The sequence below is a fragment of the Pelobates fuscus genome, chromosome 4 (assembly GCF_036172605.1).
Source record: "Pelobates fuscus isolate aPelFus1 chromosome 4, aPelFus1.pri, whole genome shotgun sequence".
Classification (NCBI taxonomy): Eukaryota; Metazoa; Chordata; class Amphibia; order Anura; family Pelobatidae; genus Pelobates; species Pelobates fuscus.
This window is the reverse complement of record NC_086320.1, coordinates 299,508,918-299,653,096: the sequence shown is the minus strand read 5'-3', so window position 1 is coordinate 299,653,096 and position 144,179 is coordinate 299,508,918. Positions and strand designations below refer to the sequence as shown.

General features: G+C 43.6%; 1 protein-coding gene across 2 annotated transcripts; it reads left to right on the top strand.

The window, feature by feature from the left end:
* The first annotated feature begins 69,031 nt into the window (after positions 1-69,031).
* On the top strand, positions 69,032-130,849 carry GASK1A (golgi associated kinase 1A). Of its 2 annotated transcripts, XM_063452237.1 has the most exons (6): positions 69,032-69,470; positions 92,650-92,727; positions 99,101-100,492; positions 125,584-125,706; positions 127,815-127,918; positions 129,344-130,849. In XM_063452237.1, exons 2-6 carry the CDS (start codon positions 92,704-92,706, stop codon positions 129,546-129,548), a joined length of 1,848 nt encoding a protein of 615 aa, XP_063308307.1. In that variant the 5' UTR covers positions 69,032-69,470; positions 92,650-92,703; the 3' UTR covers positions 129,549-130,849. The 2 variants fall into 2 exon arrangements, with proteins under 2 accessions (XP_063308307.1, XP_063308308.1); XM_063452238.1 differs by lacking the exon at positions 92,650-92,727.
* Positions 130,850-144,179: the final 13,330 nt, after the last annotated feature.

Sequence of the window (144,179 nt, the reverse complement as noted above, 5' to 3'; positions counted from 1 at the left end):
CTTTTCTTATTTTCGGGGGCACTTTTGATCGGATATGCAGAGGTTACTTTACCCTTCATCTAATAATGCAATTTAGGAGTTATTCAGTTGATCTAGCATAGGCTGCCTCAAAGCAGTGTTTGTCAGCTGATCAGTTGAGAGCAGCCCAGTGTGTCTTGTTCTGTATATAGCTTATACCTAGTGATTTTTAGAACAGGCTGCCGTGAAAGCTAGATTACTGGAGAGTATCGTTATCTACCTGTAGTTGCAACCTACGCTACTGAAGTAATTTTGAGGACTTGTACTAAGTTCAGCTAAAATCTCTTGACATGCGCATTGTCGTCTCTTTGGCCTATTCCAGTTATAACCAATTAACCTCCAATAAACACAGACACAAGGATTATTTGGCAAAATTATTCCACGGCTTTATTAATTACATAAATATATCAAATTAAAATATAAAATTTAAGAGGTCATTGTCACCAACATTTGAAAAGACATTCCCCCAATTAACATAACTAAATACCCAGACAATGACCTCAAACATATTTACATAATACCATATAACAATGTAACATATCATAAATAACATAAACAATTAACACAGCCACCCAGGGCAACCATTTCCAATTGTAGGGGCATACCGAGACACCCCTACACTATTATCATAGCCACCAAGGGCATCCCATTTCACAGTAGGGGCATACCAAGACACCCCTACACCATCACATAGCCACCAAGGGCATCCCTTTCAACTGTAGGGGCATACCAAGACACCCCTACACCATTGTCCCAGCCACCAAGGGCATCCATTTCCAGTGTAGGGGCATACCGAGACACCCCTACACCCCCAGGTTCGTAGCTACCGCCGAGCTCGAACCTACCACCAAATCTAAAGGTAAGTATTCCTCTTGACCTATCCCACTTACCAAAAACCGACCTACCCCCAATTAAACTAAACCATCCCCCGCCACAGCACAGAGCTTGACCCCTCAAGCCTCCTGGGCGCCCCCACCCCGAATAAACAAAGCCTGCCGCAAACCATCCTGAAAGCACAAATTAAGAAAATCCAAACCCACCTCAGACAAATGAACCCCATCACGCCGGAAGTATCCCGGTAACATATCCTCCAGCTCCCTGTGCCGCACAACTACCCCCCCAGATCTCTTAATAAAAATCGCCAACAACTTATTGAACTTCCGTCTATATCTTGCCATCGCTGCGAAATCCCTCGCATGACGCCAATGGAAACGCGGTACCGTTTCCGACCAAACAATAACCACCCCGGGAATCAAAGACCTCAACTTATCCAAGTCCCTTTTAATCCCACGAACTAATTCCCTTTGCGGGACCAACCCAAAATCATTCCCCCCTGTGTGGAACAATATGAACTCGGGGACTTCCCCTTGCCCTATCCTCCGGAATAAATCCAAACACGTATCTCTCCAACCATAACCACGAAAACCAAACCACAACACATGTAACACATCCAACGGAAAGCCGAGCTGCGTGCCTTGTCTCCGAACTGCAGCCCTCCGTTCAGCCCAGTAGACATATGAGTGGCCTACTATCCATGCGACTCCACCTGAAAAGAAAAGAAATAACTTATAACCACGGCCAACCTGGATTGTACCGCCAAAACATCTACTTGATTTATAATAACAGGTCAGGTCGTACATATGACCGGAATCTAAGCGATTCCCATCTCCCAATTTTCTTAACCAACTCGTCCCCCAAGCCTAATCTCGCCGCCTCTGTGGCAGCCCCGATCCTGAACGAGTGGGTGCCAAATTGCGAGGGATCCATGCCCAAGCGCTCCAAACCCAACTTAAAGACCCTGGTGAATTGGAACCTCGACAACGCCGAGCCGTCCGCATGGCGAAAAAAGGAACCCCGCCCTTCAGGGCGGACTTCCACATATCGCTGAGCACAGCCCACCGGGCAAGCCTCCACCTGAGGTATAGCAGACAGCTTAATCGTCCAACCTCTCCCAAAGACATCAGTCTTCGAGCGCCGTAGCCGAATAGCCACTTCTGCCACCCTCAAGTCCACGTCCTCGAACTGAAGACCCCCTTGCCTAAGCTTACTCCCACTTACAATCTCACCCACCCGAAATGCCCCGAAAAAGGCCCATACAAAAGCCACCTTAAATAGCAAGACCTCAAACAGCGAAAAACACAAACTTGGCAAGACCCCCAGAAGCTGCAGAAGCACCGTGAAAGACACCGGCCTCCTACTGTCAGGGACAGACTTCCCCTTGCGATAACCTTTTACTGCCTGCCGCACAATAAACGACTTTGTCAAATCCTCCCACCCACGGAGCTTGAAGAGAAACGCTAGGGCTGCCAAGTTCCGACCAACCACTGCCGGGGAAGCACCCCCTGCGAACAGCCGGCAAAGCAACCATAATAGAGTCTCGAGACGTACCTTTGCCGATACCTTGTCCCCTGTACAGCCTACTGCTTCGTCCCACCTTTCCCACACTTTACTATACGCTGCCCACGTGCCCGGAGCCAACGAATCCCTGATCAGTCTTCCAAGCAAGATGTCCCGAGCCGCCACATCAGATCCGGACATGGCAGACCCTCCTTTTGCGCGGTCGGAGCCTCCGCCCGAAACTTTTCCCACTGAAAGCGAGAAAGAGCATCCGCAATTACGTTTAAGAAACCTGGGACATGACGTGCACGAAAAACAATGTTTAACTGCATGCAGTACAAAACAAACCGGCGAAGCAAGCGGACCACTGGGACCGAGGACGCTGACAGATTGTTCACCGCCTCCACAACAGCCATGTTGTCAGTAAAGAAAACCACTCTCCTATTGCGTAAAACCTGGCCCCACAAAGAGAGTGCCACCACCAATGGGAACAGCTCGAGAAAAGCCAAGTTCCGAATCAGCGGGCTGACTGCCCACTGTTCAGGCCATCTTTCCGCACACCACTGACCCGCGAAGTAGGCCCCGAAACCTACACTCCCAGATGCATCGGTAAAGAATTCCAACTCGGGCGATTCAATACACTTTTCCCTGAAAAAGACCTTCCCATTAAAATCCTTCAGGAAGGTCTCCCATACCCCCAAGTCCTCCTTGATCGGAGCGGTGACTCTAATAAAATGATGAGGTGACCGCACTCCCGCCGTGGCTTTGGCTAGGAACCGGTTAAACACCCTACCCACCGGAATAATGCGACAAGCGAAATTCAACCGTCCCAACAGCGATTGTATATCCCGCAGGGTCGCCTTCCTTGCCCCCCGCAACTCTGAAATAGCGTCGCGCAGGGACTCCAACTTATCCGCTGGCAACCTACATTCCCCGGCGACCGTGTCAATCTCAAGTCCTAGGAAACTAAGGCAAGTAACAGGCCCCACGGTCTTGTCGCGAGCCAGAGGTATCCCAAAAACCTGGCTAACCCATTCAAGACACCGCAACCTGAAACGGCAAGCGTCGGAGCCGGCCGGCCCCACACACAAGAAGTCATCCAAATAATGGACCACAAACTTGGTGCCCGCCTCCTTCCTCACTACCCATTCCACGAACGTACTAAATTTCTCAAAGTACGCACATGAAATGGAGCAACCCATGGGTAGACACAGATCCACAAAATAGCTGTCATCGATAAAACAACCCAATAAGTGGTTACACATTGGGTGAATGGGCAAAAGGCGGAAAGCCGCTTCAATGTCAGCCTTAGCCAACAACGCTCCGCGTCCTGCCTCCCTTACCAGCTCGACCGCCTGGTCGAATGATGCGTAGGAAACAGAACAGAGAGCCCCGTCAATGTCATCATTGACCGATGACCCTTTCGGGTATGACAAGTGGTGGATGAGGCGAAATTTTCCCGCCTCCTTCTTTGGCACTAAGCCTAGAGGGGAAACCCTGAGATCGGGCAGCGGAGGCTCTTTATACGGTCCCGCCATCCGGCCCAGGCGAACCTCATGAAGCAATTTCTCACACACTACATCATGATGTTCGCCAACGGAGCGCAGATTACGGAAACGAGGTGCCACAACCCGCTCCCGGAAGGGAATGATAAAACCCTTCGTAAATCCCTCAAACAACAAACAGGCATCCTCTCGTTTACCGTAGCTGTTTAGCCACGGGAGCATCGCGTCTACCTTCACTGGTGACCGACCCAGCGGCAGCGGATGGTGCCGAAGCCCCTCCGGCCGAGCTAGGTGCTGCGGACTTACCCCGCTTGAAACACCTGTTGTAACCGTGCCCCCTCCACATCCGGAGCATTCATGCTTAAAGCGGCATGAGGCACCCCACTTACATTGGCCCTCGTTATAAAGCCAGCAAAACCCCTTCCTTTGCGCAGCCGACGCGGTGGAAGAGGCACCGGCGCCAGCCCCCCCTTGAAAGGGGGCCGCCTTTTGGGACATCATCAGCTTCATCCATAACGGTAGGTCCATCTGATCCCACCTCATCCCTGGATTAGCTGATAGCCTCTGGCGAAACTGCTCATCGTACCGCCACCAGGCTAGCCCCCCATACGTGCGGTAAGACTCCCACACCCCGTCTAAGTAACAAAACAGCTGGGAACATTTTTCAGGGGCCTTTTCCCCCAGCACACTCGCCAGTATGCAAAATGCTCGCAACCAATTCCCGAAAGTTTTCGGGATTTTCCTATACCGACGCCGCTTTTCCTCCTCCTCTTTTTTAGCGTCCTTTTTATCCTCCTCCTTCAAATCCAGGTACTCATCTAAAGGGAGAAGGGAGAAGATCTCCACAAATTCACCCTTCCACAACCTTTCTTTAACTTCCATCTTAAGGTGACACCCTAGCGGACCCGCAAACGACACGTGTACATTCTGCCGTGCTGCATCCGGAATCTCCCCCACTAGCGTGTCCCTCTCCACAGCCACTTCTGAGGCTACTGACCCCCCTAACGCTGCTGCCAACTCACCTGCCCCGCTCCCTGCCCGCTCGGGGACCGGAAGCACCCCCGACCCCAAACCCGACGATCCTGGCAACCAAGCCATGCTAAAAGAAGCCCCCTTATCCAGCCCTGAACTCCAAGATGTAAGGAACGATTTTAAGCCCTCTAATAAATCTCCAGAGTGTGGTGTACTGTGCAACTCACCGACCAAACCCCGAGGTGTTGCTGATCCTGGGGCTGCATCCCGAACTCCGCCATGCGATGGGCCTGGCGATGCTGCTGCGGATTCTCCGCCGTCCCTAGGCCTCCTACGGCCCGCTGACCCGACATCCAATGACCTGTGGACGAAAGAAGCACAACTGGGGAGGCCGTCTTCAGAACCCAAATCCTCCCTAACCTCAACCCTTGCGCTCCTATGCGTACTGCTACTCCTGGCCTGCCGGCCCTGTCTGCCACACCTGTCACCGGACGAACTTCTGTCTCGCCTGTCAGGAGAGCCCCTGCTCGCCGACCTGGATGCACTCCCCCGCGAGACTGGACCCCGAACGGGTGAGCCGCGGTAACGCCCAACCGACGACTCCCCGCTGCTGCTGCGCTGTCTGCTCCGCCGGTTACTCCTGGAGCGATGACGGGATCCCCTATCACCCCCCCTGTCCCTGCGCCAACTAAAGGGGCTGTCCGACCTATCCTGAGCGCGGCCTTCCCTGCCCGCCCGCTGATCTGCCGGCCTACAGCGCCCCATCTCAGTGCCAGTTCTGGAGGGGGCCATGCCACTGCCTGCTGCGACCCCGCCACCCGTCACCAGCGCCCTATGAGCAGTCCTATCGCCTGTCACCTGTGGCCGCTGCGCTGATGGAAGGGGTGCTTGCGGCCTAGCCCTCGCTTGCTGCAACCCGCTGCGTGCTCTGGGTGCCGCCCTACCCGCCCTGGAATGTGTGGCAGGTGCTGACTGTCCCCTGCTGTCCAAGCCCTTACTGGCTGCCCCACCATCCGCTGAACCTGAACGGGTTAAGAGGGCCTCATTTGACAACCCCTGTTTTTTACCCCTTTTTGCCCTAACTGACCCAGGGGGCGACTCACCGCGTTTACTCTGTCCTGCGGGCTGCTCCCTGCTCCCAACGGGACCCGCTGCTGGTAACGAGCCCGCTGCCTCTGAGTTCCTCGGCGCCATCTTGTCCTGACCGCAGACCTCAGATGGCGCTTGCCGACCTTGCTGCGCGGTCGCCTCCGGGCCGCTACCTCCGCGGATCCTAGCCCGGCCGCCACATCTCCTATTGCCGGTCCTTGTCCCGCCTGCTGACGGGCTGCGACTCCTAACCGCGCCAGCACCGGCCTCAGGGCTCAATCGCTGTGGAGGCCTGGTCCGGCGCAAAGTCCTCCGCGCCGGCGCCGCCGACGGACCCGCCATGCTCAGTGCTGCCCCCAGCTGCTGCTCCATCCAAGCTGTGCCATGCTGCCGGATCGCCGCCTTCACGCCCTCGAGGATCGCTGCCATATCACTCTCAGCCACGGAATCCATCTGAAAGACAAAAAAGAAGAAATCCCAACCAGAAGCCAGCAACAGCTAACAACAGGTAAAGATTTCAAATAAAAATGGAACCCAATTTTAAAATGGCGAATATTTATATGACTAAGCCACTCCCCTTTTATCAATTGACCAATCAAGTAACACTCCTCCATAGGCCTGCCTCCTAGCTCTGTCAAGGCCCATTCCACCTAGCTTTGCTTATTCCATGGGCTTCAATTGTTGGATATGGAACGCACTTCTTAGTATATCTGCCCCACAGCTTCTATCCTTTGCAAATATATACCTGAAACAGTGACTAAAAGCTAGACCAGTGGAAAGTACTTTTACCCACCTTTAGTCGAAATCTATGCTACTGTGTTTACTTTGAGGCACTGTATGGGGTGGACTTGAGTATTAAGTATATCCACTCTATAACATTCCTAAGGTTCAGCTAAGTTCTCCATTGTTGCATATGGAATGCACCCCTTAGTATACCTTCCCCATATTCTCCATCCTGTGTTAATATATACCTCGTCACAATTAGTTCTTTAGGCATACTCCTCCAGTACTCTAGACTACTAAATGAGATGACTAGCCTCTATATTTAGCTTGATCAACCATACACCTAGTTAAGGGATAGCATTACCTATTAGCTCACTATACGGGGCTCAGTATTTTTATGGCCCGATTCTAGTGTGCCTATCCTTCCCTTTATTTCCCCACATATTTAAACATAGATCAGCAGCAACATGATACCGATTGATAAAGCCGGGCTGTGACTGGTGAAACACGTCTCTGAGTGTGAACCATTTGGATGTTCTTTAGGTATGTTTAATTTAATACATTTTCGTTATACTATTTGCAGGGCCGTCTATAATATGATTAGGACCCTGGGCAATGCATTTTCTTGGGCCCCCTGGGCCCTGCCCCTCCTATCCCTCCCCCCCAATTACGCCCAATGCGCAATCACACTGACAGACGTACTGGCACATACAGACACAGACAGACATTAAAACATTCACAGATACACACTGACACACAAATATATACTGGCAGACATACTGACACACACACACAGACACATACACTGGCAGACATACTGACAGATATACTGACACACACAGATACATACACTGACAGACGTATTGACACACACACAGGCATACTGACACACACACAGGCATACTGACACACACACAGACAGACGTACTGGCACATACACACAGACAGACATTAAAACATTCACAGATACATACTGACACACACATACACTGACACACAATTATATACTGGCAGACATACTGACACACACACAGACATACATACATACATACACACACAGGCACATACACTGACAGACGTATTGACACACACACACACACACACACACACACACCCACACAGACACATACACTGACAGATATACTGACACACACAGACACATACACTGACAGATGTATTGACACACACACACAGACAGACATACATACACACACAGACAGACACATACACATACACTGACACACACAGACACATACACTGACAGAAGTATTGACACACACAGGCATACTGACATACACATAGACAGACATACTGACACACACAGGCCTACTGACATATACAAACACACATACATACATACACAGACAGACATACTGACACACACAAGCATACATTTAGCCACCCTCCAGGTTCTTACCTTTTCCTGGAGGGTGGTTTCCCTGGGGCCCAGTGGCAGGCTGAGGCAGATGGGAGTTCTCCTCTGGAACTCCCCTCCGTGCCATTCTCCTCCCGCGCGGCTGTGCTCTCCGTCGGGAGGAAGTGACATCACTTCCTCGAAGTGACGTCACTTCCTCCCAGCCGGTACAGGAAGGGGCCCGGTCGCGCTGTTTAAGCGTCACAGCGCCAGACCGGGCCCCTGCTCACACATGCTCTCCGGGTGGCCCTTAGTGCATGAGCCACCCGGGGAGCCTCCTCAGCCTGCGGGCCGGTGCGGCTCTGTGCAGCCGCACCGCCGGATCCAAGGGGGGCTGCGCAAATCGCGGGGCCCACGGGGCAGCTGCTCTGGGCCCCCCAGGAGCTACTGGGCCCGGGGCAGCTGCCCCGTTTGCCCCGCGTTAAAGACGGCCCTGACTATTTGGAACAGTGTCCTGTGGATCATCTGCTATTGCTGCTGCTGAGTAAAGAAGGGTTCTACCTCCCTTAATTGATACATCTATCTATATACTAGGTGCCAGGTCCAGGCACCTTGAAAGGTGAGAAGCAAACTGTGCACTACAGTTGTAATCTGTGACTGTTAGTTTAATGCACTAGGGTTGGCTTTGCCCCCTGTCTACCTTTTTTTGTCTCCCACTACATGAGAATATTGACCACATATGCTCCAAAAGAAAAGGAGGAGTGTCACCAGAGTGCACTAAAGCTGAAGTAATTTGAGCCTATCCATACTGGGCTCTTACCCATGTGAGTGGATTCTTTTTATATTAGTCCACTGACTAATTACCAACGGTGTTAAAATATATGTTTTTTTTGTTTATCTTTACAGTGTTGTCATTTTTTAACCTCATTCGGTAAGTGTAACACTAATTTTAGCACTGCGCCCTTTACTTACCATTTACTAATTAATTGTATATTCTGTTATAGTAGGGTGGGGTGTCCCTACGTTTGTCTAAAAGCTGCTATCACTTTGCACTTTTCTATTTGTCTGAGCGCCTTTAAGCACAGAGCACTTTGTTGTTTTCATTGGCACTATAGTGCATATTTGGTGGGCCTGACTCAAATTAAGAGTTTTTTGGAAAGCGATTGCAGGATTTATTACATCTAGTACTGGCATCTCCTTTGTGCCAGATAGTTTTTTTTACTACATAATTTCCCCAATAACCTCCCAAAGGACCAATATCTTATTTATCATATAATAATAACTGCTTTAACCCCTTAAGGACTGTTTTTGCGATGTTGTACATTTGCGACCAGGCATCTTTTTGACACTTTTGTGGTGGTTGTGTTTAGCTGTAATTTTCCGCTCTCTCATTTACTGTTCCCATACAAATTATATATTGTTTTTTTCAGGACAAAATGGGCTTTCTTTACATACCATTATTTATATAATCTCATGTAATTTAATTTTTAAAAACTGAAAAAATATGATGAAAAATTGAAAAAAATACATGTTTTTTGACTTTTATGTAAAAAATCTTTTACTCATCTACAAAAGCGAATGAAAAAAACTGCTAAATAGATTCAAAATGTTGTCCTGAGTTCAAAAATACCCAGTGTTTACATGCTTTTTGCATGTTATAGGGCTATAAGTACAAGTAGGATATTGCGGTTTCAAAACATACATTTGTAAAATGTATCAATAGTGACATTGTAACACTATTATCTGTCATAAATCGCTAAATAACACCCCACATGTACATATTTTTTTAAAAGTAGACAACACAGGGTATTCAATATGGGGTATGTCCAGACTTTTTTAGTAGCCACTTAGTCGCAAACACTGGCCAAAGTTAGCGTTCATATTTGTTTGTGTGTGAAAAAAGTAAAAAACTAAATTGAACGCTAATTTTGGCCAGTGTTTGTGACTAAGTGGTTACTAAAAAAGACTGGACATACCCCATTTGCAATACCTTGGGTTGTCTACTTTTGCAAATGGTATGCCATCATGGGGGTAATTCTCATTCCTGGGCTACCATACGCTCTCAAAGGCAACGTAACCAACCTGGCCATTTTCAATGTAAAAATATGACCCATATATTTGACCCTGTAACTTTCAAAAACGCTATAAAACCTGTACATGGGGGGTACTGTTATACTCAGGAGACTTTGCTGAACACAAATATTAGTGTTTCAAAACTGGAAAATGTATCACAACAATTATATCATCAGTAAAAGTGCTGTTTGTGTGTGAAAAATGCAAAAAAAAAAGTCACTTTCACTGACAATATCATCGCTGTGATATGTTTTACTGTTTTGAATCACTAATATTTGTGTTCAGCGAAGTCTCCCGAGTAAAACAGTACCCCCCATGTACAGGTTTTAGGGTGTCGTAGAACGTTACAGGGTAAAATACAGTGATAGCAAATTAAATTCTCTGGACTTTCGGCCTGGGTTGGCAGGCAGGTCCCTTAAATTGCAATCAATAAAATAATTTTAATTATGTAAAAATATTACATAAATACGCACGTAGAATTTAAATATATATGCATATTTATATATTTGAAGTCTACGTGTATATTTATATAATTATTTATGTAATTTTGTATATGGACATATGAATAGTTTGTATTCTTTTTATTTATTTATATATACATAGATATATATACAATTTCATTCTAAGTGTATTTTGATATAAATATATATATATTAATATCAAAATACAGTTAGAATAAAATTTCGTATAGATATATAATTTTTTTTAAATTTTTATTATTATTTTTAATTTTTTTAGTTTAATTTAAATTACTTATTATTTGTAGTTTATAATAATATATATACAATATATATAGTTATTATATATATTATATATATACACGTGTGTAATTTAATTATAAGTGTATTTTTATATTAATATATGTACATATTAATATAAAAATACACTTAGTATGACATTATATATATGATATACGTCTATATATCATATATATATATACACATATATAATTATTATTTTTATTTATTAACTTTAAACTTTATTTTTTTTTATGATTTTACACTAAGCAGGGAGACTGCCTGTCAGCACAGACAGTCCCCCTGCAGGCAGAGACTAGGACACCTATTGTGACCATGTGGTCACCCTGTTGGGCGATCACATGGCCACAGGGGTCCTAATCCGCCATGGGGAGACTGTCTGGGCTGCAGGCAGTCTCCCCACAACGGGAGCACCGCCGATCGCCGCCGGGGGAACGACGGCGATCGGGTAAGTACATTGGACCGTTAGGACGGTTCAGGACCGTCCTCGGTCGGCAATGCAAAAATGCCGATGACGGTCCTGAACCGTCCTCGGTCCTTAAGGGGTTAACAGATATAGGAGGGTGACATTTTAACACGGTCAGTATTATTTTATACCTTATTTTTATGGAATATTTAAAAGTGACAAGGTGGTAACTGAGCCGCTTTAAAGGACAACTGTCACCTCAAAACATATCTTTTTAATATAATAATCCTTTCATCAAGTTTTGAAAGGAAATAGATTTTTTTTTTTAAAATGAAAAAAACAAACAGGAAATTCCCTTTAGTATATGACAGGATCCTTCAGCCATATACATGTACCTTAGGTTAAAAAGTGCTTGGAAACGTATAATATCTATATTTTCCCTGGTTCATTCACAAGCAGGGAAGACCATAGAGACTAACAGTTAGTTTTCAAACACTGTCTGACCCAAGGTGCATGTTTGTGGCTGAAGGATCCTGTCATATACTAAAGAGAGGGAGCAGTTCTCATTTTTTTTTTTAAATATACTTAATTTAAAATATACAGTATCTCACAAAAGTGAGTACACCCCTCACATTTTTGTACATATTTCATTATATCTTTTCATGTGACAACACTGAAGAAATGGCACTCTGCTACAATGTAAAGTAGTAAGTGTATGTCAGGTTTTGCATCAGGTCAGACAAGAAACTTATGACAGGGTTAACTTTATGTTCTTTATTTTGAACTTTAGACATTATTTGACAAGAAAATAATAAGAGTAGCAGAACTTAAGGGAAAAGGAAACAATACAGATGAAAGGAGATAATAGAAATTTAGGTTTAGACAATACGCCCTAGGCAGGTTATCAGGATACAGGTGGTAAGAGATAAATAGAAGTAGAACCTATAAAAAAATTAAAGGTGAGTACAAAGGAGAACATATAAACAAAATTATAGGTGAGTATGAAGGAGAACCTATAAACAAAATTATAGGTGAGTATGAAGGATAAGGCAAGGAAAACCTATAATAGAAATTATAGGTTACATGACAATTATATACAACTAAACAACAGTATAAAGGAACAAGTAATAAGATAAGTAAAATAAGTTTGACGTTTAGAGAATCAGTCTCTTTAGTAGACATGTGCAATTCGTTTCGGTCCAAATTTAAATTCATACGAATTTCGGCATTCGGACATTCGGATGCTTCCGAATGTCTGAATTGCTGAAGTGCCAATTTACATAGAAACATAGAATGTGACGGCAGATAAGAACCATTCGGCCCATCTAGTCTGCCCAGTTTTCTAAATACTTTCATTAGTCCCTGGCCTTAGCTTATAGTTAGGATAGCCTTATGCCTATCCCACGCATGCTTAAACTCCTTTACTGTGTTAACCTCTACCACTTCAGCTGGAAGGCTATTCCATGCATCCACTACCCTCTCAGTAAAGTAATACTTCCTGATACTGTTTTTAAACCTTTGTCCCTCTAATTTAAGACTATGTCCTCTTGTTGTGGTAGTTTTTCTTCTTTTAAATATAGTCTCCTCCTTTACTGTGTTGATTCCCTTTATGTATTTAAATGTTTCTATCATATCCCCCCTGTCTCGTCTTTCCTCCAAGCTATACATGTTATTTTCGAAGTGCCGAACCAAACTGAATTGCCGAAGTGCCGAATTTCGGAAGTGCCGTAGTGCTTCTGATTTCTGAAAAATGGCAAAACAGGAGAGGGAGGAAAAATTAAGGGAATGATGACAGGAATCTAACCCTACCCCTACCCCCAAACCTAACCCCAACCCTACCCCTACCACCCCGGAGGAGTAGGGGTAGGGATGGGGTTGGGTTGGGGTTGGGGGTAGGGTAGGGGTGGGTTTGCAGGTAGAGTTGGAGTTGGGGGTAGGTTGGGGGTAGGGTTGGGGTTAGGGTTAGGCTTAGGGAATTCCCACAGTGCCAAAGTCCCGAATTTCAGATTGCCAAAGTCCCGAATTTCAGAAGTGCCGAATTTCGGAAGTCCCGAACCAAACCAAATTTTTTGCCCATGCACATCACTACTCTTTAGCTTGGAGGTTGTACAGCAGGGTTTTTCAATATTAAATCAAAGTCCTGTATTTGAATAAAGTTGGTAGGAATAGACAATCAGGATCTTCAGTTTGGTTAAGCAGTGTTCAGTAAGTGAGGCAAGTTGAAAAGGATGAATTGGGATGGTTCCGATGGTATCAGGATTTTGGAGTAGGAGTCAGGATAAGAAGTCTTGTCCACTTGAAGTCGGGTGTGACCTCTTAAAGCCTGTTTAGATGATCATGCTATTCAGGTGAAAGTGTTTTTGGTTGATTAGTGGCTAGTGAGGCCACTAGTGGCGGAAAACAGGAATTGCTGCTGGAACTAATTGACTGAAAGGTAAAAGTTTTCAGTGAATATGACAGTGTACAGCCTGTATAACAGTGTAAATATGCTGTCCCCTCAAAATAATTCAACACACAGCCATTAATGTCTAAATCGTTGGCAACAAAAGTGAGTACACCACTAAGTGGAAATGTTCAAATTGGGCCCAAAGCGTCAATATTTTGTGTGGCCACCATTATTTTTCAGCACTGCCTTAACCCTCATGGGCATGGAGTTCACCAGAGCTTCACAGGTTGCCACTGGAGTACTCTTTCACTCCTCTATGACGACATCACGGAGCTGGACTTTGCGCTCCCCCACCTTCTGTTTGAGGATGCCCCATAGATGCTCAATAAGGTTTAGGTCTGGAGACATGATTGGCCAGTCCATCACCTTTACCTTCAGTTTCTTTAGCAAGGCAGTGGTCGTCTTGGAGGTTTGTTTGGGGTCGTTATCATGTTGGAATACTGTCCTGCGGCCCAGTCTCCGAAAGGAGGGGATCATGATCTGCTTCATAATGTCACAGTACATGTTGGCATTCATGGTTCCTTCAATGAACTGTAGCTCCCCAGTGCCGGCAACACTCATGCAAGCCCAGACCATGACACTCCCACCACCATGCTTGACTGTAGGTAAGACACATTTATCTTTGTACTCCTCACCTGGTTGCTGCCACACACGCTTGACACCATCTGAATCAAATAAGTTTAACTTCTTCTCATCAGATCACAGGTCATGGTTCCAGTAATCCATGTCCTTAGTCTGCTTGTCTTCAGAAAACTGTTTGCGGGCTTTCTTGTGCATCATCTTTAGAAGGAGCTTCCTTCTGGGACAACAGCCATGTAGACCAATTTGATGCAGTGTGCGGCGTATGGTCTGAGCACTGACAGGCTTACCCCCACCCCTTCAACCTCTGCAGCAATGCTGGCAGCACTCATACGTCTATTTCCCAAAGACAACCTCTGGATATGACGCTGAACACGTGCACTCAGCTTCTTTGGTAGACCATGGTGAGGCCAGTTCTGAGTGGAACCTGTCCTGTGAAACCGCTGTATAGTCTTGCCCACCGTGCTGCAGCTCAGTTTCAGGGTCTTGGCAATCTTCTTATAGCCTAGGCCATCTTTATGTAGAGCAACAATTCTTTTTTTTCCAGATCCTCAGAGAGTTATTTGCCATGAGGTGCCATGCTGAACTTCCAGTAACCAGTATGAGAGAGTGTGAGAGCGATAACACCAAATTTAACACACCTGCTCCCCATTCACATATGAGACCTTGTAACACTAACGAGTCACATGACACCGGGGAGAGAAAATGGCTAATTGGGCCCAATTTGGACATTTCCAGTTAGGGGTGTACTCACTTTTGTTGTCAACAGTTTAGACATTAATGACAGCAAATTTACACTGTTATACAGGCTGTACACTTACTAGTTTACATTGCAGCAGAGTGTCATTTCTTCAATGTTGTCACATGAAATGATATAATAAAATATTTACAAAAATGTGAGGGGTGTACTCACTTTTGGGAGATACTGTGTATGTATACAGTTGCAAGAGAACCCTTTGGAATGATATGGATTTCTGCACAAACTGGTCATGAAATGTGATCTGATCATCTAAGTCACAACAATAGACAATCACAGTCTGCTTAAACTAATAACACACAAAGAATGAAATGTTGCCATGTTTTTATTGAACACACCATGTAAACATTCACAGTGCAGGTGGAAAAAGTATGTGAACCCTTGAATTTAATAACTGGTTGAACCTCCTTTGGCAGCAATAACTTCAACCAAACGTTTCCTGTAGTTGCAGATCAGACGGTCAGGAGTAATTCTTGACCATTCCTCTTTACAGAACTGTTTCAGATCAGCAATATTCTTGGGATGTCTGGTGTGAATCGCTTTCTTGAGGTCATGCCACAGCATCTCAATCGGGTTGAGGTCAGGACTCTGACTGGGCCACTTCAGAAGGCGTATTTTCTTCTGTTTAAGCCATTCTGTTGTTGATTTACTTCTATGCTTTGGGTCATTGTCCTGTTGCAACACCCATCTTCTGTTGAGCTTCAGCTGGTAGACAGACGGCCTTAAGTTATCCTGCAAAATGTCTTGATAAACTTGGGAATTAATTTTTCCTTCGATGGTAGCAATCCGTCCAGGCCCTGACACAGCAAAGCAGCCCCAAACCATGATGCCCTCACCACCATACTTCACAGTTGGGATGAGGTTTTGATGTTGGTGTTCTGTGCCTCTTTTTCGCCATACATAGTGTTGTGTGTTTCTTCCAAACAACTCAACTTTAGTTTCATCTGTCCACAGTACTGCTGTGGAACATCCAGGTGCTCTTGTGCAAACTGTAAATGTGCAGCAATGTTTTGTTTGGACAGCAGTGGCTTCCTCTGTGGTATCCTCCCATGAAATCCATTCTTGTTTAGTGTTTTACGTATTGTAGATTCGCTAACAGGGATGTTAGCATTTGCCAGTGACTTTTGTAAGTCTTTAGCTGACACTCTAGGATTCTTCTTCACCTCATTGAGCAGTCTGCGCTGTGCTCTTGCAGTCATCTTTACAGGATGGCAGTAGTGCTGAACTTTCTCCATTTATAGACAATTTGTCTTACCGTGGACTGATGAACAGCAAGGCTTTTGGAGATACTTTTATAACCCTCTCCAGCTTTATGCAAGTCAACAATTCTTAATCGTAGGTCTTCTGAGAGTTCTTTTGTGCGAGGCATCATTCACATCAGGCAATGCTTCTTGTGAAAAGCAAACCCAGAACTGGTGTGTGTTTTTATAGGGCAGGGCAGCTGTAACCAACACCTCTAATCTCATCTCATCTCATTGATTGGACTCCAGTTGGCTGACATCTCACTCCAATTAGCTCTTGGAGATGTCATTAGTCTAGGGGTTCACATACTTTTTCCACCTGCACTGTGAATATTTACATGGTGTGTTCAATAAAAACATGGCAACATTTCATTCTTTGTGTGTTATTAGTTTAAGCAGACTGTGATTGTCTATTGTTGTGACTTAGATGATGATCAGATCCCATTTTATGACCAATTTGTGCAGAAATCCATATCATTCCAAAGGGTTCACATACTTTTTCTTGCAACTGTATTATATATATAAATATATATATATATATTACATTTCAAAACTTGTTGTAAGGGTTTTCACATTAAAAAAGCAGGTTCGGGGGTGGTGGAGCCTGGACTGCAAGCTGGCAAGACGTGCATCACACGAGCTCCTGTTGTAAACGCCGCTTACCCGGTGATATCCCTGGCTGACAACTCCGAATCCTCTGCTCACGGTGACTTTTATGCTGGGGGCACCTTAATCTACTTGTGAGTACCTTAAGCGACGCTCTGAGGCATCAAGAACTGCAGCAGGTTGAGGCCTACTGGAGTCAGAACGGGGGAGAAATGGCAGCTTTCCTCCCGCTGAACTAAGCCACTATACACGTGACTTTCCAACCCCCTCCCACCCTCTGGACCGGTGGTTGATATCCCGGTCCCCCCTGGAGAGCAGCCAGCTACACCAGTATTGACTTCCTAGTCCACAGAGCAAACCACAGAGTGCGGCTCAAAATCCCAAGATTGCGGACGCAGCCTGCACAAATGCATATGGCACGACTGTTACCAAAGGGGCACCCAGCGACACTTATGCCTACACACTGAGGCGGCTGGATCAAATATTCCAGGCCTTCTTGCTCAAAGGACCACTCTAGGCACCCAGACCACTTCAGCTTAATGAAGTGGTCTGGGTGCCAGGTCCAGCTAGGGTTAACCCATTTTTTTTATAAACATAGCAGTTACAGAGAAACTGCTATGTTTATAAATGGGTTAAGCCTTCCCCCAAATCCTCTAGTGGCTGTCTCATTGACAGCCGCTAGAGGCGCTTGCGTGATTCTCACTGTGAATATCACAGTGAGAGCACGCAAGCGTCCATAGGAAAGCATTGTAAATGCTTTCCTATGCGACCGGCTGAATGCGCGCGCAGCTCTTGACACGCGTGCGCATTCAGCCGATGGGGCGGAAAGGAGGAGGATCGGAGGCAGAGAGCTCCCCGCCCAGCGCTGGAAAAAGGTAAGTTTTACCCCTTTTCCCCTTTCCAGAGCCGGGCGGGAGGGGGACCCTGAGGGTGGGGGCACCCTCAGGGCACTATAGTGCCAGGAAAATGAGTATGTTTTCCTGGCACTATAGTGGTCCTTTAAGTTACAAGCTCGTCTACAGGACACCACTACCCACAGCTCGTGCCGGGAAGGGAAACAGGAGAACAGGGCACTCAGGCAAGGTGAAGCCTCCTCAGATCATAAAACAAGAACCAAAACTCCTGCGACCTCATCTTCGTTCACCCAGGCAGAGAGTCACAAGAGGCAAGACCTCTAGGCATCGTCCACATGGGTGGAGAACAGCACACAAGCAGAGAAAAACCCGCACCACCATTGCCCCCCCTGTGATGGGGATAGACTTGGTCCCTCAACAAACCCAAGTCTGTGGTTTACAGATGCTGGCTCTCCTACAGGTCTGGGGCCAAGGAGACACCAGGCTCCAGAGTGCCATCAACCCAAGCAGCACTGCAACCCTGCCACCAAGAGGAATAGGCTCATTTAGCATCTGGGACTAATACCTGGACGTATTCTCTCCTTAACAACCAGAGAAGCAATTTTTGTGTTTTGTGTAACATGCTGTAAAGGATCCTGCTACCCGTGCAGCGCTGATCCTTGTAGCGTCTCCCGAAATCCAAGCTGAAAAGAGTGAAGTAGTGATTATAGCTCCCAATTCCCCAAACATGAGTCGAGACTTCATGAAGGGGTACAACGAATGTGTTTATTGATGGCCAAACTCAGCCCTTTTATGATGGTCTTCCAGCAAGGACACTCCCACATGGGACCTTGTGGAAGACTGAAACAGAATATACAGAACCAATCACTGTACTTTACAAATATTACACTCACCCACAAGAAGAGTGTAACCCCTCCTCTCTATCCTGGAGATAATTAACTTACCCCTCCTCTCTATCCTGGAGATAATTAACTTAAGTGGTTGCAGAGAACCTAATTTTCTCCGGGCAGAGAGAAACATGTTCTTTTTATTTTATAACGAAACAGTATTAAAATATATAACTTATATTTCACCGAACATAATCCCAACATTCCACATACCCCCAGATAGCTTGGATCTGAGCGCATATTATAGGCGAATAGCGCTCAGATCCCACGAACACAGTTCTCAAAAACGTCGAGCAAAGTCCAAGTTCACCAGTTGTTCGTGCCATTCAATCTGAACAGAGTTCCATAACTGTAGCTACCTGGGGTCGGTAGGTCTTTGGTGAAAGAAAGTCCCGAATAGCAAGGAGATTAATATGTTCGGGAGATATTACCCGTATAGACGAGGGCTTCGTACGTATCAGCGGTGTGTGGCGGAATAAGTATCCGAAAATAGTTCCAGAGGATTGTTGCCTTTCCACCACTGAGCGTTCGACGGTTTGAAAATGGCGACCGCCACGTGTTCGTCAAACGAACGAAGGCCACCATGCTTTTCGTTAATTACCTTGCGGATAACCGCAAGATCTGGGAGGTAAAAGAGGGGTGCACGACCTCAGTGGGAGGTTGGGTGCTTCGGTAGTTTTATTCAGTTCTTTAGTATTATACGAATTAAGCATAATACGCATGGTCAGACGAAATGCTGTTTCTGAGGCTGGTTAAACAGGGATTTCGTTACACATGCCATGCACCAAGCCTTGTGTATTATGCTTTTTCTTATGATTTGCTCTCCTTTCTGTCGCCTCTCCACACACTGTCTAATATTACAGCAGTACATCTTTCTACCGACACTGCACCCAGGGGCGCACTAACAGCAATCTTACTAGTATGTTTACCTAACGTACATTTTGTTCCCTCACCATGTCTGCCTGGATACATAGGTTATCAAAATATGATGAACATACCTGGCTCATTTTACTGTAATAGCCAATATTATGAATCTCCTTAGTTTACCCTTGAAGTCGGACATGATTGATTAGCTTGATGATTTCTTATTTCTAATATTCTATAAAATAGTGCAAGTCTTTTCTAAATATCTCAATTGTTACATGTCATGCTATGCTTGAGAAATTAAGTTGGGGTACCTCTGGATTGCCTGTACTCAATCTATACACTGCAAAAATTTGAGGTTTGAGATTACAGTTGTCTTTTACCTATAGTAAATCATTAATACAACCCTCCAAGTCTCTTGCTCTCTTTTTGTCTAAGAATTCATATACACTGAACAAAATTATAAACGCAACACTTTTGTTTTTGCCCCCATTTTTCATGAGCTGAACTCAAAGATCTAAGACTTTTTCTATGTACACAAAAGGCCTATTTATCTCAAAGATTGTTTATAAACCTGTCTAAATCTGTTAGTGAGCACTTCTCCTTTGCCGAGATAATTTATCCACCTCACAGGTGTGGCATATCAAAATGTTGATTAGACAGCATGATTATTGCACAGGTGTGCCTTAGGCTGGCCATAATAAAAGGCAACTGTGCAGTTTTACTGTATTGGGGAAACCGAGGGGGGGGGCGCGAAAACCAATCATTATCTAGTGTCAGCACCATTTGCCTCATGCAGTGCAACACATCATCTTTGCATAGAGTTGATCAGGTTGTTGATTGTGGCCTGTGGAATGTTGGTCCACTCTTCTTCAATGGCTGTGCGAAGTTGCTTGATATTGGCAGGACCTGGAATACGCGGTTGTATACGCCGATCCAGAGCATCCCAAACATGCTCCGTGGGTGGCATGTCTGGTGAGTATGCTTGCCATGCAAGAACTGGGATGTTTTCAGCTTCCAGGAATTGTGTACAGATCTTTGCAACATGGGGCCGTGCATTATCATGCTGCAACATGAGGTGATGGTCGTGGATGAATGGCACAACAATGGGCCTCAGGATCTCATCACGGTATCTCTGTGCATTCAAAATGCCAGCAATAAAATGCACCTGTGTTCGTTGTCCATAACCAGGGCCAGATTAAGTGGGCCTGGTGCTGACAATTATGATGTGCCTAATTACAAAATATTATTGACCAACAACACTAAAACAGTCCTACCTCCTAAGCGTCATGTATCTGATGGAGATGGTGCTAGAGGGAAACTCATAGGATGCAGCTATGAGAAAACACATACCCTATGCTAATCTCACGCTTTCATCTTTCAAGTAAACCGTCCCATACCATACCCCCTAACAGCAGTGTCCAGTAAAGCAGGAAGTCTATGGATGGGGTAAAAGGGCGGGTCACTGACACAAATCACATAACCAGAACTGCCGAAAGGGGTGAACATACACAAAAAGGGGACATGTTTGTGTCCCCATGTCTCCCAGTCCCTTAGTGTCTGTGTCCCTATGTCTCCCAGTGTCCCCATGTCACTAGGACACTAGGGGACATTGAGAGACATTGGGACACTGGGAGACATGGGGACACGGAGACATGGGGACACTGGGTGACTTTGAGACATGAGAGGACACTGGGAGACATGGGGCACTGAGACACTGTGATACATAGGGGACACTGTGATATATAGGGGACACTGGAGACTCGATAAAGACCTGGGTACAGGTCAAAACATTGCAGTGTCCAATAAACCTGCTTAAATCTATCACAGTGAGTGCCTGATATTTTTTTATTTTATACTAGGGGACACTGAGACACTTGGGGGCACTGTGAGACATGGGGACACTGAGATACTAGGGGATTCTGAGAGACTAGGGGGCACTGAGACACTATGGACACTGGGAGACACCCAGGACACTGGGAGACATGGGGCACTGAGACACTCTGATACATAGGGGACACTGGAGACTTGATGAAGACCTGGGTACCGGTCGAAACGTTGCGGTGTCCAATAAACCTGCTTAAATCTATCACAGTGAGTGCCTCTGATCTTTTCTTTTATACTAGGGGACACTGAGACACTAGGAGACATGGGGACACTGGGAGACATTGGGACACTGAGACACTGGGAGACTAGGGACAGTGGCACACTACGGACACAGACACATGGAGATACTAGGGGACACAGGGAGACATGGAGATACTGAGATACTAGGGACACTGGCTGGGAGACATGGGGACACTGGGAGTGCCCGATATCTCCCAAGTCTCAAAGTCGCCCAGTGTCTCCATGTCTCCCCGTGTCCCCCAGTGTCTCCATGTCTCTCAGTGTCCCCATGTCACCCAGTGTCCCCTAGTGTTTGTATCCCCATGTCTCCCAGTGTCCTGATGTCACTAGGACACTAGGGGACACTTAGAGATATTGGGACCCTGTGAGACTTGGGGACACTGAGATACATGGGGACACTGAGATACATGGGGACACTTAGAGACTAGGTGTCACGGGTGGTGATCCGGTGCCTGGGACCCAGACACTATCCGGGCGGCGGTGCAGGACCGGGACCCAGTATGCCTGATGTTCAGAGTAGGAGTCACAGTGTGGAGGTGGATTAGCAGGGTCTGGTGCAGAGTAACCGCACTCCCCCTGGTGTTAAGCACCAGTGTTTGTGCAGCCACATACCAGAACCCTGAATCAGCTTATGCGGATACCAGGAACTAGGAGCTTGGAAATTAAGCAGACCTCCCAGACTGGGTATGACTGGACAGGACTGTACATGGACTGGGTATACAAACTAAAACAAGACAAGATAACATAGGCAAAACAAGAGGAGAAATAGAGTCACACTATATGATCATACATTGCATAAGCCTGCCAACAACGCCAATGTACCCCATATCTGGCAGGTCCTACACTGCCTAATGTATGCTAAAACAAGCAAAGACATACTTACCTGCAAGAAAGGGCAGAAGCCTTGAGAAGCTGCCTGCAGGACACTGAAACAAAAAAGAATGATGGAAAACAAACGGGGGTGGCAACATAAAACAAACATTTTAATGAATCCAAGAGACTGGGAAATCCAGGGACGGACTATAGGAATGAACCCAGAATTCCCAGCATAAAGAAAACCAGACATAGAATAGAAAACCAAAAAAACAAGAAAAACTAAACAAGAATTGTAACAAGAGTTCTGGATACCAGAAGCCATTACCAGACATCTCCACAGAACATAGCAGGATGTGACACTAGGGCACTCTTGGAGACTAGGGACACAGACACTAGGGACACAGAGAGACACCAGGCACACTGGAGACATGGGGACACTGAGAGACACCAGGGACACTGGGAGTCACGGGGACACTGAGACACTAGGGACACTGGCTGGGAGACATGGGGACACTGAGAGACTCTGTGCAGAGCTGTTCCCCTGCGGATCAATGAGTAGAGAGAGGCAGGGAGGGAGATGCTGTAACTTCGTATCCCTGCCTCTCTCCACACAAACAGCGACCCCTACTGGCCGGCGCTGGTATTGCAGAATAATCTCTGTTTATTCTGAGACAGACATTTGTATTGCCGGTATTACTGCATTACCGGCACCGGCTAGGCAGCCTCAAATACCTGGGAAATACTTCTGAGAAATACCTGGCAACCATAAGAAATACATGAGAAATACCTGGCAACCCTAAGAGTAGAGTGTGTAAAAAAATATATATAATATATATATATATATATATATATATATATATATATATATATATATAAATACATAAAGGGAATCAACACAGTAAAGGAGGAGACTATATTTAAAAGAAGAAAAACTACCACAACAAGAGGACATAGTCTTAAATTAGAGGGACAAAGGTTTAAAAATAATACCAGGAAGTATTACTTTACTGAGAGGGTAGTGGATGCATGGAATAGCCTTCCAGCTGAAGTGGTAGAGGTTAACACAGTAAAGGAGTTTAAGCATGCGTGGGATAGGCATAAGGCTATCCTAACTATAAGATAAGGCCAGAGACTAATGAAAGTATTTAGAAAATTGGGCAGACTAGATGGGCCTAATGGTTCTTATCTGCCGTCACATTCCATGTTTCTATATATATATATATATTTTTTTTTTTTTTAAATCAATGGGCCTATTCCATGGGCCTGGGCCTGGGCCTTGAGCTGCAGCTCCATCAGCCCCTATGTTAATCCGGCCCTGTCCATAACATACGCCTGCCCATATCATAACCCCACAGCCACCATGGGCTACTTGATCCACAACGTTGACATCAGCAAACACTCACCCACATGATGCCATACATGCTGTCTGCAATCTGCCCTGTACAGTGAAAACCGGGATTCATCCGTGAAGACACCATTCCAAAGTGCCACACGCCATCGAATGGGAGCATTTGCCCACTCAAGTCGGTTACGACAACGAACTGCAGTCAGGTCGAGACCCCGATGAGGACGACTAGCATGCAGATGAGCTTCCCTGAGACGGTTTCTGACAGTTTGTGCAGAAATTCTTTGGTTATGCAAACCGATTGTTCCAGCAGTTGTCCGGGTGGCTGGTCTAGATGATCTTGGAGGTGAAAGATGCTGGATGTGGAGGTCCTAGGCTGGTGTGGTTACACGTGATGTGTGGTTGTGAGACCGGTTGGATTTACTGCCAAATTCTCTGAAACACCTTTGGAGACAGCTTATGGTGGAGAAATGGACATTCAATTCACAGGCAACAGCTCTGGTGGACATTCCTGCAGTCAGAATGCCAATTGCACGCTCCCTCAAAACTTGCGAAATCTGTGGCATTGTGCTGTGTGATAAAACTGCACATTTTAGAGTGGCCTTTTATTGTGGCCAGCCTAAGGCACACCTTTGCAATAATCATGCTGTCTAATCAGCATCTTGATATGCCACAACTGTGAGGTGGATGGCTTATCTCGGCAAATTAGAAATGCTCACTAACACAGATTTAGACAGATTTGTGAACAATATTTGAGTGAAATAGGCCTTTTGTGTACATACGAACAATCTTGGATATTTGAGTTCAGCTCATGACAAATGGGGGCAAAAACAAAAGTGTTGTGTTTATAATTTTGTTCAGTGTAGCTGTGTTCCAATAAACAGCACGATAATCGTGTCTGTTATTCTGCAGTCTCACTACCACAGCCAGAAAAAATGTGGGTTTTAAAATGTGTGAAATATTTTGATCTGGCTAGAATAAATGGATGCATACCAAAAAAAAAATTGTATTCAGTCACATTGAAAATGATTTTGCTCTTGGCATTTTCCCATTATACGAACAAAGTTCTTGTATATCTGAGCAGTTCTGGGTGGTCTTGTTTTGAACATTATAATAAAAAGACGCTATGGTGTAAGTGGCACTCCTTGTTATGCTGGAGAACATGTATTGTATTTGTTTTAAGATGTTCTTTGAGTGCTCTAGGGAAACAGTAATAAAGATCTGACACAATATGCTGTGTTGTAAGCAGTTAATTTACTAATGCGTGTTTTTGAGTCATTACTAATGTCAATGTTTAAACTGGATCACTGACAATAGAAAAACAAGGATTATCAGAGATGAAACAGCAAGTAAATGACATTATTCTACTCCCCTCTAAAAGAAAGCAGCAATGTTGAAATATAAAAGATAAAAAAAGAGTAAAAGGTAGAAGGCTTTTTATGACAGTATCTCATTCATTAGTAGCAGCTCATTCAATAGCTATGTCACATTAATTAGCTTTATCTCATTCAGTAACTGCTTCTCACCATTACCATATCTCATTCATTAGCAATTTCATGTTGATAAACTGATTTCATTCACAAGCTGCATCTCACAGTAAGTCAGTCATATCTCATTCATTAGCAGTGTTCCATTGATTAGCTGTATCTAATTCATTATCAGTATCCTGCTAATATGCTGTATGTCATTCATGAGCAGTATCTCACTTATTAGCTGTATATAATGAATTACCAGTATGATATCTTATTCATTTGCTGTATCTCGTTCATAAGCAGGATCTCATTCATGAGCAATTTCTAGTTCGTAAATTGTATCTCATTCATTAGTAGTATCTTGTTCATAGACTTTGTCATGAACCAGGCCACTCAAGGCAAGTATGTGACTTACTTAAGTGGGTGAAATGGTTACAGTTCACTAGACTTGAAATAATTATAGAAAAATCCTTCTTAACACCACCAACACCTATTCTTGCATAAAAGAGACAATCACTAGGGAAATTTAAAAGTTGGGAGTCCTAGGTTACCCCAACCAATCTATATTAATGTCCACAAATTTAGCAAAAATATCTATGAAACAACAGGACTATTATTATTCTCTTGGTAATGTGATTCGTATACCAGATTAACACAGAATTCAATGAAGGAACATTTATTATGAACAAAATATAGTCAAGGTTGCATACAAATGTATGTATTGGTGTTATGTAGTCAGCCTAACAGCAGGTGGCAGCATTATGAAAACTGTCCATGTTTTCTATTGCTGAGGTATTCTCTTTTGTATACATCTGATCTTGTTGTGTGTTCTTAAGTAAAGAAAGAAGTCCTGTTTTCCTGCTCGGAAGTGTCTGTGATTTATCACGTGTATATAACATTATAATACTTAATACAAATAAAAAGGAAAAAAATATAGACTGTGATGGTAGATAAACATTTGGCCCATCTAGTATATTATAAACAACTTACACCACAAACAAACAGACAAACAGACATAATTAAAATGAGAAAAAAAAATAGAAAAACATAATACTCACCGTACTATTGAAGTGCCAGTATTTCTGTCCCATAAAGGCTATTGGTAAGGAAATGGCAATCCACTGCAAATCCAGATTGGCTCTCAAACTATTTTAAGGTTTCATCAGAGATTATATACCCTTTTTGGTTCAGCATGAGTATGGGTTGCAGAAATTCCACTTTTCTGGGGCAATTAAAGTATTCCAATCCTGGCTGAAAATTTATAGTACTATATATTCATGTACAGATCCTCTCAATCTCTTTGTAGCTATGTCAGATCAGATTTTGCGTTCTGCAGTTCTGCAAGATTGAATCTGTAATTGCGGTGCAGCATGCGTTTCAACTGAATTTTGCCATTGATCCACCAATGCAAAAGAGTATTCGTCACTAGTACCAACAATTTGAGGAAACACGCTGTTTATGTAAGGGGAAGAGCACAGAGAGACCATGCACTTCAGAGGAAATTGTGAGAAGAATTTAATAGAGTTTTCAGCGTAGCCCACACAAGTCCACTGCTACTTGCCAGCTGAGAACTTGTGATCTCTCACAAGACTGTCTGTCATGTGTTAAGGCAACGTTTAATTATGAGGCCATACCAGTTGCATATAGTACAGGCAGGGCCGGATTAACATAGGGGCTGATGGAGCTGCAGCTCCAGGCCCAGGCCCATGGAATAGGCCCATTTAAAAAAAAAATTTTTTTACACAAACTACTCTTAGGTTTTTACTGGCACAGCCGGTATTTGAGGCTGCCTGGTCGTGCCGGTATTGCAGTAACACCGGCAATACAGATGCAGGTTTTTTCTCAGTATAAAAAGAGATTGCTTTGCAATACCCGCACCGGCCAGTAGGGGTCACTGTGTGTGGAGAGAGACAGGGATAGGAAGTTACAACATATCCCTGCCTCGCTCTACTACTCACTGATCCGTGGGGGAGCAGCTACACAGCACAGAGAGTCCAGACAGCAGCTCTACAGCTCAAATAAGTGAGGGATGGGGGTAAAGGCAGCAGGGAGACACGGGGACGCATGGGGACACAGACACTAGGGGACACTGGGAGACCTGGGGACATTTAGATACTTGGGGACACTGGAAAACGTAGGGACACTGAGACACTAGGGGATACTGTGAGACATGGGGACGCTGAGACACATGGGGACGCTGTCCCATGTCTCCCAGTGTCCCCTAGTCAGTGTCCCTAGTTGCTCAGTGTCCACATGGCTCCCAGTTTCCCCTAGTCTCATAGTGTCTGTGTCCCTATGTCTCTCAGTGTCCCTAGTGACTAAGAGTCTCCATGTCTCTCAGTGTCCCCATGTCTCCCAGCCAGTGTCCTCAGTGTCCCCATGTCTCCCAGTGTCTGTGTCCCCATGTCTCCCAGTATCCCCAAGTGTCTGTCTTCCAGCCAGTGTCCCTAGTATCTCAGTGTCCCCATGTCTCCCAGTGTCCCCTAGTCTCCGTGTTCCCATGTCTCTTAGTGTCCCTAATGTCTTACTGTCCCCAAATGTTTCAGTGTCCCTAGTGTCTCAGTGTCCCCATTTCTCCCAGTGTCCCCAAGTGTCTCAGTGTCCCCAAGTGTCTCAGTTTCCCCATGTCTCCATGTCTCCCAGTGTCCCCATGTCTGTATTCACAATTGCTCCCATGTCTCCCAGTGTCTCAGTTCCCCACCATGTCTTCCAGTGTTCCCGGGACTCTGTGTCCCCATGTCTCACTGTGTCCCCTAGTATCCTAGTGACATGGGGACACACTGAGACATGGGGACACTGGGAGACTAGAGGGCTGGGTGACATGGGGACACTGACACTGTGATACATGGGGACACTGGGAGAAATGGGGAGACTTGCGAGACTGAGACACTGGGAGACAGGGAGACACTGAGAGCAATTCATCTATACAGCAGAATCAAACCGTGAGTAGTTTGTTGGTGATTTTACAGAATTTTCTCTTATGTCACTCCTTGTGATTTACACTCATACCTAATTAATTATACAAAGGCTGGTATTTTTTTCCAAGAAAGTTGGCAACCCTCACTACTCTTGCTTAAAGGAACACAATCATGTATTTCTGACCCTATTATGTTAAAACCACCTTCTAGCCCCCTGGCCCTCTCTTGCCTCAATAAATATAGTAAAATCTTACTTGTATTCAAGTCTGCAGCTGCTGGCTCGGCCTCTGAACTGACTCTGTCTGCTGACATAATCAGAAGTGATGGTCTGAGCAAATTACAATGCTTCCCCATAGGATTGGCTGAGACTGTCAACTAGGCAGATCAGGGGCAGAGCCAACACAAGTCAAACATAGCCCTGGCCAATCAGCATCTCCTCATAAAGATAAATTGAATCAATGCATCTCTATGATGAAAGTTCAGTGTCTGCATGCAGAGGGTGGAGACACTGAATGGCAGTGCTGCACACTAGGCAGTACTGCCCCAGGAAGCACCTCTAGCAGCCATCTGAGGAGTGGCCAGTGGAGTTATTTTCTCTGAAAAGACAGTGTTTACTGCAAAAAGCCTGCAGCAGGGAATGATTCTACGTACCAGAACAAATACAATAAGCTGTAATTGTTCTGGGGACTATAGTGTCCCTTTAAGTTTGGAAGCTTGAGAGGGATGTATGGCAACAAAACCTGTGTGGACTGGCTGACAATAAAATTAGTTTAGGTAATGCAGCCTTTGGTTTCTCTAACACTGTGGCATGTCCCCTTTCTTCTACACTCACTACATACACTACACTCACTACATACACCTTTACTCTGTCCCAGACTATATACCAGGAACTTCTGCCTGCTAGTTAGACGATAAGGAGACAAGTGGACATGTGAGTGCTAGGGGACAGTCCTTAGAAAGCGTGGAGTAGGAGCATCATTTGATGCATTTATGCCAAGCTCAGGGTGCTGCCAGCATAGTATGCCCTTAGTTGGACATCCTGTATGATTGGCAGGCAGCCTGACATGCATTCATGCCAGGCTGGCCTTCCAATTCTTTTGACAAACATGCCCCCTTTTTGGGCATGTTTACCCCTTTTGGCAGTTCTGGTCATGTAATTCGCGTCAGTGGCACACCCTTTTACCCCGCCCATTGACTTCCTTCTTCACTGGACACTGCTGTTAGGGGGTATAGATTTACTTGAAAGATAAAAGCATAAATTAGAGAGAGATTAGCATAGAGTATGTGTTTTCATATAGCTGCATCCTTTCCCTCCAACATCATCTCCATCAGATACATGACGCTTGGGAGGTATGGTTGTTTCAGTGTTTTTGGTCGATAAGATTCTGTTATTAGGCCCATCATAATTGTCAGCTCCAGGCCCACTGGGCTCTTAATCTGGCCCTGAGTACAGGCTCTTCGTGCAGGTGACAAAAGAAAGCATCTAGAATTTAGTAAGGCAATGTTACAGAACATGGAGGACGACAGCTTCTTACCACGTTTGATTTTTAGTGAAGTTTGTCAATAACAGCAACCCACATATATATAATAGGTTAATGACAATAGAACTACTGAAAACTGAAAGTAGATAGTAGAGAATAAGGTAGTTGGAATAGTGCCTTCGTGGGCACCTTCTATAGCAAAGTAGTGTAGAATAAAGATATTAGATCTAATGACTGTGTATAGAATAAAGCAGTTCTAGTGTCAGAGTACTGCAGGTTTAAATTAGTTGTAAAGGGGATACCCTGATCGGTATCAAGTTTTTCCTGTTTCACTCAGACGGCTGTGAACCGTCAAGATTTTAAGGGTCCCTAAGGGCTGTTCAACATAGCCCGCGGTAAGTATATTAACTGGATGAAAAAGGGAGAAGATGGTACTGAAGAAACAGGAATGACAGTAAATATCGGGTAAGTGTCGATCCCGACGCGCGTTTTGCCTGAGTTAGAGGCTCATTGTAATGCTTACATGTATTTAAATGGAGCACAACTGCAGATCTCTTAGGACTCAGATTGATGAATAGGATACTAGAGGACAGTACAGGAGCTGTATCTTTAATTACGGATAATACAGGTACTGTATCTTTAATTACTTCGCTGTTTGTTTAAACGGAGTAAGCAGCTTCTGGCATACATGCAGTATAGTACTTTGGAGTTTGCAAGTTCATGGAAACGGAGCAAAATAGACATGAAGTTGTAGCAGGAGTGATTCGTTTTTGGAGTTCGAGGTAAGCAGGCTTGAGAGCAGGCTGTAGCAGGAAGGATTAGCAGGCTTGAGAGCCGGTAATCTCCTATTACGGATATAGCAATTGACTTAGCTTTCAATGGTGAAAGATCAGGTTTCCCGAAGTTCTCCTCCGGGGAGGGAAGTTGTAAAGCAGGATGAGGAAGGTCCAGTTACTAGCCGTGGTCGAAGAGAGGAGAAGGAGGGTTGTAGATTTCCAGTCCGGTTCGGTTCACAATTAAAGGTTGGAGAAATCTTTTAGCCGGTTTGATCTCGCGGTAATGCTGTTCAATAATCCAGCGTCTTGTATCTGGCGCGGTCGCATTATGTAGCGTGGGGAGACCGCGTCAGAGAAGGGGGTGTGGCTAAGCTCCATCAACCCGGAAGAGACAAAGAAATACCGGTAGTTAAGGCATGACAGCAGGGCCGCCACCAGAAATTTTGGGGCCCCTGACAAAGCACAAGGTCTGGCCCCCCCCCCTGCAATGAATGCAGTGTGTGTCAGTGTAATAATTGCAGTGTGTGTGTCAGTGTAATGAAAGCAGTGTGTGTTTTTGTCAGTGTAGTGGATGCAGTGTGTGTGTCAGTGTAGTGAATGCAGTGTGTGTTTTTGTCAGTGTAGTGGATGCAGTGTGTGTGTGTCAGTGTAGTGAATGCAGTGTGTGTTTTTGTCAGTGTAGTGGATGCAGTGTGTGTGTCAGTGTAGTGAATGCAGAGTGTGTGTCAGTGTAATGAATGCAGTGTGTGTGTGTCAGTGTAATGAATGCAGTGTGTGTCAGTGTAGTGAATGCAGTGTGTGTTTTGTCAGTGTAGTGGATGCAGTGTGTGTGTCAGTGTAGTGAATGCAGAGTGTGTGTTAGTGTAATGAATGCAGTGTGTGTGTTAGTGCAGTGGATGCAGTGTGTGTTAGTGTTGTGGATGCAGTGTGTGTGTGTTAGTGTTGTGGATGCAGTGTGTGTGTTAGTGTTGTGGATTCAGTGTGTGTGTGTAAGTGCAGTGGATGCACTGTGTGTGTGTGTTAGTGTTGTGGATGCAGTGTATGTTTTAGTGTTGTGGATGCAACAGTGTTAGTGTTGTGGATGCAGTGTGTGTGTTAGTGTTGTGGATGCAGTGTGTGTGTTAGTGTTGTGGATGCAGTGTGTGTTTTAGTGCAGTGGGTGCAGTGTGTGTGTTAGTGCAGTGGGTGCAGTGTGTGTGTTAGTGTTGTGGATGCAGTGTGTGTGTTAGTGCAGTGGATGCAGTGTGTGTGTTAGTGCAGTGGATGCAGTGTGTGTGTAAGTGCAGTGGATGCAGTGTGTGTTTAAGTGCAGTGGATGCAGTGTATGTGTTAGTGTTGTGACTGCAGTGTGTGTGTTAGTGTTGTGGATGCAGTGTGTGTGTTAGTGCAGTGGATGCAGTGTGTGTGTTAGTGCAGTGGATGCAGTGTATGTGTTAGTGTTGTGGATGCAGTGTATGTGTTAGTGTTGTGGATGCAGTGTATGTGTTAGTGTTGTGGATGCAGTGTGTGTGTTAGTGTTGTGGATGCAGTGTGTGTGTTAGTGCAGTGGATGCTGTGTATGTGTTAGTGCAGTGGATGCAGTGTATGTGTTAGTGTTGTGGATGCAGTGTATGTGTTAGTGCAGTGGATGCAGTGTGTGTTAGTGCAGTGGATGCAGTGTGTGTGTTAGTGCAGTGGATGCAGTGTGTGTGTTAGTGCAGTGGATGCAGTGTGTGTTAGTGCAGTGGATGCAGTGTGTGTGTTAGTGCAGTGGATGCAGTTTGTGTGTTAGTGCAGTGGATGCAGTGTGTGTAAGTGCAGTGGATGCAGTGTGTGTGTGTGTTAGTGTTGTGGATGCAGTGTGTGTGTAAGTGCAGTGGATGCAGTGTATGTTTTAGTGTTGTGGATGCATGTAAATGTAATTAAAGTTATTCCCCCCTCCCTGTTTCTTACCTGGTTCAGGGAGGGGGGAAGATTATTTGATCCCTGGTGGTCCGGTCCAGTGCCATTGTGGGCCCCCCCGCAGAGGGGGCCCAGCGAGCTGCAGCTTTACTTTCCAGCATTTCCTCGCTCTAACTCCCGCGAGACGTGGTGTGCGCGGCGCGCGGAGCGTTGCCATGGTAACCCATGGCAACGCTCTAACGGCCGCACGTCTCGCGGGAGTTAGAGCGAGGAAATGCTGGAAAGTAAAGCTGCAGCTTGCTGGGCCCCCTCTGCGGATACAGGGAGCCGGGGGGGGCCGCGGCTGCACCTATATATAGCGATCATCGCTATATATAGGTGCAGAGAGTAATTGTGGGGCCCTGGACTGCCAAAGCAGTCCGGGCCCCCCAGGACCGCCGGGCCCGTGACAACCGTTATGGTTGTCACCCCCTGATGGCGGCCCTGCATGACAGTACCCTCCCTGTAAGGAGCGCCCACAGGGTACTATCAACATGGTTTAGACTGATTGCGTTTGTGGAAGGCGGTAATTAACCTGTTTGCATGGATCACAGAGGAGTTTTCCCAAGTGTCCTCATCAATTCCGTAACCTTTCCATCTAATGAGGTACTGCAGAGAGCCACGATGGATCCGCGAATCCAGAATCTTTTGGATCTCGTATTCCTCTTCACCTTGTACCAAAATAGGATCAGGAGTAGTAAGTGCATCTCTGTGGAAAGGGTCAGGAAGATGAGGTTTGAGCAAGGAAACATGGAAGACAGGGTGAAGTTTCAAAGTAGGTGGAAGCTTCAATTTCACAACGTTACGGTTGATAATTGACAATATTCGAAAAGGACCAAGAAAGAGGGAACTCAGCTTCTTTGAAGGACGGTTGGTGGACATGTTTTTTGAGGAGAGCCAGACAAGATCACCAATTTTATAAGCTGGAGGAGGTTGCCTCTTAGTATCAAAAAACTTATTTTGATTAGAAGATGCGAGTTCAAGATTTTCATGCAATTTAAGGAACAGGGAAGACATGTAAGAAATTTGATTTGAAACGGTGGGGTTAGATGAAGGAATGGTATGAGTGGGAAACGAAGAGGGATGAAACCCATAATTGGAGAAGAAAGGAGTCATTTTACTACTGGTATGAACTGAGTTGTTGTATGCAAATTCGGCCATAGGCAACCATGTGATCCAATCATCTTGTAGGTGGGAACAATAACATCGTAGATATTGCTCTAAGCATTGGTTAACTCTTTCAGTTTGCCGATTGGTTTGGGGATGATAAGCGGAAGATAGTTTATGTTGAATATGAAGAGAAGAACACAATGCGTTCCATAATTTGGAGGTGAACTGGGTTCCTCGGTCTGATATGATTTCATCAGGAAGTCCATGAAGTTTCACTATATTATCGAGGAATACTTTTGAAAGTTCAGATGATGAGGGTAATTTCTTCAAGGGGATAAAATGGGACATTTTCGTGAAGCGGTCCACTACTACTAAAATGGTGGTATGATGTTGAGAAGGGGGAAGTTCTACCAAGAAGTCCATAGAAATGGATTGCCAAGGTCTATCCGGAATCGGTAGATTCAATAATTGACCAAATGGGTGATGATGTTCAGATTTGGCAGGTTGAACAAGTTTTGACATAGGATTCGATGGTGTTGTCCTGGCGAGGCCACCAATAATATCTCTTGGATAATTCAAGGGTCTTTTTTATTCCAGGATGACCAGCCAAAGGAGAATCATTAATTAATTTGAGTACTTTATTTCTGAATGTGGGAGGAATGTAAATCCTGTTATTGAAATAATAGAGACCATTTTTCTTTGATAGCTTGGTTGACTTAGGAAGTTCAAGAGCATCTTCACTTAGACCTTTTATGTCATCTATAAGGGACGTTAGGACTCCAATGACTGCATGAGGAGGTTCAGTTACAGGAGGATCTTTCAATTCAAGATCTTGGTGAATTCTGGAAAGGGCATCCGCCTTTTTGTTCCTGGATCCGGGTCTAAAAACAATTTGAAAATTGAACCGAGAGAAGAAAAGATTCCATCTTACTTGTCTAGCAGAGAGAGTTTTGTTGGAGTGAAGATATTCAAGGTTTTTGTGGTCAGTATAAACCATTATAGGAGTTTGTGTTCCTTCAAGAAGATGTCGCCAGGTTTCTAAGGCTGCTTTTATACTCAGTAATTCTTTTTCTCCTATAGGGTAATTTTTTTCAGCAGGAGACATTGAACGTGAGAAGAAGGCAACTGGATGAAGAGGATCTTGAGGAGTTTTGTGTTGAGAGAGAACAGCTCCGATAGCTGTCTCTGAAGCATCTGTTTCAAGGACATAGAGAAATGTGGGGTTTGGAAGTTGAAGAATAGGAGCAGTTGTAAATCTTCTTTTTAATTCATCGAAAGGCTTCTTGAGCCTTTTCATTCCAAGTGAAAGGATGCCTTTTGCTGTTAAGTAGATTAAGTGAATGAACTACGTCGGAGTAATTTTTAATACATTTTCTGTAGAAGTTGGCAAACCCCAGAAAACTTTGTAATTCTTTTACGTTAGAAGGAATGGGCCAGTTGAGGATACAGTTGATTTTGGAACTATCCATGCTTATCGAATGAGGTGTAATAACGTATCCTGAAAAGGTTATTTCATTAACGTTGAAAAGACATTTTTCTGGTTTAGCGTATAATTTATGAGTTCTGAGTCTGGATAACACCCATCTCACGTGTTTTTTGTGTTCTTCAGGAGTGTTAGAATATATAAGAATGTCATCTAAATAAATGATAACACAAACATCTAGAAGATCCCTGAAGATGTCATTTATAAAGTGTTGAAAGGTTGCGTCGGCGTTGCAGAGGCCGAAAGGCATCACAAGATACTCGTAAAGGCCATATCTGGTTCGGAAAGCAGTTTTCCATTCATCGTTAGCCTTGATTCTAATAAGGTTAATATGCCCCACGGAGATCAAGCTTGGTGTAGATGGTAGCTGTTTTTAACCGTTCAATCAATTCATTTATCAGGGGAAGAGGGTAACGATTTTTAACTGTTATTTTGTTTAAAGCTCTGTAATCTATGATGGGACGTATAGTCTGGTCTTTATTTCTCACAAAAAAACATACTGGAAGCAGCAGGTGAGCTGGAAGGTCTAATGAACCCTTTACGGAGGTTTTCATCCAAGTATTCCTTGAGGATTTTTAATTCTGATTCAGAGAGAGGATAGATGTGCCCAAAAGGGATGGGGGCACCAGGGATGAGGTCTATGGGACAGTCATAGGGACGATGAGGTGGGAGTGTTTAAGCTTCCTTTTTACTGAATACATCTGAGAACTCAGAATAACAGGAAGGTATAATTGGTTCTTCAATAACCTGAAAGATTGGAATATGTTGTAGGCATGTTTCTGTACAATAAGCAGAACTAAAGGTGAGAGAGAAGGGAGACCAAGTAATTTGTGGGTTGTGGTTCCTTAACCAGTTGATCCCTAGTATAACCGGATAAAGAGGTGATGAGATAACATTGAATATAAGATATTCAGTATGAGTCTGATTAGTGGTTACTCTTACAGGAATGGTTTCATTTAGTATAGGGCCCGAGGATATGAAGGAGCCATCAATCACTCTGACAGAAACAGAAGTGCTTTTGCGAACACAAGGAATTTTATTTTTTGTTACAATGGATGAATCGATGAACACCCCGTTTGCACCAGAATCAATAATGGCTTCAGTCGTAATTCTTTCTTTGTCCCACTGTAATATAAGAGAAATAGAGGAGAATTGAGTGGTTGATTTGGAGGGAAGTGCACTTAGTATAGAAATGGTATGAGCATGCTTACCGCCTTTTGGCCGTTTCAATAAGGGGCACTCTGGGATCAAATGATCTTGTGAGGCACAATACATGCAGAGGTTTAGTAGTCGTCTTCTGGTTTTCTCTTCTAGAGTGAGAGGACTTCTTATTACCCCTATTTCCATAGGTTCTGTTTGTAATGGTGGTTTTTCAGGAGTTTTTGAAGGACTGAATGTTTTTTTCCATAATGAACTCGAGAGAGCTTTTTCGGCCTTTCTTTCTCTAAGTCTTCTGTCAATGCTGATTGATAGTTGAATCAGCGCATTTAATGTAGTAGGGAGTTCAGTTCTAGAAAGTTCATCCTTTACTGCTTCGGATAACCCAATTCGGAACTGGTTGCGTAGGGTTATGTCATTCCATTGAGTTTCTATTGCCCATCTTTTAAATTCAGCAATGTAGTATTCGACGGGTCTTTTTTTTTATGTAAGGTTCTAATGGTTAAATCAGCTTTAGATTGTTTGTTGGGATCTTCATAAAGAAGAGACATGGCTTCAAAAAATTCATCCAATGAGTCTAAGATGGGGTCATCATTTTCCAAAAAGGAATGGGCCCAGGCCATAGGTTCACCTCTTAGGAAGGAGATAACTGAACAAACCTTAGATCGTTCAGTGGGATAAGATCTAGGTTTTAAAGCAATCAATAATTTGCAGGAATTAAGAAACTCCCTGTATTTGGATCGATCTCCAGAAAACTTTTCGGGATTACAGACAGCAGGGTCGCTAACTGAGTGCATAACAGTATGAGGAGTATGTGTTTGTAAGTCTCTTACATAAGTAAGAATCCTTTCATTTGTAACCTGCAGGTCTTGCACGCCTTGGGCAAGTGTATCAACTCTTTGATTCAGCATAGTAAATTTAGAATCGAAATCTGCTGGATCCATTACAAAGGCTGGATTATTCTGTAATGCTTACATGTATTTAAATGGAGCACAACTGCAGATCTCTTAGGACTCAGATTGATGAATAGGATACTAGAAGACAGTACAGGAGCTGTATCTTTAATTACGGATAATACAGGTACTGTATCTTTAAAGGACCACTCTAGTGCCAGGAAAGCATACTCGTTTTCCTGGCACTAGAGTGCCCTGAGGGTGCCCCCACCCTCAGGGACCCCCTCCCGCCCGGATCTGGAAAGGGGAAAGGGGTTAAATCTTACCTTTTTCCAGCGCTGGGCGGAGAGCTCTCCTCCTGCTCTCCTCCTCCGATCCGCCTCTTCTCCTCCCCGTCGGCTGAATGCGCACGCGCGGCAAGAGCTGCGCGCGCATTCAGCTGGTCACATAGGAAAGCATTCATAATGCTTTCCTATGGACGCTTGCGTGCTCTCACTGTGATTTTCACAGTGAGAATCACGCAAGCGCCTCTAGTGGCTGTCAGTGAGACAGCCACTAGAGGAAAAAGGGGAAGGCTTAACTAATTGATAAACATAGCAGTTTCTCTGAAACTGCTATGTTTATAAAACAATTAGTTAACCCTAGCTGGACCTGGCACCCAGACCACTTCATTAAGCTGAAGTGGTCTGGGTGCCTAGAGTGGTCCTTTAATCTTTTTGTTTAAACGGAGTAAGCAGCTTCTGGCATACATGCAGTATAGTATAGTACTTTGGAGTTTGCAAGTTCATGGAAACGGAGCAAAACAGACATGAAGTTGTAGCAGGAGTGATTAGTTTTTGGAGTTCGAGGTAAGCAGGCTTGAGAGCAGGCTGTAGCAGGAAGGATTAGCAGGCTTGAGAGCCGGTAATCTCCCATTACGGATATAGCAATTGACTTAGCTTTCAATGGTGAAAGATCAGGTTTCCCGAAGTTCTCCTCCGGGGAGGGAAGTTGTAAAGCAGGATGAGGAAGGTCCAGTTACTAGCCGTGGTCGAAGAGAGGAGAAGGAGGGTTTGTAGATTTCCAGTCCGGTTCGGTTCACAATTAAAGGTTGGAGAAATCTTTTAGCCGGTTTGATCTCGTGGTAACGCTGTTCAATAATCCAGCGTCTTGTATCTGGCGGGGTCGCATTATGTAGCGTGGGGAGACCGCGTCAGAGAAGGGGGTGTGGCTAAGCTCCGTCAACCCAGAAGAGACAAAGAAATACCAGTAGTTAAGGCATGACACTCATCAGGGGAATATTCTGTTTTTTTTATTTTTTTTATTTGGTTTTGTTTATCTGTTTTATGAGCTACATCATTTCTAGATGCACTAAAGTGCAGTCTCCATTTTCACAGTGTTGTTCTTTTTATATATGTATGCCAGGCTGTGTCAAGGTAAGTGTCCTCCACTGTCTTGATCTCATATCGTGTATTAGGAGGGGGGGAAGGGAGGACCTATTTTGTATGTATGTATGCTTTATGTGAAAATATAAAGAAAATGCTGGCAGCAGCCATTGCAGTAGATCATGAGCGCATGAACATGTGGTTTGAGTAAAACTTATTTTTGGCAACCATTTAGAGACAGGCAGGGAAACACAATAAATAGATTTTGTTGAAGAAGCTAAGCTAAGTTTGTAACTGTTACACTTACTGTCAATCAGTGATCTCACCTGTATGACAGGTTCTTATATGGTATTGTAAGTCAATACAGTGCTCTATGATGGAACATACTGGGGGCACCTGGCACGTGATAAAAACTCATTTTCCTTTAATCAGCTAATTCCAATTAGGAAAACCTATTCGCAACACATATAACATTTTTTGTGTATGTTTTTAAATAAATGTATATCTATATATACTGTAATATATATATATATATATATTTACATACACACAAAATATTATACCCAAAGACACAGCCACAGATAAGTAGTCATGTGCAATTAAGGCTGTGAGTTGGATACTCCATATCCCATGCCTTAAAAATTATACTCTGGAGTGTCTATTGAATGGTTTATATTAACAATGTCATTTTGCTATAACGCAAACCTTATGTTGATTCTTAACATATTCCAGAATATAGCAAAGACATCCACCGGCATCTGCAGCAAGTGTCATTATTGTTATCTGTTTATTAAGGACAAATACACTGATCAGTCACAACATTAAAACCACTGACAGGTGAAGTGAATAACATTGATTATGTTGTTACAATTGCTCCTGTCAGGGGGTGGGATATATTAGACAGCAAGTAAACAGACAGTTTTTGAATTTCATGTGTTAGAAGCAGGAAAATGGTGACTTTGATCACAACAGTGATTGCTAAATGACCAGATCAGAGCATCTCCAAAACGGCAAGTCTTGTGGGGTGTTCCGGTATGCAATGGTTTGTAAATACGAAATGTGGTGAAAGGACGGTAAACCAGCATCAGGGTCATGGGCGCCCAATGCTCAGTGATGCATGTGGGGAATGAAGACGAGCCTGTCTGGTCTGATCACACAAAAGAGCTACTGTAGGGGGGGCGGAGCCGGCGCCCAAACGAGCTAGACGCGTCTCGGAGCTGCTCCGCTATTCAGCCCGAGAAAAGGTCGGCAATCCCAGAGAATACCCTGCAACCAGACCACCACTGGAGGCTGTCTGATCCCCGACGGTATGGGGAAGAAAAGCAAGAAGCTGCGTCCGGACCCGGGCTCGGGTTCCCACGATATCGGCACTTACATGCGGACTGCAGTGAGGCCGACACATACCAAGATGGCGCCCGCAGAGACTTACTCACATCTGTCCTCGGACGAGGATAGCAATACAGCCGACGACCTCTCCCCTCCACCGAGGCGACGACCGGAACCACTGGCGACCACAGCGCTCGGTGACTCGGCCCCGGCCACAAGGGCAGATATTAAAGCTCTGGTAGCAGAGATTCAAGCCATGTTCAGGGCTGACTTGGCGCCGATCCGGGAGGAGGTTTCCACGCTCAATGCCCGCATGCACAAAATGGAGGAAGGTATGGCAGGCCGCGAGCTCGCTCAGACGGCCACAGATGCTGCCATAGAAGCACTGCAGAAACAGAGCGCTGCTCAGCAAGCCCAACTGGCTAACTTAGAGGACAAGGCCAGGGCACGGAACCTACGGATAAAAGGCATCCCAGATACTATAACAGATACAGAACTTCCCCACTACTGCAGGAGGCTCCTTGCCACCCTTCTGACGCCCAAGCACTCTAAACAGATAGTGGTGGACTCCTGCTACAGGCTTCCTAAACCGGCTACAGCGACCCGGGAGACGCCTAAAGAAGTTCTGCTTAAACTGGTACGTGACGCTGACCGTGGCATTATCATGGGGGCAGCAAGGGGTTCTCCCACGGTGCCCTTTGAGGGCGACCAACTGACATTCTATCGGGACATATCCAGATATACCCTGTCCTGGCGGCGCTCCCTCAAGCCCATAACCCAAGTACTTCAGGAGAAGTCCATCACCTACAAGTGGGGTCCCCGCAGACTACTAGCCAGTAAGGCAGGGAAAACACACGTTATCTCACATCCTACCGAAGCCCCTACTTTCCTGCATGCCCTCGGCCTACCGACAGCGCAGCCACAGGTCTCAGCCCACCCGGCCTGGAATGTAGCGGACATTATTCCATTCGTGCCAAGAGGAGGAGCACCCACGACGGCAGCACAGCCACCCTGAACTTTGGGACTGAGTTTTGCCTCTCACAGAACCCTATCCCTGTGGCCTTTTTCCTTCTCTTATTTAATAGGGAAAGGAAGTGGTCTATGTTTGTGTTAATATTTGTACACGTTTCTATATTGTATAACTGTTATTTTATGTTGCCGGCTCCGAAAGCTGTAGACCTAGCTTAGCCCCAAAGCACCCCCCAAGCGCTATCACGCGACACGCCAGAGCAAAACTAGCAGCCCTCCGGGTGCCCAGCGCTACACTCCCACCTTCAGATCCAGCACAACAAAATGGGACCCCACACCCGGTCCTAAGGGCTCCCCTACCCAATAAAATTATAACAACGTGCCTTATTCTGGCCTTAGTATCTAGGCGTACTGTAAACTAGCCTCGAGGCACACAAGGCTCAAGTTAATCGCTCCACCCAGTCGCAAGCTCAAGGAACACCGCTAGGGACGCCTGGGCGAACTTGCATTAAACACTAAATAAAACTGAGTAGACTACGCTAAGTGGCGAAAAGATTTCTGTACTGTAAAACTGTCTTACCTGTTGTCCACTAATGTTGACATTTTGTTTGCCAATACTCGCAAAAAATAAAGATTTATAAAAAAAAAAAAAAAAAAAAAAAAGAGCTACTGTAGCTAAAATTGCTGAAAAACGTAATGCTGGCAATGATACGAGGGTGTCAGAACACATTTGCTGTGTATGGGGCTGTGTAGCAGCAGACTGATCATACTCTCCATGATGACCCCTGTCCACAGCCGAACGCTCCTTCAATGGGGATGTGAGTATCAGAACTGGTGACCATGGAGCAATGGAAGTAGGTTGTCTGATCTGATGGGTCAGGTGAGTGTACATTGATTACTTTGGGAGGAGATGACAGCTGGATGCACTAGTTTTTTGTTTTTTTTTAACATTTTAGATGGTCAGTGTATGTTGCAAATGATATGATCAAAACTGACCAAAACAAGTATATTTTGGGGTTTTGTATTTTTTCTTTATTTTCAGAGATAATATAACAGAAACACACAAAATATAGTATGATACAGTGCTGAGTGTAAGAGTAAGCAGCAAACAAATCGCAAAATAAAGTTTCTTTTAACTTTGTCAAAGATCCAAAATAACAAATTCTGATATGTTGCGCCAGAAAGTTATATACTATATAACAGAAAATCTTTACAACAAGCACAGATACAAGGTTGGATGCAAATGATACAATGCATCAATATTAATAAAATGTATTTAGTTATTACACTCATGGAGTGCAGAGCTGTTACAAAGGCAGCAGTGTTTCAAGTCTCAGCTTTAAAGGGACACTACAGTAACCAAAACAACTTTAACTTAATGAAGCTGTTTTAGTGTATAGATCATGACCCTGCAGTCTCACTGCTCAATTCTCTGGCACCTGACTAATGTAAGTAGTAAAACCGTTTTAGAACAGTTCAGCTTGTCTGGGGTCAATTGGGCCCCACTTCCATTATAGCAGCAGGAGAGCCAGAAGCTCTGTGTCTGACAAAACCCAGTGGCTCAGGGCTTAGTTTATTGGCTGAGAGTGATCAGTTGATGGTCTCAGGATATGAGCTGGTCCTGCACTGTAGGGTTTAGCTCAGGAGAGCTAATGGAAGCTTGTACTTTAAAATTTCCACCTCTCCGGTATAAGTAGTGATGCTTGAACGTTTTCTTTAATTACTGTAACACTAAGAACCCTAGTTATTAATGCGTTAACTGTTCATGGTGCTGTTGCTTTAGGTACGCCAGCATAGCCATATTACTTGTCATATATTTTCCCAACTACACTCTCTATTTCTATTAACTGTATATATCCTGACATTACATCACATTTAATAGAAATTCAGGAATGCTCAGTGGGATTAAGTAAATGTTTCCATTTACCAGCTGCAGCTGGTGACAAACTCACTGTGTGATGATGTATGTGTATGTCTTGGGTTAAATGGTGTATCATAAAATGCATTAAATAAAGGCTAGATGAGACAAAGTTTAGCTGTGAAAATAGCAATATAATATTTACTTATGCTTGTTTCATTGGTTACAGTGCAAGCGGTTCCAGTGTCCATGTCTCCCAAAATTGCTGCAACTATAAGCCAGCTCCTTTTTTCAGATGTCAGAGTATGAATCTTTACTTTTATATGAAATGCGCATTGCGTTCATTCCCCTAACACCCCTGTCTCGTTCCAGTCTTATAGCCTAAACCGTGGCTACATGCAGGTGAAGTTGGTGGATTGGGTGAACACTTTGCATAGTCATATTCACAAATCTGTGAACAGGGTTGTCAGTATACTGATAGCAGCAGTTGCATGGTTAATTTGTGATTAATGTTGCTACTGAGGTATTGAACTACATATCTTAAAAGGCCCCAGTGGACAGAGGCTTAAGGGGTAAAATCAGAACTCGTACACCCAAGTTAGTGGCTTATGACTCAAATAGTTTATTCCTGGACAGGATGAGCTGTTTGCTCAAATCTTGTAGTGAGTATCCGTCTTACATAGTTACTGTGGCGAAAGTAACCTCGCCACTTGTACTTGGAGATGCCTGCTTGCCAGCCTCTTGCCCTGTGACTATGGCCCCTGTGATGTATTGCCCTTTAACAGTTCTATTTGGGCTTATTGGATTTTACAAATACTCTTTCTGCCCTTTAAATATTATTGGAGCAGTTCTGCAACTTTAAATTGGCATTTCGAATACACTCGAAGGGCCGAAGTAGTCGAAGTGGCCACCATTCAACAAACGAACACGTGGCGGCGGCCATTTTAATTCAGTTGAACGCGTTCAGCGGTGTTTGGTCGTCGAGTTCATGGAACTCAAATCTGACACGCGACGGCACGAACACCGCTGAACTTTACCTTCTCCAGACTTCAACTCATTCACAGTACAAATCAAACAAATAGAGGCTGCGCAAAATGTTGCTATGTGCACAAACAAAGTGCTACCAAAATTTATTGGAGGACAGAATAATAAACAAACGTTTCAGGTACAACCCTTTTTCAATACGCCATTCGAATGACACTTTAACTTTGACAGTTTGCACGAACGGTTGCTGTTCGCCTATTTGAACTATATTTAACATGGGAAATAGAATGGCCGCACAGCCTGATTCTCTGGAACTGTTTTGGGCATGAAAATGTGCGTGCGGTCGGTCAAATGTGACTTCCAGGAATTTCATGAACCCCTTCTCTGGGTGATTTTTGGATATGTTGTTCACCCAGATCAGGGCTATCCAGGGATGTATTATTTTGGGGATATGTTGTGTTTTCTATACTTTGGGGAGAATGTGTGGTTTTCTGCCTGTGGATAATTAGGTTATTGTATTAGCTATTTTAATTATATCACAGGCAGAGGGGAGGGCTTGTGTGCTGTATGTGGGAGTGTCGGACATTGTTGTATTGTTCTGATTGGTTTGTGTGCCTGTGTTCCATCAGGCCCAGGGGGTGTGCCTTTGGCCTGAGGAATTGTATAAATTGTGAGTGCTGGCTTACATTAAACAGACCTGCTTGAACCTTTCTTGAAGCCTTGGCTCATGCTTGGTGGAGGGGATAACTGCACTCTTGGGGATTGCTATATCACAATACTCCCCTGAGTATAAGCTCTTGTAAGAGCTTGTTCCTGCTACGCTCTCTGGAGTAGGAGAGGTCTGCCCACTGGAAGCTGGTTCCTGGTCTTGGGTCCAGGGTGGGTGAAGGACGGCGAGACCCAGATGCAGCTACATCGCTGGAACTGGGGTCTGTAGTGCTTATGGTGTCTGGAGGAGTGCTTGGAGTCCTCGGCAAGCACTAGGAGCATCGATTGGTAGAGGTACTCGGTCAGAGTGCCAGGCAGTCCGTCACCGTTGCATAGTGATCTAGGTTGAAAAAAGACTGAAGTCCATCAAGTTAAATCCTAAAGTCCATTGTGTTATGCAAAAGAAAGCAAAAAACGCAATTGTTTCCATTTCCACAAAAAGCTAAAAAATCCTTCTTAATGCAATCAGATATTTCCTTGGATCAACAACCTGTTTAAATAGATATCAATTATATCTATATATGATCATTTTGTTTATGCCAAAAAGCATCTAGGTCTTTTTTAAAAGGAATGTTCTAAAGAAAACAATTCCAGCTTTTCTAGCATTTCTTCATAACTAATGTTTTCCATCCTCCCTACTAGTTGCGTAGCTCTCTTCTGCCCTTTTTCTAGTTTGCAATATCCTTCTTTAAAACCAGTGCCCCAAGGGTCGTGGTCTGCAGCCGGAGCAAGATGGACGTGTCCAAGTGAAGCTCCGCTAGGACCACGAGGCCAAAAGCAAACTACAGCATAAAAACACTGACCTGAACGAGGTAACGCACGGGGGAGTCGACATGGACAAGCAGGCCCCGAAAAAGCAGCCCAAAAAGCCAGCGGATCAGGGTGCCACGGTGTCTGATTTGTTCGCGGTCTCCCACGCCATGCGATCAAGCACCCAAGATGGCGGACGGGAGAGCCCGATGGCACCACGCTCACCTCTTAGCCCAGGCGCGGCGGTGGCCTCGGAAGTCTCGGAGGCTAACACTGCACAGATCCTGGCAAAATTAGCGGGGGTCCGAAGTTATTTAGCTGCCGAAATTACCAGGAACACTCATGAGGTTAAAGGGACACTCCAGGCACCCAGACCACTTCAGCTCATTGGAGTGGTCTGGGTGCCAACTCCCACTACCCTTAACCCTGCAAGTGTAATTATTGCAGTTTTTTTAAAACTGCAATATTTACCTTGCAGGGTTAAGTCCTCCCCTAGTGGCTGTCTATTAGACAGCCACTAGAGGACACTTCCTGCTTCATAGCACAGGTTTTCTGTGCTAGAGCGTCGCTGGACGTCCTCACGCTGTGTGAGGACCTCCAGCGTCGCTCTATTCCCCATAGGGAAGCATTGAAATTCATTTTCAATGCTTTCCTATGGGGTGCGCTAATGCGCATGCGCGGCATTGCCGCGCATGCGCATTAGGTCTCCTCGGCCGGCGGGCGAGATCAGTCTCGCCCACCGGCCGACGTAACCAGAAGGAGGAGCGGCGGGGGAGGAGGAAGCAGCGACGTGGGACCTGTCGCTGCCCCTGGTAAGTCACTGAAGGGGTTTTCACCCCTTCAGCAACTGGGGATTGGGGGGTGGGAGGGAGAGGGACCCTCCAGTGCCAGGAAAACGGATTGTTTTCCTGGCACTGGAGTTTCCCTTTAAGGCTGAAATCCAGGCCTTGGGCGTGAGGACGGCGGTGCTCGAGCAGCGTGTGGAGTCCACGGCCGTGGCCCACAATGCCGCTACAGCCCAGATAAACCGGCTGTCCTCCAGATTAACCACTGTGGAGTCTGCCCTGGATGACCTTGGGAAGAGATCCCGGCGGAATAATATCAGGCTTCGGGGTTTACCTGAACAGGAAGGAGAAGGACCGCTGATGGAAGTGGTAACCAAGATCCTCAAGCCATTGCTACCCGATGTGCCGGATCACCAATGGCACATAGAGAGAGCGCACAGAGCTCTCAGGGCGAAACGAGCAAATGATACCCGCCCGAGGGACGTTATCATCAAATTTCTCTTTTACCGGTCGAAGGAAGCCCTCGTGAAGCGTAGCAGGGAAGGCCCGATCAGGTATGGCGGAGAGGAACTTGCCTTATTTCAAGACCTGACACCTGCTACCCTCCAAAAACTGAGGCTGTGGCGCCCGGTGATGGGACTCCTGCAGAAACATGGCGTGAAGTACACCTGGGACTTTCCGTTCTGGTTGCTGGCGTTCAAAGATGGACGCACTAAAACCCTCTACGCTGATGGAGACCCTGTGAAATTCCTGATGAGTCTGGGTATACAGGACCCGGTCGAGATGACGGAGCTTCCCCCGGCCGCGGAGGAACTTTGTCCTCTCCCTCGCGAGTGGTATGCGGCAGGAGAATGAGTCCCATTGAGGATGGCTGACCCGGATCCATCGGTGGTCGGCGGGCGGGAGATCTTGGTTGCTGTCACTCCTGGCGGGGGTACGTAGGGTGCGGATGGGATGGCTGGCTCCGGGGACTGTTTCCCACCGGGGCGCACCTCATGGAGTGTTCAGAATAGGAGCAGCCGTTGGAGCTGCACGGAATGCTCTCGGGCCCTGGCGGGTATTTGGGGGGTCTTCACCCCTTGTTGGGCGGGTTAGGGCTGTTTTGCCGATGCTTTCCATTTTTGTTTAAGTTTCGCTCCCTCTCTCTTCCACTTGTGTGCAGCGGGTTAGGGTGGTATTGTCTTTTTTTTGGGGGGGTTGCGGTGTTTCAGGAATGAGGGGGGATCGGGACCGGCGGTCACTTTTTCGCCCCAAGGGCGCTACGAGGTGGGTTATGGAGATCCCTCGCTTTGAGGCATCGACCCCCCCTTGGGAAACCCCCTTTGGACTCCGCACTTATGGGGGGGGAGGGGTGGATGTTTATGGCTACAAGTATGCAGCACACTGTATATATTTTTGTATCACTTTCATGCTTTGATTTTTGTTTGCATAGTTGTTGGGAAAATTGGGATAGGGGGGAACCTGAGTTGTAGCGTTGTAACTGTCGTTAGGAGGGGGGGGGGAATGTTTAAGCTCGCCATGACGGTTCGGCCCTGAGCTGAGCTCCTCACCTAGCCAGCTAGATACCTGGAGAGGGGGGGATGCATGGCGGAATCCCTTTTAGTCGGATCCACGAGCGGAGCGTGGCGGGGGGGGGGGGTGGATGCGGCGGAGGGCCCGGTAGTTGGGGTTCGCTCTTTCGTCCACGAGGGGGAGGGGGTACCAGGGCCGGGGCCAAACAATAGCAACTAGGACTCCTTCGGTAGGATGGCGTGGTGTGGCCTTCCCCCTCCTACCCCTTGGCTCTCATATAACCAGCCTTAGTATGCAGACTGGCCCCAGGGGACACCCCTCCACACCGGTGGCTGTCAAACCCTATTCATTCATATACGTTGCCTTACTCTTTATATGTTTGCTTATTATGTATATGTGTATTTGTGACAGATATTCTATTCCCTGTTCCTAGACTCACTTTATTTTGTTTTTAAAAAAAGAAAAAAAAAAATTTAAAAAGAGGGGGAATATAGTGAATATAGCGTATATAGTGAACTGTACATGGCAGTCTATCCCCAGCTATTAGGGGTCCTGATCCGTAAAATCTTATATGGCTGCCCTTAATAGTAGTTGTGCAGGGTACAATGTGTTTTTTCGTATTAAGCTACAGTTGGCACTCAAGTAGTGCCTTTATTGGCTGGTCCATGTCCCTAACATCCCAGGGCTCTTTGGACGTTCTGGGGGTGACAGGACATTTACCCCAATTACGCCTGGCTACAGGTAAGACCAGGCGATTCTTGTGCAAAGTGTTCTGTTTAATTCTTCTCTTCTCCTCTAAACTCTTTCTACCTTTCTTCCCTATTACCCCTATTCCTCATATTTCTCCTCTGGGGGGGGAGTCGGGGGGCGCTCTGAGCATTATGACTACAAACAGATATGACGGTATGTTTAAATATAGCGATATCTTACAGGATAAGACATGCCTGTGAAACTTATCCCTTAATGTTAAGGGCCTAAACGCCCCTAGAAACGGCTCATGTTTAAGGAACTAAAACGCATGAATCCAGACATAGCCTTCCTGCAGGAGACGCACTTGTCGAAATCAGCAAAGTTTGCCCTTAAAGACCATATATTCCGAACCTCATATGAAGCTAGAGCTCTCAATAAGAGGAATGGAGTAGCTATCCTCATACATCATAGATGCCCAATCAGGGTCAGCAAGGTTAGTGCGGATCCGGGTGGACACTACGTATTGGTGTCAGGGTCCTTGCATTCTCACACTATACATATCCTTAATCTATACGCTCCTAATGATCCATCCAGAGAATTCTGGACGGAGCTGACTCACATAGTAAACTCGCTACCACACGGCATAGTTATTGTAGGGGGGGATTTTAATGCAGCACCATCCCCGGCAATGGATAGGGGGCCATGTAGGGGAGTCCCACGATCGCACAGAAGGGGTGGGCAAGATAAATTATTGCACACATTCATGCAACAATCAGGTCTGATAGACATATGGAGGGCTCAACCCCTGGACGATAACGACTATACATTTTATTCGCCACCACACGATACGTATTCAAGAATCAACCTTTTTCTAGTAAATTCCCTAACTGTTCCCAAGGTATCTGAATCCAGGGTGGTATCCATAACCTGGTCGGATCACGCGGATGTCTCCCTTACTTTGGACAAGCTGAGCGCGGCGTCCCCTTGGACATGGCGGCTAAATAAATCCCTACTCCAAGACCCAGAAATCGCTGAGACCATTCGTACGGAACTTAAGGAATATTTTGCCAGGGAGGCAGAGTCGGGGGTCTCGAAAGCTACGGTGTGGGCAGCCCATAAGACTGTCATTAGGGGTATACTGATTAGAGAAGCGACACTGAAGAAACAACGTAAGTCTCAACTTTTATCATCATTACTAGAAGCTTTAAAAACGGTGGAACAACAGCATAAGTCGGACCCTACACCTGCTAATTTGACGTTGGTGCAGAACGTACGGATCTCTATTCGGGAAATGCTCCTAGATGACACCGTGAGAGCTATAATATGGTCAAAACGAACCTTCTACGAAAAGGCGAACAAGATGGATACCTTGTTAGCGAGATCTCTTAGACCGCGGCAACGGGGCACACACATTATGAGGATCAAGAATGCAGCAGGCGACTACCAGACGAACCCCACAGAGATAGCCAAGGTGTTTACGGAATATTATACCAAACTCTATAACCACTCGATGGACGGAACCATGGACCCAAGACGGGAATTGGATGGGATACGAGCATTCCTCTCTCGGCTACATCTCCCCAAGCTAGATGCGGCGGCCTCGGCAGCCCTGGGAACTCTTATCACGGCTGATGAAATAGATGCGGCAATATCCGCCTTGAAAAGCAATAAAGCACCTGGACCTGATGGCTTTGATGGAAGCTATTATAAAACCTTCCGAGAAGAACTTCTGCCTCACATGGAACCCTGTTTCAACGACTTGGACGGGGGGACGCCGGATAGGGATATGTCCTTGGCAAATATCGTTCTACTACCCTGGCAAAGATGACTCAGCTCCGGAGAATTTTCGCCCTATTTCTCTAATCACGATTCCAAAATTTTAGCTAAAGTACTAGCGGGCAGATTGAATCCGATCCTTACAGGTATGATTCACCCGGATCAGGTGGGCTTTGTACCGGGAAGACAACTGAAAACACGAGACGCAATATAGACCTTATAGGGAGACAGGCTACGAAGGGTACCCCGACACTGATGCTGTCACTGGATGCCGAAAAGGCATCCGACAGAGTGAAATGGACATATTTATTTGAAGTATTGCACCACTTCGGCTTGCCGGCCAAGCTCGTTAAAACTGTTCAGGCTATGTACTCAAACGTCAGGGCGCAGATTCAGATTTCAGGAGCGCGAATCGTACCATTCCATCTGAGTAATGGTACGAGACAAGGTTGCCCTCTCTCACCGTTGCTGTTTGTACTTTCGCTGGAACCCCTCATGCAAGCTATACGGGAAGCCCCAGATGTTAAGGGTATCTCTGTGGTGAAAAATAGTTTTTATGTACTTTAAATGTATTTAACGTGTTGATATAAATATTATAAGTTTTATTCAGATTGCTTCCAGAACACTGAAATTGAGAAGCCATACCTTGGCCTATAGAGTATTACAGACTTTCATTGTATAGGAATGGAGACCACATCTGGTTCACTTTAAGAGTGATGTTAAAGGGCTTGTTTATAGTAACCTTTGACCTAGCCTTGAAAGCCTGAATTCCTTTGAAGACTCACATTTCTACAGGCAATTATTCATTACATCATGTATATAGAAGTTCTTTGTCTTACATATCTTGCCGCCAAATATAACGTATGACTTTAATCATAGATTTCAAATGATGCTAAGTAACTTCCCCCTTTTCTAAGATAGCCACTTATTTTAAAGTAAGGCAATCTTATGTATACTCCCCTCTGTAACTGAATTTTAAACCCATAAAACTAATTGTAGTTTAGAATTCGTGGCCAATACCTTTAACATCAAATATGGATAACAACTGGAACATTGCTATGTATTGGACAAAGACTGTTAATGACATTTGTTATTTCCGGATGATGTGTTATGTTTTTATAAACATAAGTTAAACTGCAAGATACTTGATTCGATTGTTAAGAAAACTGATATGTGACAAACAAAGATTTCACGGAATGCCAATTTCCTACATGTGGGGGACACGCAATATGTTATCTCGGGTTTCGCCGACGACGTATTGCTGACGTTAACAGATCCGAGAGCCTCTATGGCAGCTCTGACTGGGATTCTGACGGAATACAGCGAGGTGGCTGGCTATAAAGTTAATTTACACAAATCAAGCGCAATCCCCATAGGTATGACGGAAGACGACGCAGCGTCTATAGGGAGGACCTATCACATACGAATAGATGGGCCCAGACATGCCACAGTTCCTTATGTGGACTCCTAAGGAACAAAGACCAATTGATCAAGTGGTATGCCCAGCGATACGCAACTCCCTTAAAGTTTGGGATGCCGCCGCTCTTAAATACGGACTGACCTCCGATCTGTCGCCCATGACCCCTTTCTTAAGAAACAAAGCATTTCTCCCGGGCATCTGTCCCCGAGATTTCAAAGGTATTGAGAACACGGGACTGTAAAGACTGTGCAAAATGTTTGAAAACGGCTCCTTTATCACGTTTGACGCACTTAAAAGCAGGGCTCCCTTTTTTTTTTTTTGTAAATATAATTTTTATTATTTTTGGAATAAGTATTGTCAAACGTAGAAATTTAACATGGAGACACGCAGGTCTCTAGCTCACATATGTATACATGGGCACGCAGGCCCGTTTATCGTCTGTTCTTAATTTTGGCTCGCAGGCCTCAAGTGATTTCCATAAGTAAAATGTTAATAGAGAGACAGACCGATCTCAGTAGGATGCTATTATATTCGACATATCTAGACGTTTCAGGTCTCTGGAACGGCAGCTCATAGGAAAACCTTTACTACCCCTGGTTTGGTTAACACTCTGTTTCATGATGTTTGTGGAACAGCTATTTTCGCGCGGCTTGGCCGTGCCTGTCCCAGTCCCATCTGTGCTCTCTCGGAGTGTCTGGTTAGAGGTGTCGGTTAGCGTCAGCCTGCCTATGGCAACCGTTACCTGTGCTAGCTTCTAGGTCGGTCCGCTACTCCCGTCAGGCCTGTCTGTAAAAGCAGGGCTCCCTTTGATTACTTCCGGTATCTGCAGCTTAGAGATTTTGCCCGAGACCCCCGGATCAAAACAGCCGCACTGACACAATTAACATTTTTCGAAAGGATGTGCAAGAAGGAACAATTCCCAAATGGCCTAATTTCCTGGTTGTATTCTCCCCTGAGCGCACACACACTAGATTGGGGAGATATCACATATACAAATCAGTGGGAAGCAGATCTTGAGGTTTTGGAGGGACTATAATGGCAAGATATCTGGGAGGCTGCAGCTAAATCTTCAGTGTGCGTCTCCTTGCAGGAACAATCCTATAAGACATTATTTTGGTGGTACACCACCCCAGTGACATTGTACTGAATGGGTAAAAACCCGACGGACCTGTGTTGGAGAGGCTGCGGTCACAAGGGTACATACATACACATGTGGTGGGAATGTCTGAAGGCACAGACCTATTGGAAACGGATTGCTGCTTTGCAGCGAGAAGTTCTCGGTAGAGAGGTGAAGCTAGACCCATGGGTGTTTCTGTTGTCCAGATCCATGGACGGTTGGACAAAAACTGAACAAACCCTTGTCCAAAAGATAAATCTGGCAGCTAGAAGAGCCCTAGCGCAGGTATGGCTGCAGAGGGAAACCCCTACGATAGCGATGGTTAAACAAAAAAATAAAAGACTTTCCTAAGTGATAAGCTGACGGCGCAGGTCAGGGGACAGTGAAGAAATTTGATAAAATTTGGAGCCCCTGGACAAATAGCACTGCAAGCGACTGAGACAGGCAGGATGGATTAGGGCATCCAAACTTACCTCTAGGGACCTTTGAGAAAGGTGGTGTATTGCATTACCTTGACCTGGCCTACGGGGAGGGACATTACAAACTCCTATGGGGGACAGTGGCAAACTGGTAGCACACTCCCCATGACACCTTTTTATAGGGCAACACTCCTCAGATACACCCCCCCTTCTCTCTCTACCCTCTTCTCTGTGACCTCGGACTGTCGGGTCCCTTCCTCAATTCTTTCTCTCTTTTTCCTTCTCTTAGTTCCTTATTTTTATGGCCAGACCGCACATAATGGAAATACAATTGAATGATGATAGAGTCATGGGAAAGATAGTACGCTTGCGTACTAAGCTGTCGTGTTACTCCTTTTCTTCTCTCTGCAACACGTGTGCGGCCATCTTTAATCATATGTTATCTGTTTACTGTTTTATATACTATTAAAAACCAGGCGGGATATCCAAGCTTCCATAGAGTTATGACCTACTTGGAAAGTTAGAGACATAAATGCAACGAGCGGTCTCTGGTTGTGGGATTTGTGAGACCTTGCCTGTTCACTCCTTTTGCTGCTGTAACATGTAATGATCACAGTGTACACGCTTGTTAATTCAGAATCCTATGTTACTGTACGTGTAGTGCTTGTGATGTCTTGTACTGGAATAAATAAAGAATTTAAAAAAAAAAAAACCCTGTGCCCAAATTTGCACAGCATATTCAAGGTGGGGTATTATCATTGACTTTTAAATGGCAAAATTATATTTTTATCATGTGAAGCAATACCCCTTTTTATACACACACACAAAAAAAAGAACGGCATTGCATCCTGTTGCAAATTTGTAATTGTTCCCAACTGTTTATAATTGTTCCCAAGTACTTTTCATTTAATTATATCTGTAACTCTATCCCATTTAATGTATACGTGGATTATGGATTCCTTATTCCAAAATTCATAACTTTACATTTATCTATCCAAGAACACAATATTTAGTCTAAACTAGTGGTAGTCAACCTGGTCCCTACCGCCCACCAGTGGGCAATTCAAGCTTTCATGGTAGATGGTGGTGGGTTTTATCTGCGACCCTCCGTTCTCTGGCACAACCACATGCTCTGCGCAGGCATGTGCCTCCATCCAGCCATCGAGAGAGATCTCACAAAAATGCCAAATACGCATTGCATTAATGCCTTTGTTTGCTAAATCTCTCTGTATTGGCTAAAAGGAATCACGCACAGGTGATCCGGATTGTGAGAATATTTATGTGGATTTATTATTATTAATTTTCATTAATTAAAAATAATATTTTCATAAAAATTATTAAAGTTAATAATCTTTATTAAAAACTCGGGTTGATATTTTATTGGCGCTATTTCCAATTCTTAATTTAAAAGCGAAGAGTTACTCACTATTCTAACTTAGACCTAGAGCACGTTGTTTGAATTTAATATTTCATACATTAATATCACAACTTTTTTTTTTTTTTGTCAATCTTTCTTTTATTAAGCATTTGCGATGGGGTACAGAATGAAGACAGGGAAACGTGTGAGCAAGATATACGATACAAGATTATTACAGTGCTAACATTGTTGGTCTACATTTCCGTGATATTGATGCCTCATTTTTTGTTTTGTGTCGTGTAACTATGACATTTTACAGACAAGCGTAGAGAATAGTCTGTGCAACTTATGGAACATTTGCAGTAGTACTAGTGTTTCGCTGTCTTGTTAAGTTACATTAAACTCGAGTAAGGTACTACAGAGTGCGCTATGCCTATGACATGTCTAAATTTAACATTCAAGCAGTTCTGGCTAGTACAGCGCTGGTAGAGCTGGTTAGTTGGGTTAAGCTATGAACAGGTTATAACATATTTGAAACGTGCGAGCATATGTAGCTTGTCACCCTCGTTAAATAGGCTATATGACTAACTGAGTAACACAGCTAGGAACAAAACAGTCCGTGCCTTAAGAGTCTCATCGCGAGCACATCTACCAAACTGGTGTACACACTGAGTGTCTCTGTTGCAGTGGCCCTTGAGGTTAACAGTGACAGAGTCCTTGGTACCTTGCTCTTTTAGAGATAGGGGGTTCTGTATACCGGCCTTCAGCCAATACCCATTTTCAGCCGGGAAATCGTGGGGGCCGCAGGAGTGCGTAGTGCTGCAGTGATGGGGTAAGCGCTGTGGGTTCCGACTCCCATTTTTGGCTGGAGGTGTGGTGATGGAGCTCTCTGGCCCCAGGCCCGTGCTGAGGTCCTCTTCTCTGAGCCGCTGTCCGGGGGCCTTGCATAGTCCAGGTCTCTCCTTGTATGAGGAGAAGGGAGCTGGGTCGGGGTCTTGCGTTGCCGTGTGGGTAGGATGCTCCGCTTGCTTGGTCGGTGCCGGCGGGTTGGTCGTTTGGTGACCCCAGATCTAGGTAGGCGGTTGTTTCTAGTGGCGCGTGCTGTATAGTGTGTGCCACCATGTAGTCCGCGGCCATTTCGTGCTTCCCGCCTCTGGGTTTTCGCCTCGAGGTCCCGTTTGGGGCTTGCCTCTCTTGCTGCTAACTTTGCCCAGAAAGCCTCCAGGATGGCATCAAGTCTCGACTCTAGGCTCTCCTGTGGTGCCAGACCACAGTTTGTGCTTGTTCGCTGGACTCGGCTGTTGCAGGGGAGTGTGTCCACCATTTTGTATGTGGGGTTACTCTCCGCTATTTCGAGGCGTGGGCTGCCAGGAGCTATCCGCTCTGCAGTCAGTGGGGTGTGGACCGGGATATCCCCCCCGGTCCAGGGGGGGGGGGGAATGGGACTCTCTGAAGCTTTGCTAGGGGGACAGACAGGGGACGGGAGATCGGTCGTTTCTCCCGCCCGAAGCCGCCACTAGGCCGCAGCCACTCCTTCAAGTTTTTGACAGGCGGCATCCCGGTTTTCCGGCCCGGAACACTTCAGCCGTCGTCCACGTCAGGCAAGTCGTTCTTTGGTGCAGGTTGTGAGTAGCAGGAGTCTCGGAAAGACGCTCGGGACAGTTGTTAGGTAGAGAGCTCCTGCAAGTTGCGACCATCCGCCATGCTGGTCAGGCCCCGCCCCCCCTAATATCACAACTTTTTATCAAAATTATAATATTTATTTTTGTCAGTTTTAAATAACATTGAACAAAATATGGCGCATTTTAGTACCACAATCACAGTAAAGCAATTTTAAACTCTGTTAGAGTGATGGGATTGTTAGTCCATGACAATTTTAATCAACAGTGTTAGCATATGGAATATTTTACTCATGTACAATTGAGACAATCAGTAAATAGTGTGTCACTATTTGTTACATTAGAAAGAACCATATGAGTTTTCAGCATATGGATTATTATAATTTAAAAACAGATTTTTCAGAACCTTAAGGAATACAATCTTAGTTTTATTCTTAGTTAGATTTACAATAACATGTGGATTGTTTACCTATTACCATAAATACCATTTCATTAGACCTAGCTGGCCATAGTAAGTTATTTACTCAGGTGATCTGTACCCAAAGTTCTACGGACAATGTTTTATCAATTAGCCACAGAGTTTTAACCAGCTCAGTGCTGACAAGTCAGTTTAAGCCTTTAATTCACATGGGATTTTAACTAGCTCACTGCTCTTTCACATTGTAATTAATTATGATTAATTAATCCATTCAGTAACTAAATTCTTACAGGTTTAGTTAAAACAATTCTTATCTGATACATTTTTCCTAGATTTGTTATCTGATTAATATTAATCTGTGTGACTCTTGATATTCTATCTTTATTTCATGATATAAATTTGTCTCACAGTCTGCAGTTTGAGATGCAAATTTTGATCGTGAGCTATCATGAAGCCCAAGTCTGGATTCCGATCAGCTTTTACCCAGAGAAACGCTAACTTTTAGTTATGTAATTTTTATAATGAATACACTAGGCTTATATTTATAGATCGATGTTCTGGATGTCTCTGGAGCAGATTGATTCAGAGTTAGTGAATGATAGTTAAAAGTTCTGGAGTTGGAAGTGTTTCCAAGAATAGAGTATAGATAGAAATTCAAAGAACTTTTACCTGGTAGAGATAGGTTAGGTTTACAGATGAGCAAAGAGTAAGAAAGCAGTTCTTCAGGTGTTATATTCAAGATTGTTTTAAGATGTCTTTTAGATTGTCAGATGTCAAGGGATTTCAAGAAATTGTCCTCCTCCTATCTCCTCTTCTTATTTTTGATGTAATTTTGACATATATTTCTGTATGTTTTAAACAGCAGGTGGAGCTATTGGCTTATGACAGGAATGTTACCAGCTATTATCATATGTAGGATCAACTCTTTTTCTGGGCAATCAAGAAGAAATGTTTAATTTCAAGACTTTTTAGTCCGTGTTTTATTTTCTTAATTTACTTAAGGAACCAAGTGTAGAAATAAATGAACCTCTGTTTTTAATCTTTCAAGATTCTTTTCTCTCAGGAAGTGTTCCGGAGGATTGGAGGAAGGCAGATGTGGTTCCTATATTCAAAAAGGGTTCAAAATCCTTGCCTGGGGGGGCGGGGCCTGATCTCGGAGCGAAGCAGTCGCACCTTACCGTTGCTCCTGCTCTGGGTGGCGGTTTCCTTACTAATTCTCGACTAAAACAAGCACTTACTGACCTGAAACCAGCACCGGACACCAGGGGACAACGCAAGCTACCCGTTAACGCCAAACATAATGCTTTTCGGATCAGCCTCACACACGCGACATCTGCGGCCTGCAAGCCTGGCTAGAGTGGGAGAGACGGCCGCTCTCCCGCCGCGGCAATTAACAGGGACGCCCGAGAAAGGTACCCGTTTCCCCCCCCACAGACCGGCGGGGGTTATCCCGGTCCATAATGTGACAAGCAAAACTTACCTAACGACAACAGATCCCACGAGGCTCAAGATGGCCGCTGAAAATCTCGCTCTGAGTGGTGAGGGGTCGGCTACCCGTGACTGGGAAACCAAATTCCTAAAGGCATTTGATCAGATCTGCCAGCGGTTCTGGAGGAGAGTGGAGGCAAGGAGTCGACGTCTGATTACACCCGCTCTCAAGGCGCAACCTCTGAACAGAAAGCTGGCTCGGCGACCTATTAGCTGGCATAGATCTAAGAGGCTAAGTGCACCAACTTACAGACCCAACAGGAGGAGGTCCCACCGCCGCCCGAGATCCCGAAAATCACGCCTCACAGCGACACGACGGCGGATCCCTCCAGGGGAGACAAAGGCCCCCGCTGCGACCCAGGCGGGAGACGGTGAGAGGGGCTGGAGCATTCAATGGCCTAACGGAAAAACCCCTTCCCACAGCCCCAACAACTTGCAGCACTCACCAGATTCGCGGGACTGTGCCCATCCCATGGAGGGCATCGGCTGAGCTGTGCCTGAGGGACACCCAGATCATACCCTGCACTCAGTGGGGAAAAGGGACATGACATACAGGATCCACATTTAAGGGACGCTATCCTGCCTTCTATGCTTCAGTCATAGCTACTGTTATGTTTGCTTAACTAATGCATATGGCTGCCCACGGTTTCATAAGGCCTAGACAGTCCGGACATACAGGCATCCTACTCCCCATAAATTCTGAAATGTGTAGCCTGGGTGTCATGCCAAACTACTAGTGTATTAAGTCGTTTCTTGCATTTTTGATTTATAACCTAGCTCATAATTCTTAATCTGACAAGCACTTTCCTAGAACCTTTTGGTCGCTGTTTATGTTGTTTTTTTTTTTTTAGTTAATCTGAATCTAGCATGTCACACTTCTACACACCTTAGTCATGCGAGTCATTAATTTCATATGTGTCAGTTCACTGGCCCACCCAGCACGATACCTAGCCTGATTTAAGCTAGCTAACGACACATGATATCAACTAATAGACAGCACTAGGATTACTCAGCTTGTTTTAGCTTCTCTTGTTCTAAGGCTTATACTTTTATTTTAATTGTCTAGATCTTCTCCTATGCTAACTAAGCGTTATATGATCGTTCACTCTAGACATGACTAAACAGCAAGTTATATTTAACATTTACTTAATAAGCAAGCTAATATATTGACAGTTTATATTTTTATTTTGTGATTTAAGCCTCAGTCCATAACCTGGGTGCAAAGCTTGTCATTCTTATTCATTACTATTAAGTGTAACACAAGACCTGCAAATCACATTTTAAGCATTAATGTACTTTTTCATGTTACTCAAAGTTTTACGCATATCTAACCTACCATGTCATAGTATACTAAAAACAAAAATGTACAAAGATAATGCAGTCCTTTAATCTTAATGTCAGTATGCTGAGACGATTTTTATATTTGTTCGTATGCTTTTCCTGACAATGTTTTACCCACAGTCAAGCTTGTTTATATAAAAATTTGTGCAGACTTAATCTATGCCATATATCTGTCAACCACGAATGGCCGGTATCTGCTATTGTGGCACTACCAGCATATATGTCTAATTCTTCATGCACTCAAAAATAAAGAATTTAAAAAAAAAAAAAAATCCTTGCCTGGAAATTAGACCTGTGAGCTTAACTTCTGTGGCTGGTAAAATATTTGAAAGGTTATTAAGGGATAATATTCAAGAATTCCTTGAGAAGAATATGGTTATCAGCACGGTTTTATGAAGCACAGGTCATGTCAAACTAACTTGATTGCGTTCTACGAAGAAGTAAGTAGAAGTATAGATCAGGGTGTTGCAGTGGATGTGATCTATTTGGATTTTGCCAAGGCATTTGATACAGTTCCACACAAAAGATTAGTGTTCAAACTCAAGGAAATCGGTCTAGATGAGAATGCTTGTTCTTGGGTAGAACATTGGCTTAAAAACAGAATACAAAGAGTTGTCGTTAATGGTAAATTTTCAAGCTGGACAGAGGTGGCAAGTGGTGTCCCTCAGGGGTCTGTTCTGGGACCCCTTCTATTTAACATGTTTATAAATGATCTCGAAGACAGCATTGAAAGTCATGTTTCAGTGTTTGCAGATGACACAAAACTTTGGAAAATAATAGAATGTGAGCAAGATATTACTTTGCTGCAGAGGGATTTAGATAGACTGGAGGACTGGGCACTCAAATGGCAGATTAAATTTAATGTTGAAAAATGCAAAGTTATGCACTTATGCACAGAATACACAAGCAATGTATACCCTTAATGGAAGTGAATTAGAGATAACAACACACAAAAAGGACTTGGGAATTGTTATAGACAACAAACTATGCAACAATGTGCACTGTCAATCAGCAGTGGCCAAGGCCAGTAAGGTAATGTCATGCATGAAAAAGGGCATTCATTCTCGGGACGAGAATATCATTTTGCCTCTTTATAAATCACTGGTAAGACCACATATTGAATATGCTGTGCAATTTTGGGCACCTATTCTAAAGAAGGATATTATGGCACTAAAAAAAGTGCCGAGGCGGGCTACAAAATTAATAAAAGGAATGGAACATATCAGCTATGAAGAAAGGTTAACACATTTAAACCTATTTAGTTTAGAAAAACGTCACCTGAGAGGGGATATGATAACATTATACAAATATATTTGGGGCCAATACAAACCATTGTGTGGAAATCTATTCACAAACCGGACTTTACATAGGACACGAAGCCATGCGTTTAGACTGGAAGAAAGAAGATTTCGTCTAAGGCAAAGGAAAGGTTTTTTACTGTAAGAACAATCAGGATGTGGAATTCGCTGCCTGAAGAAGTGGTTTTATCAGAGTCCATACAGATGTTCAAACAGCTACTAGATGCATACTTGCAAAAACAGAATATTCAAGGATATAATCTTTCAATGTAGGGTAATAACTTCTTGATCCAAGGATAAATCTGACTGCCATTCTGGGGTCAAGAAGGATTTTTTTTCCTAGCTTGTTGGAAAATTGTGCTTCAAACTGGGTTTTTTGCCTTCTTTTGGATCAACAGCAAAAAAACAAATGTGAGGAAGGCTGAACTTGATGGACGCAAGTCTCTTTTCAGCTATGTAACTATGTAATTTGCACTTTGGTTCTCAAACAAATTTTGTCATACTTAATCTATGTATAGGTAATTATATCTTTGTGTGTGTGTGTATGTATGTATGTATGTATGTATATATTGCTAACTAAGAATATATCACACTGTATTACTATTTTGTATATAACTAAACTTAATTATATACCTTATAGCAATATGTATGTGTGTTTGCTGAATAAATACTTTTAATTAACAAATACTTGTCTTATTTTTGCTCGTATTTTTGTTGACACCGATGTATTTACTCACTGTCTGCTTCTTTAAACTGACAAGGCAAAACTTTGAGAAAAACATCTTGTTTTTTTTCATTTTAAGCACTTCATGGCATATTAGCTAAATTGCGTTTTTGCCATTATGCATATATTGGTTTTATCCCACATGTAACGGACCCCTCTGGCAACATGATCGGTTACTTCCGTTACAGGGACCGCTTCCTAGCTGGAACAGGGGAACCGATAGGGGAACTGGCTCTCAGTCCTTACAAGTACTTTCCCCGCTGCATCTTCCACCAGCTGCGACAAGCTGGCCCAGGGATTAACCCTTCCCCCCCCCCCCCTAGTAACTAGACAAGACCTAGTTCTGGAGGTACAACTCTGACAATCTTTATTGAAACATACAGGTTTTATGCACAGACCACCGCAGGGGGTCTGCATTCAGTTCAATACACTTCCCTTACCAAGGCAGGAGGGGGCTTGGTTACAGATAGCCATCTCCCACCCTGGGAGATACCAACAGAACATACAGTTACACACATTAAAACATTTCACATACAGGGGGGAAAACTTAGGAACTCCGTGCCCCGGAGAGGTAAGGGGGTCACACATAAAAAAACATGCATCACTCGATAGCCCCGGGTCCTAGCTGGGATCCCTGCAAATAGCGGGGCTATCGGATGTACAGAGCCCAAGAAACCATTGCACAAAGTCTGGGCTCGAGGCCCTGTACATCCCTGAAAGTAGTTCCAGGGGGTTGCTTGGTTTAGTCCGGCAAATTCAAACTTCGCGCCTATACAGCTCAAAGGCACAAAACCAATTAGCGCCAATCAGCGCTCAAGGAGGAGAGGGGTTTCTCCGCCAAATCAGGAGAACGGGCGCGAAACCCCTGTGCACCAATCAGCACTCAGGGAGGAGAGGGGTTTCACCGCCCAATCAGGAGAAAGGGCACAAAACCCCATTTGAAAGGATGGTCCCTCTCTGATTGGTCGCCTGCGCCCCGCAGTGACCAATCAGCGCACCCTCATGCCGACCCATCAAGAGAATGGCACAAACCCAGTTTGAATGGGCGCTCCTTCTCCTATTGGTCGGCACGGACTTCCAGGCGGCTAGTGGGATCCTTGCAGTTGTGAAGCTGACTCACAGTCCCAGGGATTCCGCTGGGGCTCGCGCCTCTCTCCGGGGCTACCTCCACTTAGGCAGCCCGAGGAGAGCGCACTCGGGCAGCTATGAGCCTGACCTCGCAGCTCCCGGGTAGGGAAAGAAGTAAATTATAGCTCCGTTAGGAGCAGGTAGGGTGAGCCCGATACGGGGACCTAAGACAGTGCGGGCAGGCCTGTTTGGCATACGAATGCCTCCTCTGGTTGGAGTTCGGCTATACAAACCGGCGGCCACCCAGGGGAGTATTCGTTAATGATTTCTTTGTGGTTTTAGAATGTTCTAATGACCATTCTAAATGGGAACATACGGTGGTCCCCATTCGGGAGACTAAGACATTCCGTTCATATGAGCTCTTCCGAACAGGGAACAGGCAAAATACATGAAATACATATCAGATACATGGGGAAACACAGAATACAAGGTGAAAATACACAAATAAGCAGTGGGCATGGTACTTCGTGACGTTGGTCCATGACACTACAGTATTTCCTATCCTACACAATATCTCTGACAGGATGGACGGGGGCGTGATGATGTAACACGCCAGAAGAGCTGATGCACTCAATGTGAAAGCAGGGACACTTAGAAGTGTGCATTTAGAGTTGCTGATATTTAACTTTGGGAAGTTAAGTTCTGTTATTTTCCTTTAGGCAAGCTGAGTTCTGTTATTTTATGTTTACTTGGTTTACTTAACATAAATTAAAAGAGAGAAGGAAAAGCAATAAAGGAAGTAGAAGGAGAGAATAAAGAGAAAGTAAAAAGAGACCCCTGATATATAGATATTAAATGGGGAAAAAGCAATGTTGTGTCTACATGAAAGTGATGTCACTGAGAATATGAGCTTGTTGTAGTAAGTCCAAATTGTCTTATTGTAACTACCTGTATGTTTGTTTGTACAACTTTTAATGTACACCTAATAGTAATTTTGGGGTTCTGTCCAAATTTGGTTCCCTGGTGTCCAACATCTGGAGACGCCCGGGTGCTGCGTCTGGGCAGCACAGTGTGACCACATCATTAGATGTCCCCATGCTGTGAGGCTGGAACTAAGACCATGCAGGTAGTGCTTCAGCAGTGCTCTCTGCATGATCCTGAAGGGCTGCTGGTCTGCCAGGCAGATTGTCCGTGGGTGAGTGCTAATTTTTTCAGGAGTCGCTAGTGACCTGCTTGCGTCACTGGTGACACCCCTCATACACTGTCCCAAGTTCCTGATGCCACATGTTGGGCGGTATGCATGTTCACTTTAAAGAAGATCCATCCCTTTCTAGAAACATTTTACCATTTTGCTTACTGATTTCCTCTTTTTAAAAAATATGTATTTGTCATGTCTGAAAAATAAAATTGAATGTCAAAATGCACACTTCTTTATCCTGCAATTGGGTGTCTCCAGCTTGGATCCCTGTTGTCAATGATTGTTATAAGCTCTGCCCTTTGCACCTGTCAGCCTGCAGCCTGAGAGCAGAAACAGAGGAGGAGAAACAGAAAATGTTCTCATCTTTCAATGCAATGTTTACACTGACTGTGCTGCGATTGAATTTTGTGAAGATTCTTTGCTAAATCTTTAAAATACATTTACAAGAAAGCAAAGCATCACGTGGAGACAAATATAAACATGAGTTATTGGTGATCTGAAATGTTTTATTCCATCGGGTTATTTCCAGAGAAATGGAAGGTCCTTGTTTAAAGTAAAAACTGCCTTTGTATAAAATTGTTTTAAAAAGAATGAAAGCTATACTGCATGTGTTGCTATAGAAGAAAATCTGAAAAACATATTTATTGTGAATAAGAAAATATTTTTTTAATCTTGTTTGCTGAAGAACAAAAAAAGGGTTATCCGACAGCTGGAGGATGATTCATTAAAAAACTATTCAAAGTCAAAAATGCTTTTTTGACATTCTGTGTGTAGTGAGCACCACAGTTTTCCATATATAGATGAATTCAAAAGTCATGCCAATACTTACAGCACATCAGTGTTATTACATTTAACCCCGTCAGGGTGGAGGCAATTGTACAAGTTCTGTACAAAACAAAACCAGAACAAAACCTAGAATGTAAGCAATATGTCACAATTTCTCTCTTTACAGTTAAGTGCACCCACACTTATTAGAAACAGGGCTTTCATTTTACATTTCGCAAATATTTCAATATGAAACACAACATAATATGAATACAATCTAAAAAAGACATTAAGATATTGTGGTATTTTTCGTGTTATTACATTAAACCCGGACAGGGCGGAGGCAATTGTACAAGTTCTGTACAAAACAAAACCTAGAATTTAATCAGTATGTCTGTTCAACCACAATTTCTCTCTTTCATAGTTAAGTGCACCCACACTTATTAGAAACAGGGCTTTCATTTCACAGTTTGCAAATATTTCAATATGAAACACAACACAATATGAATACAATCTAAAAAAGAGACATTAAGATATTTTGTTATTTTTCATGTTCTACATGGCATTTTACCTGTGAATGTCATAAAACTGTTTACTGCAATAAAATACACATTTGTTTTCATGAGTACAATAGTACAGGTTGTATGGAGTTTTTTAAGATTACATGGTCAAATACAGGACTTCCCCCTTTTCAGTTTTTACACATTTAAATTTGCCAGATTTGTTTGCTGGTCCCATATGGTAGCCCAGGAATGAAATTGGCATCATTGCATACCATTTGCAAAAGTAGACAACCAAGGGTATTCAAAATAAGGGTATGTCCAGCCTTTTTTAGTAACCACTTCGTCTCAAACCCTGGCCAAAATTGGTGTTTTTTTTTTGTGGCATTTTTACACAAAATTACCCTGTCACTGATTATATCATTGTCATTATTATTTTTACTGCTCTAATACACTCATATTTGTGTTCAGCAATGTCTCATGAGTACAATAGTATCCCTCTCATGTACAGGTTTGATAAGGTTTGGGAAAGTTACAGGGTGAAACACAGGGCTTGCAAATTAAATGCTTTGGAATTTCTGCCTGGGCTATCAGACAGGTCCTTTAACATATAATCAACAAAATCACACCAGGGGCAGTCTGGTCCCTGACAGGTAGTCCCCTTTGCCGGATGAGACTGGAACTCAGACAAGGCTCTCCTCCTGGTTATACCATTGCAGAGCAGGAGCATCTGAAGATGTGCCTGGTATCTTTTATAGGAGCTGCTGAAGTTAGTTACCTTTGCAAAAATTAAAGATAGAAAAAAAAAGAAGAAAGGAACAGGACACAAGGGATATGTGCTTCTCTTCTGCTGCCCTCATAATAAGTGAGCACCCCATTCCCTGTCAATTGTACACAATGCAAAGTTTCTACTCCATTTAATTACCCTTTCCATGAATATAATTGCTTGGAAGCTTTGAAGCTCTGTTATACACTCACTCAAACAAGGGAAATAGGGATTTGGGCCCAAAATAGAGACTGTCACTCCAAAATCGGAACAATCGGAAGTTCTACATTGAGTTTTAACCATATTCATCACAACTCATGTGCAGAGGCAGTCACAAAATAAAAATACTGGTGGCCACCCTGGCATTTATTGTTTGTAGATTATGGCATGCTGTAATCTCCTTTTGAATACTGATACTGAACACTCTAGTATCAGCCATTTACATTCATTTCCAGACATGTGATCATCAAGGAGTATTGCTGTCATTCAGAGCATCAGCAACGTTCTGCAGTCTCAACTTCTAGCCTCCCTACTCACACTCTGTCAAATAAATAAATAAATAAATGGATTAAAGGGACACTATAGTCACCAGAACAACTACAGCTTAATGTATTTGTTCTGGTGAGTATAATCATTCCCTGCAGGCCCTGTTTACATTAATAGAAAAGGCCCTGTTTACATTAAAGCCTAGTGGCACTTTCAGTGGTCACCCCTAAGTTGGCTACTAGAGATGCTTCCTGGGTCAGTGGTGCAGTGTGTAGCACTGCCATTCAGCGTCTGCATGAACTTTCCCCATAGAGATGCATTAATTCAGGAGGAGATGCTCCACCTCCTCGACAATCTCAGCCAATCATGCTGGGAAAGCATTGGATTGGTTGAGATGATCAAATCTGATGATGTCAGCCATAGAGGTGGATAGAAGGTGGGGCCTCCTTGAAACCTGGAAAATAAGGAAGGTTTTTAACCTTTTTTAAAGGAGTTAAGGGGTCAAGCAACCTTAAAGGTGGTTTTAACACTATAGGGTCAGGAACATACATTTGTGTTTCTGACCCTATAGTTTTCCTTTAACCCTTGGTAATTGTATAAAGCAGTATCTAATGGTTTAACTTTTTTATGGGCTTTAAATATGCACTTATTCACTAAAAGGGTTACTCCAAACACCATGATCACTTTAGTGATTTTAGTAGTCACATACAGTGATTAACCCCTTCGCTCACAGAGTTGTAACTCCACCTCCGGCAGCATCACTAGCCTGCCAAGAATAGATTTCCTGGCTGGCTAATGTCAATTATGTGAATAATTCGTATCTGAAAGAACAGCATGCTGGTGCCAGACAGTCAATTCGTTCAGATCGTCTGTGACATGAAATCCCTCCCTTTCTGGCAAGGAGGAACAGGCTGGTGGAAAACTACAAAGCTGTATACCTGGCACTATCGCTTCCCCTGCCGCCCCCCATTTCCAGTAAATAAAGAGTTAAAAACCCTTTTTTTACTTACCTTATCCCAGCGCTGCTATCCCTCATTGCAGGGATGATGCTCCACCCCCTCTGACGGCCAGCGACAAGCGGGCGCTAATGCACATGCACGGCAGATGACGTGTGCGCATTAGACCTCACCATAGGAAAGCATTGAATCAATGTTTTTACTGTGGGGAAAAATCTGACTCTGGGTGTCCTCATGCAAAAAGAAAGCAGTCCGATCCTCCTTTTCCTATAGAGCACCACAATTACGGAACGACCTCCTGCACACTTTCAAATCTTCCCCAAGCCTAAAGTCCTTTAAGAGATCCCTCTCTACATACCTCAAAACAGAATGCACATGTTATGGTTGATTATATATTTCATACCTGTTCTATGTTAAATTTTGTATATATTGTGTATTAATATTGTTTTTGTATTTTATTGTACCCGAATGTATCAATGCAATGTTTTGTGGACCCAGGACATACTTGTGTACACATATCTACCATAAAAGTGTATACAATAACTTTTTGTCTTGATACAAAGACAAAATGTGCATCAAGACAAAAACTGATATGTGCACGCCTCTAAACATGAACGTAATACACATAAGGATAACAAAGATCTACGCACTTTTATACGACAAATATAAGACAAAATGTTTTATGTAAACACCTCTGTACATGAACACAAGAACTATGAACACATGAAGATAACGTTTGTATAAAAAGCATCAAGATGAATGCTTATGTGTACATGCATCTGTACACTACTGAACAACTTTGCCCAAAATACAAATTAAAATAAAATGTAGTGATAATTTAACAGGGCACTAGAATAATTATTACAACTAGCGCAGAAGGCAATTGTTATAAAACTGCTGTTTTTTTTTTTAAACTGTATTCTGCTGTTCTAAAAGAGAAGGAAAAAATACTATTTTTTGGAAGAAGTACATAGAACAAATGAAAGACTCTCTCCTATTTTTCTGTGCCAGACACCCCTCCCCATCCTTTGAAACATCCCCCTAGCCCTCTCCTTTGCCTCACCATAAAAATCCCACCCTCTCCTTCTCCTGCTAGGGACCTCCTGGACCTCCTGTGGACTTTGGACACATTCCATTATATAAAGATTCACATTTTAAGTTTAAAAAACATTAGTGTATATATCAACCATTTATTGGACAAAGAGCTCCGTTTGCAAATTCATTGGCTTCCGCTCCATACAATGTTTGCTATAATTTTGTCAGCTGAATTTGATTTATGTGTGAGAAGCATTTATGAAGTATATATCACCATTTCTTGGACTACATTCATTGTTCCTGCCAAAGTTAACATGCTTGCCCAAATACAGTCATCAACAAGCCACCAATATTATCATTTGGCTACATAAAATGTATTTTCTTTTTGTTTATGCGATTTACTGTAGTGAAGTTGGTAGTGTTAGTAACCATGAGAGAGAGGCTGTCCCAAACTTATCAAGAAACAACTTCAGATTTAAATTCGCACAAAAATGCAGTACACACAAACATTTAGCAAAAGAGAAAATTTCTGTACACACCAACTAAGAAAAATAGAGGGAACATTGCTTGAGGGTAAGTGTTGAGTTGACAATGCCCCCATGACCCCACTACCAATAGTGTTTTAAACCCCCTACTTATAATAATGAAACCCTTCATCACTGAGCAATCCAGTTGCCATGAGTAACTGCATATCTCAGGAAAAAACAAGCTGCACATACATCTATGTTTGAAAATAAAACGTTTGTGTACACATATCCACCATAAAAGTGTATACAATAACTTTTGGTCTTGATGCAAAGACAAAATGTGCATCAAGACAAAAACCGATATGTGCACGCCTCTAAACATGAATGTAGTACACATAAGGATAACAAACATCTACGCTTTATACAAGACAAAAAGTTTTATGTAAACACCTCTACACATGAACACAAGAACTATCTGAACACATGAAGATAACTTTTGTATAAACAGCATCAAGATGAATGCTTATGTGTACATGCATCTGTACACTACTGAAAAACTTTGCCCAAAATACAAATTAAAATAGAATGTAGTGATAATTTAACAGGGCACTAGAATAATTATTACGACTATCGCAAAAGGCAATTGTTATAAAACTGCTGTTTAAAAAAAACAACAACAAAAATGTATTATGCTCTTCTAAAAGAGAAGGGAAAAAAAAACTATTTTTTGAAAAAGTACATAGAACAAATGAAAGACTCTCTCCTATTTTTCTGTGCCAGACATCCCCTCCCCATCCTTTGAAACATCCCCCCAGCCCCCTCCTCTGCCTCACCTTAAAAATCCCACCCTCTCCTTCTCCTGCTAGGGGGAGGGCTTAGGCTGAGTTTAGAAGTTTGCTTTATACTACTGTGTATCGTGGAAGGACTGTGAGTGACACACTGCAAAGGCTGCATTCAATTAGACATATACTGAAAAAACACATGTAGCCCAAGGAGGGTCTATTAAAAAGAAGCCTTGGCTGACAGTGGTATGATTTTAAAGAACAGTAGCTTAAAGGTGAAGGGAAGAAGACTGCACAGAATTTTAGGTAAAATAAGCACAAAACCCTTTACAAAAAACACTACTTCCAAGCACATCCACATGACTGCAGATTGAAAGCATCTGGATGGCTTTGAGAGGAAAAGAAAACAGAGCCATGTGAATGGATACATTACTACCAGCTGATGGAACTCTTATAGGATTCTAAGGGAATGAGGACCACAGGTTCCTGGTGAGGACTGGGTCTCTGTGGCCCCTGGGTGGCTGCTCTCTCCAGCCAACTGAACTCTTGAGACATGGTAGGTTTTGTCTCCCTGTGTGAGGGATAAATGCTGGTGAATGGAGATGAAGTTGTGCTATTCATTAGCTTTGCTGCATTTGTCACCCATTTGTCACATAACACTTTAGGTGCTGGATGCAATTCTAAGCTCATTGCCACATGGAATCTTATGCTTTAACGATGTGCTTGCAGATTTCATTTTCTATTGTTTTTTGTTTTTGCTATATTCAAAATGTGTTGTTGATTAGATTTTGTTTTTTTATTACATACATTATTCACTAAAGTGTGAATTGATGGTAATGCAAACTGAATTTCAAATTTAAGTAACTGAGTTGGAGAATTTGCCTAAAATGTAAAATTCGCTATTCCTAATAATTCTCCCTTTTACAGAATAACCTCAACAAAGTGTCAGCAAGGTTATTTACTAAATAATAGACCAAAATAGCTGAATTGAAAACATATCTGATTTTTCTGAATTTTTCCAATTCAACTATGTTTGCCTTAAATTTGAAATATGTCTTGAATTCCCATAATTTTTCACTTTTTTGGAAAAGGATTAATAAAAACAGATTGATATGCCGGAATACATATTCGTTAGTACATTAAGGATTAGTATAATCTATACTTTACTCATGCCCAATGTTTTTTGCAGACATCACACTCATTTGCCTTTCTTTATTGCCCAGGAAGTTAAATAAAAAAAAAAAAGCACATAAAGTTGTTTTATTTTGTAGGTTGTGATACCTTTAAATGGAAACGCATTGATGCATAAACTTTGGAGTCTGTGAAATTACTTCACCATCTGTGATGAATATATATATATGGTAGATACCAGGCAGGCTTTTACAGTCTTGGAAGTTCTCCAGGTCAAACCAGCAAAAGAACATGGCTGTTCTAGACTGCGCATAATAACATACTCAAATGCTGTATACCAATACAATCAGACAGACTTGATTATGCCCAGAACTGTGCCCCAGACAGTGCCAGCTAACATGTCACTTGCATGGCTTAATAATATAAATTTTCAGTCTTTAAACCAGAACTTTTTGGGATGTTTTCATCCTGGCAGACATTCTATTCCATCTGCCCTTATAAACTGCAACATTTCGCAATTCAGTTTTCAATCTACTGCAATTAAACACCTTCCTGTCAGGACAACTTAATTTGTGATGCACTTCTATACCCTGTCAAGTTTTGCTATTTGTATTAGTCTCCTGGGGGAAACTTTGCCTCTTTAGAAAAAGATTGTGAGGCTAGTGCGCATGAGCAAAATGCTGCGCTGCACCTATCAGATTTAATAAATTACTCCTCTATTTTTCAAAAGTGCCCCTAATGGCGGTCAGTGTGACAGCCACTAGAGACAGTTTAAAGGGACACTATAAGCACCTAGACCGCTTCATCTTATTGAAGTGGTCTGGGTGCAGTCCCTGCCTCCTTAAGGATCTGCACCCATTGCAGTGCAAAGACTGCCTCTAGTGGCCATTTACCAGACACCCACTAGAGGCGCTTCCTGCAGTTTCACAGAGTTTGACTCCGTGAAACAACACTGGACGTCCTTATGCTTTCCATGAGGACATCCAGCATGAAGCAAAACCCTATAGAAAAGCATTGGTTTCTCCCATCGGCTGACGTCGGTGGAGGATGAGTGTGACTCAGTGCCAAGGGACCTCGGCACTGGAATCAGGTAAGTGAGTTATAAAATCCTTATTTTTGTTGTGCAATGAGTTAAACATTATGAAATGACATCTAGATAGTTCTATCCAATTATAACAGTAAGAGAGACAGGATAATTTAGAACTGTTATGACAAACATCAGGGAAATACCACTGGGCAATATGAAATAGACTTCAGCATACTTTCAAAATGAGCAGAGTAAGAAATAAAGCGTGATAATCATATATGAAACCATGCATGGATGATAGAAACACAGCCTTGCTACGGGAAAGGATTATGGACCTTTCAGCCAACTCCTGTAGTGGGAGATACACATAGTCCATTGATATTGATAGGGCCGGCAACATGGGCCCCAGCTTCCAGGCCAGCCAGCAGGGTCCAATCGCGTTAGGCAGCTGTGGCTTGTGCCTGCAATCCCTCGGTTCCGTGTACCCAGGGCTGCAATGCCGGGATCCTTTGAGTGGGCAGGCTGGGGTCTGAGAGACGGCACCTGATGCCCTGTAGTACAGATGAGCAGGAGCAGTTGCAGAGTCTGTGCCTGCGGCGCTTGTTCGCCCTTTGTGCCGGTCTCCTGTGTCTGTGTGATGCCACGCGGGAGCCGCATGGGACAAGCTTTGCCTTGTGATGGCGACTCACTGTCCGGTTCCAGGAGGCTTCGGCCCAATGCACAGGAGCAGTGGCAAGTGCACGGGCATTCAGCAAAATCGCGCACACAGGCTGTCAAAAGCCTGCAGGAGTGGGGTCATACTGATGGGAGGCTTGCGATGCATCAGGCTCTGGCGTGGCAGCCATCTTAGACTGTGGGCCTCGATCCCTTAGATCACCTTGGGATATACTACCATGTGGTTCAGGCTGCAAGAATGCACCAGTGGGGACCGGGATAACCCCCACTGGTTCAGAGAAGGGGAACAGGGCTCAGAAACAAGTTGTCTCCAGACCAGGGATGAAGAGCGTCCGCTTCCCCCGCCACAAGTATGGCTGCAGGCCGCAGAGAGGCCTTTCATTAGTTATGCCCACCGGTGTCAAACAGAAGCAGGTCAGACACCCGACAGAGTGTCCCTAATGTAAGTAATTAGTTTGTGGTCTAGAATGGGTTAATACTGTCCAGTATTAGGCTTATACTGAAGTTTTCCCTGAGGAGCTCATGCTACATGCAACTTTCCCGGTCAGCGATCAGGCCCCGCCACCTAAAAGTTTTTTTTTTAACCCTTTCATGGACGGAGGGCGGACTGGGGGGCAGTTTCAGAGGAACACTTTAGTTTTGGGAATATCTCTGTATTCCTACTACTAAAGTGTTCCTTTAACCCTGCATTGAAAACATTGCTGTTCCTGTAGAACAGCAATGTTTTTTTCAGCTGCAGGGTTAAAAGGGTTGGGGGGGTTGGTGAGGGGTTGAACCTGGCACCTAGACAACGTTTTTGAGATGAGGTGGTCTGGATGTCTGTAGAGCCTCTTGAAAGTGTCATTTGTCAGGAGCTCAAAATGAATAAAAAATTTTAAAGCAGAAATAGACAAATTGAAGACATAGCTGACTATTTGGATCCATTAACTTTCTGTCCTGAACAATCGACACCTTAGTGAATAACTGGCTGAGTGAACATATTTATGCCCTGATCGACTTTAGAAATACAGGACCCTGGCTGAGTGAAGTCTGTGTACCCTGCTAGCTGAGCTTTAGCACTCTCTGATAGGCTGACAAGCTATCCTGGTAGCATTTTCACAATAGAACACCTGGACACACTGTGCTATTGCACACTGCGAGAGACTGTGAAATATTGCACCATGTTCTTTTCAGCCGTACAGCCTGAAAGACCACAATACATTGTAACAGACTGTACACTTTTACATCTTGACGAAGGAGAGCAGCAAAACCTGATATTTTGTACAGGCTGAAACTGGGCACATAAACTCACATTTTCTTGAGTTAGTGCTCTTAGACAGGCTGTTCCACAGTATATTCTGATACGTCATTTTTGTTTACCAGGGAAGTTTATTTTGTAACACATCATGTCAGGGTGTAAACTAGCGCACCCTAAAATCTTTATTTATTGGGTCCTTTTTTGTATTGCTGTGAATTTTGTGCGTGCATGGTGCGAGGCACTCCGCAAACCAGCTTGTAAATAAAAACATTATGTTAAGGAATGGACTCTTTATTTTATTTTTATATATAATAAAAATCAACAGATTGACATGGTTATGGTGGCTGTAGTCCACAGGTGCTGGGTCCCGCATCACTGCTAAACTGTCTACTTACTGATTAGCAGTGATGCTGGGACTTAGCTGACTGCAGCCTGGCCTTCAATAACAATGTGGCGGAATTGGAACTTGGCTTCCGCAATGCACCATGGATCCACACCATGGATTGGGGCAGTGATTGGCAGAGAGTGCTCAGCTGACACTCTCATCCGTACCCTTGGCATGATGAGGTAGGGTAGCATAGCTCCTCCACATTATTGGAGGTTGGGCTGTAAGCTACCAGGGATAAGAAAATCTCAGCTAAATGTTAAATAAATCTTTTAGCAGTAATGCAGGACCTGGCACCCTCAGGCTCCACTCACCATAGCAACTTCCTTACATTGAAGTGGTTATGGTGCCTACAGTTTCCCTTTAATGTATTACATAATAAATACATTTGAGAATATATAAAAGTAAGGTTACTGCTGATGCTACTAACCCACAGTTAAAGTAGCAGAAACCACCCTCATGACAAGTAGTTCAGGCTGCGCTCCATTTTCTAGATTTCATGAGTGGAACTGCTGAATAAGCTCATAACAACTCTCCTGTAGTATCTATCAAACTGTTGATAGCCTTGTTCACAGTTTTTCTCAGTTTAAGTTGCGCACAACATTCTACTGAGTTCCAGCCGTGTTCCTCCTTAGCTTTCAGTAGCTGTTATAGTGCTGTTATTATGGGGATTTTTTTCCGCTGCAGTTCTAAGCAACTGTGTATAGTGACAATTGTAATCAGCATAGGTTGCTATGGTACTTAAGAGTGTCCCTTTAACACTAAAATATTTACATCCACACTTCTGGTGCAGACATACCACACATTATGGAGTTCTAACATTTAAAAGAAAACTGATCTCTTCTCACTGAATTTAACAAAAAGTGAGTATGCTAAACATTTGCATCTATGAAACTGTTTGCAACAAAAAAAATGGACGTTCAAGTGAATGGAAGGTGTCAACAGCTCCTTTTCACCTGTGCAAAAGAATCAACACAAGAAAATATGCAGGAGTTATGCTATGTTATGTGTGCATTGTCTTAAAGACTCAATGAGACAGCATTAAACAAAAAACAAAACCCAATAATAGAAAAGGATTGAACTTGCGCACAGAGCAAAGTTTATTTAATGGCTCTGCTTTTCTGCCTATTTCTAATAAAAACCCATTGGATGACCAGGATTGGCTGGAAGATTAGTAGATGCATAGATCATCGGAGTAGATCCTATTAAGTTGCGTATTATGGATATTCAGAATGTTGAATATTATATAATTGTAATACCTGTACACAAAAATAGGAAGTAACCCATTAAGCATGTAATCAGATTAATTAATATGTTGCAGTTCTCAGTTTAACGAATATACCTTATGCTATAGTAGACCCAGCATATATCTACTGCGGAGTTCAAAGCCAACTTCTGCTCGCTACAATCCCTATAATGAATTACAGATTTTTGGTACCCCAACTGCAACAACCCACAATTCCTATCGTAGCCAAGCATGATGGGAGTTTTTCCTCTGTTGCCATTGCTGTGTCAAACATTTGTGTTTCAAACTCTTCACCTTATTGCCTTTAGATTAATTCATAGAACTAATAGTTCCAAGAGTAATGTGAATTGTTTATACTGTCTAGAAGACTGACATTCCAGGAAAGTATTTTCCAGGTCATCGAAAAAAAATAAATAAAAAAAATCTAGAGTGATTTGGAGACGTGAACTTGCAGACTTCACAGTTTTGACTGCCCAGCTCCTGGATGCCTTTGTGGAAATTTGAAACCGTCGTTTTTTTCCTCTAGCGAATATTTAAACTATTAGTGTCCCTGATTCTTCACAGAAGAAAAAGTCTTTCTCACTTCAGAAGAATAAAGAAATTACCCAAACTGTATATTTGTTGTAGATTTGTTTTCAGTGATTCTTAAAACTTTTATTTGCTTTAAATAAAGAAGCGAAAGAAAACTTTGCAAGTGAACAGCCGGTTGTTTTTTTTGGCCTTAAATTTAAAGGATCACTATTTGGCCTTAAATGTAAAAGATCACTATAGTGTCAGGAAAACAAAACCCCTTCAGCCACTTACCTTAATCCAGGGCCGGGCTCCCTCGGCGCTGGTGACCTCTCCTCCCCCGCCGACGTCGGCTCCCTCTGCCGACGTCAGCGGAGCTGAATGCGCATGCGCGGCAAGTGTCGCGCGCGTATTCAGAGTGTCCATAGTAAATATTTTTTCAATGATTTCCTATGGACGCTCTGCGCGATGCCTCCAGCATTGCAGATGCGCCTCTAGTGGCTGTCCGGAAGACAGCCACTAGAGGCTGGCTTAACTGCTATGTTTGCATCTGAAGGGTTAAAACCTGAGGGACCTGGCACCCAGACCACTTGATTGAGCTGAAGTGGTCTGGGTGACTATAGTATTTCAAATCCGTGCCATACCGCCAAGCATTTGAAATTGGCAAAGTAGGGTACAGAGAAGGGGGGGGGGGAGTTCTTAGCTTGAAATAGAGGGAGTCAACTCAACACTGACACGTTGCAAACTAGCCAGCAAGTTAACAATGCAAGGCATACTGAAAGATGCGCAGGACTCTGAACCCCTTGCACACATTGTTTATTTTATGTGCTTGAACATTTGTTTTCCACAATAATAGTTTTAATTAACTGTGGCATCCATACAAGGGGGAAACTGGTTGAATGCAGAATGGTCCTCCTGAATCTGGAACAGTTCGCAAGGTTGCTAAGGGGTAAACGAATTTCCATTCCCTCTATTTCCTATTACACCCCATGATATTTATTCATCAACGTGCACACCTCCAAGTGTCGGGGACCTAATTCTGAGACACAGAAAAAAAAAAATAGTTTTTTTATAGTGTTCTTTTTTTCCAATTATTTTATTACGATTTTGGCAAGAAATGTTAGATAATTAACCGTAACAGTAGTAAGAAAATTAAAAGTTACCAGGTAAAATGATAGAATAGCATTAGGGTTATTCCGAGCATTGTAAGTAGTACAGCCCTGCTGTTGGCTGATAAAAGTAGCCACGGGTGCAGTTACACCTCAACAGCAATATTAAATATACCTGTATGTGCAGCGTTTCATACTTAAATGGTGCATTTACAGGGTCCGGGCACCATTACCACTTCATAACACTGAAGTGGTTGGGGCACTTGGAGGAAAAAAGCATTGCATATTTAATATACCCAGTTCCTGCAGTCTGACAATGATTAACAACGACAATGTTTACATTTGCCAGTGAGAATGAAACAGCAACTAGAGACATTTTATAAGAAAGACACAACATGATAATGCAGAATGCTGGGAATTCTATTTATAGAGAATCAATGGATTCAATCAGTGGTGTCATTAGGGTTGGTTTTGTCTGGTGCAACTTAAGGTGTCACTCCCCCTCCCCCAATGGACCTCCTCTTGTACCAGACCATAACGACGACACACTCGTTTTCTGTATGCTAATTAAATGTGACTTTTTTTTTCATCAGCTGAATCCCTCCTCTTTGTACTTCTTTCCCTCATATGCCCTTCACTATTTTTCTCTAATTTACCCTCCTCCTTCCTTTCTTCTTACCAGCTATGCTCCCTTCACTCACTCCCTGAACCGCAATAATGAAACATGCCCTCCCATTTACAGTGTAGCATGACCGAGCAGTGCAGAATTCTCATGCTTCTTGCTAGGTTCTTCCCTCTGCTCAGCCTCATAAAGAGGAAATTGCAGCACTGCCTACTGGGACACACAGAAAAGGCTTGTGACGTGCATTCCTGCCCCTCGCACTTCCACCGGCACACTTTACATCTACAGGCTGAGCAGAGAAAAGGGGCTTGGTCAATGCTACACAGAAATATGAAGGGAGGATATGGCAATGCTGGCATTTCAGTTGGAGAGTTCTTTGCTGGACTATAAATATCATGGACCCCCAAGAATCTCATTCTGTCTGCCCATGACAGAATACCTGAGTGCTCAGCCATCCCCTAAGCAGTACGAGGCCCCAGTGTACATAAGAGTGTACCTGGTAACACCTTTAGAGGTGATGACACGAACATGGTGTCAGCACCACACTTGTGATGCCACTGATTCAATACTTCTCTATGATAAGCATCTGTTTGGCTGAGTGGGGTGATTGCTGTTTATGCCCAGTAGGTCCTCAATGCTTTAATGATTCACAGAGAAGCATTGAATTGGATCAGAGATCATCACAGGTGATGATGTCATAAGAGGAGAAACTACTCGCCCGGCTCTAGATAAAAGGTGAATAATAGAGTTATTTCTATTTAATTTTACGGGGGAAGGGGAAAAGCCCTTAAACGAAATCAATGGAGAACTCCAACAATAAAACTAATTAACAAACTATATATATATATTTTTTTTTTTTAACTCCATTATCATGAGTCAGTAGGGTACATCAAACTGCATAATCATTATTGATACATCTTCAGTCTCCAGTACATAAGATAAAAACTTTCAGAACTTACATGACATTTCCTATTTTAAAAGTAGAACATGACATTTAATTATAACAAAACAGAACTAAGTATGCATGTATGAAAGACAAAGTAAATGTAATATTTGACTTTAGGAGAGAAAAAAAATAAGTAGCAAGAGAGGTGAGAACGGACAACATCTCAATTAACCTGCCCTTCGGTGGGTCCCCGCTCAGATATCAAGCTGGTTTTAGCTCAACTTGTGCCATTACAGAGAAAACATATCTGTAGCATATCAGACTGGTCCCGCCCATACGGGCAGTCCAGATCCGAAATGCCAGCAAGTTTCCTCTGCACAAGAGATATGACAACCCCAGACGATCATTTCAAACTTATAAGGTATCTGGGGTTGCTGTATCTCTCGTGCCGAGGGTACTTGCAGGCATTTTGGATCTGGACTGCCCATATGGGTGGGACCAGTCTGATATGCTTCAGATATGTTCTCTCTGTAGTGGCACAAGTTGAGCTAAAACCAGCTTGAGATCTGAGCAAGGATCCACCTATGTTCTCTCTGTAGTGGCACAAGTTGAGCTAAAATTTTACCAGCTTGAGATCTGAGCAGGGATCCACTGACGGGCAGGCTAATTGAGCTGTTGTCCGCATTCTCACCTCTCTTGCTACTTGTTTTTTCTCTCCTTAAGTTTAAAGGGCAATCCAGACGCGGACCCCTTGCCCACGGTGCCTAGAGGGATATTCGCTATACCTCACTGATGATACTTTACAAGGTTGAAACAATCGTCTGGGGTTGCTGTATCTCTTGTGCAGAGGGAACTTGCTGGCATTTCGGATCTGGACTGTCCATATGGGTGGGACCAGTCTGATATGTTTCAGATATGTTCTCTCTGTAGTGGCACAAGTTGAGCTAAAACCAGCTTGAGATCTGAGCGGGGACCCACCGAAGGGCAGTTTAATTGAGCTGTTGTCCGTTCTCACCTCTCTTGCTACTTATTTTTTTCTCTCCTTAATATTTGGCTTTATCCCATCAAAGTTAAAATATTACCCGGGGGGGATGGTTTAGGGTAGCCCCACTCTAAGATGATTGATTTGTTATACTGTGGTGGGTTGGCCCACTAAGGTACCAATCCGTGAATTCAAAAGTAGCTTTAGTTTTTGAATTGGCTTGCTTTATCTAATTAATGTAAGGTTACTATATTTATTTTTAATGTTGGAATGTTATTTTAATGTCTTTTAGATAAACAGGATAATTGTGAGTTTAAAAAATAGGGACATAAATTAAGAAAAAACGGTAGTAAGAGGGGGAATAAGTGGATATTTGGAAAAGTTACTGTATGTTTTAATCACACATTTGAAGTGGGATTTATTTAAGCCATTGGGATTTATGAAAACATTACAATAGGATTGATTTAAACTGATTTAATAAAGAGTCATCATGAAACACATAGGATCATCAGTAGGGGTACGTAGAACAAAGAATATTGTACTATCATCAAAGGAGATGTGATACCTTAGAATCAGGTGTTATCAGAGCTTCCTCAGAGAAGGAGAGGTGAAGGTGATGAGTACACAAGAGATAATTGGAGGAGGTATTGAGGTCAGATGGCTGATTGGTAGAGGTTGAACGACAGAGAATTGAAAAACAGAGGGTTGAGAAAGAAATTGACGAACAGCTGTTTTTTCAGGTGGTGGAATAAAAACTGCATTATAACGCAACTCTTCTTCCTCTTTACAGACAACATGCAATAAACACACACAATTTCATTGAGCCATTGCACTGACCAATGTGGGTATGTTAAAGTCTATTTATCATGGTAAATATTAACTATGCTCATTAAATAACATAACATTTCATCTTGAATTGGTAGCAAATGTATGGATTTGGAGAATTATTTTTTTTGAAAATATGACTTTCCCTATCAATCAATTCTTTGTCAATTAATTTTGTACGCCAAAGAATTAACTGATGGAGAAAGCAGGAGAGAACTCCTACAAGTGGTAGAAATGCTTTCCACATAAAGCATGTATACTACATGTGCGGTGGTTGCTATGGTTACTTCCTAGCCAAAGTTTCTAGTGCAGACTAGGGAGTGAATCATTGAGCTGGATTGCCCTGTTTAGGAAATTGTCCCCAAGCAGGGCAAAGCAAATCTCAATGCGGGTGGGCCAGGGGTTGCCTGGAGGCTGTTGTTACAGTAGTGTAATATATATGAAGCTGAAGACATGGTGTCACTGGACTGGAGATACGGTACCTCAGCATTTACATTCTGTGTATATAATTTATCTCTATAAATTATGACCTTATTGGCTGTGCGGAGATTTCTATTAAAGCATACCTCCAAAAAGGGGAGTGTAAATCACATCACTGTCACCGACCAAAGTGGGAAGGTCCATCGGAAGGATTGGCTCGTCACCCATGAGGAAGAAGAGACTACCAGAATCTAGCTACGCATGTTGCATGGTATACTTTGCGACTTGTGTGTCTGATTCTGTTTTCTTCCTCCTCCACCGGGTTGTCTGTCACAGTGACCTCTCTGCAAATAGTGTTGCACTGGCTCCTTGAGGGATCTGCCGCACTTTGTCAGCCGCTGCGCCTGTGAGTGAAGTGACAACAAGAAGTGTACTTGAGCAGAATAACTTCCTGCCTGGTGGTGTCACCTGGGTGTGGTCCATACCCCCTAGTTATGCCACTGAGGGGTTTTATTTACTACAATGAGTGCCTATTAATCATATTTAATGACTGAAAAGATGCAGTTGCTTCTCTACTTTATTGAATGTCTACTTTATTTAGCACAAATCCATTTAAAGGGACTCTCCAGTGCCAGGAAAACAAATCCGTTTCCCTGACACTGTAGAATCCTACAGTGTCCCCTTTCCCCCTGCCCACCATCCCTTGTTGCTGAAGGGGTTAAACCCCCTTCAGACACTTACCTGAATCCAGTGCTGATGTCCCTCTTCGCTAGGTCAGGCTTCTCCCACGCTCCTCCCTTGCTGACGTGAGCCGGCAGGGGAGACCTAATACGCATACGCGGCAATGGTCGTGCGCGCATTAGACCTCCCCATAGGAAAGCATTATTATTGTTATTGGAGAATAAAAAGTTTTGTACCTGTTATTGGAGAATAAAGCGTTTTGTTAACCTGCGTTTTGGAGGTACATCAGACACAATTTTGGGAAGTACCCAGCTGAAGTCCACATGTGATTTATTCAAGGCATGCAGTTTGAGTCAGCTTTTAAAGTGGCTCCATCTATGTGAGTGAGACCAACACATTTCTTTTACGTTTACAGTTTAAAAGTTATTACCCTATGTCTTCTCTATTTGTGTTTATTTGCAGAGATTGACTCCGATTTGGGTAACATTAATTCTATTTTTTTGAAGTGCTCTCACCATCTTTCTTTTTATTGTTCATTATTCAATGCTTTCCTATTGGGATTCCGGCGACGCTGGAGGTCCTCGTGCATAGCATGAGGACGTCCAGCTTCATTTAAAACACTTTTCGTGTTCTAAGAAGCCGGAAGTCCCTCTAGTGGCTGTCTGATAGACAGTCACTAGAGGAGGACTTAACCCTGCAAGGTAATTATTGCAGTTTAAAAAAAAACAAACTGCAATAATTACACTTGCAGGGTTAAGGATGATGGGAGTTGGCACCCAGACCACTCCAATGGGCAGAAGTGATGTGGGTGCATGGATTGTCCCTTTAACTTTAATGGGAGCACCAGGAATGGGTTAAATACGGTATGTAATCTATATCTTGGTTTCTGCGTATGTCACTGTAGAAGCAGACTATCCTGATAATATGCTGCTAACAAGAGTAACTTTGCTTATTTTTATTTTTACATTTTATTTTAAGTAACAATATAATGCGAATATTTAATTGTGATGTAATTCATCTTGGTTTTGTGCTGCACTTTCTCTAATGAGTTTTCTGTTAAATAGTTTCCTAGCATATCCTATGCTATTGTTCTTACAATATACTTAATATGTTATATTGAATGTGTCAGGCATAAAGGTATTGTGGAAACACATCTCTTTAAATTCTGTTTTAGTTTGTGAGATCCATTGAGTGGAATAAAACTTCCAAAATCTGCTGGGATTCATCCCAGGTATGACTGTACACTGGTGTTCGAATTTCCTGCTAAGCCACATCAGCACTAAAGTATACTAAATGCAACCATAGCTGTAAGCACCTGAACATCTGCATATTTTTAAAGCGACAGTAAAGACGTTTTATGATTGGCTTTTACTGGAAACAGTACCCTGTAAATAATTCCTAGATTTTACTAGTAGCATGACGTAAAGTCATGATTTTATTAATGACACGGAGACGAGTATTATGCTTCTCTTTCTTTTATTTTCCCTCAGCAGCGAAGAGAGAAATGAGTGAAAAGAGAAAAAAACATATCATTAACATATATACATATTCAACATATTCCACAGTGCTACATAAGGGAACCTCCCCCTTTCAGTATATAAGGTGTAGCACTCTCTTCCTCTTCCTCTTTCGTAGCGATCCGAAGACCCGTAAACCGAACCAGAACTTGAATTTGAACTGTAAACTCGGGAAGCTGAACCTATCTTCCTGGGAATGCGGAGTCAACCTTGAAGCTTCTGTTAGTTCCATTGGTATTTGGAATCATGCTAAAAAAGAGAGGAGAAATATGGTAAAATCTCAACTTACAACTGGGTGTAACATTTTCCAGTATATTTAGTAATCTTGACTTCTGAAAAGGAAATAAATGTCATACTAAATTGACATAACATTAAATACGTGACGATCATGGTCAATTAAAGCTAATGTAAACTAAGCCTGAAAGACAGAAACGTCAAATAATAGAGCATAACTTAATAGAATTTGGGCCAGGAAGACCCGTCCTAAAGATGTAAGTCGTGAGTCAGTCCAGAAAAACAGGTTGTAAAAGAAAAACATATCACCACCTCCAACCTAGGGAGGGAGGGAGGGAATAATACTCGCCTCCGTGTCATTAATAAAATCATGACTTTACGTCATGCTACTAGTAAAATCTAGGAATTTTATTAAAGACACGGAGGCTCCTATTATGCTTGTTCAAAGCTGAGCAATAACTTTATCTGAAAAATGTTGTATCGGTCTAAAGTAAAAGTTCCTGAATGTGGATTCCGTAGACCAATCTGCAGCCTTCAGAATGTCTTCCAAGCGGCATCCGGCCGCCGATGCTTTAGAGGCCATGGCGCCTCTAACAGAGTGTGATGAGAAAACAGAGACGTCGATCCCGGCCGTAGCTAACAGCCATTTGATCCATCGTGCCAGCGTCGGCGTGGATACCGGTAGATGAGGTTTCTTCAGGGAGATGAACAGAGGGCCGTCATTGGACGGGCGCAGTGCAGAAGTGCGAGACTCGTATTCTTTTAGGCACGTTATTGGGCATAAGTTAGGTAAACACGGTATCCGTGGATAGCAGACCTGTTTGGTGGCCGACTTCGTTCTTCGTGAGATATCGAACGACACCCCCTCCGGGGGGGAATGTACGGGCTCGCCAGTCCAAGGCTCTCACATCTGATACCCGTTTGCAGGATAGAAGGCAGAGCAGCATCAGTAGTTTTGCCGATAATTGTTTAAGTGAAAGATCCACGTTGGTGGGCCAGCTATCTAGGAGTCTGAACACACAGTTGACGTCCCAGAAGGACCCGTATCTGGACGTGGGGGGACGTGAGAAACGGACTCCCTTGAGCAAACAACAAATTAGAGGATTCTGCCCCAGTGGGAGGCCGTCCACCTGGTCGTGCCCGGCTGAGATGGCCGAGCGGAAAACATTGACCGTGCGGAAGGCCTTGCCTGACTCGAACAGGTGCGTGAGGAAATCTAGTACCGACTTCACAGGGGCTGATATCGGATCCAGTGATCGTCCCAAGCACCAATTGGCCCACTGTCTCCATGCTGCAGCATAAGCTTGTCGTGTACCAGGTGCCCATGCGTTTGCCAGGAGCTGCATAGTCGTGTTCGAAACCTCCGTGATCTCCCAGGGTCCCCGGAAAGGAGCCATGCCATGAGACGGAGAAGGCCCTGTTCCACCAGGGAGTGGTTCTCCCCGTCTGGGTTGGTCAGTAGAGATGGATGGTCCGGCAGTAGCCGTGGGTGGTCTATCGCCATCTCCAGTAGGTGTGGGAACCAAGGTTGAGATCTCCAGCACGGGGTTATCAGTACCAATGAGCTCTTGAAGCGTCGGAGGTGCGCCAGACAACGAGCTATCAGGTTGAACGGTGGGAAGGCGTAAGCCCTGCCCTCGGACCAATCTTGGAGGAAAGCATCTGTCGCTATGGCCTCCGGGTCTGGTCGCCAGCTGCAGAACTTCGGTAGTTGTGTGTTGAGTCTGGATGCGAACAGGTCCGTGCTCAAAGGTCCCCACAGGGACGAGATTCTGCGGAATACTTTCGGTAGCAGTCTCCAATCTCCCGAGTCCCTCAAGTAGCGGGAGTTCCAGTCCGCGGTGTAGTTGTCTAGGCCCGGGATGTGTTCCGCGGTAACGGACACGCTGTTCTGTAAGCAGTAATTTCAGAAGTCTCTGGCCAAAACCGCTAGGATGCGGGACCTGGTTCCCCCTAGATGGTTTATGTATCGTACCGCTGAGACATTGTCCAGCTTGAGAAGAATCGAGCATGAGATGCCTCTGGGAGATAGACTGCGAATGGCGAACGAGGCCGCCAGCAGTTCCAGAGAGTTTATGTGTAAGAAGGACTCCTCCGTGGACCACCTGCCTCCTGTGGATATATTGCCGCAGCGCGCGCCCCAACCATGTAAGCTGGCGTCCGATTCGATCACCAGATCTGGAGTGGACCCGAAGATCGCTCGGCCGTTCCAAGCCTCCATGTGGGTTAGCCACCAGTTCAGTTCCTCCCTCGACTCCGTGTCCAGGGAAATGTGAGATTCGTACGAGTGGCCACTTCTCAGGCAGGCCGCTTTCAGTCGTTGTAAGGCTCTGTAGTGTAGCGGACCTGGGAAAATCGCCTGGATAGAGGCTGCCAACAGGCCGATGACTCGTGCCAGTTGGCGCAGGGATATGTCCGGCCGTTGCATAAGTTTCCTTATTTCCCCTTTGATGTTGGACATCTTCTCCGCTGGGAGGCAGAGAACTTGTAGTACAGAGTCGATACGGAATCCGAGGAATTCCATTTGTTGAGAGGGGATCAGAACCGACTTCTTCCAGTTTACAAGGAAGCCTAGGTTCTGTATGAGGTGTAGGGCCCACCCCAAGTGTTCTAGTAAGAGGGATCGAGTCCCGGAGAGTATGAGGATGTCGTCCAGGTAAATGATAAGGCGGACCCCGTGCAATCTGAGGAAGGCCACCACTGGTTTTAGTACTTTCGTGAAACACCATGGGGCGGAGGACAGACCGAAAGGTAGGCATGTGAAATGCCACTTCTTGCCTTCCCAGCAGAACTGTAGTAGGTTCCTGTGAATTGAGGCTACTGGGATCGTTAGGTAAGCATCTTGCAAATCTAATTTGACCATCCAGTCTCCGGGTAGGAGCAGGTCTCTGAGGCAATGAATGCCCTCCATCTTGAAGTGCCGGTATTGTATGAAGGCATTCAGGGGCCGTAGGTTGATAACCGGGCGTACCCCGCCTCCTTTTTTGGGCACTAGAAAAAGGTTGCTTACGAAACCCGGTGTGTCTAGAGGGACTTCTTCTATGGCCTTCTTGGCCTGTAATTCCCTGATCTCCGTAGAGATGAGATCTAAGTGTGCAGACGGCATGTGAATCGCCCTTGGGGGAGAGGTCTGAATGGGGGAAGCGGTCAGTTCTAGGTGGTAGCCCTCTATCGTCTGTAACACCCAACTGTCTGACGTGATAAGTGACCATGCCCGGGTGAACCGGGTCAGTCTGCCCCCTACCTGTATATGGGAAGAAAGGGGAAACATGGTACTCACCATAAGGGCGTTTTCCCGTGGGTGCTCCTCGACTGCCGCGGGTATGCCAAGCCCGTCCTCGTGAGGGGAAGAATGGAGTGAAGGACCGTTCCTGGGTCGGTCTCTGTTGGTTGAAGGAGCCTCTGCCCGGTCTAGAGAAACCCCGGGGGTTGCGGCCGGGTAGACGGCTCCTACCTCTACCGGCCCCGCCAAAAACCTTTGGGCTAAATACCCGCTTAATGGAGGATTGGGCCTTGTCCAAAGCCGTGAATGTCTTAACGTAAGACCCCAGGTCCTTTACGAAGGACTCTCCAAATAGAAGGCCTTTTGCGGAGGCACCGGGCTCATTGGAGGCCATGCTTGCGAGCTTGGGCTCAATCTTAAGCAGGATGGCTTTCCTGCGCTCCGTTGACATAGCCGTGTTGGCGTTGCCTATCATACAAATTAGGCGTTGGAGCCAGCCGAACGCCACCTCAAAGTCTACTGGAGCCCCACTAGACTGAGCCGTCTCTAGCAGCTCATACAATTTGGTGACCGGGCCCAGGGTGTCAAGGAACTTGTCCTGACAGTTACGCATGGAGTAGTCCAGGCCCTTTTTGGGTTTCCAACCCGACTTGCCCAGAAATTGTACAATCTGGGGGTCTACCTCAGGGGTCTTGGCTACCGCATCGGGTATGATCGGGCGGGGGCATTCCGCCCTCAGCTTGTTCCGACCCTCCTGTGAGAGGGATTTCCGGACCCTAAGGGCCAGGTATCGGGCTATATGGGTCGCAGGCTCCCATTCCGCGGAGCGAGGGTGCCTGAGGTTGTCTGGGTCAAAAGCCAGGGCATCCTTATCGTCAGAGGTTAGCTCTGCATCATGGGCCCCTGAAAGGGTTTTGGCCTGGGTTGGCCTGGAAGGGAATTGTGACCCTGGGAGGTCATCGTCCCCTGAAACCTCGTCCCCGTAGGGATCCGAGAACTGGTTGTCTGACTCCTCGTCCCCATCCTCGTCCGAATCGGACAATAAATCATGGGCACGTGCCCGTTTCCATTCTCTGGCCGCCGTAGCCCGGCCAGTAGCTCTACTGCGCGGTTGTTGCGCGCCATCATCGACAGCCTGAGGCGTGTCATTCAAACCAGGCTTTACCTGGGTGTGGGGAGGGTCAGCAGTGTGTTTGCGTTTGGCAGGTGCCTTGCGCCCTGGGCTAGTCCCTTCAGGGGAGCTGGGAGAGGGTCCTGTGCCAGACTGGGCGGGGAGGGCCTGTCTAAGGGCCTGAGAGATGGACAGGGAGATACTAGAGGACATAGCTCCCATGGCCGAGGAAATGGCCTTGTTAATGGAGGTGGACATAGTGGTGTCCAGGAGGGTTTGGAACTCCTCAGAGCCTATAAGGTTGGAGTCAGCCTGGGAATCAGATGCTGTGGTACCCCTAGGGGGAACAGGGTGGGGACTCAAATCACCACAGGCAGACTGCATAATCACAAACAAAGTAGGTAATGTCTAAGGCTAAAGGACAGAGACAGGTGCTGGATTGCTTAACCCACGCACAAAGGACAGAGCAGGAGAGAAAATACCCGGTAGGAGCAGGAGCAGGGATCAAGCAGCCTCCTCGGAGCAAAAAACGCCGAGTAATGAGGCTTAAAATGGCCGCCGGCACTATCGGCGACAGGAAACCAAGAAAATGGCCGCCGCGAGTGTTCGCGCATGCGCAGAACGCGCCCGCGGCGGAACCGGAGAAGATGAGAAACCGCCGGGGAACAACTTTGGCGGGATTCTAAGGGTGCCGAAAACGACAAGGGGGGGTGGGGGGATTGCCAGGGGCACAGAAGAGCCCAGGGACCCGGGTGAAAACGGGTCGGGTCAAAAACAGCCCAGGGTGAAGAGGGGCAAGAGCCCACCCCCAAAGGATAGAATAAGTAGTATATATAGGAATAAATTAAACATAAAACAAGCCCTGCAGAAAAACTGCAGGCAGTGTAGGTATAAATGACAGTAGAATGATATAGTCAATAAAATGTACTTAGCTGGTCTGAGGGAGCAGCGAAGAAAGAGGAAGAGGAAGAGAGTGCTACACCTTATATACTGAAAGGGGGAGGTTCCCTTATGTAGCACTGTGGAATATGTTGAATATGTATATATGTTAATGATATGTTTTTTTCTCTTTTCACTCATTTCTCTCTTCGCTGCTGAGGGAAAATAAAAGAAAGAGAAGCATAATAGGAGCCTCCGTGTCTTTAATAAAATTCAAAGTTAACGAAACAGTCTATTCTCCCATCTGCTGTAGAATGAGATTACATTTTTAAACTTTTCATACAAAACTGTTTTTATCTGTAGGTTACATAGCAACCTTTAAATTTGATGAAATTTAAAATTCTAAATTTTATTGAGGGTAATCAAAAACTCAAGTGCGTTTTTCTAAAAAATGATATCCAAATACACAAGTTTATTGCTAAATCCTCAATATTGTGGCTAGTGGCAATGGAGGGGAATATTCAGTTGAGCCTGGGCAAACAAGCTGTCTTGCCAAATAAAATGTTTCTACAAGTGTTCCTACAAGGGAAAATTAGGTTTAAAGTTAGTCTCATGTAAACGCATTTATTTGCACTCGGGCTTCTACTACATTTTAAGAAAAAACAAAGGATGTATCCATGCATTTTCAGTCAAATAAATGCTGAATTAGAAAGGTTGGTGCACTTTGCTGGTGAGATAGCTCAGTGTGCTAATGCATCATCAGTATAATCTGTTTAACCCTTGGGAGTCACAGGTTCAAATCCCAGCAGGGTTGACTCAGCCCTTCATCCTTCTGAGGTAGATAAAACGAGTACCGTACCATTAAATTGGGTAATTGTTACAAACCCTGGATGTTGGGCAAAAGTAACCTTTCCTGGTTAAATACTTTGTTATTATTATATCTGGGATTTTTCAATGTCTTGATGTGTAGTCAGGGTAATGGAAATAAGTAATCAGCCAATCGTATGGTAAATTTTTTGTGTATGAAACCAAAACACGGACGAATATTGCCCGGTTTGATAGATCTCTATACCGGCTATAACATTGAGAGGTAAAGTCAGAATGTAGCACACACACCTTGAATCCATAGATCCATCCATCTTTATGCTGGTAGAGTTTGTAATGGTACTTTCTTGTCACTCATTGGACAACTTAATACCAACTGGCTGTTGTGTACATGGCACAACTGATCTTAATATCTTTGCTGACCCCTTGTGTATTATCTTTATTGTTAAAGTATGCTAATCTTATTATTGCTACTTCCAGCAGAATAATGCTCTGTCACAAAGCACATGGCATCTCAACCTGCTTTCAAACCCAAACCCAAAGTTTTGTTCAGTTTCTTGTTTTAGCACAAAACCCTCCAAAGAAATTGCCTCTTTTGATATTGTGGAATTTTCACCATTATAACTTGTTGTCATATGTTGGTAATCAGATTTAAGGCACTGCACCTTTGTATGGAGAAGTCAAGCTATTTTTTGGACTGAAGCAGATGTTAGAGAGATTTACATAGTAAACGTAGAGTGTTTCCATAATTTTACAGTTAGTGGTTAGTATCACCAGAAGAGTATCCCCATTGTAGTGTGTTCAGCTTGCTTACGAAAGGCATTTATAGTAAATGTTTCTTGACGGTTACTCACTTGATTTAACTCTTTTTATGAAGTTTAAAGACCTAGGGTAGGAGTAGGCAACCTTCGGCACTCCAGATATTATATGGACTTAGCTCCTCTGACGCTTTGCATGTAGTCCACAAGATCTGGAGTGCTGAAGGTTGCCTACCCCTGATTTGACCTTGGATTTTACATTCTTTCTGTTTATCTGTGATGTGAACCTTGACCAACAAAATCACCTTATTATAACTAGTTTAGGTATCCACAGACAGAAACCACATTCACATCTATAGAGCGTTTTCTTAGAAGTTAAGATATATATAAGCTGTGTTTGGATTTATGGTGTTTTGTTGTTGGCTTTTGTGGATGAGCAGTGCAGCCAAGTGTTCATAGCAGTATCAAAAATGTATTCCCAATAGAAGAAGACCTTCACAGTTTCTGTAAAGTTCTCACAAGGCACATATTAAAGGGACACTATAGTCACCTGAACAACTTTAGCTTAATGAAGCAGTTTTGGTGTATAGAACATGCCCCTGCAGCCTCACTGCTCAATCCTCTGCCATTTAGGAGTTAAATACCTTTGTTTATAAACCCTAGTCACACCTCCCTGCATGTGACTTGCACAGCCTTCCATAAACACTTCCTGTAAAGAGAGCCCTATTTAGGCTTTCTTTATTGCAAGTTCTGTTTAATTAAGATTTTCTTATCCCCTGCTATGTTAGTAGCTTGCTAGACCCTGCAAGAGCCTCCTGTATGCGATTAAAGTTCAATTTAGAGATTGAGATACAATTATTTAAGTTAAATTACATCCGTTTGAAAGTGAAACCATTTTTTTTTGTTTGTTTTTTCAATACAGGCTCTGTCAATCATAGCCAGGGGAGGTGTGGCTAGGGCTGCATAAACAGAAACAAAGTGATTTAACTCCTAAATGACAGTGAATAGAGCAGTGAAATTGCATGGGAATGATCTATACACTAAAACTGCTTTATTTAGCTAAAGTAATTTAGGTGACTATAGTGTTCCTTTAAGTATACAATACTAGCAACAGTTACAAGGGTATAAAAGATTAATACATTTAATCTGTCCATCAGTCTCTGAATTCATTTCTAACAAAGAACAGAGTATTGACAGCGAAAAGTATTTTTTGTTTGTTTTAGAATCAAATGAATTAAGTGGTCGATGTTTGTTGATACGTGGAGCAGAATCTATCTTAAAATGTGTTTCCTGGGGAATAGCAATGTTTGTTTTAGCCCTAGGGGTGTCAAGTATTAGGTTAAACCTTTCTCTGATGTGCTCAGTTTCAAAGTATTACGGCCATAAACACTAAACCTGATTAATGGAATGGTCATCTAAGTACCAAATACATGAACTGCAAGGCTGAGTGCAAGGCAAAGGAGACAGGAGAGGACCAAGAGGCACAGAAAGGAAGAAATAGTTAGCTGGACATTCAGCAGAGTGGACAGTATAAGGATGGAAAAGGTAGTGAGAAGTGAGAATGAAATCAAATGTGGCAAATCAATTTATTTAACAATTCTTTATATAGTCGTCTTATCAAGTCCACTTTGCATAGATTAGCAATTAAACAATAACCAACAGTTACAGAGAAAATAAATAGATTATAGAATAATAAGTATTTTATAGATTATAGTACATATATGTTACAAAGTTCTATATTATACAACGTAGGTTACAGTAAATTATGGAATAATTAGGTTACATAAAACAAAACAATTGTGCATATAATTAATCCGATTCAAAACAGCTGGGGTTACAGCTTGGTTTCACATAGAGAAGCATGGATTCAATGCTTCTTTATGAGAAGCATTGTAAGTGCACTGATTGTTGCACATGCACCCTGTGTCCCAATGTTTCACTACGAGAAGCATTAGATTTGCTGGTAGATCATCAATCGTTATGACATTCCAGAGGGGGAGTGGGGCTGTGGTGTGGGATCTTCTCGCCACTGGTCAGATAATTTTTAAAGAGCAACATGGGTGACTCATGTAAGTGTCAAACTGTTCAAAAGGGAGAAGGAATGAGCACACAAAGGCTTACATTTAAATATTTAACGCATCAATTACATTGACACGTGTTTTCATAACATAAAGACTATCTGTTGTATAACTATTATTTTATTGTAATTTTGTTTATCTTTGTTAATCTTTTTATCTCTATCGGATTGCTTAAGGTATTTTTAAATCATAGGCTTCAGTAAATCAGTAAATGTTTAATAGAGCAGGATTATTCTGTGAATTTAGATAAGTGCAAAAAAGATTTGCTAAAATGATATACTTTCCTTTTTTAATTCAAGCTTCTGCATGTTGAATAGCTGCAATATTATATAACGGTATTTTTATGCTTTCAGGTAACAATTTCAAGTATTTTGCTTCAATGTATAATTGCCTTGGGCTTTAAATAAACCATTTATAACTAAAGAGAGTTGCTTTGATTAAGAACATGTGTGAAATGTTGGACAAAGTTGCAGAGTTGCAAAAATTCTCCATTTCAGGGAGGTTCCAATATTTATTTTTTTCATCCTTTATTTACAAGCCATTCCTTAATGCATTGAGGCGTAAAGCCATGAAATATTACAGCGATATATGACCCAATAGCAGCCTATCCAAAATTAAGCTAGCTGGAGCAATGGAGTTTTCAGAAAGCATAGGGAGATTATACAAAATGCTTCTAATTTTGGCCATATTAGAAAAGAAAATATAGCAAAAGGGGGAGCTAATTCTAAACACCTTGTCTTAGTTATTCCATAAGGTAACAAACTCCCATTTAGGTGCTAAACGTGTTGCAAGTGGCAGTGGTACAATAAAGCAAAACTAAAATGTGTATATGCATATTACTATAAGGCCAGATTTGGTGGTTAAATCAGATCCTGAATATTGTGGTGCACTCTTGGTCGACACCCCTAATCTTCCTTGGCCGTGTTAGTAAGCTGAGCTGAAAGCCCAAGAGGCAAAAAAACTCTTTGGGGTCATCAGGAGATGAAAGGTAAAACTGACTGCCAGCATAAGTAGCAGTGAGGCCTCGGCAAGGTTCCCATTTATAGGGCACACAGGATAGTGTTTGCACCATTTTAGTGTTTGAAAAGGCAGATTCCTGTAGAAGAGGAAGATCCTGGTGATCATAAGCCTGGATTTTTTCAAATTCAATGTTGCCCTGAGTTTGGGTCTCTTTCAAGAGTGGCATATTGTTTGACACGTTGGTGAGGTGGACAACCACATCTCAAGGATAGTCCACCAGGGATATGATGACTCTGTGTATTCTATACACCTGGTATACAGAGATCCAGCAGCATTGGATATAGCCAGAAAGTCCAGCAAGCCCTGAACAGACTGCAGTAACTCACTTGGCTTTGTATGTTTTGTATACTGCAGATAACTCCAGGCCCTCCATCCTCTTCATAGCTGCCATCTGCTGCTTGGGAAAAGATGCTGAAGTCAACTCATGTGAAGGTGATCATGATGTTTAACCGGAAGTGGTATAGCATACGAGTAAAATATATTTCCTGTGTTATCTCTCCACTGCCAGTATTAATGGGAATGGGTAAGCATAAAAAAATGAGTATGTGTCACGGTTCCGGAACCAGACACACGGACAGATCATGAGAGGAACAATTGCAATACCGGTCCTTAGAGTGGCCGGGCTATGCAAAAGGAGAAAGGACAGTGTACAAGCCAAAGTCAAAGGAGTATAGGAGTACAGAGATACGGAACAACAATAAGACAAGCTGAGGTCAAGGATCAGAGAAGACCGAGTAAACAAGAAACAAAGCCAAAATTTGGTAATCAACGATCAGATAGAGTAAACGCGCTATTGAGCTATCAGAAGACCACAACAGGGCAATAAGGCACAGAGGAGGTAAGTTTAAATATGCTTAGGGTAATACTGATTGTCTAGTTTCCAGTTAGAGTTAATTATAACACGTGGAAGGTATTTGATCCTTCCATTTTGACCCCTGACATCGTCAATGTGAGCCGAGTCAGTGTACAGCATTAGACAGAATGCCGACGGGAACTGTGGTCACTGAAACAGCCGCAAGCGGCAAGCAGGCACTAGAAGCCGCCGTGAGCGGTGAGCGGGTAAGTGAAGCCGCCGTGAGCGGCGCACGTGCAGGTTGCCTGACAGTATGTTAGGCGAAGAACACAAAAACAATTAAATAATGTTGACTGTAGCCAGGATCTCAATCGTCCTGTTTCTAACTTTGATATTTTAGCTTAGATTTAGCAGGTCACTGTTGCAAGCAGTGGAAAATATTTTGCCAACAGGTTTGAAATAAGGAGTGGACAGTTTGGATTGAGGTCATCACAGTGTTACAGCACATATTACTAGTGACACATGGTAGTAGGAAATAGATGCAATGTGATTTGACAGGCAATGCCCTGCAGAGAACCTCACGTAGCACAGATACTGTGAATTGTACACCATGCTAGCACAATGAAAGATGGACTTGGGCAGTACATGTCGGAGACTGTCCTGTCTGACCTGGGAAACCTGAGAGGTATTGGGGACTTATTTGTTCCTAACCACTCATGGGGGTTCGTGACATCAATCAGGTTTTCCCAACATTCTGTCTGTTACTATTTCCTACTGTGTATTGTGCTTTGTTTAAAATGAAAAGATATTCTATAGAATGCCATATTTATTTATACTGCTGTGCGTATGTTGTAGTTTAAAAATGAGAATTTTCAGCTCTCATGCCATAGCAGGAATCATCTTAAACCCTCTTTACAGTTCTTTTTCATTTTATAAGTGTTTATTGAGGTATTTCAATACAACAATAAATATCAAATGTGTTTTCTGTTTACATGAACTCCGGTTCTGGAGAACTTTGTGAGCTAAACAACTAGAATATTAATAGTATAAAAGTAAGGCAGTAAACTGAAGAATATGAGAAGGAGAAGAAGGAAGGAGTAGAGAATCGAGGAATTGGGCAAGTAGACTTTTTGTTGGTGGTAGTCGCATTTTTTTTCTAGGTACAAATGTGGAAGGGCCACAAATCCTGGATGATGTGAAATTTTCCAATTTCTTTACACTTCTTTTAATGAAGCATTAAGTGATACTATTGAGTTAGGAATACACATCTGTATTCATAATGCTTTAGAGATCCTGGGCCTTCTGGTCCCTGTTCCTGCATGTTTAAGAACATTCTAGGAGCATCTTTTCAATTCTTCAAGATTCTTCTAATTTATTAAAATTTTTACAGAACAGAATCAAGAGATAACAATTATAAATAGCCAGATGGACTCCCAATCTCCTACATACGCACCTTCAAAGACATTCTACTACCCAAACTCCTGACGGGCATCAACTCCATACGAACCGGAGGTCAATTCCACACAGACACCCTGAGGGCGACAGTCACGATCATACCTAAGGAGGGCAAAGACCCAACGAACTGCGCCAGCTACCGGACGATCTCGCTGCTAAACGCGGACTTAAAACTCTTCGCCAAAGCCATGGCCCTTAGAGTAGCCATGGCCCTTAGAGTAGCTCGCACACTCCCAGACCTGGTACACCCAGACCAAGTCAGATTCATATATCAAGCAACGCACCTCCATCGACTAGTTGACTGGCACGCCAACCCGAGCACTAAACAATGGGTACACATGGAACTACAGCAAGCGCAGGGGAAGATCCCCGCCCTACTATGGCTAGGTGAAGCTACACATGGAGACATGCGTACAGGGAATCCAATGATAGACGCCACTCTGAGGGTCTGGTGCAGAGTGCGATACAACAAGAAACTCACGACGTCCCCCAACCCGCTCACACCCATAACTAATAACCCGACACTGGCAGGAGGACTTAGCTCCACAGACCTACGGAACTTCGGAGCAACGGACTGGGTACACATATGCCAATGGTGCAACGGACCGAATCTGAAGACCCTGGCAGAACTACTACAAGACCGCAGACCAAACAGACTAGACGAATTCCGTTACCACCAAATAAAAACGTACGTCATCGCTGTGAAAGGCAAAAACCACCTACATCGCCCGCTGCTGCAACTAGAACACATCTGCACGACCAGACAGCACCTCGCACAGGGTGTATCGCTCCTATACACCACACTACAAAATAACGGGGACAAGAGCCCACTAGGCTTCACAGAGCGATGGGAGAGGGAGACGGGGGTTGAACTGACGGACCTCGAATGGGGAAACATCTTCAGTTGTTGACACACAAATGATCTATATGCACTAAATTCCAAGAGTGCAACTATAAAATACTAACGTACTGGTACAGGACCCCGGATGTACTACAGCACGTACACGAATCGATCCCAGGAGAATGCTGGAGATGCGGCACAGAAGAGGGCACAGGGCTCCACATCTGGTGGACATGTTCCCATATTGTACCATACTGGCAAATGATACACCGAACAATCAACGAAATCATGGGAATGGAAATCCCTCTACAGCCGCTACCGATGCTACTGAATCACACACACATACCGCCGAAGAAATAAAAAAAGGGCCTCACCATACACCTGCTCACGGCGGCGAAAACGCTTATACCAACAATGTGGAAAAGCCCAACAATTCCCACCTTTCAACAATGAATAGACAGAGTGGAAACAATCTACAACCTGGAAATGATGACGGCCTCACTGCAGGGACATTCGGACAAGTGTGCCCTGACATGGTTCCCTTGGGCGGACTATGTGTCAAAAAGAGCTGCGCGAGCGGGCGCAGGAGGGAGCGGGGTTACCGCCGCGGCGGCGGCACATGCTTCACGACAAGACAACAGACAGCTACAATAAACTCCACAACTAACAGAACCGCACACCTGAACATACCCCGCCCCCCCCAGGGACTATAGACGTACAACAGAGACGCACACTCGCAGCACCCCACAAAAACTACAGCTAGACCATAACGAACAGACACCTACGAATAGAGAAGACAGACGGTCAGAGAGGAGAAGGCAACACGATCGGAGTACAAAGGCTAGCTGACCTAGGTCTCTCGTAGCCACATACGAGAAAAGATAGGAACAAGGGGAAAGCCACCGATAGGGACAAAGCCACCCCACGCAGGGTAATAGGGCTTCAAGACACCTTAGAACAGACGACTAACATAGGCACCTTAAAGACAGACCAACCCCCGACCTACCTACAGCCAAACACGACGGACACATACCCTCCACACCCGACAGGGAACACGACAATACTCGAAAAGTAAGACGCGATTACCCCACAAGGGAAAACGAAATGACTACCAACAACGGGAGTAACATTTGAAGACACACTAAACCGATAAGGACCAAGATACCACAAATCGAACATAAACACAACCCGACGCGACAAACAACCCTATAGAGATGACACGATGACAAATGTAGACCACATCACACACACGGCCTACACCCAGAACTTGACCCAACGCACATTAAAAAATTGCGAATGAATACAACGCCCACCTGAGCTCTCAGGGTAAAGAAAACAAAAGGGTAAAAAGCCAAACAGGGATACACGCTAACACCTGGCTGCACGACCCGGGAATAAGCTATATAAACGAGACTCGGAAAACGCCCACCACTAACCAAAACGTAGCTTGAGAAGGGGTCACAACGCAAAACGAAGACATCGACACTCTCACAAACGCCGCTCACGCGGCAGCGCAAACTACACCTGAGCTCTCACCCTACACGTACCTACTGAAACAAAAACAAAAAATAAATACACCCGAATACCCACAAACACAGACGCAAACAACAGGTAGCCAACACGGTAATACGCTCTACACTCAACACAATAGAAAAGAATATACCTAGCTCTGACTGCTACTAAAAACTAAATGTTTAACTGTTGTAAGAATGTTCATCCGCATATGTTCAATGCAATAACAAGATCTGTATGTTACATATCTGTGACCGACAAACAAAAATAAAGAATGTAAAAAAAACAAAAAAAAAATTATAAATATCCTATTTTCGAACAGAGGCAAAAAAGAACAGAATGGGTTATGAACAGTAAAAAAATAATAATAATTCTGCCAGGACACTGGTGAGGAAGTCTCTTAAACAGTAACATATAACCAGGTTATCCTTCAAACAATAGCATCTGTTTCATGCTCCATGAATAAAAAGCATAATTTTTCTTTCTTTTTAGCAAAATGAGAAAACCGTGTGGGTATACACATTTTATAAATAAAAGACCTGCTCTAGGCGTACAGTTTTCTGACGCATTTCAACCAATTAGATGTAATCCTAGAATGAACAAACAGAAGAGAACTTCCACTAATGAGTGAACTAATTATCAAAATGAAAACACATGCACAAAAACCACCACTGGTTTCAAAGTAAAACAAAAAACATGCACAACAAACCAACAATACTTAAATTGACTTAGAAAATGTTTGACCATGCAGGTCCTCTCTCCGACAGCAGACTCATCGTAAGACATTTTTTTTTTTTTTACGCATGACCTCCAAAACTAGTGGAAATGCAGATGATTATTTACTTTAAACGCCCACTATAGTGCCAGGAAAACATACTCGTTTTCCTGGCACTATAGTACCCTAAGGGTGCCCCCACCCTCAGGGTCCCCCTCCCGCCCGGCTCTGGAAAGGGGTAAAACTTACCTTTTTCCAGCGCTGGGCGGGGCGATCTCTGCCTCCGATCCTCCTCCGTTCCGCCCCGTCGACTGAATGCGCACGCGCGGCAAGAGCTGCGCGCGCATTCAGCCGGTCGCATAGGAAAGCATTTACAATGCTTTCCAATGGACGCTTGCGTGCTCTCACTGTGATTTTCACAGTGAGAATCACGCAAGCGCCTCTAGCGGCTGTCAATGAGACAGCCACTAGAGGATTTGGGGGAAGGCTTAACCCATTTATAAACATAGCAGTTTCTCTGAAACTGCTATGTTTATAAAAAAATGGGTTAACCCTAGCTGGACCTGGACCTCATTAAGCTGAAGTGGTCCGGGTGCCTAGAGTGGTCCTTTAATGGTGATGCTACTTATTGAGTAGTTACTGTCAGTATAATTTGGTTAGTATAGACTAGCAAACAGATGTATGAGTCGCAAGAGCCTGCAGAAATAGATCGCAGAAATAGATCACAGAAATAACATCTGTTTCCTCGTTCTTGGTCTTTGACAGGTATGGATCCCAAACCCTTCCTAAAGCTAAAGGTCCAAGATCTCAGACTGGGTTGCTCCTGCCTTCAAAGTGACAAACAGGGCAGTGAGAAAAACCCTGAACTAGAACGTATTACTTCCTGATCTTAACAAAACTAGTACAAACAATTTAGGACATATTTCCATAGATGAGCACTGACTAAATAGCAGAAAGCATAAATTATCGTTAAAGAAATACTATAGGGTCAGGAACACAAATATGTATTCCTGACCCTATAGTGTTAAAAACACTATTTAGTCCCCCATGGCCCTCCCTGCCTCTCTAAAAATAGTAAAATCTTACCTTTATTCCAGTCTGCACAATGTGCAGCACTGACCCAGGAAGCATCTCTAGCAGCCATCTGAGGAGTGGCCACTGGAGGTGTGCCTAGGGTGTAATTTAAACACTGCTTTTCTCTGAACAGACAGTGGTTACTGCAAAAAGTCTGTGGGGACATGCTATACTCACCAGAACAACTACATTAAGCTGTAGTTGTTTTGGTGACTATAGTGTCCCTTTAATTCTTACTTTATTTCTTCAATTTAAATGCATTACAGAGACATTGTTCATGTGTGATTATAAAACAAAGTTCTGGCAAAACAAAATGATTGAAATAAATGTGAAAATTATAGAGTTCATTGTAAAAAGCCTTTTTTTAAATTTTTTTTTTTTTGAAAAATTAATTCTTCTTTATTGCATTTCATAGGCCCTGAGATTATGGCTGAGGATGCGATTGAAGAGAAGTCCGGTTCTTGGTTTTTGCTTCCTGTGTGCCTTGTCTGTGGCATTAATTAATAGTTTGCCCTCGATTCCCGCAGACAGTAATGGAAAAACTGATTTTCTGCAACTTATACAGCACAGGAAGGCTTCCCGACACAAAAGATTGTGGACTGACACGAGAGACTCTGTGCCAAAGCTGCTCCAAAGCTCTGACCACAGGAGCTGGGATTTGGGCCCAAAAATTTCGAGTCATGGAACACAACCATTTATTAATGCCAGCCACGATTGCAAGGAGAAAAATAATTTAGGTCAGCTTAACCAGCAATCACTATGGAAACATAATCATAAAGAAACCAAAGAGCAGAGGACTTTAACCAAAGAACGTTTACATGGTGTACTTAATACCACCAACATAAAACCAAAAAACATCATTCTGGAAAGCCAAATAAATAAAGCAAGACACATATATTTACAAACTCATATAGATGTTCTTGCAGGCAAGAATTATAATAAGATCAAGAAAAGAAAGAGCTTATTTCCGAAACCCAATGTGGTTATCAACAATTCTTGGCACAAAGGAACTGCTCAATTACAATTAGTACCTAACCACGACTCAGATCTCCAGCCAGGATTTTTCCACTGGCGACCAGATAAACGTACGGCCTTATCAGAAGCCGATAGAAAAGGTCCTGTACTTAATGGGAAGGCTGCCAGAGAGCACTTAGATAATCAAACTGATTTGGCTCAGGGAACTTCAAACAAAAATAAAAAACATTTAGGTTTACAGTGCTCGTCGTTTCATCAAGTGGCAGTGCAACAAAGAAAGGAAGAAGGTCTCAGCAACCAAGAAACCCCCTGGTTTTCTTCAGATGACTTACAGAAGATGAGGTTATTGTCGAAGGGACAGATTGTAGCAAAGTCTAGAATTCCTGCACACGGACAGGTCCTTAAAGTTGTTCTATGCCACAACTCACTGATGAGTGATTGTCAAATGAAGATTCATTGCTCGCAGGGAGTCTGTGGATTAATAAAGAGACCCAATGATTTATATGAAGTTCTAGCATTTCATCTTGACAGGATCCTGGGGCTGAATAGGAGCCTTCCAGCTGTAGCTCGCAAATTTATTAGTGACTTATTGCCTTATAAGTATACCAACGGCGTTGCAAGACCAATCATATGGTGGGCCCCGGACATTATGCATTTAAATGACACCAACAATGATCAGAACTCCCATGCCGTGGGATGGTTGGAATATCAGACCATGCTGAAACACAGGTGTGGCATGGAGGACACTGGTACCCACATTAATACACCCCCATGTGTGGGCATAAAACATACAGAATGGACAAAGCTGTCTCTTTTTGACTTTCTTCTTCAGGTACGAATTACTTTAGCTTTAGATTCCATATGTCTGTTAAACACACACATACTTTTAATTCGTTTCCACTACTTATGTGGAAGCTGCCACTAGAGACCACACTGCACATCAAATCTGTATATATCCACGGGAACTCTGGTATTTGCAGGTGAGATAGCTCACTTGGTTGTGTGCAAAATGTACTACCTGTATAAACAACCTCACTGTCACAGGCTTGATTAACAGAGTGGCCTAGTAAACTCTCACTCCTAACAAGATTAATAATGTAAGTATTTATATTAGCAATATGTATTAATCACCACCTGATCCAGAATGAGAGCATGCAGAAAAAATAAATAAATGGTAAATAGAAATAATTATTGTTTAGGTAGCACTGACATTTATTTATTTTACATAAGAATGGTGCACTTTTTGCAATTGGATGTGTATGAAAACTGAAACCTAAACAACATAATCAGGTTTATGTGGTCTGACTTGGTTGGAAAAAAAAAACATCTGAAGAGGTAAATTAAAGCTGGGTGCTTATCAGGGCCGGATTAACATAGGGGCTGATGGAACTGCAGCTCCAGGCCTAGGCCCAGGCCCATGGAATAGGCCCATTGATTTAAAAAAAAAACAATATATATATATATATATATATAGGAAACATGGGGGGATGGTTGCACTCACCTAAACATGCTTAAATGGGGTGCTGCTGGGGGCCATATTATACAATAAACAATACACAAGATCCAGCGCACTCTCCTATCCACTAAACAGCAACTTCAATGTTGACAGATTTTATTAGTTTGTAAAAGTTTTTTTTAAAAACACCTAATCTAGGCAAAAAAAATGGGGATTTAGTTACATTATATGATCATACATTGCATAAGCCTGCCACAACGTCAATGTACCCCATCTTTGGCAGGTCCTACTCTCACAGTCTAATGTCTGCTCTTATGAGATTAACCACTTACTTGGGAAAAAATTCCATCTGAGGCTCTCTGCAGTACAAGGCTAAATAGGGACCTGAGATGAGGCACCTGTAACAGGGAGGGGTGCAAAACCAAGGAGTTGGCTAGACTCCCAAATATATATAGGAAACATGGGGGGATGGTTGCACTCACCTAAACATGCTTAAATGGGGTGCTGCTGGGGGCCATATTATACAATAAACAATACACAAGATCCAGCGCACTCTCCTATCCACTAAACAGCAACTTCAATGTTGACAGATTTTATTAGTTTGTAAAAGTTTTTTTTAAAAACACCTAATCTAGGCAAAAAAAATGGGGATTTAGTTACATTATATGATCATACATTGCATAAGAGGTAAATTAAAGCTGGGTGCTTATCAGGGCCGGATTAACATAGGGGCTGATGGAACTGCAGCTCCAGGCCCAGGCCCATGGAATAGGCCCATTGATTTAAAAAAAAAAATTATATATATATATATATTTTTTTTTTTTTACACACACTACTCTTAGCGTTGCCAGGTATTTCTCATGTATTTCTTATGGTTGCCAAGTATTTCTCAGAAGTATTTCCCAGGTATTTGAGGCTGCCTAGCTGGTGCCGGTAATGCAGTAATACCGGCAATACAAATGTCTGTCTCAGTATAAACAGAGATTATTCTGCAATACCAGCGCCGGCCAGTAGGGCCCTCCCTGCCTCTCTCTACTCATTGATCCGCAAGGGAGCAGCTCTGCACAGAGAGTCCAGACAGCAGTTTCGAGCCTGCGAGACATGGGGACAGTCTCTCAGTGTCCCCATGTCTCCCAGCCAGTGTCCCTAGTGTCTCAGTGTCTCCGTGACTCCCAGTGTCCCTGGTGTCTCTCAGTGTCCCCATGTCTCCCAGTGTGCCTGGTGTCTCTCTGTGTCCCTAGTGTCTGTGTCCCTAGTCTCCCAGAGTGCCCTAGTCTCTAAGTGTCCCCATGTATCTCAGTGTCCCCAAGTCTCACAGTGTCCCAATGTCTCTAAGTGTCCCCTAGTGTCCTAGTGACATCAGGACACTGGGAGACATGGGGATACAAACACCAGGGGACACTGAGAGACATGGATACACTGGGGGACACAGGGAGACATGGGGACACTGGGCGACTTTGAGACTTGGGAGATATGGGGCACTCCCAGTGTCCCCATGTCTCCCAGCCAGTGTCCCTAGTATCTCAGCATCTCCATGTGTCCCTGTGTCCCCCAGTCTCCATGTCTCTCAGTGTCCATAGTGTGCCACTGTCCCTAGTCTCCCAGTGTCTCAGTGTCCCCATGTCTCCTAGTGTCTCAGTGTCCCCTAGTATAAAAGAAAAAATCTGAGGCACTCACTGTGATAGATTGAAGCAGGTTTATTGGACACCGCAACGTTTTGACCTGTACCCAGGTCTTCATCAAGTCTCCAGTGTCCCCTATGTATCAGAGTGTCTCAGAGTGTCTCCCAGTGTCCATAGTGTCTCAGTGCCCCCTAGTCTCTCAGAATCCCCTAGTATCTCAGTGTCCCCATGTCTCACAGTGCCCCCAAGTGTCTCAGTGTCCCCTAGTATAAAAGAAAAAATATCAGGCACTCACAGTGATAGATTTAAGCAGGTTTATTGGACACTGCAATGTTTTGACCTGTACCCAGGTCTTTATCGAGTCTCCAGTGTCCCCTATGTATCACAGTGTCCCCTATGTATCACAGTGTCTCAGTGCCCCATGTCCCCCAGTGTCCCCTCATGTCTCAAAGTCACCCAGTGTCCCCATGTCTCCGTGTCTCTCAGTGTCCCCAAGAGTCTGTGTCCCCAGGTCTCCCAGTGTCCCCTAGTATCTCAGTGTCCCCATGTCTCCCAGTGTCCTTCAATGTCCCCTAGTGACATGGGGACACTGGGAGACATGGGGACAAAGAGATACTAGGGAACACTGGGAGCAGGTTTATTGGACACCACAATGTTTTGACCTGTACCCAGGTCTTTATCGAGTCTCCAGTGTCCTCTATATATCACAGTGTCCCCTATGTATCACAGTGTCTCAGTGCCCCATGTCTCCCAGTGTCCCCTCATGTCTCAAAGTCACCCAGTGTCCCCATGTCTCTGTGTCTCTCAGTGTCCCCAAGAGTCTGTGTCCCTAGGTCTCCCAGTGTTCCCTAGTATCTCAGTGTCCCCATGTCTCCCAGTGTCCCAATGTTTCTCAATGTTCCCTAGTGTCCTAGTGACATGGGGACACTGGGAGACATAGGGACACAGACACTAAGGAACTGGGTGACATGGGGACACAAACATGTCCCCTTTTTGTGTATGTTCACCCCTGTCGGCAGTTCTGGTTATGTGATTTGTGTCAGTGGCCCACCCTTTTACCCCATCCATAGACTTCCTAATTTACTGGACACTGCTGTTAGGGGGTATGGTATGGGATGGGTTTACTTGAAAGATGAAAGCGTGAGATTAGCATAGGGTACGTGTTTTCTCAAAGCTGCATCCTATGAGTTTCCCTCCAGCACCATCTCCATCAGATACATGACGCTTAGGAGGTAGGACTGTTTTAGTGTTGTTGGTCAATAAGATTTTGTAATTAGGCCCATCATAATTGTCAGCACCAGGCCCACTGGGCTCTTAATCTGGCCCTGGTGCTTATAACCAGTCCATACTTTCACTATCCTCAAAAGAATAAAATGGGTAAGAAAATAACTTCATTCATTTTCTAAAAAAAAATTGTCAGATTTAAGCTATCTTGAACTGACTCTTATAGCGATCTAGGTGCTGATTGGCCATCAAGTATTGCTCCAACTTACCTGAAAAAAAGAATAAAAAAATGGCAGCTAACTATATGTATTTAATTACAATAAACTATATTAAAGTTCACACAACCCCTGCTAGTGTGGAAAACAGGATATCGGCTGATTCTCGATTAACCACTATTCATAGTAATGTGGGGTGTTGACAAAAAGAGTAGGGGACTTCTACATAATACTAACAATGGAGTACTGGCCTCCTATTGCCCTACTTTCAGTGTGGCTGGTTATAAATGAATAGAAATTAATTAATGGGAGGAGTTGAGATCAGTGGTCTTTCGTCTGTCATGTGGGCTGTGGGATTGCAGTTCAGCTAAACTATATAGGTTAGTACCAACCCCTATAATTATTAGTTTGTAATGGAATGTCCTGTTCCCCAGTATATGTTACCCCACTGCTAATAGAAATGAAAAACTTTCTACTTTCAATGTTAGTATTTTATATTTAGTTATAAAATGTATAAATCTCCATTTGACTACTACCAATATATTGAACAGTACAAATAAAGATACTACAGTGTCACAATACAGATTTTCACTCTCAAAATAGAAGCAATAAATTATCTATGCCTGATATGCATTAAAAGTAGATATAAATATGTGTAGAAGGACATTCAGTGCTGAGTGTCAAAACACATTTTTTTAAATGCATTTTTTTTTTTTTTTAAGCTTGACATGTGCAGCAGATTGTAATCAAAGTCTCAGTAGTGAGGTTTCACGCGACGGAGTCCTGCAGGTCAGGAAGGACACAGTTCGACAAATCTTCGTTTTAAATGGAATAGCAGACACGAAAACATTTTAACTTCATGTGTTGAACGCACATTAATGGCTTCCAAATTCTTTCTGTCTTATAATTTAGACGGGAAATACATTGCTGTCGTGGTTCTGGAGGTAGAATGCTAAAAAAAAAACTAGGCCACATACATGCTAAACATTTAGTTTTTTTTTTGTTTTTCTTTTTTGTTTAAAGAACACATTTTGTACTACTCATCCAATGAGTAAACATAATAGAAATTAGTGTGGAAGCTTATTGCATACAACCACATTATACAGTGGGTATTTTTTGGTTTGTTTTTTTGAGACATTGGCCTTCCCACAACACTAAGACTTTTATGGACTAGATTTCTGCTCAGTTCTTTGTAGCTTTTTGAAATTATTATTTAACTTTGGTTTTATTTTGTGTAATACAACACAATAATTAGTAAACAGTGGGGTTGGGGGGGTACATAAAGGAAAGGGGGGTAATAGGGTATAGCCAATTTTACTCACAATGAATGATGTGACGTGATATCATTCATTATGTAGCTTTTTTTTTTTATAGAAATAGTAAGAAATTGCTATTAAAGATATAGTACGATTCACTATTTCAGGGCTAATCATTGCTGCCCAATCTATTAGTAAGGTAAATTACTGAAATGTAGGGTGTGAGTTTAGCTTTACATTGCTATTTAACAATATTCCAGCCTTAAATATCTTCAAAATGTCATTTTTGTTTTAAGATGTTTGGTTATGCGATTTGAGATTTTTTTTTTTTTTTGCAGTATGCAAGCCAATTTATACAAACAAACAAACAAGCAAAACACATGTATTGTTTTTTTAAAACATTTTATCCTCTTTGTGTGCAATACACCTACTGCTCTTGCCGGAGACATCCAAATCTATATACTTTTTTATTGGATTTCGCCAAATAGATATTACCTAATTTTTTAAATAAAAAATGTATGTCAAAAGCTCACCTCAAATCTAATGTGTACTTGTTTACATTTTAGGAGTAGCAATCCATAAGCATCACAGTGTAGTGCAATTTAATCACGATTAAAGCTCAAAACCGAAACGTTGTATTTAATGTTGTCCTTTGATCCAATAAACCTTTTCTAAAATACACTACATCGTGATGAGTAAGGATTGCTACTCCTAACTATATTTTGGCGACTGTGGATCCCTTTCACTGTACTTCCGATATGACCACAGTATTTCTACTTTACACCTATGTGCAACACATTTTCATGTTTAAATTTTATTTAAAAAATCAGTTTGTCACTTTTTTGTGCAAATGTAGTTTTCTTAATGCACAGAACAAACTGTTTTAGAATTACAGTAACATGGCTTACAATTCATTCACGGATATTCCCCTTTTGCCAATCAGTAGCTACATGCATCATTTTAAAATGCCTTGAGTGAGCATCTTACTGAACAGTTTGTGTGCTTGATGCCCTGTAACATGGCAGCCATCCTAAACTAGCAGACGATATTTGCACATGAACCACTATTTAAACAGAAAGCTTTTCGGAGAAGCAAGTATCTTTTGTCTGCACTTGTCCAACCAAGCCACATTTATTTCCTGGATAGCACTTTGCAGCCACGTTAGTCAAAGATTCATTCTCCTACCTTGGAGATGAACTGCCGAAGGGATTATGGAACTAGTCTGGCTTCCTAGAAAGGATGTGTAAAAAGAGCCATTTCTCTTCTGTTTAATTAGATGCATGTAGAAACATACACATTCGATTATTTGTTAACTGTTTATTCAGGTAAAGTATTCACGTAAAGTACACCAACATATTTATAGGTGAAATATGCTCATGCAGTGATTGTGGTTGATGCAATCAGAGAACAACAAGCATTCACATTGCAAATCCAATTCACCCCTTTAATGAGACGTCTTGCACTAAAAAGAAGAAGGCAATAAGAGGGTCCAACAACACCAAACTTAAAAGGGCCACTCCAGGCACCAATACAATATAATGCATTTGCCTCATTAATATGCTACATTTTTTGCATGCTAAAATCTTTATAGTTTTTGCATAAAATAAATGTTTTGCAGAATGCTGTCCCATGAGCCTGGCTCCTCTAGGGATAATTGTGGGACAAAATATTACAAAAAATATTTTGTGAAAATTATAAAATGTTATAATTGTAGTAATATAAAGATACTAATTATCATGCCCCCATGCCATAAAATGTTTCCTTATTAAAGACATTCACACAGTCTCCTAAACAGCACTGAGTGAGCTGCTTTAATTCTCAATTTGGCTGCAGACAGTCAGAGAAACTACAAATAGGTAGTGATCTCCTTAGTTTATGCCTCTCTGGGTGTCTTCTCCTACTAATGCAGGTAGTTTTGTTGTTATTCCGTACTGTCAGTGGCTGAGCTGTGTACATACATTAGATAAGGAAGTATATTTCTGGAGTGAAGGGGTGTGGCTAAAGGATTATGGTGCTGCATTCTGCAAAACATTTATTTTATGAAAAAAAACAAAGATTTGAAAATGCAAAAATACAGCATATTAGTGAAGACAAAAACTGAGATGAATTAAAGTAGTATGGGTGCCTGAAGTGTTCCTTTAGAGCACCAGAGCCAATACAGCTCAATGTAGTGGTTCTGGTGCAAATAGACTGTCTCTGCAGCCTCAGCAATGCAAACACTGCCATTTCTGAGAAAAGGCAGTCTTTAAATTGCCTCCTTTAACCTCTAGTGAGTAGATGCTGACTATCGCAGTGTCGCAATTACTGCCAATGCGCACTAGCTCTCTCCCCCCTGTGTTGAAGCATTGATTTGGCTTGAGATTATCTGTAATCAAACAGGCTCCAAAGTCATCCCGATGGGTTCAGGAGCACCCCAGATTTAGTAGGGGTCAGCAAGGATGGCATATATTTAGTTAAGATTTTTATTTTATTTTTATGGAAGTATGTGCCGGAGCCCATACAAGATGCATGCGTCTGCCATGGCAGGCAGGCCCCGCCCCCCGTTTTGGCAACTTTTGACTAATGGCAGGGCTCTTGTCCAGCTTGAGTTGTCACGCTGCCACGTCCTACTTCACAGTAGTGGAATACATCCATTTAACTAGCAAAAGTTTGCTGATTTAGACCTTTTTATTGATGTCTGCTTTTCACACCATTGTCATTTAAAACACGATGTCAGTTGGAAATGTTGAACGGTATGGACAAAATCACTTGCTAGTGATAGCAGGAATTTCTATTAGTTCTTCTGGGCTAAGGTTTTGAAGGGCTTAGCTCATTGGCTGGGAGCGATCAGCTTATACATTACTATTAGTAATGGAATTTTGAGAGAAAGTGAAGGTGTGAAAATTGGAAAAGGGGCTACTAGGGCACTCCTGTCACTGTGGACACAACAGCAAGCTGTTGTGCTAATGGTGTTTGAAGTGCTCCTTTAAAAGGGATGTACATAGTTGCCAACTGTCCTGTTTTTGCTGGAGTCTGTCTCAGGCAATTTACTCTCCCGTGACAGTCCCGGCAACTTGCAGTTGTGTGTCAGTGAGCTTGTGTGTGTTAGTCAGTGAGCTTGTCTGTAGTGAGCTTGTGACAACTCACCACCACCAGACCACCAGGGCATGCACCCCTCACTCACACACAGCACCCCTCACACACACACAGCACCCCTGACACAAAGCACCCCAGCACACACACGCACAGCACCCCTCACACACATACTCAGCACCCCTCTCTCACACACACACACACACACACACACACACACACACACAGCACCCGTCACACACACAGCACCCCACACACATACACACTGAACTCCTTACACACACAATGTCACAATTGGTAGGGAACCTAACACACAGACAGGAAACAACAGACAGAATTGCAATACAGATTCTTAGAATGGCTGTGCTAAGCAAAAGAATAGTCAATGCAAGCCAAAATCAAAGGGAAATAGAGAGAGACGATAACCAATTTTCGGTAACCAATTAATCAGACAGTGTATAACGCACTATTGGGCTAAACAAAGACCACAACAGGGCAGTGAGGCAAGGGGGAGGTTTTCTTGTATACATACTGGGTGTGTCTAATTGGCTAACCTCCACGAGCGGCGCGGAGGCAGGGGATCTGACACACACACTGCACTGCACCCCTCACACACACAGCACCTCTCTCACACACACAGCACCCCTTACACACAAAGCACCCCTCACGCACACAGCACCCCTCACACAAAGTCCCCCCTCACACACACAGCACCCCCTCCCACATAAGCACAGCACCCCTCACACACACACACACACACAACACCTGTCACAAACTGCACCCCTCACACACACACAGCACCTGTCACAAACACAGCACTCTTCACACACTGCACACCCACACTGCTCCTCTCACACACACTGCACATCTCACAGACAACCCTACACACATACAAAGCACCCCTAAACAAAAACACATACGCTGCACCCCACACTGCAGTCTGTGTGTATTCATCAGTCTCTGTGTGTTTATTCAACAGTGTGTGTGTGTGTGCATTCAGCAGTCTGTATGTATTCAGCAGTCTGTGAATGTATTCAGCATTCTGTGTGTATTCAACAGTCTGTCTGTATGTGTGTATATTCAGCAGTGTGTTTGTGTGTGTGTATTCAGTCAGTGTACTGTGTGTATGCACTCTGTATGTGTGTGTGTGTTTTCAGCTGCCTGTGTGCATTCAGCAGCCTGTTTGTGTATACTCAGCAGTCTGTTTGTGTGTACTCAGCAGTATGTGTGTGTGTACTATGCAGTCTGTATGTGTGTATGCCACAGTCTGTGTGTACTCAGCAGTCTGTGTGTGTGTACACTCAGCAGTCCGTGTGGGTGTACTCAGCAGTCTGTGTGGGTGTACTCAGCAGTCTGTCTGTGTGTGCTCCGCAGTCTGTCTGTGTGTACTTAGCAGTCTGTTTTGTGTGTACTCAGCAGTCTGTGTGTGTATTTAGCAGTCGGTGTGTGCGTGTATTCAGCAGTCTGTGTGTGAATGGGTTCAGCAGTCTGTGTGTGAATGGGTTCAGCAGTCTGTGACAGTATTCAGCAGTCTGTGTGTATGTATTGTATATATGTATTGCATTTGTTGGAGGTACCAATAAATATAAACTTAATTTTATCAATAATTTTTATTCCTGTGAGTTGTTGTGTAGGAAGTGCCCCAGTGCACTGCATTGTAACAGGTCTGTGTGTGTATAATATCCCGGAATAGTCAGTGCTCCCTGTATAGTGCTGCTCTCTGTATAATACAGGTATGTTTGTGTATAATATCCTGGGACAGTCAGTGCTCCCTGTATAGTGCTGCTCTCAGTATAATACAAGTCTGTGTGTATAATATCTCTGGACAGTCAGTGCACCCTGTATAGTGTATAGTGCTGCTCTCTGTATAGTACAGGTCTGTGTGCATAATATCCCGAGACAGTCAGTGCTCCCTGTATAGTACTGCTCTCTGTATAGTAAGGATCTGTGTGCATAATATCCAGGGACAGTCAGTGTTCCCTGTATAGTGCTGCTCTCTGTATAATACAGGTCTGTTTGTGTATAATATCCTGGGACAGTCAGTGCTCCCTGTATAGTGTATAATGCTGCTCTCTGTATAGTACAGGTCTGTGTGTATAATATCCTGGGACAGTCAGTGCTCCCTGTATAGTGCTGCTCTCTGTATAATACAAGTCTGTGTGTATAATATCCCAGGACAGTCAGTGCTCCCTGTATAGTGTATAGTGCGGCTCTCTGTATAGTACAGGCCTGTGTGTATAATATCCAGGGACAGTCAGTGCTCCCTATATAGTGCTGCTCTCTGTATAATACAGGTCTGTGTATAATATCCTGGGACAGTCAGTGCTCCCTGTATAGTGTATAGTGCTGCTCTCTGTATAGTACAGGTCTGTGTGTATAATATCCCGGGACAGTCAGTGCTCCCTGTATATTGCTGCTCTCTGTATAATACAGGTCTGCGTATAATATCCTGGGACAGCCAGTGCTCCTTGTATAGTGTATAGTGCTGCTCTCTGGATAGTACAGGTCTGCGTATAATATCCTGGGACAGTCAGTGCTCCCTGCATAGTGTTGCTCTCTGTATAATACAGGGTGTGTGTATAATAAGCTGGGACAGCCAGTGCTCCCTGTATAGTGCTGCTCTCTATATAATACCTCAGACTCCAGGAACTCGAAGAATCAGAAGCAGTGGAGTGGTGACCAAAGCCTCAATCTGAGACATTAACATGTTGAATTGGTGTCATGAAAAGGGGCTAATGGAATATGTACATATGTTTTCCTTTTGCTCCCATTTCTCTCTTTAATTCCAATCTTAAAATTTCCCTTTTATATCTTTCATTTCCTATTATCAGCTTTTTGTTGTTGTTTTACTAATGTATGTTCTATGGTTTAGACCAACTCTCTGGCACATCTGCAGAAGGTCTTTCTATATTTGTACTGACAGTGTCACCACTGATACCCAACTCACCTAAAGGTGATAAAATGCACCTGTGTGATATAGATGCTGTGTATCTATCGTATTCCAAGGATAATGGTACTGTTGGTGGGAACTTGGTGTTATAAAGGTCTACTCAGTAAAGAGAGAATTGCAGGGAATTGTGATGGGAATTTCAAACTTTAGGTCGAAATAGTGCAGGGAAAATGCTTCCAACTTGGCTACTTTGGCCTTAAGTTTGAAATTCCCATCTCAATTCCCTGTAATGATCTCTTTATTGAGTAGACCCTGTAATCTGCACTATGATAAGTAGGCAGAGATTAATTATGCGGGTTGGACGTAGTGGGCGGGGCTTTGCAGCAGTGGGTGTGGTAAATTTTGAAGGTAGTAATTACCAGATTTTACTAATTTCATGACGTAAAGTCATGATTTTATAAAGGACACGGAGGCGAATATTATGCTTATCTCTTTCTTTAATATACCTCAGCAGCAAAGAAAAAAGTTTTAAAACATTAAAAGAATCAACTAGGCTAGGTACTCCAGGGGTTAACCTAGTATGCTATCCTTAGCCAATAGGAACAGTCCATGTATCCATGTCCACCCATGTGACCTCTCTTCTCCCTCTTTCTTTGATCTTGCCGAAGCTTCAATTCATCAACTTGCGTAGATACTGGGTCCATAACATGTGCGTCGACCTTCATCTTCATAACCAAACAATGAACTTTAACCAATTGAATTGAGATGAAACTCGATCAACCATAGCATTTACTGTGATTCGTTAAGCTGAAAGGAGAGAAAAAAGAAATGGTAATGTGTGGTCTAGAGACTGTGTGTCGCAGTTATGAAGGTTAAATCCTATAATATATGAACCTCTACAGACCATATGTTCTACTGTAAGCGATATTGTTTAAGAGTCATTCTAGTTCATTCATTACATTTCATACCAACCCACAATATTACTAGTCATACAATTTACTGGGTGGGATTTCACATCTTTCTTGATATTCTAGTCATTCTAGTCATCTTACGCGATACTTATCATGTTTGTTTCGCGATACTTACTGGGTGGGCTAATATTCGCCTCTGTGTCCTTTATAAAATCATGACTTTACGTCATGAAATTAGTAAAATCTGGTAATTTTATTAAAGGACACGGAGGCTCATATTATGCTAGTTCAAAGCTGAGCAATGACTGATGATGTTATGTGTTCTGTAGGGTGAAAATAGTATTCTTTAAACGTGGATTCCCTTGACCAGTCGGCCGTCCGCAACAGGTCTTCCAACCTGCATCCCAGATTAAATGCTTTAGTCGCCATAGCTCCTCTAGTGGAGTGTGCTCCAAACATGGATGTATCAATGTTAGCGGAGGTCATCACCCATTTCACCCATCGGGCTATAGTAACCGAGGTTACTGGTTGATGTGGTGTGTTGATAGCTAGGAATAGTTCGTGCCGATTAGGGTTCCGAAATGGTTGCGTCCGTTTTTCATACTCTTTGAGACACGCTGTTGGGCATAGGTTTGTATTGTGAGGGAATGCTGGGTAAGATACCGTAGTAATCGTTGTTTTTGTCCGTCTGGTAATATTAAAAGTGACCCCTGATGGGGTGAACGACCGTGCATCCACGTCCAATGCCCTCACATCGGATACTCTTTTGCAAGATATCAAGCAGAAGAGCATGGCCAGTTTCGCTGATAGCTGTTTAAGTGTAAGGTCAGAATTCTGTGGCCATAATTCCAATAAATGTAGGACTAGGTTTACGTCCCACGTTGATGCATATCTGGGTTGTGGAGGTCTTGCGAACCTCACTCCGCGTAAGAGTCTACACACCAATAAGTGCTTCCCTATTGGTGTTCCTTCACAGCCTTGATGTCCAGCCAATATTGCTGACCTATAGACATTAATAGTATGATAAGCTAGGCCTTGATCATATAAGTATGTCAGGAAACGTAGCAGGTAATTCACAGGAGCATATACGGGATCCACCTGTTGTTCCAAGCACCAACCACTCCAGGAGTTCCATGCTCGACTGTAGGATCTCCTGGTTCCTGGGGCCCAGGCTCCCGCCAATAATTCCAGCGTTGTCTGTGGAACCTCCGGGACGACCCATGGTCCCCTGATAGGAGCCACGCTAACAGCCTGAGTTGCCCTTGCATCATCAGTGGGTGTGGGTTCCCTTCGGGGTCTGACAAAAGGTATGGGTATTCTGGGAGTAGTCTGGGAAGATCTATAGACATCTCCATGAGAGAAGGGAACCATGGCTGTGTTGTCCAGAATGGTGTTATCAGGACCAACGTCGTCTGAGAGCGGTAGAGATGTACTAGGGTTCGTGCTATCAGAGCGAATGGAGGAAACGCATATAGTTTTCTGGTCGGCCATGGCTGGAGGAACGCATCCGTAGCTATTGCGTCTGGGTCTGGTCTCCAGCTGAAGAATTTCGGTAGTTGCGTGTTCAAACGAGACGCAAACAGATCCATGTGCAGTGGGCCCCACAGGTCCTGTAATCGTAGGAATACTCCGCGATTCAGGCGCCAATCGCTGGCGTCCCGCAGGTATCTGGAATTCCAGTCCGCTACAACATTCGTGAGTCCTGGGATGTACTCGGCTCATACTGATATGTTGCGGTCCAGGCAATATTGCCAGAATTCCGTGGCTAAATCTGCTAGGATTTTGGACCTGGTGCCGCCAAGGCGGTTGATATATTGCACCGCTGATATGTTGTCCATCCTTAATACGATGGAGCAGTGTGTCTTGGCACCTAAAAGGCTCTTCAGAGCGAATGCTCCTGCCATAAGTTCTAGGCTGTTGATATGCAGCATCCTTTCCGATTGGGACCATCTTCCGCCTGTTGAAATATGACCACAACGCGCTCCCCAGCCCTGTGTGCTGGCATCGGACTCTATTATACAATCTGGAGCGCTGCCAAAGATTGCTCTGCCATTCCACGCTTCCATGTGCTGCAGCCACCATTTGAGTTCGTCTTTGGCTGTGTGATCGAGCTGTACGGAGTCTGAGTAAGATTGACCTGATTGTAGTTGGGCCGCTTTCAATCTTTGTAGGGCCCTGTAATGTAGAGGTCCCGGGAAGATTGCTTGAATGGACGCTGAAAGTAGTCCAATAGTCCTGGCCAGTTGTCTCACCGTGAGCATTGGGCGAGTTAGTGTTCTGCGGATCTCTCTTTTGATGGTTTTGATCTTTGTCTGCGGTAATTTCAAGGTTCCTTGGACCGCTTCTATATTGAATCCTAGGAATTCTATGGACTGTGAAGGGGTCAGAACTGACTTCTCCCAGTTGCATAGAAATCCCAGGTTGTTTAAAAGTGTAATTGTCCAAGTTAGGTGTTGTTGGAGTAGGAGTGCGTCTTGAGCCATGATCAGTATATCGTCCAAATATACGATCATGCGCACTCCTCTGCTGCGTAGCAGCGCCACTACCGGTTTCAACAGTTTCGTAAAACACCATGGAGCCGATGACAGGCCGAAAGGGAGGCAGCGAAACCTCCACATTTGAGCCTTCCATTGGAACTGCAGGAAGTGGTGGCATTCTTCCGCTATGGGGATGGCGAGGTAGGCATCCTGTAGGTCCAATTTGACCATCCAGTCTCCCAACCTGAGGAGGTCTCGCAGGCAATGAATCCCTTCCATTTTGAAATGGCGATACCGCACATATGCGTTGAGTGGGCGTAAGTTTATCACTGGTCTCATACCTCCGCCCTTTTTGGGGATAAGAAATAGGTTGCTCAAGAAACCTGGAGAGTGAGGCGCGACTTGATAGATCGCGCCTTTCTCCTTTAATAATTCTACTTCCTTTGACACGAGTTCCCTGTCTTGTGGGGTAAACACTATTGGCCGAGGGACCGAAGCTTGGACTGGGGTTTGAACAAATTCTATGTGGTACCCCCCCACTGTGTTGAGGACCCAGGCATCGGACGTTAGTCTGTGCCATGCCTCGATGAACTGGGATAGTCTGCCCCCCACATATGGTGTACAAGAATGGGAATTCTGAAAGGTACTCACCATAAGGCCGTCGGCCGTAAGTGGCGCCTCTGCGTCCTCTGGGTTGCCATGCCCTGCCCCTGACAGGGAAGAAGGGTGAGGGGTTTCTGGTTTCCACCTGTGGGAATCTTGGTGAAGAGGAGCCTCGGTAGCCCCGGTAGGAGCTCCTAGATGAACGGCTGGACAGACGGCCCCGTTGTCTGCCAGCCCCCCCAAAAACCTTTGGGGCGAACACACACTTTAAGTTTGTTTGTGCTTTGTCCAGGGCTGTGAATGTATTAAAGTAATTGCCTAATTCTTTGACAAAATTGTCTCCAAAAAGGAGACCTTTTGCCTGCGGTCCAGGTTCAGACAATGCCATGTTGACCAGCTTAGGGTCGATTTTCATAAGAACCGCTTTGCGCCTTTCTGTACAAAGTGCCGCATTGGAATTGCCAATCAGGCATATAGAGCGTTGTGCCCACTCTCTGATGGCCAAAAGGTCCACTGGTGTGTCCCCTGAAAGTGCCGCTTCGACCATGTCGAATATTTTTGCACTGGGGCCTAAAGAATCCAGCACCTTGTCCTGGCAATGGCGCAGAGAATAATCCAGCCCTTTCTTGGCTTTCCAGCCCGATTTACCCAGAAACTGGGCAATTTTGGGGTCCAATTCCGGTGTGGCGCAAGCCATATCCGGGACTGTCGGGCGTGGGCATTCTGCCCTCAACTTATTCCTGGTACCTTTGTCCAGGGGTTTCCTAATTCTGGCCGCTATATATTGGGCCACATGGTCAGCAGGAAACCATTCTGTCGACCTCGGGTGCTGAAGGTCATCAGGATTAAATAGGGGTTCCCCTTGCGGATCTAAAATAATTGAATCATCCGCTGGCTTTTGGCCTTTGTTGGCTGTTTTGCCAGTTAAACTGTGCTCTGGAGAAGAGTTCTCCGATTCCAATGAGCCCATCTCTTCTGGCTCGCTCAATACCTCCTCTTGGTCCGAATCAGTGTCGGATATTTCTGTTTGGGCTTTTGCCCATTTCCATGACCTCACCATTTTTGCCCGGTGGGAGGCTCTCTTACGTGGGGGCCCCACGTCCTCATCAGTGACAGGGTGCAACCTGTCCGTAAAATCAGTTTTGGAGGTTTGTTTTCCCATGTAATGGGTTTTTTTAGTAGCCTTGCGACCGCTAAGGGGGGCAGGCTTTTCATCTTGGGCCTTGGAGCTGGGGCCTCTGTGGTTATGACCAGACGCCATAATGGCATTACTAATGGATAGGGTCAGATTGTCAGACATCGCCCCCATAGCCGTATAGATTGCCTGCGTGACTGATTTAGTCATGGTTGCATCTAATAAGGAATGGAACTCTTCAGAGTTCAATTGTTCCCCAGACTCCACCTCTTCCCCTAGAGGGGAGATAGGTTGTGGGGCAAGGGACCCACCATGTGTGGTGTCCTTATTGCTCGCAGCCGACCTGGCACATTCTTGTTCCTTAGGCTGCTGCATTATATATATATAATTAAGTCTGCTCCAAAAGTCACTAATTTTGCACAGTAATATTGGCCCTCGGAATAAACAATTTAATTATAACTGCTGTGATGCAGTACAATACTGGCCCTTTAATATTAGTAATCAAGGACACAGGGAAGAATTTACCTTAAAAGGTAACTAAAATTGAGGAGATAGGGCAAGGCACAAACAAGCTGTCAGCTTACCTAGTGTTCCCTCCGAAATGGCTGCAAAGGGACACTAGGCTGGCTGACAGTTATTAGCCACTACCCCTTCCTCGCGCTCCCGCCCAGTGGGTTGGGAGCGTCGGGAGAAAAGCGCGGCAAATTTCTGCCGTTAGAGGGGAAAATGGCCGCCGCGCTATGCGACCGCGAATGCGCATGCGCGGGCGGCTCAGTGAAATGTCCGCACTGAAGCCGGCCGCCGCGGAAGCTATGAGGGAAATAAAACTTGATAGTTTGCGGGTAATAAACTACCCAGCGGGATAGGGGAGGGGGGAGAGTGGTTCTTGGACCGGAGGAAAAAGCCCGGTCCACAGTACGAAGTTAGGGGCATAAGCCCCAGTAAACACCAGGGCTGCCCCTCCTCTACCTATAGAAATCCCTATAAAGGGACACTAAAACACTCTTTCTACCTCCCTGAAATCAGCAAATTATGTACAATATTAATGTAAAACAATAATATAAACACAAATCAATCTATTACAACCAAAATCAACAATAATTTTACTCAAATACAGAGAGCTAAAATTAGGTGATACTTAGCTGAGGCAGCAGCAAAGAAAGAGGGAGAAGAGAGGTCACATGGGTGGACATGGATACATGGACTGTTCCTATTGGCTAAGGATAGCATACTAGGTTAACCCCTGGAGTACCTAGCCTAGTTGATTCTTTTAATGTTTTAAAACTTTTTTCTTTGCTGCTGAGGTATATTAAAGAAAGAGATAAGCATAATATTCGCCTCCGTGTCCTTTATAAAATCATGACTTTACGTCATGAAATTAGTAAAATCTGGTAATTACTACCTTCAAAATTTACCACACCCACTGCTGCAAAGCCCCGCCCACTACGTCCAACCCGCATAATTAATCTCTGCCTACTTATCATAGTGCAGATTACAGGGTCTACTCAATAAAGAGATCATTACAGGGAATTGAGATGGGAATTTCAAACTTAAGGCCAAAGTACCCTGGAGTACCTAGCCTAGTTGATTCTTTTAATGTTTTAAAACTTTTTTCTTTGCTGCTGAGGTATATTGAAGAAAGAGATAAGCATAATATGAGCCTCCGTGTCTTTTAATAAAATTGATAGCTGTGCTGCAAAATGTCCCTGGAATTTTTTTTCAAATGTTGACAACTAAACTACTAAATGGACTTTAGTGAATCTCTGGTTGTGTGTGGTCCACAAATGCACAATAGTTCTCAGTCTCATTACCCTCCACATGTGTTCACTTTGACAGTCTTGAATTTAATTGATAACTCCTAACTCATTTGTTAGTGGACCTTGCACATTTCTTTATTATTTTACTATTGTGGCCCGAAAAAAAGTCAGATCTGGTATTTAATTTAACAAATATTAACAAGCCGGCCTAAGCTAATACAGGTTGAGTCTACCTATATTTCCAGCTGTATGTTCTAACGAATGCAGAAAACACAGCTGGAACTCATATTTGCCAAACAGACCTTAATTAAACACACACAGCTTTAAATGAAATGTAATTATATACGTTTAATTATGTGTGAAACAGGGCTGAACACATGCAAAATGTAAAGGTTGCAGGAATACGTAAAAGCCTGTTAGAAAAATTATAATCGTGTATATTTTATGGGCCTTACACACACATCCTGCCTGTTATGACAGGTATTCAACATCTGTTTTTTTCAGGAAAGCTTATTCAGTAAATGTCTAATTTATAATTATTAGGCTGTGTTGTTCATCAAGTGCTTTAAAGGACTACCTACTCTGAACTAAAATGTAAATTTCATAGGAAAGGGACAAACTGAAAGACAACTGAGTCTCAGACTAGTAGCAAACCCTTCAATTAATGATGCATTACTGAAGTAGGTACAAAGGTGACAACGTTTTGACCAAGTGCAGTCCTTCATCAAGTATCCTAGATATTCCTTATTATTTTATTGGTTTGGGTATTGCTTTCACTGCTACGATACAGAGGAATTTTACTTCATGTCACAGTGTTCTTTCTATCTACTAATAGTTATGAAAAAAATATGATAATTTCTGGTCAAGTCTAGAAATACCATGTGGAATGCTCTGTGAAGGTATAAATCCACTATCACTGGGTTTAAATATCGTTATACGTTGCATATTATATTAATATATCTATAGCTATATTGTACATTACAGGCACATTTTTCAATTCGTAGCATAACAGGTGCAGTTTGGCTTTCATTTCTCACCTCCCTAGAATATTTGTCTTTTTTTCTTTGCAGTTTATTGGTTGTTCTGACAAGCCTTGGTTAGATTTCTGGAAAGTGTGACATATTTGTATGAGCACATTCCTAGTCTCGACTTCCAAGCGTTACAGCTGCAAGCAAACCATTGCAGATTAGAACAATCTCTGCCAGGATCGTTAGTCAAGCCAAGCAAATGTTTCAAACATCTGCTGTTGGACTTCAACACTTAGGACCCTCATCCAGCCTAATGAGGAGCTTGGCAGATCAGATCAAAAAGCATTTGGTTTGCCAAATTTGGGCTGATATGTCCAATGTGCAGGAAACCAAGAAATACATTATGTATCGTACATAGTGGGTTAGGTCTTGCTCCAAGATATTGCACTGGCTTTTAAATTTTTTTTTTTTTTTTTTTTTTAGAATACTTATTTTATAATCAAAAAAGAGGTTTATTTTTAAACAAAAAAAAGAAACATGTCAGGGTTCCCAAGGACACTCTGGTAACCAGGAAGAAAATAATTGGGCCCTTTGTATGCCCCCGAAAACTAATATTTCAGTTTCACTGGCACAAATCTGTGTGTTAAAATGTCTGATTTCATCCTGCATTTAATTCTGTTAGATGGAGAGGATACTTAAAGGGACACTATAGTCACCTGAACAACTACAGCTTAATGTAGTTGTTCAGGTATTATCTATAGCTCCCTGCAGGCAATCTAATGTAAACACTGTATTTTCAGAGAAAATACAGTGTTTACATTGATTGATAGGAATACCTCCAGTGGCCGTCATTCAGACGGCCACTAGAGGGACTTCCTATCACGCAGGGCCCTAAAAAGGCCCTGTACACGTCAGACGTATTAAAATACGTCTGACGTGTTCAGGAGAGAGAAGGCACTGTGTGCGCGCCTTCTCTCTCCAGCCTGTCAGCGGAGGAGGGGGGCGGGCAAAGACCGCAAGCTGAGCTGCCGCTCAGCTCGCGGCCACGCACACCGCGCGCATGCGCGGTAGTGCGCTCAGCACTTCAGAGGGCGGCATGAATGAGCGTCTGATTGCTCCCTGCTTGCGCCCGCCTATTTCGCCATTTTGACGAAATAGGGGGCGCGGCTTCACGAGGCTCCCGGCGCTGGAACGAGGTGAGTAAAATCACCTCCCTGGAGAGTCCCTTTAAGTTAAAGAGGCACTAGAAAGGTGATTTTACTCACCTTTTTCCAGCGCCGAGCAGGGCTCCTTGCCTCTGGCCCTGCCCCTGATGTGCCATAGGATAGCATTGGACTGGCTGAGATAGTCAATTCTGGTGATCTTAAAAAAAGGCGGTGGAGGCAAACACTGCCCTGGCCAGTCAGAATCTCCTCATAGAGATGCATTGAATCAGTGCATCTCTATGGGGAAAGTTTAGCATTTCCATGCAGAGCGTGGAGACACTGAACATCAGTGCTGCATAGTGTGCAGCACTGCCCCAGGAAGTACCTCTAATGGCCAAATGAGGAGTGGCCACTGGAGGTGTCCCTATGGAGCAATATAAACACTGCCTTTTCTCTGAAAAAACAGTGTTTAGGTTGAAAAGCTTGTCAGGAATAATTATACTCACGAGAACAACTACATGAAGATATAGTGGTTATGGTGACCATATTATCCCTTTGTGTAACCTCTAAAGAGGGCAGTTATGTGTCTCCCTATTCCATAACACATGTGTGGCATGGTGTGGAAAAAGAAATAGAGCTAGGCATCCCCAGCTTTCCATTTTTTGTGCCTCCTGTGTTGTGTGTAAATAGTACTGGTATCATATTACCTATGCTTAATACAGTTATGGAACTGTGACTTTCCTTGTTCCATATCCTAACATGTGACATGATACATCAACAGCATCAGCATGGTCTGCTCATTGCTGGGGGTCATGGGAACACCTTTAATAGTTGAAGAAGAAAAGATTTGTTACCTTGGAGAAATATTTGTACTTTAATTCACTTGTCAATGCAGAAGGGCCAGTTTAGCTCTATTGCCCAAGATTCCCAGGCATAGAATGGTACCAAACAGGCCGAGTTTTTCTAAATAAATGTCACAATTATTTAGAACCAGCGAGCGCTGAGTTGGAAAGGAAAATCTGTTCATTTATTTATTGGTAGCCAGTCAAGAGAACGCTTCTGATGAGTATTTCTCGAGCTGTTTCCAAGTAAAAAATTTATATTGAAATATCCTTTCATTGATAGAGAGCTATGAATGTTCTAGCATTGACAGCTGACATTGGTACCTCACAACATATTACCAGCTGTCATTATACCATACAATTCCTCTTTCTCTTGCTTTTCCTTTACCATGTACTTCAGCCGTATTGATACATCAGTGCTCATTTCAAGTGCACAATAGAAAATAAAGAAAATAGAGCATACAATAATTATATAATGAGACAATGTGTCACAAAACAGTGATTAGCAATTTAATAATAATAATAATAATAAAAAAAAAAAAAAAGGTTAACTATGAATTTAGCATTTTTTTTCATTTTATATTAGCACACGTTATCGGTTGTTTTCCCGCATGTTAAAACGAGAATGATTACATTGGATTGTAAATAGCCATAGAGCATTTGCATATTCAGACTGTTTAGTAATTGCTCTTGAGGCTGAAAATTGCTTTACAGATTCTGTATATACAAATTACATTTCCAAAACTTTGTTTGTCAGTGCAGAGAAGGAAGGAGCCACACTGAGCAGTTTGTAATAACGTCACGTTTTTGTATAATTAGTTTCGATTTTTACATAAATCATGCATATGTTTTCAAATACCCTTCTCCTTCTATGCATACTAAACACTGTCACGTTACAGAAAGGAAGAGACTGATTATTACAAAATACTCTCATGTAACAGAAACCTGTATGCTAGCTTCAGATCACCCTAGAAGTCTCAAGAAAAGTAGAGTGACATAAACTAGCCTACGGTGGGTTTATAAGATTTGTGTTTACATGTACACAAACTTACATTACTTCAGTTATAATTTATAGACTCTTGTTCTGTTTATATGAACTTTCAACTAGGTTATCTTTTTAAATATATTTTTTATATCATACACTGATCACCCACAACATTAAAACCACCTGCCCAATATCGTGTAGGTCCACCTCGTGCTGTCAAAACAGCTCTGATATGTCAAGGCATCGACTCCACAAGACCTCTGAACATGTCCTGTGGTATCTGGCAACAGATCCTTTAAGTCCTGCAAATTGCGAGGTGGGGCCTCCATGGTTCAGATTTGTTGCAGCACATCCCAAAGATGCTCAATCTAATTAAACTCTTTGTCATGTTCCTCAAACCATTCCTGAACAATGCAGTATGGCAGGGTGCATTATCCTGCTGAAAGAGGCCACCACCATCAGGAAACACCATTGCCATGAAAAGGTGTACGTGGTCTGCAGCAATCTGTAGGTAGGTGGCCCAAGTCAAAGTAACTTCCACATGAATGCCAGAACCCAAGTTTCCCAGCAGGACATTGCCCAGAGATAAACACTTCCTTTGCCAGCCTGCCTTCTTCCCATAGTACATCCTGCTGCCATCTCTTCCCCAAGTAAACACATAAGCACCTAGCCATCCACCTTATCCAAAAGAAAACATGATTCATCAGACCAGGCAACCTTCTATCATTGCTCCATGGTTCAGTTCTGAAGCTCACATTCCCATTAATGGCACTTTCAGTAGTGGACGGGAGTATGTGGCTGCCGGTCTGCGACTAGGCAGCCAAATAGTCAGCAAATTGAGATGCACTGTGTGTTCTGACACCTTTCTATCATGGCCAGCATTACGGTTTTCAGCAATTTGAGCTACAGTAGCTCTTGTGTGTGATCAGACTAGATGGGCTAGCCTTTGCTTCCCATTGGCACCCATGATGCTTCCTTGCATCACCTTTGGTAGGTACTAACCACTGCATGCTGGGAACACCACACAAGACTTGCTGGTTTGAAGATGCTCTGACCCAGTCATCTAGCCATCACTATTTAGCCTTGTCAAAGTCACTCATATTTTTTTACTTGCCCATATTTCCTGCTTCCAACAGATGAAATTCGGGAACTGAATGTTCACTTGCTGCCCAAGATATGCCACCCTTTGATAGGCACTATTTTAACAAGATAGTCAATGTTATTGACTTCACCTGTCAGTGGTTTTAATGTTGAAGCTGATCAGTGTATAACACAATTACAATAGGGGAAGCAGCACATGGCCAAATCAGGAGCCAACTTAAGTCAAATAACAGAATTTACCTTTATCCTGGATGGGTGGTGATATGCCATCAAAGCAGTGGTGTTACTATAGTGGTGGCAGATAGTGCTTTTTTTGTAATCATGACCTGAAGTCTCAAGGTTAAGATGGACCTAACCTAAAGGTACATACAGACATACATACGCTTTATTGCTGTTCATTGGCCATACATACACACACTGTGAACATGCATTTTGTAATAAATTATCTTTATCAAGTGGTTATTTATTCCTAAATCCAGCCATGTAGCTACATATGCAACTGTTCTTTGCCCTGAGATCCGGTTCCATTAGTGATATATAAGTACTACTAGAAGTGACCCTGGTATACAGGGAGTGCAGAATTATTAGGCAAATGAGTATTTTGACCACATCATCCTCTTTATGCATGTTGTCTTACTCCAAGCTGTGTAGGCTCGAAAGCCTACTACCAATTAAGCATATTAGGTGATGTGCATCTCTGTAATGAGAAGGGGTGTGGTCTAATGACATCAACACCCTATATCAGGTGTGCATAATTATTAGGCAACTTCCTTTCCTTTGGCAAAATGGGTCAAAAGAAGGACTTGACAGGCTCAGAAAAGTCAAAAATAGTGAGATATCTTGCAGAGGGATGCAGCACTCTTAAAATTGCAAAGCTTCTGAAGCGTGATCATCGAACAATCAAGCGTTTCATTCAAAATAGTCAACAGGGTCGCAAGAAGCGTGTGGAGAAACCAAGGCGCAAAATAACTGCCCATGAACTGAGAAAAGTCAAGCGTGCAGCTGCCAAGATGCCACTTGCCACCAGTTTGGCCATATTTCAGAGCTACAACATCACTGGAGTGCCCAAAAACACAAGGTGTGCAATACTCAGAGACATGGCCAAGGTAAGAAAGGATGAAAGACGACCACCACTGAACAAGACACACAAGCTGAAACGTCAAGACTGGGCCAAGAAATATCTCAAGACTGATTTTTCTAAGGTTTTATGGACTGATGAAATGAGAGTGAGTCTTGATGGGCCAGATGGATGGGCCCGTGGCTGGATTGGTAAAGGGCAGAGAGCTCCAGTCTGACTCAGACGCCAGCAAGGTGGAGGTGGAGTACTGGTTTGGGCTGGTATCATCAAAGATGAGCTTGTGGGGCCTTTTCGGGTTGAGGATGGAGTCAAGCTCAACTCCCAGTTTCTGGAAGACACCTTCTTCAAGCAGTGATACAGGAAGAAGTCTGCATCCTTCAAGAAAAACATGATTTTCATGCAGGACAATGCTCCATCACACGCTTCCAAGTACTCCACAGCGTGGCTGGCAAGAAAGGGTATAAAAGAAGAAAATCTAATGACATGGCCTCCTTGTTCACCTGATCTGAACCCCATTGAGAACCTGTGGTCCATCATCAAATGTGAGATTTACATGGAGGGAAAACAGTACACCTCTCTGAACAGTGTCTGGGAGGCTGTGGTTGCTGCGGCACGCAATGTTGATGGTGAACAGATCAAAACACTGACAGAATCCATGGAATCCACAGTGTCCTTGCAAACAAAGGTGGCTATATTGGTCACTGATTTGTTTTTGTTATGTTTTTGATTGTCAGAAATGTATATTTGTGAATGTTGAGATGTTATATTGGTTTCACTGGTAAAAATAAATAATTGAAATGGGTATATATTTGTTTTTTGTTAAGTTGCCTAATAATTATGCACAGTAATAGTCACCTGCACACACAGATATCCCCCTAAAATAGCTATAACTAAAAACAAACTAAAAACTACTTCCAAAAATATTCAGCTTTGATATTAATGAGTTTTTTGGGTTCATTGAGAACATGGTTGTTGTTCAATAATAAAATTAATCCTCAAAAATACAACTTGCTTAATAATTCTGCACTCCCTGTATAGTGACCCAGGACATACTTGAAAACAAGAGCAATCTCAATGTATCTTTCCTAATGAAATAGTGTATAAATAAATAAATAATATAAATAAATGCATATTGCTGTTGTTGATATTATTTGTTTCATAGAGTTAGGTCATTCTCTTTCCGCAGGTCCAAGATCGACTGGATCGTTACTGCTGTGGATTCAAACCTGACCCTACTGAATCATGTGTAGAAGAGCTTATGCATGACAAATGTGGGAACCCAATGGAACTTGTCTTAGTGCACATCCTGGTAGGTCACCCTTTATCACAGATTTACTAAACTACGACACAATTTAAACTAGTAATGAAATAGCCAATGGCAGATAGTGACTTATTTACGGCACCTTTGGTTCATTCTTAGACACAGATGGGTGTGGGAGTCAGAATTCCTGATGAATGTGTAATTAAGTTTTGCGCTACAGCTTTGAGTTCATTTCCATGCGTCACAATCTGATGTCTAAAATGGCTATTTGTAAAGTTAGTGACTCTTGGCTGTCTCCAAGCTATAAAATGTTAAAGATTTGGTTGACCATGAAAATATGTCTGTATCATCTAGCTGTGCTGACCTGCTTTCGATAGATAGCATGGTGTCCGGGCATTCTAGTTGTAGTGGTATCTTGTGGTGCAACGCCATGACCCAAACAGCCTTCCCTGTGATCGTTTATTAGGCATAACAGATTGCTCACTCTGAAGCTGGTCTCAAGCAAATATATGTGAGTGCGTTATTATTATGTGCTCACAATAACTTTGCTTTTTTATGGTAATGCTACGAGTAATAACAATGCCATGAACAGCATACTGTAACCTATCACAATAATAGCTTCCAAGTGGTTCTAAAGAACAGTCACTGTGATGTTTGTTGGTATTTGATAACAGAATGCAAGAAGCAGGCAGGAAAATGTTTTTGACTGGTTGGTAAAAGTGCAGAAATAGAAGTAACATTAGGTTACTGCTGCATTTTATAGCACCATCAGTTTTGTTGTGAAGTTGTAAAGGCTGCACAGCTATAGATTCTTGACTGTAGATGCTCAGTTCCTCCCCATTAAAATAAATGAGGGAAAGGCATTTGCTTTGTGTGAAACTTCCAAAAATGACATTGTGACAGCCACATGCACAATGAACGCATTTAACTGGAAGCCATTGTGGGTGTACTTTTTATATGCAAGTCATCCATCACTAGTCGTCTCCCATTAAGTTTGTGGAAGATGCACTGGATGTGGACACCTATAATATCACATGATTTAAATAGCAATGGGATTAGCTGCAGCTGTCATATGTCAGATTGGCTGGCTATAAACTTGGGTAAAACCTGTGCAAGACTCAAAAAGCAGGAAACAAGAGGTGCATCTCTTTGAACAACAAATTTAAGGTAGTTGGAGACCAGGTAATATTTCAGTTTCACACAAAAAACATCTTCTTTGGTATGCAAGTCAAAATCCCTCTAGCAGTGTTCTCCTAACTCATGTCTTTCAAATGTTGCTGAACAACAATTTATTTGATTCTTTTAATGTAATAGATAGCCAGAGAATCATGGTAGTTGTGTTCAGCAATATCTGGAGAACCTTGCTTTATAGTTTGTGGCACTGTAGACTCTGGACAATGGTTGATGTGAGAAAAAGTCTGGGACCAGCCATGGATCCTGCTGGGAATAGGGGCTTGAGTAGTCAACAATTCATGCTCTGCAGATGTCAGGCTCAGAAAAGCGTAATCATTTATGTCTTCTACCAACATACCATTTTTTTAGTTGTCTCCATTAATTTATTTTCTACAATTTGTTAACAAACAGAGAAATAATGTATTGAGCAAGGCAAGTCTCTCTAAATTCATTTTAGCACCCCTTCCACGTTAAAGACCCGAATCTTGGAGTCCTATCTGCCTACATTTTTTTATCTCCATCTCCTCTTTCACATTATTATCTTTTTCACTCTTCAGTTTTTTGTCTTATTCTGTCATTTCAGCTTCTGGATCCTATCCCCTTTCAGCTTATGATTCTCCTTATTCTACATAATCCAGAAGAACACAAAACTACTTCACTTTGTGTGCTGCATATACAATGTTAGTTCATTCCAAATGATGGATGATATCTGCCATTATAAAAAAAAAAAAAACATTTGGAAATTTAGAACTTATGTTATGCTCATATTCAGTGTATGTTCAGTGGATTCGTATATAATGTATTGGGAATGCTGTGTACATACACTTAAAATCAGCAAATGTATGCCTAGTGTGTAATGTTGCTCCTCGTGTTACATTGTTTACAGGGATGAATAGAGCAGAAAACGTAAGTAAAAAAACTAAACCAAAAAAAAAACACACGAAAATGAATTGAAATGGAACCTTTTTTTTCCTTTTCTATAGGTACGTCAAAGTAACCCATCTCAACTGGTTTATATTGACAATGCTGGACGACCCGATCACCCTGAAGACAATCTTAATTTTAGACTTCTACAAGGCATAGATGGGTAAGGCACAGCATTTGTTCTTTGTGGCTCAATCAAAACAAATCTCGCAGCAGGCCGAAAAAGTAATGCAAAATATTAAAGCGATTCTTTCACCGTCTGGGGTATTTGCATATTTTGCAAAGACCCTTCAACAGTAAATGTTCTGCACTGTCTTACCTGAACCTGTCCCTTGCTATTGCCGCCATTTTCATCTGGCCGGTTCTCTTTCACTCTTGGTGCTTCATCTGCCAAGAGCCCATTTCAGTGTTGTACTCTTGCGCAAGCTTGAGAGTACAAAACTGAGGTCTATGGAGGATCTTGAGAGACCGCAGGGTCCTCTATAGACAATGCCTTTTTCCCGTCAGCTATCAACAGTGAAGGCTGAAAGAAAGTACCAAACTTGATGGATGCCTTTTCTATTTTTTTTAAATTAAGTTTTGTCAAGTGTAGGGAATGTACTAACACAAAGTAGTCCCTGGTTTGTCTTAGATATCGTTTGACTGTGTTGGAACTTCAGGTAAATTCCAACACAGTCAATGTGACTATTTAAAGTGTCACTTCTTTATTTCTTATCTAGTTTTCTTTAAAACATAAAATAAAGTAAAAACTACTTTGTCTTATGTATTTTTCCTACGCTTGACCTTTTCTGACCCAAGGAGGCGCTTAAGTCAGCTCCATTTCCTGTATCAAGGAGAAGGGTGAGTACATTTTCTCTGACACAGGAAATGAAGTTGACATAAGCCTCTCCTTGGGTCAGAAAAAGTAAGCGAAGGAAAAATACATAAGACAGAGTAGCCCCTCCTCTCTCTATCTTAAGTTTTAAAGAAAACTACATCAGAAAAAAAGAAAAGAAGAATAGATTCTGTGAGAGGAAAGAATAGGAGAAAGGTAAGTTCAGCGTAACAGTGCCGCTTTAATAAAGAACTTTATCTCTATGAAATTATTATTTTATGTCACTTTAAGTGTCTAACAGAATTAGAAAGAAGACAAAACCCCATAGTTTACATCACTGTAAATAACAATATACCAGGTAAGTAATTATACGAGAGGACAAAGGAAGAGACCGTATGTTTAAGTTGTCCCGCAAAGTGTCAAACTTAAATCCTTGAATATGATTCATTAACCGGTACAAAAACTTTATTTTGGCATTAACCTTTTTTAAAATTTTATAAATTTGAATTTGGAGAATAGTCTTATTTGCGTAATAAATGCCTTTTAGTAGTTTCAAGAATGTGATTTTATTTATTTATTTTAATAGTACATTTGATTTTGATTTGCAGCTTACCCGATACTTCTCTTTTTAGCTGGTACATACTAAGTTACCATTTACCAAATTATACACATGACTTTGTGAGTATCAGCTGATAATAGTACGTGCAAGAAGAATAAAGTGTAAAGTTTAATCTAGTCACTTTGATATATATATATTTTTAAATGCCTTACTAGGTTTCCGGCGTCCGTTGTGCAACTTCTCAAGTCCGGATGTTTGCAGAACATGCTGTTAAAGTCATTGCAGATGGACGATGAGTTCTGGAAAAGCCAAGGAGGCTATGAAGGGGTAAAGAAATTAGTTGAGACCATAAACCGAAGAGGAGAGATCCTTGTGAAATACATAGATGACCACAATCTAACCCTTACCTCTCCACTATAAGAAAATAAATTAAAGCATTCTGTGATCTGTGAAACATTTGCCTGGAACTGTTTACTTGCTTTCTAGATAATAAAGGAAATCTCCAAACACATAAGAAACTTCAGCTAGCTGAAGTGTTTTATGTGTTAACATTGTGCCATTTTTTTTATTTTATTTTATAAAGGTTCTGTTGGCTCCACTGAGCTAACGGAAGCAGAAGGCGTGCTTGGCTAGAGCACGCCTGCTTTTAATTCTCAATGAACTGTATTACAGCTTATTAAGAAGTGTGAATAAAAAAGCCATGCATGAGAAACCTCTGGTCAATTTGCCAAGATAGATGGGGAAGTCTTCAGTAGCTGCAGATATTAGATCTGCAGCTATTGCAAGCCAATTTTTCAAATACCCCCAAAAAATACTCCCAAAATGAAAATACATAAGTTGTGTCTTTGCAGGTCTTGGACTTTAAATTACATTGCAAAAAAATAAATATATTACTGACACAACAAGATCATGTTACTGTCAATGTTAGCTACATCCAATAAATCCCCCTCCCCACCTGACCCAAGATTTAGAATTCAACATACACTTTAGTTCTGATGTTGATAAAACATGAACAATATGAATATTTAGAACTGGTTTGGGAATCTTTGTCTTAAAGGCTAAACATTTGTTTGTATATATATACGTACAGTTTACACAAAAGGTATGCTCTTGAATAGTGGAATGCATCCTTTTCAACTATTTTTTAAATCGCTGACGAATACATTTCAGTTGTGATATTGGGAGTTTTGAACCGGATGCAGGTTGCGTAGAACAATCAGACTCTGATGTACATAATGCACAAGGAGAGTCGTCGAGTTCATACTCTCTGAAATGTGAAATATATTTGATATAAATATGTATTATTTGGTTTCCTTGTATTGTTTTTTTTTTATTGTTCTCTGGGATATATCCAGACTGTAATCTACAGAATCACATTTACCTAAAGGTAGAGATTTCTGGAGGAAGCAAAAATGAGACGAGCACTTCTAGAGATGAAGCAAGTCTAAAAATAAAAATATTCCAGGTTTGTATTGTTCCGTCTTTTGAAAATATACCACTGAACTGTGTGACTCTACCTTACTATTTCAGGTAAAGATGTAGTTATAGTATAATAAATGTGTTTTGTGATAAACTGTGTACATGCCGGTAATAGGAATCGAAGCTAACATGTAATTTACTTTCAAGAAAAGAAAACAACTTTTTATGTTTTTATATTTTTTCAATTTCATATGTATTAACTTGATGCCTATACTGTATATTTTCAGTTTTCATAATAAATGGTTTCAGCAAAAATATTGTATTGCTCATTGTGTGTGTTAACTTTCTAACTTGTTAATAATACACATACATTCCATAGCTTTGATATCATAAATGAATTAAGACTTTTTATCCTCTGTTTTGCTCTGCTCATCACTGCCTTCTCTTTCCCATAATTTGTATTAAAATATTCTCCAATGTATCAGATATTAATCATGTCTCATGGAAAGCCTCTCAAAAGACTACCTGCATTCCATAAAGTTGAATGTGTGTGCAATAATTGGGCACTGGTTTTAAATAAAAATAAGAAGAGTTTGGAATAAGTGCAAAGGTGAGCTACAAAGTTAATAGGAGGAATGGAAGATTTCAGTAATAATAAAAGTCTAGAAAAAAATAACATTTGTTTACTTTAGAGAAAAGGCATCTCAGGTTGGATAATGTAGCACCTGATAACATGTAGGACCTGCTATTACCTTCCTGTCAGTCATCTTGTCAGTCATGTTATGGAATATTAAGAAGAATTTTAAGAATTTAGTAACGTTTTGTTACATTTTTGCAGAGTTAGCCAGAGAGACCAGAGGTTTTAGCAGACCTAGGGACAGATGTCTGAACCGATCTGGGTGATTATTGGATATGTTGGTCCCCCAGATTGGGGCTATCAGGGGATATGACTTTTGTGGGGTTTCCATGTGTTTAGGGGTATCTGCTCTGGGGATTGCTATATCACTATACACCTCTGGGTTAATATCACTTGCTCTTGTAAGAGCAGCCTGCTACACTGGAGAGGTCTGCCCACTGGAAGCTGGATCCTGATCTTGGGTCCGGGGTGGGTGGAGGACTGCAAGACCCCAGCCAAGCTGTAACTCTAGAAGTGGGGACTACAGTGCTGATGGTGTCGGTGGAGTGCTTCGAAGTACTCGGTGAGCACAAGGAAGCAATTGGTGGAGGCACCTGATTGCGGTGCCAAGCGGTCCGTCACAGCAAGTTATATTGAAAATTGTCTTTATAAATATATACTTTAAACACTTAAATTACCTATGTACTTACCTGGATCAGCGATCCCATTTGGGGTGGAATGTCGAAGACCCCAGCAGTCCTCCTGCAGCAGCTCTGGCCACCCCGGCCCTCCAGGGCTATGTGATCACCATGATCACATGGCCGCAATAGGAGTCTATAGAGCTGCCAGCAGGGGAACTGTCTGAGCTGTCAGGCAGTCCCCCAGGCAGCTAAAATAGTAATAAATAATGAAATAAATATATTATATATGTATAATATTTTATAAAATAATTAAAGCATTTTACAGTATATTATACATATATAATGCATATATATGATTTCATTATAAGTGTACTTTGACATATATACACACTTCAAAGTTAGAAAAAAACTGAATGGCTGCGTCTGAAATGTGCCCCTTCAACATCCACATATACCAGGCAAAGGTACATACGGGGGTATTTCTGTACTCAGACGACATAGCTGAGCAACATATGTAGTATTATACAGTCGTAGCACACATAAGGTTTGCAAAATATACTGTGCAAACTCACTTTGTGTGTCAAAAAGGCAGAACACAACGCTTATTACCACTACATTTGGTACAAGCTAGCGGAAAAATGATCCCACGCTATGGTTCAAAATATGACTTTTGAAATACCCTAGGATGTTTTCTTTAAGAAATTGTATGCCTTTATGGTGTAGTTGTAATATGTAGCCTGCTCCAAAGTGGGACATGGATGCATCAAAATCCTCCATGAAAATTCACACTTAAAAACCTGAACTTGTCACGTCTCTTTTACAGCACTGTAACCTTACAAAATAGTGTCTAGGTCATATATTGGGCATATTGTTTTACTCAGAAGACTTAGCTGAGCATAATTTGGGGGGTTTGAACTTAGTGGCACATATGAAATATACAAAATGCCCAGCAAAAATGTGATCCGTATGTAAAAAATGTCCAAAATTATTTTTTACCACATACTTTGGCATATATTGGTGAAAAAATGGGGGCATGTTAAGGCACAATATGTGCCATATGAGATACCCTGGAGTGTCTACATTTACAAATGGTAGGCCTTTGTGTTTTTTGTTTTTTTTGAACAGTCAAACTGCTATAATACCCCAAATTGAAGCATAGGCCCATTAAATCTGTCTCTCAAAATTCTACTGTAAATACTGAAAAGGACAGGTCTCCTATATGGCACTGTAGCTTGTAGAAATAGTGCTAAGGACATAGAATGGGGGTATCGTTGTGCTCAGCAAATGTAGAGGAACACAAAATAAAGTTTTTGTACAGGAATAGCACACACCAACTTTACAAAATACACATGAGAAGTTCCAAAACCAAAAAAAACCTCACAATTTTACTCCAATATTTAGCAGAGATTGGCGGTGAAATGGCTACATAGAAAGTGTCAAAACAACCTTAGGTAAATAGCCCGTGATGTCTACTTTATATAAATATATACTTTTGTGTGGCAATTTTGTTTTCTTTTATGGCTATTAAGCTTACAAGACAAACATACCAAATTCTAAAATCGCTCCACATTAAAAGTTTATTTTACTCCTTGTGCTTTGTGACATTATATATTCTGTAAATCAATTTATTGAATGAATTTATTTTAATCACTTTCCTTAACCTGCACTAACTGTGCACACATTATTATTGCAACAACTGTAAAAAAAACCACAAATGTTTTTTTTTGTTGCATTTTTTTGTATTTGTTTAACCCCTTAAGGACACATGACATGTATGACATGTCATGATTCCCTTTTATTCCTGAAGTTTGGTCCTTAAGGGGTTAAATAATAAATAAGCATTTATATATATATATATATATATATATATATATATATATATATATATATATTACATCAAATTAAAGCCCTTTCTGTCCTTTAAAAACAATATATAATATGTGTCGGCGCAATAAATGAGAGAGATGCAAATTGCAGTTGAACGCAAACAACAAAAAATTCAAAAATTGCTTGTGTCATTAAGCGTAAGACAAGCTTCTGAAGCTGTGTCCTTAAGGGGTTAAGGGGGGAAAGCTCCAACCATTGTTTAGTTTTGTCAACTTATATACACGAGGAAAAAGAGTCCCTTCTTTTCTTTATAAAAGCTAGAGTGCTTGGGGAAAATTTAATCAGACACAGGGAGCTACTGTATATAGAAATAAAGTTTATTATTTTTGACAGGTCCACTTAAAGTCAATACAAGCCGGAGATACTATAAGATTTACTGTTGGGCTGAAGCCTCTGTTTTTTTCACCACTTAAGATCTTTTTCACACTGTAAGATCACCGGAGGGGGCCATAAGGAAGTTGAGATCTAACCAACCAATAACCCATTATAGGGGGAAAAGTGGCCCCAACTAAAGCTTAATCAGCCTACACCATACTGGTGGAGGGTTATTCTCGATGGTGCATCAGTATATCACCACAGGGGCTCATAAAATTAAATCATTTTAAATGTTTATCCAAAAATACCAATTAATGGAAAAGTTTATCCAATAATCTTAAATCAAGGCCTTAGTAAGAAAATTATGAAGCTTAAAAATATATTCTGAATGCTATGTCAATTCAATGCATCATTTATCTTTGTAGATATATTTCCAAAATCTGTTGACAAACAAAGAAAAAAAGATAGTCCCACCCTCCCTCCCCCCACCAGGGCCGGACTGGCCCACTGGGATACTTCCCGGTGGGCCGTTGGCACCTGAGGCCGGACAGACAGCTGGCTGACCTGCAGCCCAGAGGGGAGCTGGCTGTTCCGGCGGCTGCAGGGGGGAGCTGGCTGTGCTGGCTCTGCTCCCCCGCCCTCGCGTGCTACTTAATGAGACCGGTGCCAGAATATCCGATTTCATTAAGCTGCGCACTGGGGAACACAGCCAGCACAGCCAGCTGCCCCTGCTGCTGCCAGAACAGCCAGCTCTCCCCTGCGGCCGCCAGCACACCTAACCCAGCTGTCAGCCCTGCACGCCGGTCGCCCACAGGTAGCTATATTATGTGTTAGTGTGTGTTTGTGTCTGTGGCATGCTGTGTGTCATGGTGTGTGTGTGTCTGTCTGTCATGGTGTGTGTGTGTCTGTCTGTCATGGTGTGTGTCTGTCTGTGTCATGGTGTGTGTCTGTATGTGTCATGGTGTGTGTGTGTGTGTGTCTGCCTGTGTCATGGTGTGTGTGTCTGTCTGTGCCATGGTGTGTGTGTGTCTGTCTGTGTCATGGTGTGTGTGTGTGTCTGTGTCATGGTGTGTGTGTGTCTGTCTGTGTCATGGTGTGTGTGTGTGTCTGTCATGGTGTGCGTGTGTCTATTATGGTGTGTGTGTGTGTCTGTCAAGACGTGTGTGTGTCTGTCAAGATGTGTGTGTGTGTGTGTCTGTCAAGACGTGTGTGTCTGTCTGTGTCATGGTGTGTGTGTGTGTCTGTCTGTGTCATGGTCTGTGTGTGTGTGTCTGTCTGTGTCTGTCTGTGTAATGGTGTGTGTGTGTGTGTCTGTCATGGTGTGCGTGTGTCTGTCAAGGTGTGTGTGTGTCTGTCAAGGTGTGTGTGTGTCTATTATGGTGTGTGTATGTCTGTCAATATGTGTGTGTGTGTGTCTGTCAAGACGTGTGTGTCTGTCATGGTGTGTGTGTGTGTCTGTCATGGTGTGTGTGTCTGTTAAGATGTGTGTGTCTGTCAAGACGTGTGTGTCTGTCAGTCATGGTATGTATGTGTGTGTCAAGACGTGTGTGTGTCTGTCAAGGTGTGTGTGTCTGTCATGGGGCGTGTGTCTGTCATGGGGTGTGTGTGTCTGTCATGGTGTGTCTGTGTGTGTTTAAAAATAGTGTTTTTACTCACCTTTTTTTCACATGCCTTGCTGCGGGGCTGGCATAGAGTTTTTCCAGGGCTGCTGTGTATCCCCAGTCCGGCCCTGCCCCCCATTGCACAACTTGTGGATGCAGTCTTAGAGTGTGGTTTATTTTGTCAACATGTACAGTTCTGAGCCAAATGTCAATTTTATGCCTGACTAGTTTAAAACATGTGCGGCCGCCAGCACACCTAACCCAGCTGTCAGCCCTGCACGCCGGTCACCCACAGGTAGCTATATTATGTGTTAGTGTGTGTTTGCGTTTGTGGCATGCTGTGTGTCATGGTGTGTGTGTGTCTGTCTGTCATGGTGTGTGTGTGTCTGTCTGTCATGGTGTGTGTCTGTGTCATGGTGTGTGTCTGTATGTGTCATGGTGTGTGTGTGTGTGTGTGTCTGCCTGTGTCATGGTGTGTGTGTCTGTCTGTGTCATGGTGTGTGTGTGTCTGTCTGTGTCATGGTGTGTGTGTGTGTGCCTGTGTCATGGTGTGTGTGTGTCTGTCTGTGTCATGGTGTGTGTGTGTGTGTCTGTCATGGTGTGCATGTGTCTATTATGGTGTGTGTGTGTGTCTGTCAAGACGTGTGTGTGTCTGTCAAGATGTGTGTGTGTGTGTCTGTCAAGACGTGTGTGTCTGTCTGTGTCATGGTGTGTGTGTGTGTCTGTCTGTGTCATGGTCTGTGTGTGTGTGTCTGTCTGTGTAATGGTGTGTGTGTGTGTCTGTCATGGTGTGCGTGTGTCTGTCAAGGTGTGTGTGTGTCTGTCAAGGTGTGTGTGTGTCTATTATGGTGTGTGTATGTCTGTCAATATGTGTGTGTGTGTGTCTGTCAAGACGTGTGTGTCTGTCATGGTGTGTGTGTGTGTCTGTCATGGTGTGTGTGTCTGTTAAGATGTGTGTGTCTGTCAAGACGTGTGTGTCTGTCAGTCATGGTATGTATGTGTGTGTCAAGACGTGTGTGTGTCTGTCAAGGTGTGTGTGTCTGTCATGGGGCGTGTGTCTGTCATGGGGTGTGTGTGTCTGTCATGGTGTGTCTGTGTGTGTTTAAAAATAGTGTTTTTACTCACCTTTTTTTTCACATGCCTTGCTGCGGGGCTGGCATAGAGTTTTTCCAGGGCTGCTGTGTATCCCCAGTCCGGCCCTGCCCCCCATTGCACAACTTGTGGATGCAGTCTTAGAGTGTGGTTTATTTTGTCAACACGTACAGTTCTGAGCCAAATGTCAATTTTATAACATGACAGGAGGCTTCCTATTTTGCATTAACTCTCTTTACTAAACTCCACAGCAGTAAAGAAAAAACGTAAAGTAACAAGTAAATCACTGAGCAGCACAGTATATAAGGGTCATACAGTCTGCATAACTTCCTCTTTCTTTACTGCTCCATCGCAGACAGGTCAGAATATTTGCTCCTCTGGAGCTCTTATATTTATATTTATATTTATTATCATTTCGTCCTATTTATCTGTTTATTTATTTGTATTCTATTTACATAGCCTAAATTGCTGTTTTCCTTAGCCTTTGTACTTATTTAGTGGGCTGTGGGACTAGGGGCTCTCTGTGGCCTTTCGGCCCTCTTCTCTGCCCCCTTTACACCTCCTGGGACCTTTCCCTGGCTTTATCCCGGTCCCCAGGCCTCCCCACCGCCCCCCCCTACCTGGAGTGCCCTCCTGGGCTCCCTCCTTGCGGCCGGTTCCGTTCGCGACCGGTTCCGCGCCGGCCCGCTTCCACTCGCGGCCGGCCTTATAAATTTAGTCCCCGGCTTTGCGGCCTACCTCGCGGCCGCCATCTTGGATCGCGAATCTCGCGAGAATTTCGCGGCCATCTTAACCTTGCCTTGTACACCTCATTAGGGACTCAGTGTGCCTGTATTCACCTGCTATTGCAGCCTGCATCACGGTTTTTTCACACCCTTTGTGTCTGAACAAAAGGATTACCTGCTCAATCACCTCTATATGCTGTTGTTTGGCTGTCTCATCATCTTCTATCAAGATATACTGTGGCTGGGTCAGTCAGGTCAGTGCTGCTGCCTGTTTATTATTACTGTGACCTGCACTTAAGGGTTCTACCCTGTGCAACCGGGGTGAGCCCCCATTATATTACGCTGCTTACTGGGAGACTAGCTGTCGCAGTTCTCTCTAACTGGGTGAGCCCCAGTTTAATAAGGTCACTATCATACCCTGCTGGGGTTATTCTGGGCTTGTTCCCACCATTATACAAACCTGACCCTAAGCCTATTGTCAAGACCTGGGTGCCCGTTTTTTACTGTGCCTTCAGTGACGTACTTGCCTACCCTTGCCATGGAAGATTCCCAGAACCTCCCTGTGGACTTTCAGGCCATGATTAACGCAGCTGTCGCTGCCTCTGTGGAGAAGGCACTCTCTAAGACCCGAGCCGCGGCTCCTGATGTGCCAAAACGCAGACGTTCCCGCCACGAATCGGAATCTGAGTTATCCGACCACCAGTCAAGGGACGATCCCCGCCCTAAAAAGCGCCATGACAAAGGCGAAGGTTTCACGCCAAAATTGGCTAAGGGTAAGGCACCTGCCAAACGCAAACCCTCTAAATTACTCGCCCCGGCCCCGCGTCTGGAATACTCTTCGGACGAAGAGCAGGACCCTGCCCAGTCCATGGCAGTCCTGGATGAATGGCAGGCTGATGCTTCCGACTCGGACTATGACGCTTGGGGCTCGGATGAGAGGTCTGTCTCCGCTTTCATGCGAGAGACCCTCCTGGGTGCTGCCCAGTCTGGAGGTACCGAGGATACTGCGGACGCAGAACCTCGCGACTCGGACACTATTTTGGACCCCTCGGGTCAAGCGATGTTCGACCCCCGTAACATACGGCACCCCAGATCGGGTGATTGGTCGCCTCCAGAACACCTTGCCAGGTTTATGCACCTGTGGCTTCGCAAACCTCTTGAGAAGGAGGTCCGCAGCCGACTCAGGTCTGAATGCCCACGCCCTTCCCTGCCGGATAATGTCGCTCAGACCCCGGAATTCGATAAGGTCATGTCGACCTTCATGATGCGTAGTGGTAGAGACCCCCGCCGTGGGGTGGAGAAAGGCCTATGGGGTGCTCAAGACAACCTGCTGGATTCTGTAGGCCCCCTGGCACGCATTATGTATCTGGCGGATGACGCCTACGCCAAAGCCGACTCCTTCTCCTCCGAGGACATCAGGGAATGGGCACATGATGTTCGTGAATGGGCACAACGGTGTTTTTGTTTCATCAGAAACACCAATGTTACGCTCTCTTCGGAGAGGCGAAAAGCAGCGTTGTACCGTATTAACGGCAAACTGGCAGACCTTGGCACTAAGGAGATTGGGCCCCAGGCACAAGGAAAACTTTTCGGTGAACCGTTCCTCAAGGAACTCAATAAACACGTGAACGTGTTCACCTCCCTCAATAAGGCGCAGTCATCCATGCGCAAAGTTTTCCGAAGCAACCCCACCAGAGGGGTTTTTGGAAGGGCTGGCCGGCAACGGGGCCGTGCCGCCAGCCGATTTTGGCCTTCAGGCCCCCGCACCCAACCAACACCATTTTACCCGACAAGGGACTACCGACAACAACCCTTCTCGAGAGGCTCAGATAGAGGTCGCGGACCCCGCGGACGTGGACGTTCCCGCTTTGCCGCAGGTAAGAACCCATATTCCTCCACTGTTACCTTGTACCCGCACTGCGGGCCGTATTTCCCTTTCTTTCCAGAATTGGGCCGCCCTTTGCTCAGACACATGGATTCTACAGACTGTACAGGGTTATGTCATAGACCTAGCGGGGACTCCCTTTCAGGTTCAGCCCCCTCGCCCCATCCACATGTCAGCCTCCGACCACAACCTGGTCAACGCGGAGCTACGCGAGCTCCGAGACAAAGGGGCTATCCAACCGGCCCACGACAGGGGCGGCTTCTTCAGCAACATCTTCCTGGTTCGGAAGAAGTCAGGAGAATACCGCCCCGTCATCAATCTACGCGCCCTCAACGCATATGTGGTCTACCGCCACTTCAAGATGGAAGGCATCCACCTCCTACGAGACCTCCTTCGAAGTCACGACTGGTTCACCAGGCTCGATCTAAAAGACGCCTACCTGTCAGTCCCGGTACACCCGGACTGTCGAGCACTCCTACGTTTCCTCTGGCACGGACGTCCTTGGCAGTTCACTTGCCTCCCTTTCGGACTCAGCTCAGCCCCATGGTGCTTCACCAAACTCCTGAAGCCAGTGGTGGCCCACCTAAGATCCAGGGGCGTGAGGTGCATCATCTACTTAGACGACCTTCTCCTCTTTTGCTCCGACGAACACAGGCTCCGCCAACACACTCGCCTGTCAGTGTCCCTCCTGGAATCGTTGGGTTTCGTGGTAAACCAACAGAAGTCGGAGCTGACCCCTGCCCAAACTATACAATTCCTCGGCTTCGAGATCGACTCGACGACTTGCACTCTGAGACTACCAGCCTCAAAGATTGCAGCCATTCGCAAGGAGATTCGCAGGGTTCTCCGACTCGACTCCATTCCACTACGCAACCTGGCCAGGATTGTGGGTCTCCTATCCGCCTCCATCCAGGCCATATTTCCGGGTCCCCTCCACTACAGGGCCATGCAACGTCTCAAGACCAAGTACCTACGCCACAGGCCTACTTACGACCAACCCGTCCCGGTGACGACGGAAGTCCGCGAGGAACTCTCATGGTGGCTGGACAGCATGCAGGCCTGGAACGGCAGGGCCATATTCGGAGACACCCCAGACTTCGTATTGGAATCAGACGCCAGTCTGTGGGGTTGGGGTGCCACCAACGGAACCGTCTCCACGGGAGGAACATGGACAGCGCACGAACTCTCCATGCACATCAACTGCCTCGAGCTCTTGGCAGGCTCATTCGCGATCCGCAGCTTAGCCCGAGAAAGCACCAACTGCTGCATACTCCTACGCATGGACAACGTGTCCGCAGTCCAGTACATCAACCGCCTGGGAGGCGCTCGCTCTCGCCTGCTGTCGGATATCACGAGGGACATCTTCGACTACTGCCTTCCTCGCAACATCACTCTACAAGCGGAATACTTACCGGGAGAGATCAATCTCACTGCCGACTGGTTCTCTCGCCACTGGAGAGACGTCAGCGACTGGAAGCTAAACACGAGAATTTTCAGGGCCCTGGCAGCCCGGAGGGGTCCATTTCACCTGGATCTGTTCGCTTCTCGCAACAATCACCAGACTCCGGAATTCTTCAGCTGGCTCCCGGACCCGGAGAGCAAGGCGACGGATGCCTTTCTCCAACAATGGCCGACGGCAGGAGCCTACGCCTTTCCCCCATTCTCCATGATTGCGAGAACGCTACACCAGATGCGGACGCAACGGATCAAACTAGTTGTCATAACACCCTTGTGGCAGAGCCAACCATGGTTCCCGGACCTCCTGGCCTCCTCCTACAGGGACCCTCTTCTCCTACCATCCTTCCCGGACCTTCTCACGGATCCCAAAGGGTATCTCCACCCTCTCCTACTGGAAGACCGGCTACCCCTGGTGGCTTGGTCTCTTTCCGGGGTTCCTGGCGAGTCAGCGGACTATCGCAGGCAGCTAGGGACCTCTTGTGGGACTCATGGGCCCCGGGAACTAGACGATGCTACCTTTCAGCTTGGGCCTCCTGGTCTACTTGGTGCATGGAACGGGACTCCGATCCATTTACAGCACCTATTCCCATGATTCTTAATTTTCTCTCCTCCTTGTTCTTAGCTGGCCGCTCCTACCGATCGGTCAACGTCGTTCGTTCCGCGATTTCGGCGGCTCACACCCCCGTCGGGGATCTCCCGGTCGGCAAAGACCCTCTGGTCTGCCGCCTGCTCCGCGGTATGCGGCTCCGCCGCCCCCCGGCCCCCAAATACCCCCACCTATGGGATGTGGGTCTAGTCCTTCGTTTTCTCAGGGATTGGCTTCCAAATGACCGCCTCTCCCTTCGCCAACTATCCGCTAAATTCGCTTTTCTCCTTTGCCTAGTGTCCTTTCGACGGGTTTCCGATGTTCGGGCCTTCGATGTTGACGCCTTTGAGGTGGCCCCTGAAGGGGTCACTTTCCGCGTTTCTCGTCGCACTAAGTCGGGATCGACTTCGGTTTTTTACCCCTTCTTCCCCGACGACCCGCAGCTCTGCGTCGTGTCCACCCTCCGCAGGTATGTTTCGGTCACCTCCTCACTCCGCCCCTCTACGTCGGGTCAACTCCTAGTCTCCTACGTACGCCCTCATGCACCGGTCTCGGTCACCACTCTGGCCCGATGGATCCGCTGGATCCTTTCCCTTGCAGGTATAGACCCCGTTTTCGGCGCCCACTCCGTCCGCGGTGCGGCGGCATCATCAGCCTTCATGGCAGGGGCGTCCCTTTCGGATATTCTCCGGACAGCGGACTGGTCTCGGGAATCCACCTTCCGTACATTTTATTTTCGCACTCCCCCTTCTGCTGGGATGTCTCTTCTTCAGCGTTAAAATTGCAAAATAGGAAGCCTCCTGTCATGTTATAAAATTTAAGATTATGCTAGCTTTAGTGTACTAATAATCTTAATTTTAATAAGGACAGGAGGTGAGTATTTTCCCTCCCTTCTGTTCCCTACCCTGACTCTTCGGGGGAGTGGATCTGAAGGCGACGGATATTGGGATTTATTTAGTGATTACTTACCTACGGGACACATTCGATTTCTCTCCACATCCATGCCCGTACGGCCATCTAGACAGACACTCTAGTCATGCAACATGCTTACATCTCACACCATTTTTACTCTATAATCAATTCTCTATCAGTCTTTGTTAATTTGACTTACTCCATTCCGTTACAACACACAGGTGTGAACAGTTCCGGTTCAGTACCTAACCGATTTTATACTCTCCTTTCAGTGTAACCCTCTCCAGGACCTCCTCTGATCGCTGGTTGATTATCCTCACGACTCCGTAAGATGGGTTGACGACTCCGTTTTGGTCTTATCTCCTACCTCGTTATCAGGAGTCTACTCAAGTTCCGCTCGCCAGAGACCACTGTTACAGTTTCGTTGAGTTTCTGGACGTTCGAGCATCTATCTGGACTTGGATGTCGCTTCAAGAAAGAGGAAGTTATGCAGACTGTATGACCCTTATATACTGTGCTGCTCAGTGATTTACTTGTTACTTTACGTTTTTTCTTTACTGCTGTGGAGTTTAGTAAAGAGAGTTAATGCAAAATACTCGCCTCCTGTCCTTATTAAAATTAAGATTATTAGTACACTAAAGCTAGCATAATCTTAAATTTTATGCCTGACTAGTTTAAAACATGTGAGAATCTCTGCTGTCAGGACCACAATAATTATCACTTTGTCTCTTTCAATTCCTTTCCATTAATCATAGACTAGTTATTTAGTTGCTCACCATTCCTGCCATTTCTCTGGAATATATGAAATTATTATTATTTAATCAATTCATTCATTAAATCCTTGCCATAATTATAGACTAATAAATAAATTGTGTTGTCCAATTAGTTGGAAAGATGATCAGTGCATTTAGTTTTAATCTTTTACCATGAAGATAAACCACATATTAACTCTTTCCTGACAAAGAATTATAGTGGGGTTATTTACTAAAGGGAGATTTGTTATAAAATCATAGTGAATTTTAAATTTAAGGTTCTAATAGCCTATTTGTCAAATTCTCAAAGTCAGCTATGTTTCCAGTTTAGGCACTGTGACAGAGAGCCTGTATTCTGATCCTGTGCCTCCTCCCAATATGCTTCCTAGCTGTTGAGGAGGGAGCCCGGTACGCTTCAGCCCCAGTCACCAAAGCTTAGCTGGGGTTTCACACACTTCCAAAAGGAACTGACATGCTCAGCTTCGTTTTTAGTCAGGACTAGCCCATATGCTCGTTACATTGAGATTGCGGTGACAACTTCATTAAAATATAAATATAAAGAACATTAGTAAACAAGCAATTGAAATTAATACATGAACTATATAATACCAATACCATTTTCAAATACAATAAAAAACAATAATATATACAGTTAACTAACTACTTATTTTGTTGTCCTCATTTGCATACAAGTCTTATGCAAATTAAAACACGTTTAGACAGTTAGTAGAGGATGCAGCAGTGTAATCCTGTAACAATTAATAGTTTGTACATTGATTGCTGCTGTTACACACCTCTTTCAGGGTCTCCTGGGACCAGTAGATAGTCTGAGGTTAAGAGGCTAGCCTTTAAAGCCTCCCCAAAAGGCCATGGCATAGGAGCTTCTGTCACAGGCAATAGGTAGACTCCTGGTTCCAGATAGAAACCTAAAGTCCAAAAAAGGAAGTCACCTGGGTTGTACTAATACACAGGGGGTAACCCTAATTGATTTAGTAAACACAGAAAAAAGAAAAAAATACTAATTCACCGACACATATGCCCAGACGGGTATTGTGCCAGGAAAAAGTTGTACAACCCTATAGAAGTATGCTAAATAGTTAAAAAGAAAAATATTTATTAATGAAACTAAAAACACTTAGTCTCCTACCAAAATAGATACTAA

Bases quoted from the DNA above. Each gene is read 5' to 3' on its own strand.
- GASK1A (XM_063452237.1), top strand. From the start codon at position 92,704: ATGCTGAAGTCAACTCATGTGAAG. The intron at 92,728-99,100 runs GTGATCATGATG...TGCATTTCATAG, and splicing joins TGAAGTCAACTCATGTGAAG to GCCCTGAGATTATGGCTGAG. The intron at 127,919-129,343 runs GTAAGGCACAGC...ATGCCTTACTAG, and splicing joins CTTCTACAAGGCATAGATGG to GTTTCCGGCGTCCGTTGTGC.